This window comes from Phyllostomus discolor, chromosome 8, assembly GCF_004126475.2.
Source record: "Phyllostomus discolor isolate MPI-MPIP mPhyDis1 chromosome 8, mPhyDis1.pri.v3, whole genome shotgun sequence".
NCBI lineage: Eukaryota > Metazoa > Chordata > Mammalia > Chiroptera > Phyllostomidae > Phyllostomus > Phyllostomus discolor.
In genome coordinates, this window is record NC_040910.2 from 41,439,047 (window position 1) to 41,579,342 (window position 140,296).

At 50.7% G+C, this 140,296-nt stretch overlaps 5 protein-coding genes and 1 non-coding gene across 6 annotated transcripts; 1 reads left to right on the forward strand and 5 right to left on the reverse strand.

Moving 5' to 3' along the window:
- Positions 1-7,535: 7,535 nt before the first annotated feature.
- On the reverse strand, positions 7,536-28,210 carry CFAP92 (cilia and flagella associated protein 92 (putative)). The gene is given in 12 exon segments (XM_036034474.1): positions 7,536-7,806; positions 11,447-11,602; positions 11,680-11,889; positions 12,480-12,641; positions 15,606-15,903; positions 18,978-19,175; positions 22,330-22,696; positions 22,699-22,971; positions 22,974-23,229; positions 25,714-25,898; positions 27,888-27,942; positions 28,106-28,210. Coding segments are annotated over 12 exon segments (2,487 nt in total). The 3' UTR covers positions 7,536-7,584.
- Positions 28,211-29,819: 1,609 nt separating this feature from the next.
- Positions 29,820-40,012, reverse strand: LOC118502330 (uncharacterized protein CFAP92-like). The gene is made up of 6 exons (XM_036034475.1): positions 39,915-40,012; positions 39,005-39,304; positions 35,078-35,268; positions 34,229-34,442; positions 31,017-31,148; positions 29,820-29,911 (listed from the first exon to the last, which is right to left on the reverse strand). Exons 2-6 carry the CDS (start codon positions 39,267-39,269, stop codon positions 29,820-29,822), a joined length of 894 nt encoding a protein of 297 aa, XP_035890368.1. The 5' UTR covers positions 39,270-39,304; positions 39,915-40,012.
- Positions 40,013-48,949: 8,937 nt separating this feature from the next.
- MUC16 (mucin 16, cell surface associated) lies at positions 48,950-112,749 on the reverse strand. The gene is made up of 62 exons (XM_036032288.1): positions 110,150-112,749; positions 108,760-108,884; positions 108,613-108,680; positions 106,264-106,436; positions 104,377-104,412; positions 104,086-104,151; positions 103,333-103,463; positions 103,182-103,249; positions 101,111-101,283; positions 99,044-99,079; positions 96,159-96,194; positions 95,879-95,959; positions 93,791-93,915; positions 93,538-93,605; positions 91,804-91,976; positions 91,460-91,495; positions 91,181-91,246; positions 89,173-89,303; positions 89,012-89,079; positions 88,226-88,398; positions 87,749-87,784; positions 85,852-85,911; positions 84,587-84,711; positions 84,247-84,314; positions 83,464-83,645; positions 83,319-83,354; positions 83,027-83,083; positions 80,990-81,111; positions 80,588-80,655; positions 78,781-78,953; positions 78,411-78,446; positions 78,125-78,187; positions 76,432-76,556; positions 76,166-76,233; positions 73,053-73,225; positions 72,893-72,928; positions 72,646-72,770; positions 72,320-72,387; positions 71,476-71,648; positions 71,331-71,366; positions 70,761-70,796; positions 69,165-69,289; positions 69,006-69,073; positions 68,362-68,534; positions 68,036-68,071; positions 64,838-64,962; positions 64,675-64,742; positions 63,690-63,862; positions 62,277-62,312; positions 61,112-61,177; positions 60,041-60,162; positions 59,884-59,951; positions 59,532-59,704; positions 58,120-58,250; positions 57,713-57,780; positions 56,787-56,935; positions 55,606-55,769; positions 55,226-55,293; positions 52,984-53,150; positions 51,533-51,574; positions 51,259-51,338; positions 48,950-49,649 (listed from the first exon to the last, which is right to left on the reverse strand). Exons 1-62 carry the CDS (start codon positions 112,518-112,520, stop codon positions 49,557-49,559), a joined length of 8,265 nt encoding a protein of 2,754 aa, XP_035888181.1. The 5' UTR covers positions 112,521-112,749; the 3' UTR covers positions 48,950-49,556.
- Positions 54,075-54,201, forward strand: LOC114504404. The gene has a single exon (XR_003685178.1). It is a non-coding gene; the product is annotated as a small nucleolar RNA SNORA25 (small nucleolar RNA).
- Positions 112,750-132,142: 19,393 nt separating the features above from the next.
- Positions 132,143-134,038, reverse strand: LOC118502331 (mucin-16-like). Its single transcript, XM_036034476.1, has 2 exons — positions 133,790-134,038; positions 132,143-133,522 (listed from the first exon to the last, which is right to left on the reverse strand). Exons 1-2 carry the CDS (start codon positions 134,036-134,038, stop codon positions 132,422-132,424), a joined length of 1,350 nt encoding a protein of 449 aa, XP_035890369.1. The 3' UTR covers positions 132,143-132,421.
- Positions 134,039-138,233: 4,195 nt separating this feature from the next.
- On the reverse strand, positions 138,234-139,393 carry LOC118501998 (mucin-16-like). The gene has a single exon (XM_036032289.1). The coding sequence runs from the start codon at positions 139,280-139,282 to the stop codon at positions 138,338-138,340; it is 945 nt and encodes a 314-aa protein (XP_035888182.1). The 5' UTR covers positions 139,283-139,393; the 3' UTR covers positions 138,234-138,337.
- Between the last annotated feature and the right edge of the window lie 903 nt (positions 139,394-140,296).

Genomic DNA, 140,296 nt, shown 5'->3' on the forward strand with positions numbered 1-140,296 from the left:
CCCTGGTCCTGTGTGGTCTCTTTTTCTGAGGTGCCCACTGCTTCCCAAATCCAGCTGTGCTTCTGAGGCTCAGGTCCTCACCTCCACCACCCTGTGCCCACCTCCCAGCCACTCTCTGCCCGGAGAGATCCTTCCAGGTCAGCCCTTCTCCTCCATGGACTTGACTCTGAAGGAGGCCCCAGAACAGCCTCTGCTGCCCCTCTCTCAGCAATGATTCCTGTATTTTGCCACGTATAATGTACACTGTTTTGCCAAAAATGTTGAGGGGGGATGCGTATTATACATGGGTAGTACCTGAAATATCTTGTATTTGTTCTGGTGTTTCATAATTATTTGTTACATAAAATTTCTTGTACCATAATATGTTAAAAAATAAAGGCTAAAATTCCTTATAATATAAAAACCAAGTCTCTAAGTATAAATAAATAAATTGAACTAAAAAATCAAAATGCAAGATTTTTTCCCTGAAGGTTTGTGCCAAAAACGTGGTGCGCAGCATACATGGTCAAATACGGTACCTACCACAGGCATAATAATCCCCGTGTGCAACGCACACAGAAACATGCCTGTGTGTCCACCAAGGAAATGGCCGTAGGGCGCAAGGTGCATCTCAGTGGGAGACCCGACCAGGGGGAACCGTTGAGCAGGGCGTTTGTCTCTTGTAGCCTGTACATAATTCTTGGAGCATCATGGGGATGCTTTCAGCTCCCAGGTCAGAGGCCTGGCCCTTCTCCCCAGGGTCCCAGGGCCATTCTGCCTGTTCAGAGTTGATCGCCACAGCTTGTCTTTCTTTGCCTTCATCTAGAGGCAGTCGTCCCGGATCTGTGGGATGAAGGGCGCAGGCAAGAAGTGTGTGTGGGAAGAGGGTAGGAAGTGTCTCACAGGGACAGAATGCAGACATGCACTAGCACGTGGAGGCACACCCACACACTGTTTTTACTCTCGGCCTTTTTGACACACAAGTGTGGCTCTAGGCTCTCAGCCTTCACCCTGCACCCACCTCTCTGAGCCTGGGGTGGCAGTGGGTGGCGGGGTGAATCCCGGGGCTGTTACTCAAGAACAGCCTCTCAGGCTTTTTTTTTTTAATTACTGCAACCATCATCACTCTCTCATCCTAGAACATTTTCACCACCCCACAAGTAAACAGGCTTCTCGCCCACCTCTAGCCATCACTCCCTTCTTCCTCCCTTTCCTCTTCCAGCTTCTCGCCTGCCCTCACAGACTCTGTGGGTGCCATGCCCCTGGCATTGCGGGCTCTTGCCTGCCCTGCAGTGCCCCATGATTTCAGTGATAACTTTCTTGGAGGGGGTAGGGGGAAGCAACATTATTTATTTTTTAACAAACGAAACTGACTTCCTCAGTGTATGAAATACATAAAAGTGTTTTGATTGAAACCGAAGTGGGCAGGGGTGGTACTGCAGAGCCCTGGCCTTCTCTGGGTACCACCGGAACCCACGGGACACACACCAGGCAGGGCCACTCTGCATCTCTGTAGGGACCCAGCCCTTCCCTTTCTGTGTGAATGGTGGCTCCATTCTGTGCCAGCGCCCCCACACACCCCTGAGTTTGTCATTTGTCAGATGCACACATGGCCACCCAGCCACCTGTGGAAGTTGAAGATGAAATGTGAACAATGTAAGTTCAGCCTTGGCTGGTGTGTCTCAGTGGATTGAGTGCCGGCCTGTGAACCAAAGGGTCGCTGGTTTGATTCCCAGTCAGGGCACATGCCTGGGTTGCTGGCCAGGTCTCCATTAGGGGGTGTGTGAGAGGCAACCACACAGTGATGTTTCTCTCCCTCTCTTCCTTTCTCTCTAAAAATAAATAAGTAAAATCTTAAAAATATAAAATATATAAGTTCAATGGAATTTTGTTTCTTTAACCTTTGTCTTTTTACTCCAGAACAGTGATTCCCAACCAGGTTGGTTTTGTCCCCCAGGAGACATTTGACAAAGTCTGGAGACATTTTTGGTTGTCAAAACTGTGGGGGAGTGGAGCTTCTGGCTTCTAGTGGGTGGTCAAGGATGCCTCTAAATATCCTGCAGTGCACAGGACAGTCTCCCATGACAAAGAATGATCAATCCCCAGACATCAGTAGTGACACGGCAGAAGGTCTATCCTGGAGTCCACTAGAATGAGAGGCTGGACAGCTGTTTCACTTATAAGGGTCTGTGTCTGACAGGAGAGGTTCACAGTGTATTAAATGATTTAATGTATAGGTATTTTTATTTTTGTGTTGTAGATTATATTTCTATGTTGAAATATGATCATATGCCTAGAAAAAGTCTGAAAGGATACACACAAAAATGCTGTGTTGTGATTTTTATAAATGGTGATCTGGCATTACTTTTATGATCAGAAAGACCAGTAAAACCATTTGCCTGTAATGGGAGGAATTTGGGGCTGGGCCATAAGGAAGCTGGCCTGTTTCCTCTCTAGGTGGCCTGGGCCCCTCCAAGCCACATATGTGCAGCTGGAGCAATTGTCAGCCTGGACAGGCCAATTGCTGTGACCCTGGCAGCACACCAGGCTATCAGCCTGAAGGTCAAGTATCAAAATCTGAATCGGGTTTGCTGTGTCAGGGTCTTGGAGGAGGGCCCTGCCTGCTCTGGCAGCCTGGTCCTGGAGTGTCTCAGTCATGCCTTCTGTCAGCCACGCCCCACAGTGCTCAGCCCCCACACAAGCAACCCTTTGATGGCACTGTCCCTTCCCCTTGAATCCTCCTCCTGTCCCCATCGCCTTTAACCCATCCTTTGGAGGCCTGGTTCTGATGCCCCTGTCTTCACCTTGGGGTGGATGTGAGCCTTCGATGCTGAGCCCTGAGTCACCTGCTGGGGCCTGAGCGTGTCCTCCCTGCTGTTTTGCACGTCTTCCTCACCTGACTGGGCTTGGAGCATTTTAGGGTAGGTCCAGGTTCACACCGCTCTTATCAACAGCCCAATTATTTGGGTCATTTCTGCTCAATGTAGAAACCAAAATCCACAGAGTACGTGGCTCCCCGCACCCAAGAGCTAGTGTGCTGCATGCAGCCTTTCAGCGGAAAGGCTGGACTTGCCCACTTGGCACTGAGAAGGGGGCGGGGCAGTTCTGATATCGACCCAACACCTTTCTTCCGCCAGGTGTGGCTCTGGCCACTTTGAATGGAGCCACTGAGTCAACAGCCAAGTGTGAGCCAGATTCCCCTGAACGTTAGCACTGATTCTCAGGAGATCCTGTTTTGTAGGGGACTCATTCCACAGTGGGTGAGGAGTGGGTCATGTCTGGGACCCAGCTGCCTTGGCCTCTGGGTCTCCCATTGTTTTCTTTTTCCTGTTAGGATACCTGCAGTCTGGATTTTCCTTTGCCAGTGAGCTTAAAACCGCCCTGTAGGGTTTTGTTGGGCACGGCGCCTGATACTGTGTTATCTTTGTGGACATGACTGCAGGGAAGTGCAGGGGCCTGGCTTCGGGTTGGGAAGGTTACCTGGGGCCAGCATACCGCTGGCTGCTTATGAAGTTCCTCAGAGTTCAGGGCAAGGTAGAGGATGGGGAAGGCTTTGTTTGGGTTCTTACCTCCATTTTATAGGGTTAGTGGTCTGCCTGGGGCGGTGAACATGGGCCTAAAAGCTGGGTCAGACTCCAAGGCCAGGGCTTGTCTCACTCCGCCGAGCTGCTCCCAGGGCCTTGACGCCCCCTCTGGACTTTTCCCCCATCTGGAAATTCCTCAGCACTAGAGCTTCGTGGGGACGCTCATGCTCAGCCTGTCCCCAGAGGATGCAGAACCTCTGATGGGGTCCTCAGTCCCAGAAACAGGGGAATGTGGGGGCCTGTTTACCTTGTAGGCCCCCCAGGAGGGGCTGCTTGTGACCAGATCACACCTGGAGTTTGGAGAACACTGACTGTGGCGGGCGGGGGTGAGGGCTGGGTGGGAGGCTGCCGCACTCAGCTGGGTGCCTGCAGAGGGGCCCGTGACACAGGGTGTGCTCACAACTACACCCTTTGGAGCCACAGGCCCAAGCTTTTGAGACAGAGCACCTTCCTGCTTTGGTGATGAGCCACTGTGACAGGCGTGAGCTGGCCACTGCTCCTGTCTTGGGTATCCCTGTGGCCCTGACTTTCTGCCAGTGCTGTCCACCCGATCTCGTGTGATCTTCACAACCGCTGTGTGCCACTGCTGTGGCGAAGGTGGTCACGGGCGAGCCAGAGGGGAGCAAGGGGAAGCTCCTTAGCTACAGCTGGTCAGTGTGGCCAAGGAAAGAAAAGGACTTGCCTGAGGTTGCCCAGTGAGACCATGGCGGCCAAGCTCCTGTCTGGCTGTCTCTCATCCCAAAGCCCGGCTCTCCGTACGGAGCTTCCCACTCCACCTGCAGGCACTCTGCACACACCCTGAGGTCCTCACACCCTGTGCTGACCTTGCTCCCAGGCCCATGGCAGGTGTTCAGCTCAGAGGGTGCCTGGTGGTGCAGGAGTGAGGCGCTGTAGGTCCTCCGAGGCTCGGCCTACACGAGGGGCTGCCTGGCTGAGTGCCTGCTGCATGACACCCACGTCCTGCTAGTCTTTGAGGGGGGTGCCCTGCCACAGCTCTGCCCTGTTCCCCTGAGCCTCCTGGTTCTGGGCCCAGGCTGGCTTGTGTGTTCCCCCATTTAACCCTCCTCATGACCCTGCATAGACTCCATGCTGTGGACGAGGAGGCCGACGCAGAGGCCAAGCAGCTCACTCTGGATCCCAAGTCCAAGGGCCCCTTCAGCAGAGCGTCCCATCTCCTGGCAACCCGCCGTGGGTCATTGCCAAGTTGCTTCTGCTCACTGTGGTGGGGCAAGCAGAGATCTCTCGGTAGGAGGCCTGGGTTTGGCCTCAGATGCTCTCCGTGCGTCTGGGTTTTCTTCTCAGTGCATCGAGGCAACTTCACAGAGTCATCGCTGAGGGCTTTCCCTTCTCACCCTCTAGGTGCTGAACCCCACGGGTTCACAAGTCTAAAGGTGCTGAGAGGAACCTGGGCCAGGGGCGAAATGGGAGTTGGGGCCACAGACACACCTCAGACAGTACCCCAAACTTTGGGGTGCTGGTGGTCTTGATTGTGCAGACTGACTGACTCAGGAGGAACCCAGAGACCCAGGGAGTGGGGGACAGAGTGCGCCCCTCCCGAGAGGGCGGGAGTCCCATGAACAAGTGCTCTTGGCTCTCAGGGCCAGGAAAGGACTTTGACCAGGCTTATGGAAGGGCTATTGGGGCCAAGGGGAGGGAAAAAGAACATGCCAGGCCCAGATGGGACCTCACCTGCTAACTCTAGGTGAATGAGAATAACCAAGTCTCTGTGAGAGTGGTGGCTAGTCCTGCTCAATGGGGCTGGGGTAGGGATGGAGTAGGTGACGGGTAGAGGGAAGGGAGACAAGTAGCTGGTTGTAGATGACCTTGGGTCTTCCTGTGAGGGCAATGGAAGCTGTACAAGATCACAGCGCTGCCTGCAATAGCTTCCACAGTGGGGGTGAGGGGGCAGGGGCATGTACTGCCAGGGCTAACTCCCATCGGGCAGCTTTTGACATCCATACTGCTGGCCACAGGGATTCCATGAGATTCTCTGGATGTACATCACCCTGGCAGGCCTGCAACATGCCAGCTGCATCCTGACTTCAAGGATCAAGTAGGTGCCATTCCCACTCTCTGCTCCTCAGGCTCTACCTGGGGGGGCAAGAGGAGGGTGGGCAGTGTACCTTGAAGAGCTAAGTTCATTTGCTGGCTGGGTGAGGAGAGGGAGGGTGGCCAGGAGCCTTGGCCAATGCGTGTGGGGTCTTCAAAGCTGGGCTCCAGAGCCTGGCCTTTACCCGAGGGTGATGGGAGGGACCAGCTGCTCAGGGAAGCCCTCACTGCCCTGCAGCTCCCATCTCCCATGCTGTAGGGAGCTGGGTTTTCAGGATCTGAGGAATGAGAGGTGCCCATTAAAGAGGTGCCAGGCTCCAGGGCCAACACAAGACCAAGTTGGTTCTTCTTTCCTTCCCTTACTCTCTCCCTCTCCTGGGGCTAGAGCAACTGGAAATCACCATTGGAGCCCAAGCACCTGTGCTTAGAGCAGTTTGCAGAATGCTTGATGGGAAAGAACGCCCTGGGAGCTGGCTGTGACTTAGCTCCTTGTGGAAGGAGCATGCGTGTGGCTCCACCTCAGGAGACTGGCTGCTCTCTGACAGGCTGGAAGGGCTCAGCCTGCAGCCAGGTGTCCAGCATGCCCAGGCCAGAGGAGGGGCACATGGGGCTTGGGTTGGCCCTTTGTGGCTATGTGTAGTCAGAGGAGGACTGAGTGCCCTCGAGCTCTGGGGTGCCAAGTGGTGGGGGTCATGTTTATGGATGGCGGAGGGAGCAGTAGGGCCTCAGGTCATGGGGCCATAGGCTTTCTGCAGTGAGCTTAAATGGGGCAACCTGACCACGGTCCTGCAAACAAACTCTTGGCCGGAGGCTTCGGGACTCCTTGAGCTGAACCGTGGACCTGGGGCTGACAGGGAATCTTGGAGCTGCACACCCCATTGCTACGGTGAGTGAGCCCAGCAGGGTAGCCTGTTGGATACCTCCTTCCCAAAAGAGATGAGACCAGGGGATTCTGGGAAAGATTGGCCAATTTTAAGGACAGCTGATGTCCCTTCTCTCCAACCTGTCATGACAGAGACTGGCCTGCATGGTAGCAGGGCTGGCCCTGGACCCCCTGCCGTGCCCTGTGCAGGGGGTGAAACAGGATGGGCACCATGGGGAGGAGGTGCTGGGCTGAGTCCTTCTCTGGCTGCCAGGACAGTGCCAGCAAGCTTGGGAGCATGCATTACTTTGGTTGTACTTGGAGATGTTGCTGCTCCGCTTTGGCAAGGTAGTTGGGCCCCTGCCAGACCCAGGGATGGCAGGCTCTCGACTCTGGGGGTCAAGGAGATGGGGTCAGCATCTATGAGACCATGGTTTACGAAGTGTTAAACTCACCATGGAAGGGTGGGGTGGGGAGGCTGGGCTGGCTGTGGCTGCCTGACCTAAGGACCTCTCAGCTAGCTGGGTGGGAGCCCCTGCTGGGTGAGCACCCTCCAGGTGAAGAGAGGCTCCATGCACTTGGTAGGGCAGCCCAGCCAGAGCCCTAATCTCAGGGCCTGGTCTGTGAGGCTCTGCTGCTGAAGGTGTTTTAAGTCCCAGCTTCTGGCCTCAGCCAGGTTCCTGGAACCTGGTCTTGCCTTGACCTTGCCCAAATCTAGACAGAGTGAAGGGAAAATGGAAGGCATCCATGAGCTGACCTCCCACAACCCACTGGGAAATAGCATTAGCCCCTCTACCCTGAGGCACAAAGGGAGGCTCTGATGTAGGGGAAGATGTGTCTGGGGTGGGACAGTGTGTGCGGTGGGTCTTGGGTAGCAGGCCTCCACCCTGGGCCTCTGTGTTCCCAGACCATTGAAGCAGGTGGCCAGCATCCACATCAACCTGTATGACACGGCAGCTGCTTCGTGAGAGCAGGCTCCAGAACTGTGACCATGAGGTGAGCCTGCACAGCCCCCCACCCCCACCCCTGTTCAGCCTGCACACAGGCAGCCAGCCTTACACTGGCTTTGTCCTGCTGCACTTTAATGAGGCCTGGTGGTTGGGGTGGAAGTCATCCGTCATGAAGGAATCTCAGGTGGGAGGGGCTGGGCAAGTTGATGGCCTTGGCTCCTAGTTGTGCCAGAGAGGGTGAAGCGCAGGCTCCATGCAGCAGCGGATCTGGCGGTGGGCAGGTGTGCTGAGTTGTGGCTGTGGCCTGTGGTGGGCACTGCCAGCTCTGGTGGGAGGGTCCGTGTTGTTCAGGACACAGGGCTGCTCCCTTTTGTCTTCCCACCTGACAGAAAAGGGTGGGTTAGTGACAAGTCCCAAACCTGGTGTTCTCAGCCTGTCTGTCCTCCTCACCCTGTTGAAGGCGGTGCGTGCCGTCACTGAGCGCCTGCTGGGGATTTGGCACTGGCCCACAGTAGCCTGTGGTCACAAGAATTATGAAGTCTCTCTCACAGAGGAGGAAACTGAGGCTCAAAGATGTTGAGCATTTGCCCTTGGTACGGGTAGTTGGGCTCAGGGCTAGAACTGGAACCTAAGACGGTGACTTCTGAGCCAGGCCTCTTGTCCACAGACAGGCTGCCCAGCAGTTCTTTGAAGCTTCCAGGGCAGTCACCAGGGAAAGGGTACCCGATGGCCCAGAGATCCCAGCATTCTCTCCGACCTCAGTTCTGCTGGCCGACATCTTCTGCACAGAAGCTCATTTCCAGAATCTCGCCACCTTATCTCAGCTAAACAGGCATGAGCAGGGCTTCTTTGAGGAGGGAGGAGAGGGGCTGATTGCAGGCGACTGCCACGCACGGACTCCTGCCTCGAGTGTGGAGGGCTGGCTGAGACATGCTCACCTGCAGCGGGGCAAGAGTGGGGCAGGAGCAGGGCCTGCGGAGGAGAGCCCTGCCAGCGCCCTTGCTCGGGCCCTGCTGGCATCTGCCCAGGGCAGCTCACAGAGGAAGAACGCACCCTTGCCTCTTCACCCCTGCGGCATGGCAGAAATGAGGCTGCCCTTGTGGACGTACCAGGCTGCTACCCTAGATCATGCGGGGACTTTGCTTGTGCTGGTCCGTTTGTCTGGAATGCTCTTCTTCTTTCATAGCCATGTCCCCATGTCTTAGAATGTGCAGCTCAGGTTCTCCTTCTGACCCTTACAGTTCTGCTGGCTTCAAGGCTCCGTGCCACGTGTCCCCTGCGGGGCCTAGCCCTGCTGCCAAGAGGTGGTGGAGAGGGGAACAGAATTCTGTGCAGCTCCTGGCCCTGGCTGCTGGCCAGGCACTGTCCAAGGTGCTGACCTGACCATTAGCGTGCTGTGGAGCACGAGGAAATGGGTTCTCCTGAAATAGGCTTGATTCATAGGGGAAGGGGCCATTTGTTGACCAAATGCCTCTTTGTACCGCTACCCACCACAATTTGGAGTTTTTAGGAATTAACAGGATGAGCCCTTTGCTATTCAGAGTGAAGCCTCTATCTACAGCCCCAAATCACTTCCTGGGGGTTGGGAGTGGTGGTGGGGCCACCCATGGGCTGACTTTGTTGGAAAAATTGATCCAGCAGTATTTCTCTTATCACAATGCAGAAAGATCACCAACTGTCTTGTTTCCCCTGCCAGATTCTCCAGAAAATCTAGATGAACAGACTAAGGAAGTGTCCCAGAAGGTTCTAGAGAGGAGAGCATACTTCTGTGCCCAGGGCTGGATGCCCTGAAGTGCAGGGACAGTGGTCCGTGCTGCCACCAGCCCCCAGGCCACAGCCCATTGCTGGACAATTCTCGCTTGCTCCAGGTGTAGAACACGGGGTTACTCTAAATGGAACTATTTCTTCCCAGTTTTCACCTGGAGGTCTTTCTCCTGGCCTGAGAGAGCCTCTTCTAGTTTTTCACCTGTGTGTATCGCTGTCTGACATGGCCCTGGATTCTGAACAGAGACAGAGAATGGATCCCTGAGACCTGGTATTTGAGGGTATGCTGCTAGTTTAGGAGACCTCACAGTGGAGACCAGGGCTTGCGCTACCAGCCTTTAATGGATGAGAGCATGATCCTGAGAACTATCCTTTGGTGATGGCCTCCGGTCCCTTTTGTCCTTGCCTTGTGAGAAGAGGGCCCTAAAAGCTGAGGAGCAGGTGCCCAGTGCAGGGCCATAGGGGTTATGAGCCCAATCGTTGATCCCTCCCAGGTGATGGGTGGAAAACCGTGTTGCTTGGTATATGACAACATGTTTGTTCCCACCTGGGCTTTCTCTTGCCTTTCTTTGCAAGGACTGCCCTGTACTCTTGAAGTGAGGGGAGAAAGGTGTCTTCAGATGGCACTACCAGGCCTGTGCCTTTTTCCAGGCTCCCCTCTGCCATTACTTGCTGGATGTCCTGGGTCTCAGCACACTGGCAAGTTTCAAGATTTGGTCCAGTTCCTAAGTGGTTTGGGGCCCCCCACTAAAGAGCTCATTGTAGCTGTTGCCTTGAGGTGGGAGGAGGAAGCCAGGCTCACTTCTTTTCCTCCAAGTAGAAGCTGTAATCTGCAGTGATGAGAGGAATAGTCAAGGAGAAGATGGGGATGCTGAGACCCGAGCTGGTTTAGTGGGGTCAGCCTGGACACTCTGCCAGGGTTTTAGTAACTAATTTTCAAAAGGTGAAAGTTAACAAATATTGTGACTTAAGAAATAACTTTCCAATGAAATTCAAGTTCTTAAATGCTGGCCAGGAGGCATTTTGCACAAAATGAAGAGCACATATCTTCTCACACAGTGCTGGGGAAAGGAGCTCCTTTGCCGGGGAAGCTGGGGAAGCACGCAGACCCCACACCCTTGGGGCAGCCCTCAGGAATGGGGGCTTCACTCTGGGCCCTGTGGCATGGAGGTCCCTGGGCAGCAGCGGGTTCTCTCTTCTTCCAGTTGAGCTTAAAAGGCTGGGGTCACCGTTCAAGGCTCCCTTTTTCACCTGCCATTTCTTAGATTTTCTTAAACACGTTGTGGGAAGGGAAGGCACCGTCACATGCTTGTTTTGTGCTTTCAGCAGTGTGCACGGGCTACGTGAGATGCCCAGGAAACTTGTGCTGGGAAAGCCTGCAGTGGAGCCCAGCAGCACACTCTGGCCAGCGAGGTCAGCCTGGCCCTCCTGGCTGGACCTCAGCAGGGACTCAGCCTGAGACACCAACAGGGAGCAGGAGACCTGCGCACAGCCCCAGAGCCTGGGGCCTGTTCTGTGGGGAGACAGCAAGGTCCCAGCGAGGGGAGAGGGATTTCAGGAGCTTCATGCCCTTCCTCCTAGCCATGGAGTTGCCCATGGGGGTGGGCGGAGGAAGAAAATGCATCCCGCTTATTCCTTCTTGATTTCTGGGAAAGGGTTTTCTGGTGTCAAATCTTGTTGCCAGAAAACCCATCCCTATTCTCTGAATAAACATTCTGGCTCTGTTAGTTGACAGATTGTGGTTCTCTATCAACCAATAAATGATTTTTAGGTCTTTCTTTATGAACAGAGGGATGGAAAGAAAGAAAAGGGGACTCAGAAGGATGGATGTAGCAAGACTCCAGTCTCACCCACGGAGGGAGGTGGCAGTGTCTGAGCTGGAAGGGAGCCGGGAGGTCCCAGACCCTCTGCCCCAGCTGTTGGCTGGGCCTCCAGGGCCCAGTCAGGGGTAACACAGTGGAGCTTAGAAAGCCTCTGGATCTATCTTCCAACTTCCCTTCGTATACTTAAGAAACAAGGCCCAGAGCAAGGCAGGGACCTGCCCCAAGTCACACAGCGAGTTAATATTACAGCTGGAACTAGAACTCAGGTCTCCTGAGTTCCAGCCCAGCAGTCAGTCTGTTACACCAGGTGCATTCTGAACCTTATTCCCTCTCCCAGGATCTAAAACAAGGATGCTGTGAAGCTGGAGAGCTGCACAGAGCTCCTGCCCACCGACAGTGTCAGGAGGCTCAGCTTGCACAGGTCTCATCTGTTACCTGTTTTCGGGCCAGTGATGGAGCAGCAGGCAGCTTGAGGAAAGGCGGTGGCTTCTTGTACAGATCAAAGTCCTGATGGCGCTGTTCCCAGCTCCACCTGTCTCGGTCCAGCACAGGCTGCAGCACATTAGCAAACAGTGCGTTTTCCCTCCACTCCTAAACCAGGAACAATAAGTTAGGAGGAAGGTCCTAGGGAGCCCCCACCTGACACCCTGGTCCTCCTGCCTGTGGACCTCAGTCAGCTCTGTGGTGGCGCCAATGGGCAGCAGCCTGAGGTGGTCCCTTTCAGTGGACCTCTGTAGGCCTGTCACTTGGAATCCATTGGCTGTGAGCCAGGCCTGGCGGGACTTCTTCTGGGCTTTTTTCTCCTCTTCCTTTGAATCCTGGGGCTCCACCATGGCTGAGAGGTACTTCTGTGAATATGTGAATCTTCTGCTCGGCTCCTGGAAATGAGGGGCAGCATGAGGTTGGAAGGGTAGTGGTGGACTAGGAGAGGCCCGACTGAGCCTCGGGTTCCCAGGTAGGTGTCAGTGACAGCTGAGGGCATAGTGACCATTCCTGACAATGTACACGGGGCATCCACACGCACTGAACTGGGCAGCAGTGCCGGGAGGCTCATTCTGCTGTCCCTCTTGACAGAAGGAGCCCTTTCTAAATCCACCGTGTGAGAAAGCCTTGGCCAGCTTTTCCTTCAGGGTAACAGCTGCTTTGCATGAGCAGCAACAAAATGCTCTGTCCTGATGGAGAACCTGCGGAGGTTTGTAGCTGTGAATATCTGAGTGTAGGACCTCTCAGCCCACCCTTACATGGGGAGGGTTCACATTTAGTGTGGGAACAGAGCCCCTTTCCCAGCGCCTGGTCCCTTGTGTACTCCCCCTAACTGGGTGGCTCTTGTCCACACACTGGAGATCTCCCATGGATCCCCAGGCTGGATGGTCAGAGAGGAAACCGTTCACGGCATTAGCCCACTGCCGTTATCCTGTCTGGAGCATAAGCATGTGTCTGTTTCCTACTCTCCGAGCCTCTCACTCACCTTGGCCATCTCTCGATACAGCTCCTTCTTGGCAAACTCTGTGGAATTCAGGGTCTGAATACTATAGTTATAGACAGCATCTTTGGTAGGGCCTGAACTCCGAATCACCTTTACCACAGACTTTGGAGGCTCCTTGCTGACCTTGTAGGCTCTCATATTTTTCTGAAGAAAGAGACACCAGTCATTACTCGCACAAGTGCCCCTCACCACCAGCTACCTGCTGGTGTCCACCTCCCTGCTGGTGTCCACCTCCCTGCTGGTGTCCAGCTCTGGGACATGGCTGCAGGTATTGATTCTTGAATACTGGGGCTGCCGTTTTATCACAGAACCCTGCCAGAGGGCCATCTAGTCCAGTCCTTTACTGTCAACAGAGGAAGTCAGTGGGCCAGAAACTTGACATTTGCCTAAGGTTATTGGAACCAGAACACACAGAATTTGGCCAGAGCTTATAGCTCAGATGGTGGGAAGTAGGAGAGGCTGAGGCTCTCATGGTGCGTGCAGGGCAGAGGTGAGCTGAAGTGCAAGGACTTCCTCCCTCGACCACCCTTGTGTGCACGGGGAAGGCTACCCTCTTCTCTCTGGAGCCTCACAATGGTCTGTTGGCTCCCTTTGTGAGTGAAAACAGCAATGAGGCAAGAGATAAAAGGTAAAATGAGGGGTTACAAAGACAGGTAGCTGGAACCCAAAAAAGAGGAAGAGGAAGAGTTTTACTCTTAATTGTTAACTACTGTGCAGCTTGCCTTTCATTTGCCTACTAACCTCCAGGAAAATAACTACCCTTTGCTTAAAAATTTTTTAACTCAAAAGGTTGACCTTTAATAAGTGAGGTTGACTCACTTATTAACATGACTTTGGTCCAAGCCCCAGTGTCTTGACTTTGGAATCTTGGAGGAATTTCTGTAAGAGAGTGTAAAGTAATCCAGAGAAGGACTAAATGAGTCTGTGTTTCACACATGAGAGGAAAGTTGATCTAGGAACAAGATGCCGTGGCTTACAGCAACAGGACTGAAGGCGAGAGCAGGCCAAGGGCTGTGGGGTAAGGGACCCAACTCAGGCCTTGGAGCAGCTTTGAGAAGATGGGGCTGTCTAAGCTAGGCTCCTGTCATGGCCCACATGAAGCTTCAGTTGGAATATTTAGCATTTTGTCCAGTTTCTCTGGTTGTCTTCTGGGAAGGGTGGTCTGAATTAGTCGGTCTGCCATTAACAAAACCAGAAGCCCTTGTTCCTTCAAAATCCTAGAGCTGGTGGATTACAGTTGGGGGAGAAGAGTTTACAGTTGAAGTTCTGGTCAACAGTTGTTCTGCTGATTACCTTGCACTCTGTACAGAGAAAATGAGGTGGCCCCTGAAATCCTAATCTAATAGTAGTTATACTAAGTGAGTTAAGTTGGCCAATTAAAGAGTTTCACATTGGATTTTTTTAAAGCTAACAGTATGCTGTCATAAGGGAAGGGGAGGTGGGGCAGTAGTAAGGCGGTCAAATATATGGGGACGGAAGATGATCTGACTTTGGGTGGCGGGCACAGAATGCAATATACAGATCAGGTGTCATAGAAATGCACGCTTGGAACTTATACGATATTACTAACCAATCTTGCCCCAGTACATTTAATAAAAAAGATGCTCACAATTACATAGTTAAAAACTGCTTTAGATAAAAAGATAGGGCTTTGAAATTGAAAGGAGGAAGAATATAAACTAGGCAAAAAGGACCAGAGAGCCCAACCAGAAAATCTAGAGTAGCATTTTTAATGTCTAACCACATAACTCAAGATAAAAATCTATCAAAAGAGGCAACAAGGGGATATTGTATATTGAGGAAAAAACAAGAAGATATAACTATCATGAACATTTGTTCACCTAACAATAGTCTCAAAACTTATTAAGCAACAGCTGACAGGATTACAAAGAAAAAAATAAATATGGAGGGAAACTGTCAATAAAACCAAAAGACAACTTACTGAATGAGAGAAGTTATTCACCAATGATACATCTGATAAGGGGTTATTATCCAAAATCTATAAGAAACTCATACAACTTAACACCAAAAATACAAACAGTTCAATTAAAAAATGTCAGAATGGTTATCATGAGTAAGTCAGCAAACCACAAGTGTTGGTGAAGATGTGGAGAAAAGGGAACCCCTGTGCACTGTTGGTGGGACTGCAAATTGGTTCAGCCACTGTGGAGTTCCTCAAAAAATTAAACATAGAACTACTATATGACCCAGCAATTCCCTTCTGGGTGTTTATCCAAAGAAAGCCAAAACACTAACTTGTAAGATAAATATGCACCCTTATGTTCTTACTATAGCCAAGACATGGAAACAGCCATGTGCCCGTCAATAGATAATTGGATAGAAAAGAAGTGGTACATATATACTATGTAATATTCCTCGGCCATAAAAAAGAATGAAATCTCACCATTTGCAACAGCAGGGATTGACCTAGTGGGTATCATAAAGAACACACACATGCTTACACACTCCTAAGGGACTTTTTTTTAAAAACTAGAGATTGGGGTGGGAGTGGGGTGGGTGGCTTCATACAGACAGACTGTGACTGGGCAACTTGAAGACACACCTTGGATGCTGGTGTTTTTGTCTTTTTGGTTGGTATGGGGTGAAGGAGGTTTTTGTTGGGCATTCAGGCCACATAACTCCCAGCCTTCCATCACCTCATCAGCTTCTCAGCCTCTTACTGTCTTCCTTTTACATTTTCTCATGCAGATTTAGTTTATCTCCTGTGTTTCTGGGACATCAGATAATATCTATGGCCCTAGCAGCTAAGATGTTACATAGTCACACACACACATATGTGAGACAGTTCTTCCCCAAAGATGAACTGTGGGGCCAGAGGTAATACACCTAAGAGCATTCCTTTTCCCCTTTCAGGAGGATGGGGGACACCAGGACTATGAATGAGTGCTTCTGCTGTGGTTCAGCCCTGCACCCAGCACTTCCTGCTCATTCTGCCTGGGATCCTGGGGTGGGAGGGTAGAGACAGGCCAGAGGCAGATGCCCCGTTCAAGGTCTGGCCATCAGCCCTATATCTCCTGGCATGTGACTGGACAGCTCAGGTAGGGCAAAGGCCTGGGACCCCTGACCCCAAAGAGGAGAGAGTGCCACCTGGATCAGACTGTGCTTTTGGCTTCTATTCTTCAGTATCACAGTGTTCCGCCACTGCAGGTAATTCTTCTGGTGGGAGACGATGTCAAAAGTATGGGTGGAATTCTGGCTTCGAAAGTCCTCAAGATTGGGGGCAGGATGAGGTAAGATGGCCAAAAATTTTCTATCTATGAGCTCTTCTTGTGAAACAGGCAACCCAAACTCCTGGCTCAAGTGTTTGATCATGGCAGAGGAAGGCAGCAGGTCTCTGGCAACCACCTCCCTGAGGTTGGTGCTGTAACGGCAGATGCAGTAGATCCTGGAACACAGAAAGACCACCCTACTCAGCCTCACCTACCTTGCAAGACAGGTCAAGCCATCCCCATTTTACAAGAGGAAATGAAAACTTGGCGAGGTGGATTGACTGGTAAGTGTGTGTTTGTAGGAAGGGGAAGGAAAGTGTCTGGGAGCCGCCCATTCCCTTCTGTGTTTCCTTGTCATCTTAGTGGCAGGAAGGGGCTCTTTGAAGGCTATAGGAGGTAAACCTGGGGCGGCTCCCACCCAACCTGGGGAATGCTGTCACCCCTTCTCTGTGGGGACAGCTCAGGCCCAGGCAGTGGGTAGCTGGAGGATACCATAGAAAATGGGACTCAATGGGAATGGGGTTCTGTTCCCCACTTCTCCTTGGGAACACCTTGGACCCAGCTGGGGTGGGGAAGCTGGAAGAGGGCGAGAAGGGCCAACAGGAGGGTCCTGTCTCCCAGAGTAGAGCTTCTGTTCAGCCTCTGGTGAGCACCCGATCCAGGGTCTCTTTTGTTCTGCAGGCCTGGGCTGCTTAAGAGTAGAGGCACCACCCTCTGTCTCTTCCATGGGGCTCCTGCATGTTCCTGTCCTCTCACCTGGAACCAAGCGACAAGGGAGACTGCATTTGTGCCCTTCACATGGTGAGCTTCAGCTGCCTGGTGCCCACAGCCCCAGGTGGGGTTTCCTGCCATCATCCTTGAGCAGGTGTGCACCTCATAGTGCTGTGCTGGAAGATTTGGCAAATCCTGCTTCCATGCGCAGCCAGCCACGTGGGCAGGTGTAGTCCTTATGAAGCCTGGGTAGGACCCCTAGGCTGGGGCGCCTCAGTGGGTTGGTGATGCAGTACTGGTGGGATGTCCCCACCGTGGGCCATGCCACCAGCCTCTTTTGTTGTGTCCCACTCTGTCTGCCCGGCTCCGACGTCCCTCGGGGCTCTAAGGCGTGGAAGTGCAGGCCTTAATCTGGGAAACCGTCCCCATCAGGTGTTGCTTGGCCTTCCCCCAGAGCAGAGGGGGAAGTGGGGACAGCTCATACAATATACTTAATTAAAATTAGTTGAATAAATGAATGAATGACTACACCCACCAACACAGGAGAGGAATCTACAATAACACTGCAACTCTGAGCTCTTCTACAGTCAGAGGGGGAATCCAGGCTGTGCTCATAATGTCAAGCAAACCTCTTTTGCCCTAAATTTAAATATGAATAGCTGTGCATTTATGGAAAACATAGTATAATTCTGTCCATTATGTCCCACTGCTTGGAAGTGTTCACCTTTGCATTTTACCTACGTTCATATAACTCTAATTTTTAAGAAGTTGAGTAAGATTCATAAAATTGCTCATTTAGAATTCTTTGAGCTTCTTGATAACGGAAGGCCTGGGAATAAAAAGTGGTGCTGTTGACCCATCATGATCATCCAGCAGCGTTTTCTCAGTTTTCCTGTGGGAGACTTCCTGCGGAAGGTGCAGTGCGCCCAGGAGCACTCCAACTGCTGCCATGGGCCTGGGCGAGTTCCTGGCGCCCTCTCCTCACAACCCCCTGAACAGCCGTCCTGCTGAAGATTGCCCAGCACAAAACAAACCACCAGTCACACAAAAGAACAAGCTTCCTCCCATTTAGTAAGAGCTGGCAGTAAGGACAGAGTTACTTATTTTTAAAGTTATTAACATGTTTCTGGAACAGAATGTGTGTTAATGTTTTCAATCTGAGTTCTAGTTCTAAGTATATGAAACCGTGATTTTTCTATAAAGTTGTAGAGTAAAAGGTAACTGATAGTGACAGTTGTGTGATGGACAGCATGTGCTCTGGCACTCGGTGGGGCGGGGGCTCTGATGAGGGTGGGCAGGGTTCAGGAAGGTACAGTGTGCCCAGGGCCACTCCAACTGCTGCCATGGTCCTGGGCGAGTTCCTGAGGCTGCCCACCATCTGACTGCAAGCCCAATTCTGCTTGGCAGGGACTCAGGAGAGCAGCTCAGTGTCCTAAAGCAACAGCAAACCCTCTCCCTCTCACAGCACGTGTATGGAGGTGGTGGGGGACACAGCAGGCTCATGGGGTGATGGGGGGCAGCCTGCCCAGCCTTTGAGACCCATCAGCAACTCTTCTTTTATCTGTGCCTCCACCACTCCTTAGGCCTGGGCAGTGCGGTCCCTAGCTGCTCACTCCTGCCTGCCAGAGACCCATAACTTCTACCACTGGCAACACTGCCCTGTCAGCCTCCATGCTGAGTGGCAGAGCTGCCGAATACCCAGGCCCGGCTGGACCCAGCCCTCATCCAGTGCCCACACTGTGCCACCTCCCTAGTGTAGAGCCTGGCCTGAGCCCTGTGGTTATGGTGTGCCCAGGGCTTACGCGGCCCCCACTGCACTCTTCATTGTCTATCTCCTCTTCTGAACAGGGTCTGCTTCTCTTAGCTCTCCTCCTAGAGCAGGCACGACACAGTGGCCATTCTATATACAAATGAGGAGCCCTGCAGGTAAGTGTGAGCTATGCAACCCTGCAGGCCGAGCACCCAGCTTCCCAGGGTGGGGGAGTGCCCACCACTGACGGCCTGGGAGGTCACCAGCGTAAGAGCAGAAGGACCAGCACAGGCAAAGCGGTGCAAGCCATGGAAGATCCCGATCTCTAGAGAAGGGCTTTCTGAGGAATAGGGAGGGAGGGAGGGTGGAACAGGGCAGCAGGGAAGAAGCAGACAGAAGAGCAAACATTTGGTTGAGAGGGAAAGCTGCTCTTGGCCTGGTGGATCTGGCAGTTCCCCCATCGCTCACTGGGAAAATGGGTTTTAACCAATTGCTCATCTCTCAGGTTATTTTGGGATATTCTCCAAATATAGCAGGCAGGTTCATGGTGATACGTGTTTGAATAAACTGCCTTCATTTCATCCATATGTTTCTGAAACCCTCTCGGGAGAGCGTGGTGCAATACTGGAAATGACACAGGCTTGGGGTTCCTTGGAACAGCACTCTGCCCCTGGCTCAGCTTCTCTGGGTGTGAATAACAACTGCACCCCTAAGGGCATGCACTGCCAATGGTCGCCGCAAACGGCAGGCCGGCAGCTGCCATCCCTGCAGCAGGCTGGGTGTGCCTACCTGGTCAGGGCCTGGAAGGCCTTCTGCATCATGGTGTTGCGGAGGTAGAGCTCCAGTTGCTTCACCAGCTGGGACACTGGCCTTGAAGAGGTGCATGTGGTTACAGGACAGTCTCCAGGTCTGCGTAGAGGCGGTGCTGAAACAGCAGCTGAGAGTTGTAGAGCACCTTGTGTTTTCCCGTGCTGTGATTTGGAAATTCTGCAAGAGGTGGCCACAGGACAGCGCCTTAACACTGCTCTGCAGGCTTCTGGAATGCTGCCGCTGTGCTCTGAATGACAGCTATGTATGTATGTATGTATGTATGTATTTGTTGCTTGTTTAAAAACCTTGAAGGGGAGATTGGCAGTGAAAATGCTGAAACCAGCCTCGTGTTGCTGGTGTCCCACTGCCTCCGCCCCATCCCCTGCCCTGCCCTCACTGCACCAGCGGGTGGTTTCCGAACGCACCCTGCTATGCCCTGCTGTGTTCAGCACACTTTGTTCTCACGCCTTGTCGAGCCTGTTGGTATGCCTGTCCTGCGTGTACTGCTGGTGGATCTGCATGTGTTTTTTTCATGGGGTTCTTCTTTTGCGAAGTATGTGTTCAAATATTTTGCCTATTCTTCCATTAGAATATTTAAATGTTTTTTATTGATTCACAGGCTTTTATATGTTCAACATACTAGCTCCACACAGCAAAAATGTTTTTTTCTCTATTCGTGGTTTGTGTTTTCACAATTATAATGGTGGCTCTAGATGAACACAAGTTATTAATTTTAATGGAGCCAAATCTATCATTATTTTCATTTCTTCTTTTTTCCTTACCTGAGGACACTTTTTTATTGCTTTTAGAGAGAGAGAGAGGGAAGGAGGAAGGGAGAAGAGAGGGACAGAGAACAAAAACTGGTTGCCCTCTTGTATGTTGCCCCACTGGGGGCCTGCATGTGGGCATGTGCCCTGACTGGGAATGGAACCTATGACCCTTCTGCCTGCGGGATGATGTTCCAGCCAACTAAGCCACACCAACCAGAGCTATTTCCCTTTATTCTTTGTACTTCTGTCTTACTCAAGAAATCTTTCTTTATTCTGAGGTCATGAATATGTCTCCATTATTATCACCTAAAAACTGTTATAATACTCATTTTCAAAAATGGATTTTTCTGGTGAACTATGAAACACCAGAAAATTGTGGTCTAATTAATTGTGCTGTGTCCACCAATAGGACACTTTATGTCAGCTGCCACCATTGGGAGAAACAGGGTTTTGGGTACATGGAAGTTCTCTATAGTATTTTTGTGACTATTTTAAATCTGTGATTATTTAAAATAGGATTTTAAACCTACCTGGAATTGAGTTTTATAAATTACGTCAGCTAGCAAATTAGGAAACTATCAGTAAATTCAGAATAGAGTAAAATTTCCCCAAATTGGCAAAGAATGTCTACAAAACCGGAACACAATATATAATGGAGAAAAGACCCATCGCCTCCCCTAGTGATCGGAAACAAGGCCAGCCAGGCACCATTCTGACATGCAACAACCCTGCAGTCCCTACCAGCATGCTGAGGAAGTAAAGGCATGCAGTTTGGAAAGGAAGAAACTAAATTATCTCTATCTACTGATGCCATAGTGGTCTATGTACAAAATCCCAAAGCATCTACCAAAAACAAACAAACACTCCTCAAACCTGGATCAACAAAGAAAAAACCACCCTGGCTGGTGTGGCTCTGTGGATTGAATGCCGGCCTGTGAAACTGAAAGATTGCCAGTGTGTGTGAGAGGCAACCAATGTATCTCTCACACACTGGTGTTTCTCTTCCTCTTTTCCTCCCTCCCTTCTCCTCTATAAGTAAATAAATAAAATCTTTAAAAAAAGAAAAAAAGGCCATGGCTGGTGTAGCTCAGTGGATTGAGTGCTGGCCTGAGAACCAAAGGGTTGCTGGTTTGATTCCCAGTCAGGGCATATGCAGGCCAGGTTCCCAGTGGGAGTATATGAGTGGCAACCACACACTGATGTTTCTTTCCTCTCTTTCTCCCTCCCTTCTCCTCTCTCTAAAAATAAATAAATGAATAAAATCTTTTTAAAGAAGAAAAAATGATCATATTTCTATATACAAGCAATAAACACTTGGAAACTGAAATGAAAAATACCATACCATTTAAAATAACTCAAAAAATAAAAAATTAGATATAAATATATCAAAACATGTATGTTGAAAACTATAAAATTCTGATGAAAGAAATTAAAGATCTAAATAAACGGAGAGGACACACCACATTCACGGAATGCCTGACATAGGAATTGATGTCAGTTCTCCCCCGGCTGATACGTAGGGGAAGTTTTTCAAGGTTCACTCAAGTTGAAGTATGTGCATCGGTACTTCATTTCTTTTTTATGGCTGAATATCATTCCATTGTGTGGGCAACATCACATTTTGTTCATTGGTTTCATGGGACACATGGGCTGTTTTCACTTTCTGATCACTATAAATAATGCTGTTATGAACATTCATGTGCATGTTTTTTGTTGTGGACTATGTTTTCAGTTCTTCTTGGGCAGAAAAACCACCATAAGGCCGGTTTCTCCCTGGTGTCTCTTGGCCCGTCAGCACAACCAAACGGGGCCCTACAGGGCGGCATTCCCCTGCTGGGTGTAGAGACTCAACTTCAAGCCTTTCTGCCACTATCAACATCTGGATTTGGGGGGTATCTGAGCTCTTGAGGACAAGCAGGGACCTGTGGACTAAAGGAAGGAGGTCCTATCTATCCAAACTAGGATGCTGGAGAATCACAAAAGGAAAAAGAGAATTATGTGTCACCAAAACTAAAGAATGGAAGGACCACGAGGGGCCACTTGCTCCAGCCCAGAACCAGGCACTTTAGTTGCCCCTACGATGACCCCACCAAGGGGCCAACAAATGTTCCTGAATGGGGAGGCATTTTCTGTGGTCTAGGCAGTCCCTCTAGATTCAAAATAATCAGATATATTTACCTGGAGAGTTGATATCTATTTCTTTCAGGTGTCTACCTTAGGCCATAAAGCACACTCTTTTTTCCCCATTCGCAGTTTATTGGTCCCATAAACCTGGACCAGGGGCCATACAAAACATTCTGCTTCTTATTAACCAAGTAGGCTCCTCAGAAGTCTGAAGGCTGGGCTCGTTTTCCTGAAACCACCTTCTCTAAAGTCTTCCCTTCACCTAAAGGCAATCAGCTCTTGTTTTAAAACCCACTTTCCTAAGCCCTGAGGAGCACCGCATAATAAACCCCAGAGGAAACGAGTGGCACACATCCCTCTCACAGAGCCGGACCAGGGAACCTGGGCCTTGGTTGTGAAAGATCTCTCCACTCACTCAGTCCCCAGATGCCACCTACCGACTTTGGTGGCTCTCCCACAGCCGCTTCAAGCCTTGGTCAGCTATGCCTTCCAAAATGAGGAGGTGGATCTTCCCATCTAGCATGTGGAAGCCAGTGAGCACATCCAGGTCCTGCCTTTCCTGGATCTTCGCCCGCACTTTAAAGGCTAACAGGATCTGCTGGATGGTCGGGACAGGGCAGGAGTCCAGATCGAGGGCTTTGGCATTGATCAGGGTGATGTCCTGCAGCAGGCTATATAGGAGGAAGGCCTTCCTGGAGTCAAATATGAAAATGATGCGGCCAAACTGGGTGCCTGCGAGGTCTGGACTGGTGGTTTCTGCCATGGCCTGCAGTGGCACCGAGATGTCTACTCGCAGCTTGAGAGGGAGTGGCCTCTAGGTAGTTACCCCATGGGCATTGGGCCGTGATGCAGGGCATCTGTAGGGACCTTAAACCCCACAACCTTCCTGCTCCTGCTGTCCTGGTTATGGTGTATGGACTTGGGCTCACAGCTGTGGATGGGGATAGCCAAGTTCAAGTACTTGTGGCCAAGGAGGAGTTCAGCAAAACTTACTCGGGCTATTCCGTAAGGGTCGCACATCTTGTTTTGGGATTCAAAAGGATTGCTCTCTGTCTCTCTGGGAGAGATGAGGGCTGGGAGTTAATGTATGAATCCAGAGGGTCCTCCCCAAACAGGGTGGGCTTCCGGGAATACTCCTCTGACTTTCGGTCCCGGTCGTGAACTTCTCCACCATGGGAGGCCCTCCAGGTTTCCCTCAGGTCATTGGGGTGCATTGCGCCAAGAAAAATGACATTGATGTCCTGGAAGGGAGATGGGGCTTCCATGAGGCTGCCCCTCAGTCTGGTGAACCGGAGTCTTGTGAAACTGGTACTTGCAGTACACGGGGTGCAGAGCCTCTGTGAGAGAGCAGGGAGACACCGGGGCACTGGGCTGCAGGGGCAGTCACTCTCTCTCCTCTGGAGGAAGGCTCCCCAGCAGGAGGGCTCCATCCTGGGGCCACCCTCACCAGCCCAGCCCTGCAGGCTGGGTTTCCTCATGGCAATGAGAGAGCCTGCTCTGCAAGATCATTCCCAGGACTGAGTGACACATGTCAAAGCACCAAGATGGTGGCTGGCACAAGAAAAGGGCTCAAAAATATCAGCACGATTTCTTCCTCCCAAACTGTGAGTACCATCAAGATAGGCTACGTGCCTTTTTTCACATCTGTATTTCTAGCTCTTGGCTCAAGGCCAGGCAAAGAAAAGGGGGACATAAATAAACCATATTTTCCAGACATACACCTGGGGGCATTGGCACAGGCTCATCTTTACTATATTAAGCATCTGAGCAGAAGCTGCCACAGGAGAAGAAAGACTCAGAGAGGCTCGGGGCTTAATAGGGCGTGGAGAATGAGATGGAAGGAGGGGAAGAGCTGTGCTGAAGCAGAAAGAGGGAACTTGCATGTTTTGATCGTGGTGCTGAGATTTTATAATCAAAGCTGTTACACGAGTTTGTGGTACAAATTTATATTTCATGTGTCTTATTTACTTTGTACTGAGGCTGAAATTTTATTTTAAAACAATCATGGGTTAGTAGTGCTCCCAGATACTTGGGTGAAGTCATTTAGAAACCTTTCTGTAGAAATCCACTTTCAAATTAGGCCTCAAAGAATTCCACGGAGAAAAGTCCCATTGAACGTGACATTAGAGTGAAAATCACAGAACATATAAGGGAAAAAGGGACTACCAGGAAAACCAGATGCAAAAAGGCATTAAAGTATTAAAGTAGTCAGATGCATAAAACAAATATATTTGCTGTTTTTTAAAAATTTAAATAAGGCCAAATCTATTAGAACTTTATTTATATGGGACAACTGTATAGCATAATCAATAAAATATATTAAAAATAAATGACAAAAATAATTATATTTATTGGTACTGAATAATTTCTAAAAATTTAAACATTACCTATAATAGCATAATTTTTATAAAATCCTTAAGAAGAAATTAAATGGAAGATATATAAGACCCATACACTGAAAACTATAAAACACTCCAGACAAAAAATCAAGTGAAATGTATATAGCAAAATATAGGCACCCCTATGTTCATTGCAGTGTTTTTATGATAGCCAAGATATGGAAGCAACCTAAGCATGCTTTGAAGAGGTGGTACATATATATAATAGAACACTACTCCAGCTGTAAGAAGAATAAAATCTTATCATTTGCAAAAACATGAATAAACCTAAAGGGTGTTGTTAAGTAGAATAAGCAAGGCGGAGAAAGACGAATACCATATTATTTCACTTATATGTGAAATTAAAAAACCCCAACCCTAAATAAATGAGCAAACAAGACAAACTCATAGACACACAGAACAGAACAATGGTTGCCTGGTGGAAGGGGTTGGGTTTCTGGGTGAGAAAGGTGGAAGAAATCAGGAAGTACAAATTGCCAGTTATAAAATAGTCATGGGGATGTAAAGGAAATATAGTCAATAATATTATAATAACCATGTATGGTGCCAGACGCGTACTAGACTTACTGGGATGGGAACTAGACTTACACAGATCTCTGTGTAAGGTGTATAATGTCTAATCACTATTTTGTACATGTAAAACTAACATAATATTATATGTCAACTGTAATTGAAAAATAAATTAAAAGTAAAAAAATTGAAGAGAAAATTAGTGAACTTAAATATATAGTTGAGGTGATTACCCAAGTTTATACAAAGAAGACAAAGATACAAAAAATATAAAGGAATGATTAAGAGGCAGTGGAAGAGAATGAGATTAGATCTGACATATACCTAACTGGGGTTTCAGAATTTTGCAATTGTTGTACAAACAGAATGACAGAAAGGTAAAAGTAGAAAAGATAAGGATAGAGAACTGAAGAACACATCAAAGACATGAATCTTTAGGCTGAAGGAGCCCAAGTATACCTCCCATCGTTTAATCTTCTCTCAAGAAGCTACAGGAGGATATGCTCCAGCGAAACTAGAGAGTGAACAAAGCAGAGGAAGACACAGAATCTAGGGACAGGGATCCCGCCAAGAGAGGGAAAGGGGAACTTCCAAGATAGACAGCAGTGCCAAACCTGGCCGGTTCACCGTGAGTGGGCCCTGCGGCCCTGACAAGGGAGCCTGGGGCGCCTGCTGAGGGGAGGGTCACTGCCTCCTTCTGAAGGACGCCTATGCAGCAGTGGGAGACCCCAGGACCTGCTAGCTCCCAACCCCAGAAGCCCAACCGCTTTTATATCTTGCTCTGAGATCCTAAACGGTGAAATGGGGATGATTTAAATCTGGTGTAAGGACAATGGGGGATAAAAGATGACACACAATGGGGAACTGGCTGTGAAAAGGAGGCCGCACATCAGTTGGTCTGGCTCTTCTTACCTCTAGTTCATGGAAGGGCACAGGTTGTGATGGAAGGCAGGAAGCACTTTTGATCTTTATGATCAGGGGGTTTAAGTCCTGCTTTTGCTCCTCCGTCATGATAGGAACTTCTGTTTTTAAAGTCAACAGACAATCTAAAATGCTGGCAGACTTTTCACTACCGTGACTCGAGATGGTTTGCCATCCTGGGTGGGGGAAAGAGGTACACAATACACATAGCATTAGACTGTTACTTGTGACATTCCCAAGACAAGCACAGAGGGACTAGCAAGCTGAGAAGGGCCAATGATAAAACTACAAGAAAAAAAGAAATCTTAAAAAAATTGGGAATCACATGAACACAGCATGTTATACACCCGTTTTTCAGACTGAGTTTGCATGAATTCTCTAAGAGGATTTAATTTTTGTAATTTAATCCTGATGATCATCTTGTAATACAAGCAGTTCCTGATTCATCCATAGGATACAATAAGGAATACAGATACTTGGGTGCCACCCAAAACAGCCTGGTTTACTTGGACTTTACAGTGTGATTTCTAAAAGCTCCCCAGGTGATTGAGACCCACCATCCTAGACTTGTGCTGTCCAGTACAGTAGTTAATGGCTATATGTGGCTGCTTAAATTCTAAGTAATTAAAATTTAATACAATTTAAGATGCAGTTTTTTCTTCTTAGGAGTCACATTTCAAAAGTGTAGGAGCCATGTGTGGCTATGAGCTGTGGATTGGACAATGAAGATATAAATTATCTCTATCACTGTAGAAGGCTCAGTTGGAGAGTGATGCCCCAGGCTATCCTTGTAGAATAGAACACATTCAAGAACAAATCACACTAACGTCTATGTCAGTGTTCACTGGTGCATTGCTTTAACTACTGTGGCTAAGCCCGTGTGACCTTCTCCTTCCTCTCACAGCAAAATGAGGGAGCACAGTCAGGCAGGTAATCCAGAGCTCAGCCACCTAGAGGACCTCTGGTTCTTCTTGGGGGCTCAAGGACCATGAAATGTTTCTCCTGATGTCCGCTCCAAGCAGAAGCATGTGACTGCCACGTGGGGGCCCAGTCCTCCCAGAACACAGCATGAGAGTGGGTGAGAGTCTCTGAGATGTCACTTCTCTAGAAAGGATTCTGATGTGGGGGGAGCTGAGGCAGTCAGTCTGAAAGGCCCAACTTTAGGTGAAAATTGATTTGCAAAAATCCATTTAAAAGTGAAAAGTAAAAAGTGAATAATATTTCTCAAAATGCATCAGTGCCAACCCAAGATCATGTGAGAATTAGGATTTCCCCAGCACCCGTGGAACTCGACGCCCAGTTTTGTCAGCTCCGTCTCAGAAAAGACTGAAGCCTAAATTTCTAGGACTGGCCAGAAGGAAGTGCACATACACCGTGGTGGCCTCCCCCAAACCCTATAATGAAAAGGTTTGAAATTATTCTCTAAGGAGGAAAACAGGAGGGTTCTTCTCGCCATTATTACCCCTTCTTTAAAAAGACAAAGCCCATAATTTTACCCAAAATATATTCTGAGCTTTCCATCATCAAAACATATGGATTTAAATAATACCTATTTATTATTTATCAAACTGTAGAAAACCTACTTTATGAGTTGTGATAGATCTTACAAAGCAAAACAATCAAACCACTGTTCTGCTACTGAGCTGTGTGACCTCAGGTAAGAACTTAACTTCTCTGAGTTTGATTCCTCACTGGAAGAAATCGGTGACGATGATAAGCAGCCCGGATACCACAAGTTCACTGGGAGGACCAGGATTTGTTATGGGACGTAAATGCTGGGACAGGAATACCGACGCCCTTTCCTAATTTCCTTTACTAGATGTTTTTGTAACAACCTATAGAAACATGTTTATAAAAAGCAGCAATCTTGTTTAGCAAAGTTGCAGTATTTATTATTTTCACAGGTTTTCTTAGACTTTGAAATTAGAGCTGGGTTCAAATCCTGGCTTCATACGTGCTCATATGGTGATCTCTAAAGAAATGCTTTGTAATGTCTCTGCCTCCATTACCTTGATGACAGAGACACCCCACTTTGCTAAGATGGCTTGTGAGCATTAAGTTTAGGTAGCATAGAGCAGGGATCTGGTCACCATGTGCATCCTGTTTATGGACTTTTGCTCACATGTGACAAATACCAGAAACTGTTGGGAACAGGTGTCGTATACCTGCGAGCAGCGGCTTCAGCCCCAGCTGCATGGAGAAGACTTTGCACCGCTTCCACTGGTCTCCCGGCTTGCGTCTATGTCCTCCTCTGTATGGTACTTCTTCCTTCTTCTAAGGTCTTTCTTATCCCTACCTGATTCTTTCCATTTAACTGTGGAATCAAAGAGGGAAGTAAGCATCTGAGGAGCTCACATTCAAGCTGCCACATGCGAACACACACAGGCTGCAGCGGTTTGGGAGGTTCTGGAAGCTCCGTGAAGGCACAGATGGTGCTGTGTGCTGCTGCCCTTTCCAGAATGGTGTCTACGTGTGGGTAGCTGACCATTTGCCAGTTATATGCAGGGAGAAATTGAAGGGTTTCCTGACTCGCCTCCTGCTACCATCCAAGAAATGGGCAGAAGGGGCTAAAAGTTACCATGAGCTATTGGTTCCATTGGGTAAAGGCCAATGGAATGAACTAGGAAGCCAGACCACACAGAAGAGGACTCAACAGATGCCAGAGGTGGCATTCCATCGGGGGGAGGAATGGACTAGTCAGTTAATTATTCTGACTAGCCCTTTGGAGGCAAATGAAATTATTGGACTCTCATGTCATATGCAAAATAGACTGCAGACTGAAGGTGGCAACAAAATCTTCAAAAGCTTACAGGGATACACAGGGAGACTCTACCCGGCCTTCAGAGGAGCAAGGTTCCTTAAACACTACCACAAGTGAGAACTAAAGGAATAATTAAAAAACCGTTTACCAAATGAAATGCCATGTGCATAGTAAAGGCTAAGTTAAACAGAACTCAGTCTGGTGATGTTATAATGCACATAACTGATAATGCGTAATTATCCAGACGATGTAAAAAAATAAAGCGTTTTAGTCCATAAGAAAAACGTGAAACCCAACAGAAAAGTAAGTAAAGGCATAAGAATAGGCAAATCATGCAAGAGTGGGATCAGAAAAGCATGTGAGTGCTCTCAGCCACACTCGGAACCGAATCAGTGAGAAGCCCGAATGGCATCTGAGGGCCCTCGCCTCCCGCCAGTCTGCCACTAAGATCACACGCTTCTGCACCAGCAGTTCCTGAACCAGCAGTTCCTGCGCCAGCAGTTCCTGCACCCGGAGATGCCTACCTTCACCTGCCCCCGTATGATGGAAAATAATATTTTTAATAAAGCAACTGACATTCCAAAATATCCAGGAATTCATTTATAGGAATTATCTACAACACCTATAGGAAGAAAAAAAAAAATAACTCCATTACTAAAGTCGTAAAGGAGGATGTGAATTACGTGAAAAGATACAGCCTGATCAAGGATGGGAGGACTTCTCATGTAAAAATGTCAATTCCTCCTAAAATTAATTTATAAATGTAATGCGAAAACATTTTTTTAAGTTAATATTTTTAAATGACATTTCCTCTCAGTTGTACCCATCCCATTTGCCCAAGCCACCAGCTGGGCCTCCGCTCTCTCCGTGGTCCCCACGGCATCCAGGCACACTCCTTCTCCAGGCCCCTCTTAGACTCCAAGAGGCCAAGGGCTAGTACACTCTCAGCCAGACAGGGCTGTGGACTCGGTGTCTGAAGGTGTGGGTTAGGATCCTGGCTTTACCAACACCCCCAAGATTCCCAAGAATTCTGGTTTTAGAACTTTGTTCAAATTACATAATCACTCAGTCATCCTGTATAGAAAATGGAGATAGTAATACCACCTTACAGTGAGCATTACAAATATTAAATGGAATAAAGTAATAAATGCCAGAGCACACAGCCTGATATATAACATGTGCTCATAAATGCAAGCATTCCTTTCACTGCACCTGGACTGCATGAACTCCAATGTAACTGAGTTTACTAAAAGTCTACATGGCTCATGGGGGGAGTCTGCAGGACTAGTATGAGACAGGGCTCCACTCTCACCCCCCAAACACAATTGGTCCTTCCTTATCCAATCGTGGAAAGTTCTTTCATTCTGAGTAGCTTTTCATTTTCCTTGGTATTGTGGGAAGAAGCTTCAGACTCTGCTGGGTGAGAACCTGTTAATATTTATTAGCAAATGTTTCCCAACATCATGTTCCATATTAGCTCACTAAGAAATGAGGGCCTTTTTCACATTTTGTAATGGCAGTCCCAGGCAGGAGATTTGGTATGCGGTGAGCATTCAGTAAAAAGGTTTGTCAATGATAAATGAGTAGCCCTGACCAGTGTGGCTCAGTTGGTTGGGCACCGTTTGACACCTGGTCAGGGCACGTGGCTGGATTGTGGGTTTGGTCCTGGTCAAGGCAACCAATTGATGTTTCTCTTCCTCTCTTCCTCCCTCCCTTCCCCTCGCTCTAAAAATTAATAAATAATTTTTTAAAAAATTAAAAAATAGTGAGTAAATGATTGAATGTAGAGACTAATTGCAATTATTTGGACAAATGGAGGCAAGAAAGGGCCTCTAGTCCTTTCTATAATATCCCACAAGGGAAAAAACACAGAAGAAACACTGGTTATCTATTTAACGTCTACCTCAGTACTGTTTACATTAGAGAATACTAAAAATAGTTCCAGGTTCCTCAATTCCAACTGACAGGGAATGATTATGCAAATTATAGTATTACCAGCAGATGAAATATTATTTCTAGTCACCACAAATAAAGTTTATGGAAAGTCCTAAAGGAAATTGTGCATGTAATGACATATTAATCTCAGAATACAAAATTGTGCATTCGGGATAACCTCATCTATGTAAAAAAAATCTTAGAAAAAAGGAAGGAATTTGCCATAATGTGATAAACCAAAATATTACAATGCTTGTTCCTGGTGATGAAATTATAGGTTATTTTCCCTGCTTGTTTTATACTTTTTTACATTCACTGAATTTTTCTAAAAAAACACACATGTAACTTCTATAGTAAGAGAGTTTTTTTGTAAGCCACAAAAAGGACAAAAGCTAAATAAAGAAAAAGCATTGGCAACGAAAAGAGAGTTGTGCAGAGGGCCGCGAGTGCTTCAGCAGGGCAGGGTGACTCAGCAGCAGTGGGCTCGGCTGACGGGCGCAGAGGACACTGGGCACATGCACTGACCCTGCGTTGCCAAGCAGCCACCATCCCTGCCCAGGTTCCACTCAGCGTGTCCCCTAAGGTCATCTCTACTCACCATGCAGAGACCTGAAGGGTTTCTCTACTCTTTCTGGTTTTTTTTGCGTATACTCCTGGTTGCACTCCATTTGGACATGAACGCTTTGTTCAGACAATTCCCTCTGACTTAAAACTAAATGTCTCACTTCCTCTGGAATGCAGAATAAAAAAGAGTCATGGATTCAATCAGACAGAAATACTTACTGAATACTTTCTATGTGACAGTCACTCTCTGGGTGCTGGAGATGGAACAATGGTTAAGCGGGGCAAGGTTCCTGACCTCCTGGAGTTGGTGCCTAAGGGGCTGCTTCAAAACACCAGGAAACTCAAACCTCAACTGGGTAATGGCTTCTTCCAAATAGGACCATTGGGTACTTGAGTGTGTTATTGCATTTAATCAGCATACTTCACTTTCAGAAAAGCACCACCGCTTCCCCATTTTACAGGTGAGGAATCTGACACTTAAGGAGCTTTCCTGTGGCCAGACAGCTGGCCTTAGCAAAGCCAGGCCTGCACCCAGAGCTTTGTGTGCCCAGCTGTGGAGATGAACCCCTTCATACATGTCTTTCACTTCTGTCAGTGTGGGGCTCTGCATGTGCCTGGCTGCACCCAACGTGTGTGGAATGACGCATGAGCAGAGGAAGTGAGTGGATGAATGGAGACGATGGAAGCCATAAGAAATACGTGGGAAGAAAAGAGGTGAAATTGGGTTGTGTTGAAGGATAGAATAAAATTTTGGCAAAGCAATGAGGCTAAGAGCCCCCTAAGTATGGCCAAATGCCTGAATACCAGCCCCACGATGAGGAAAAGCCTAATGTCCTTAGAGACCAGGAGACGGGCCAGGTATGAGGGGGGAATGACAATGAGAAAGGAGCCTCGGGGAACAAGTTATGAGATGCCTTTATGGCTGGACTCAGAAGTCAGGCTTGGTTCCCACTAAGGCACAGGGAGGCCAGGGTAAAGAGTGGTATAGAAAGACCATGGAACAATGACAGAAGAGAGGAGACAGAAAAGAAGCTGGGTGATCAGAGAAGAGCCACCTAGTTGGTGGGGTGGGTGGCCAAGAGTTGAGGACATAGGGGGAGTCAACTGTGACTTGGGGGCTCTCAGAATGATGTTGCTTTTATCCAGTCCTGAGACACCAGTGGACTGAGCAGATTTCATAGAAGAGAAATGTGAACTCTTGACTGGGACGTTCCATTCAACACCAGCAGGCTGAAAACTGACATCTTCTAGCACACAACCTACAGTGCATCCCAAACTTCTTGTCTCCTTCATAACAAACCTCTTATGGTATTTCTGCACTCCCAAAACAAGAGCTTTAAGAAGAAAGTTTTTAAGCGAAAAAAGGCAGGACTTAAGACAACACGTATAATAGATTCATTTTTGTTGAAATTTTATACCCACATATAAAATGAGGGAAATGTTAGCAATGGTTATCTCTGGCCAGGCATCATGTGATTCTAATTTTTTTAGCTAGTCTATTTCTAAATTTTTTGTGAAGTGAACATGCACTGATTTTTCTAGCAGAAACAAAATTAATATAAGATGTAGGTGATGTGAAGCTTGGGACAAGTTTCGAGGAAGGGCAGGTGCTCTTATTTCAAGAACGTCAAGCAGAAAGACTGTGGGCCCCTCCCTCAGGGCCTTTAACACCCTTCCTCCTTCACCTTCTAGCCAGCTGATCTGTTTATGTTGCCAAACCTTGGCTCCAGTGCCCCTTCTTCAGGAAGCCTTCCTGATACACACGCCCCAGCGCCCTGCTCCAGTGTGAGCCCAGGACAGGGCGGACGTGTACCAGAAATCCCGGCTCAGCAGCTCTAGCACAGGCCCTGGAAGCTGCATTATTTAGGCAGCCCTCCAAGTGCATCTAATGCAAGTGACTTGGAGCCCACACTCGGAGGACATGGGTCTTTCCTTTGGTGCAGGTGAGAAAAGCCACCGTGGGTCCCATTTTCTCACACAGGAATCCTACAATTACTAGTTTAGATACGAACCGGTGACTCTCAGTAAGGGGTGGTTTTGTTTCCCATCCTCCTCGGGGAACAGTGACTAAAATTGTTGATTGTCATTGTGTCTGGGAGGCTACTTCTGGTGGCTAGAGGGATGCTGCCGAGGACCGTACCATGCACAGAACAGTCCCACAACCAGGAATGATCAGACCCAGAATGGCAACAGTGCTGAGGATAAAAATAAAACACCCCAGGATATATATTAGAAAGATTAAAAGCTGAAAGCCCAAAACGCCCAATGTCAGAAAGTGTCCTTGAGAAGTCAGGCTAGGGACCTGGAGAAAGGACAGATTTTCAAGGTACAACATACTGGGTTCTGATTGGAGCACTGACAGTCACTTCAAGCGGGGGCAGTGTCACCATGCTTACTACAAAACCAGAATAATCCTACTTATCTGAAAGCCACTAAATAACAGCATGTATTCACACTCCATGTACTCACAGATGCACATTTCTTTCACCTTTTAACGTCTCTTAAAATGGGGATGCATCTTTATAGTGAATGCCACGGCACAGTTTAATGGTCATTGTTTTATTATTATTTTTAAATTCCCTATAGACAACACACATCCTCCCTTGTGCTTGTGCCCGGTGGAGGGGACACTCCCACTGGTGCCTCCGTGGACCTGACCAGAGGAAGCAGGCACATGCCCAAGGCCACCAGCTAGGTCAGGATGGATACGGGACTGAGTTCAGCTGTCTGACTTCCAGCCTGGCAATTTCTGCTCCTCCCAGCACGCTCCTTCAAGGGCGGCTGAACAAGAGACTTTCTGGGGTAGACATAATATTGGAGAGTTCAGAGGGTCTATATGAAAATGCCAACATGGTATCTCGGGGCAGCGGGATTCTTTTTAAAGTTTTAATTTTTGTTTCTTGGTATCCTCCTCCCCCGCCCCCCCCCCCCCCAAGGAACACACAATACTTATCCAGAGAGACAGGCTTGGGGTGGGTGCCTATGTTAGCACCACCGAGGGACAGGAAGCCCCTAAAGGTGGCGGAGGTACAGGTGGAGGTGGAGGCTAATGGGCATGCGCAGACACGGCGCAGTACATCCTAACGCCCGCGCGTCACGGAGGGAGGACAATGGAGGGAGGCCAGTACCACCGACCCAGAAACCGCTGAGGGCCCAGGAACAGGAGATCCGGGGGACGCTGGCTTTTCTCCTCTTCCTGGTGAGGAGTCACAGCCTCTAGAAACATTGCAAATAAAACCCAAATACCTGACTTACCAGGAGATCCTGCCTCTTCTGCATGCCCTTCTGCCTTTAACCGATAATACTTGACTTTTTTCGAAATCTTGTCTGTAGTGTCCCAGATCTTCAAGGTTATTTTGTAAAAAATCATTTTCTTGAGTAACTCCTTTGTCACGTGCATGTTAAAAGCTTGGGTCCATGACACCCAAACTTTGTCCCCTTCATGCCATGGCTTCACAGTCTGTCCAAAAAAAAAAAAAAAAAACCACGACAAAAAAACCAAGAGACTCTCAGTGTGGGGAGCTAGGAGGCTCAGCAGTCTAGGAGTACCCTCCATGCCAGCCTCGCCCTGTCTGGTGAAAATGGGCCCTGCTCTCCACCTGTCCGACCTCTGTGTCTGGCTCTCTCCCAGGTTCCAACCCACATCGGGAAATGAGTATCATGGACTGGGTGCTGTCATACCTCTGGGTTTCTTGGGAAAGAATTAAGTTAAAGCAATTACCGGAAAACCATGTCCTTTCCGGTGATTCCAATCCCTGACCGAGCTGGGCCACAGGCACAGATGTGTGTGTATGCAGGCAGGTGGGTGTGCACACACATGCACTCACATGCCAACAGACAAAGAAAGAACTCACAAGAGCTACAAAAACTTTTGAAAACAAAGAATTATTAGGTAAAATATCTAAATAAAAATTCATTTAATTGTATTATTAGGTCAGTGAAGATTCTCATCGGTAGGTCTGGGGTGGGGTCCAACATCCTGCATTTCTAGCAACTTGCAGGGGAAGCAAGGACACTCTGTGTGGTGAATACTAGGCTGTATGCTACCCACAAGGACACATACACACACACACACACACACACACACACACACACCTTTACTCCTGAATCCAGGAACACTTTGACGGTTGTTGGGAACACCACCACGTCAACTTTCTTAGGCTCTTTATCATCTGGCAGAGGGAAATACTCAATGTGGTAAAAATTGTGACCCTTTGTAATGGGTTTGTCCATTTTGGGGTATTTCCTATGTTTTTCCATCAAATTTATATACTTTCCTTTATGACCTAGAAGAGACAGATTTAATAGGTCTTGTTTTAACTTCATGTGGGAAAGCAGACCCGTCCCACAGCTCCCTGGGACCAAAGCCAGATGCTGGGGGAGGCTGCATGACGCCACTCTGCCTGCTTGGCTAGTGGATAAGAGGCAGGTGCAGCCCTCCAGCCGGCAGAGTAGGAGGCTCTGCGGGACCAGGACTAAGCACAGGGGTACAGAATTTCAGTGCATGAGTCCGAGAGTGATCGTCTTCTTATCTTCTTATATTTTTCACCTTAGGCTCTTCATCTCCCTCACCCTAGTCTCAGCAATAAGGAGCAGGTAAAAAAACATCACAGCACACTGTGATTTGTGTAATAGCACCAGCACGGGTAAGATTCTGAAGAACAACAGAGGAGGCAGGGAAACTCTGCCTGTGGTGGTGGGGAAGCCCCTTACGGAACCTCAGCACGGTCTTATAGAAGGAGAGCTGGCAGGCATTCCAGGGAGAGGGCAGAGCCCAGCAAAGCCTCAGGAGTGAAGTTGCACAATGTGGGGTGAATGGTGGAAAATCATACAAAGTAAGGATGGGCTTCAGCCAGACTACCAGGGCCCCCACGGCCTGCCATTGACTTTAAACTGAACCTTCCAGGCCAAGGCTTTGCGGATCATGCATCCGCATCAAGAAGATGCTTTAGGAGCTCCGTAAACATTTAATCTAAGTTTCATTTTCTATTTAAAGATGTAGTTTTAAAATTTCAAATTTTTAGCATCCAGGAGACTGCATTTATATTAATTTTGTGCCACCAGAAGTGTTAGCTTTGTGCAGAGCTTAGAATTAAGCTTCTCCAGCCAGTCTTTAGTAAGCATTAGGCTTTCTTGTGAAGGTGCAGCTAATCAGAATGCTCGCTGCATCTCCCAGGTCTATGTTCTGATTCAATCCAAGTGGGCCAGCAAGTGGATATACAGACCCTCCCATCAACCAGAAGAAAAATTGCTACAACCCCCTTGGTGGACAATTTGGTGGACAATGTCTATAAAAAATGTAAATGTGTATAGTACATCCTCGATATCATTGATAAGTTCGGGACTTGAAGGGAAACCACATACAGTGGTGCCTTGGTACTCGTCGTTCATCCGTTCCAGAACCTGTGACGAGTGCTGAAACCGACAAGCACTGAACGATGGAGCATTTTCTCCCGTGAGGCGGCATCATGACTCATGCTAGTTCCAGCAAGCGTGACGAGTGCCAAGCGAGCGCCAAGTGCTGAAACCTATTTTTCTCATCAAAATGTGCTAAGTACAGGGTTTGACAAATTCTGAAACAGATGAGTACTGCGGTATGACTATAATGAAATAAATTTTATCATAGGCTAGTTGATATACAAAAGTTTTTATGGCATCTCATCAATGTTATAAAAAATGACATCGAACAAAACAGTATTCGAGGACCTGCTGCCATGCCCTCAACCCAACAGTTCCACTTCTTGAAGTTCAGGCTATGCAAGTGCCCACATAGCTGTGCAAAAATGTGCATGCTCGGAGGGCTACTGCAGGATTGTAACAAAACTGGGAAACAACTTAAATGTCCACCAGTAAGGGGGAGGATAAATTAGAAGCACACTATATAGACGTTTCAAACAAAACATCAGCAAAGGAAAAACAAATATGCTCACTTCCTCTTAGACATCTAAGATGTCAGATTTTTTAAAAGCAAGTTTTGGAATAGAATGGGTAGGATTTCATTTCTCTTTAACAAACAATTTGTAGAAACATTTATAAACAAACCCATAAATACTCAGATATTAAAGGAAAAAACCTTGAACCTAGAATTTTATATCTAGCCAAAGACATGTCCTTCAAAGGTATTCACATGAAAAAAAGACTCTAAAAACAAAATAAATGAGTAAGTAAAACAGAAATAAACTCCTAGATACAGAGAACAAATTGATGGTCACCAGATGGGAGGGGGTTGAGGGGATGGGTAAAAAGGGTAAAAGGGCCTTGACTGGTGTAGCTCAGTGGATTGAGCATAGGCTGTGAACCAAAGGGTTGCCATTTTGATTCCCAGTCAGGGCACATGCCTGGGTTACAGTATGGGTACACTCAAGAGGCAACCACACACTGATATTTCTCTCCCTCTCTTTCTCCTTCTCTTCCCCTCTCTCTAAAAATGAATAAATAAGATCTTCTTAAAAATGAATTAAGAAGTACAAATTGCCAGTATAAAAACAGTCATGGAGATGTAAAATACAGGAAATACAGTCAATAACGTTGTCATAACTATGTGGATGGTGTCAGGTAGACGCTAGACTTATCAGGGTGATCACTTTGTAAGGTATATAACTGTTTAATCACTATGTTCTACTCTTTAAACTAGTGTAATATTGTATGTCAAAAGTAATTGGAGCCCAGGCTGGTGTGGCTCAGTGGATGGAGTGCTGGCCTAGGAACCAAAGGGTCACAGGTTTGATTCCCAATCAGGGCACTTGCCTGAGTTGCAGGCCAGGTCCCTATAGGGGGTGTGCAAGAGGCAACCACACATTTATATTTGTCTCCCTCTCTCCTTCCCTTCCCTTCTCTCTAAAAATAAATAAAATCTTTTTGAAAAAGTAATTGGAAAATAAATTAATAAAAATGATTCTCAGAAATACAAGGCCTCATAAATTTTTGCTGCATAGGGATATGCTATGCAAATGCCTTTGGAAGAAGCACCAAAATAAGAAAAACAATTCTAGGAGATGCTGCAAGAGGCGTGAGGAATGGAGGTGACTGAGTAAGAACCAACTTTCTTTAGTTGGTGTTTGCCAGAAGTTTTTTTGCTTGATACCCAAGACCCAAGATAAAAAGCATCATTGTGGATAGAGGAGGTTACCACATTAGTACAAAAACTTCAATTCACCAAGAAGATTGGGCAGTTCTGAGGATGGTATACACCTAAGCAAGTAGCCTCCAAAATATCTGAAACCATAGTTGACAGGTACAAAGACAAGCTGAAATTAATTATCATGGGGGGCAGGTAGTTTAAGCAGACAAAAAAAAAGTATGTAAAAGTGAATATTTTTCCTGCCCTTAATCTTGCCGTTCAACCATGTGACTTGCTTTGGCCAATGAAATGTTAGCAGGTGGGAGGTGCCAAAAGACGAGTGCTTGGGTGACTGGGCTTGCCCTTTGTTGTGTCTCTGCCTTTCCGTAATACACGTGTGTCTGGATTAGCCCACACATCCGGAGGGAGGGTGACAGACATGTGCAGCAGGGCAGAGCCACTTCTGGGAGCCCAGGCTGGATCCACTAACCTGCTCATCTAGGAGAACAAGGGGTTCCTGTTGGAAGCCAATGAACTGGGGAGCTGTTTTGGCTTTGTCACATGGCATTGTTGCACTAATAACTAATCAACATAGTTTTATACCCAGAGATTCAATACACCTGAGAATCTGTATTTTAAATCAGGAAGAGGTGATGCACAATTAGCTGTTGGAACCAAGGCCTTAACCTCTCTGATTCCTTCATCTGCAAAAAGCAGAAATAACACCACTTCTTAGGATTTTTGAGAGGATTAAGTATGTGAAGATGTCACAACCACTTATTTGCCTGGCCCATAGTGGGCCCCCTAAAATTGCAGTTTCTTCCCTGACCTTTGATCCTGGAATCCAGCACCCTACTTGGGAAAAGCGGTGGAAGGAGCATATGTGTCCTTAATCCCTGGGAGAACGTCATTTGTCTACGTGCATCTTGCAGAGAGCGCTGGGACACTGCTCTAGCACTCACCCGTATTCCCTGGGAAGGCCAGTGAGATGATGAATGTGCAAGGGACGGCCTGGGGCGTGTCGGAGTTGAAAGTGCTGGCAGGCCCATCTGAGGACGCGATGCTGCTGTACTGGCGGTCGGAATCCGACTCGGGAGCCTGGTCCCTGGCCTTCAGGTACTCCTCCACATCGCATTCGCTTATGGACTGGCAAAAGCTGCCCAGGGAGGACGTCAGCCCCATGCTCGCTGTGTCCTCATCCTCCCAGTCCCAGGTATGCAGTGACATGCTGCACGACGCCCCACCTCACCCAGCACTCCTGACTGGAAAAAAAATAAAGGCATTTTTGTCACCGCCCTCTGCTCCCAGGAAGTTAGCCTGTCCTCTTTTAAGAATAAACACCATCTTCCCTCCCCCCTCCCCTCATCTTGTTCTCAGTTGAATGGCCGAGGCCTCAGACACTGCCTGGCATACTGTAGGCACTCAGCAAAGTTAGACAATGAATGGATGAACCACAGAGAATGGTCCTGGTAGTAACTCTGATAACGAGCAGCCCCAGTTTCTCCAGCTTGTGTCTCTGTCCTCCCCCAGCCCCAGCTGCAATAATTTGGCACTTCTGGAATGCCTACACCAAGGGAATGCAGTTCCCCAGGAACCACGAGGGGTGGGAGCAGAAAGCCCTGTGCTTCCATTCAGGGAGGCTTGGGGCGAGTGGCAAACCAGACCAGGGAGCAGCATGTGCAAATGCCTGGCCAGGTAAAGGCGCGCGAGAATCCAGAGGCAAGACACAAATGGGCATTGGGCGGTGGTGGTTGTCGGGGCGGGGTAGGGGTTGCTCCTGCAGAACCTGGACTAAAGCTAAGGAAAGGATGCGGCGTGGGGCGGCAATGGAGGCGGGTGGGAAACACGGTCCCCTCAAGGCGCCCCTGGTACCTGCGAGCGGAAGCGCGGGACAGCAGCTCGGGCCGGGTTAGGGCAACAGTCAGCTCGCACAGCCCCTGCAGGCGCCGCCTGGGAAAGGAGGCTAGCGTGAACAGTCCCCCAACTGTGTTTGACAGTTGCTAGGAGACGGAGAGGCTAGGCCGGGGACGGAGGGCGTAACTTCCTGCCTCAGCCACTGGGCTCGCTTCCGCTTCCGGCGTCCAGACAAGGTTTGGCTCTCCAAATTTGGAAATCAATTAGGTGCATCATTCATCGGCTCACTCATTCAGTCTTTAAAAAAATTTCCGCTGTGAACTTCAGCACCTGTGATACTCCTGACTATTACAGTGTGGGAAAAAGGCAAAGCAAGCAATGGGCTCTGCAAACTGAGATCCTCCAAGCCCATCCCAAACCTCTCTCACATAGACTTTGCTTCTGTCCCCAATGTCTTTAAAATTTCATGAAAATTCTGTTAGTGATTGTGAGCCCAACCGGAGATGAGGAAACAGGCTTAGAGAGGTGCAGCGATTGCCTGAGTGTTACAGGGTGCAGCCAAGAGGGGGGACCCCAAATGGGCATTTGAAATGGGGTCCAGATCCAGAACTTAAGGTGTCCAGGAGATTTTAGGATGTTTTCCCCGCCCCCCCTGCCCCCCAGGGTGTGGGTTGGGTGAAGGGACAAATGGAGCAGGGCCTTTGAGAGCTGTTTCACATAGCAACAGCCTTGCAGCTAACCTCTGGTGTGGTCATTTAACATATCTATAGCCTTTGGCTGGTCGCTTAGATATGTTAAATAGCTATGGCCATGCTCAAGGCCAGGGGGATGGAAAGGTACCTCCCCCCCACAAGATGTGACTGGGGGGCAGGTCCCCCGAGTTACAGCACCTGTGTGGGAGCTCAGAGAAGACTGACTCCAGGACATGGGGCCACACCTGCCCAGACTCATGATGGCAGTCTAGTAAAGCTGGAAGGATATGAGTTCTGGCATGTAAAGCCGAGTGTGGGAGGAGTCGGAAATGGGGCTGCAGATGAAGACTGGCTCGGGGATTTAAACCCAGAGGCGGCAGCCATTGAGGAGGAGAACCATGCACAGCCCTGAGAGGGAGAACCATGCAGCTTTGGCAGAGTGAAGACTCCTGCAGCCCTGCTAGAAAGAGAAAACCATGAGGCCTGGACAGAGTGGGGACTCTCCCTTCCTGCAGCCCTGAGAGAGAGAGAACCACGCGGCCTTGACAGAGTGGAGACTCCTGAAGCCCTGAGAGGGAGAACCATGTGGCTCTGGCAGAGTGGGGACTCCCGCAGCTTTAGAAGGGGGAACCACCGCCTGGTTTTAGCAGAGATCCAGGCGACTCAACTGAGGGTGCTGGGAACCCAGGGAGGTCTCCCAGTCGAGATGGAGTACTAACTGGGAATAACCAGAGGACTGCCTGAGCCATGGACTTCTATTTCCTTTCCTGAGATACGGTACTCTGGACTGGGCAAAGGGGGAAGGAAGGAAGGACTGTGTCTGTTTGTGGGTGTTTTAAGGGACTTTAGTATTTTTTGATAAAGACATTAGGTCACTACTTTTAAGTTTGTATAGCATTAAATAAACATTTCCTTTCCTTTTCACGAATCTCTGGCATTGAGAGACATCTTTCCTTGGGTGGCGGACATAACAGACCCGGGGGCTTCTTTCAATAATAGTATATCATCCCAGGCCCCCCTTGTTTGTCCTGTAACATGAGGTCAGACAGGGAGTGTGGGCAACACTGGATTGAAATCCAGACTGACTTCAAGGCCAGTTATCAGCTGTAAAGTCCCCCAGCACCCACCCCCATGCCCACCCTGTGAGTGAGCCCTGGCTGCTGTTCCCTCTGTAGAAGGCTACAGAACACTGAAGGGGATGGGCAGAGGGACACATAGCAGAGGAGACTGAAAGGAAAGGGCAGGGGCAGGTTTCATGAAGGAGAAGACAAAAGCCAAACTTTGCCAAGCAGTAAAAGCAAGACAGGGCACAGCAGTCAGAGGCACCAGCATATGCAAAGGCCCAGAGGGGTGAAAGAATATGGCAAGTTCAGGTGAGGGATGATGAGGCTGGAGTTGTGGGTAGGGCTCCTGGTCCATAGCCATGTAGGGCAGGCAGGGCACTAAGACTGTGAGCAATGGGGAGTCATGTTAGGTTTTCTGGCCAGAGACATTAGTACCACTCAGCAGTAGTTCATTCAAGAGATTGAGACCTGACATTCCACACACACACTTAACTGTTGGGAAAACTGAACCTTTGAGCTGAGATATGACCTACCCATGGCCAAAGAGCAAACTGTGGTGGAGCTGTAGCTGGAATCCGGGTCCCTTGCCTTCCAGTGCCCGTCTCCCTAGATTATTCCCAGGGGCCAAACGAAACTCCTTCCACAATGCTTCCCACTGACCGGGCCCTCCAATATTCTTTAAGTCCAATCAATCTAATAAATAACACTGGACCTCAAACTCCCATCATTGAATGCCATACCATGAAGTTCCACCAGCAGCCTGGGGATTACAGGCTATAAACCAGGAAGTGTAAAGAGCTAGCTGCACAGAAGGTTGTGGGAATAAAGGCTACAGGACACAGCAACTCCCAAAAGGTCCCATAACAAGAGTAGGTCAGTGATACCTCAGACAGACAGCAGGCCTCCTGCTTTTCAGATCCTACCTGCTGGCCTGAGGCTGGTTTCCCTCCAAAGAGTCTTTGACCACATTATCACTCAGGGCAGCAGCCAATCTTTCCAGCATCTTCTGTTGGGACAGCCCTGAGCTCAGGGTTGAGAAGCCATTGGTCTGGGAAAAAGGGCAAATGCCAGGTCCTGGATGTGCACCAGAATCACCCAGGAACATTTTAAAACTTTAATTCCGAGGCTGCACTCCAGACCCGAGGAATTGATTATCCTGGGGGTGGGACTTAGGAACTGGTAACAGACTGTATTTTCCAAAGACAAGCACCTGAATATATTTCCTCCCATACGTTCTACTTACAGTGTGATGTCAACACTCCTTCGATCCGGTGGTGGGTATAGTCTCTCTTGAACCCAGATAGAGTTTCTAACCACCTCAACCGATAGAGTATGTGAAAGTGACACTCTATGACTTCAAAGGCCAGGTCATACAACTATCATGTATAGTAACTACTCACTTAATATTATCAATAGGTTCTGTGACTTTAAGTGAAAGGACATATACCAAAAACAATTTTATCATAGGTTAATTGATATAAACAACAGTTAGGCTCTTATGGCATCTCATCGATGTTATAATGAAATGATTAACAAAAAGACATTGTTTGAAGACCTCTAATTTTGCCTTGTTCTCTTGGGACACTCATCCTAAAAGATCTAGCCACTGTGCTGTGAAGAAGCACAAACAGCCGCATGGAAAAGACACGTGTAGATGTGCTGGCCAACAGCCCCAGCTGTTCCCTGCTGACTGCCAGCCTCAATTACCACACATAGCGAGAGTGCCAGACTTCTGACAATTCCAGCTCCCGGTCTTTGAGCCACCCCAGTTGGCACTGTGTACAGCAGAAACCAGTTGCCTTGACTAAGCCCTCCCCAAATTGCAGAATTGTGACCAAAGTAAATTATTATTACTTTAAGCTACCAAGTTTAGGGAAGACTTGTTGCACAATAACAAATAACTGGAACAGAACTCATATGTTTTTAAGTTACCTCCAAGAATCCTGCACAGCTAAGATTTGGAACCACTGCCCTGAGAGAGGTGGTGTCCAGGTCAAAACCCAGGGCATCATGGGGTGGAATGAGGGCAAAGGTTCTAAGGCATAAGAGGTAGGTCCATAAACTCACCTTAGAAAGATGGTTTCAGGGTTGACAAAGTCAAAGCAAAAGGGGGCATCGGTTTCAGTTGTCTACTGCTGCATAACAAACTATACCAAAACTTAGGGGCATAAAATTGCCACTTGTTACTCTTCAAAATTCTATGAGTTATCTGGATGGTTCACTGGTGTTGCCTGGGCTTACTCACAGGGCCATGCTCATCCGGAGGGTCAACAGGGCTGGAAAGCCCAAAATGGCAACACTTGGATGTCTTGAAGTTGGTGCCATTGGATGTGGCACCTCATTTACCCTGCATGTGGCCCCTGACCACCACCCCCAGGCTGAACTGGCTTTGTCACATGGCATTCTCAGGGCAGGGGTCCAAGAGGCCAAAGGTGGAAGCTGCAAAGCCTCCTAGGGCCTAGGCCGGTAACTGGCACAGTGTTACTTCACCATATCCCACCTATAAAGAAACTCTGAGGCCACTCCTGGAAATGGTGGCCAGGAGGAGAGACTTGAGGCAGTGATGGAGTCCAGCGGCCTGGGCACAAAGGCTGGCATGGAGGGTCCCAGCCAGTGACTCCTACTATCGACTTGTGGGCACACCCAGTGGCTGATGAGTGCCCTGGTGGACCACTAGGGGCTGGACCACAGCATGGAGAACAAGATGGTGGTGGACTGGCTTACTTGGGCAGGTCCCCCAGAGGCTTGCCAGGGTTCAATCCTTGGGGAGTCACTACCCCCATTTTCCTCGAAAGCCGCAAAGGGGATGCCCTGTCAACTGGGTCCTGCTACACCTGGAACCCTGGGCCCTGCTACTAAGACCCTGCCAGCTGGCTGACCTTCGCTCCTAGGCAACTGTGACCGTGTAAGCTGGAAGTGTCAACAGAAGGGCTGCAGTTCCTCAGAGGTTTGCTGTGGGCCAGCCCTTGGGCTGTCTGCACTCGCTACCTACATATGGTGTTCCCCAGTGTCTTTCTTGGGGCCAAAAATTGGGGGGGGTCTGAACCTCCACGCAGGGAACTGCTTTCTCTAACAGCTCTAGTGGGATTTCCTTGGCAGCTGGGTCGCTGGTTGCATGTGGAGCCCCGGGCCCTGCCACAATTTCCTGCCAAGCAGGCTAACCCGGGCTCTGAGGCAACCATCACCATGCCCACTGGGGACCCCCTATCTACTCGGGGGTGTGGTCTCCCTGAGGCTTGTGGGGGCCCAACCCTTGGGCGGTCCACATTCTCTCCCTACCCATCAAGATACAAATGGTGTATTTCACAGAACTAAACAAACAATCCAAAAATTTATATGGAACCAAAAAAGACTCCAAATAGCCTCAGCAATCTTGAGAGAAAAGAACAAAGTTGGAGGAATCATGTTACCTGATAGCAAACTATACTACAACGCCATAGTAATCAAAACAGCATGGTGCTGGCATAAAAATGGACAGAAAGATCAATGAAACAGCATAGAGAACCCAGAAATAAACCCATGCATATATGGTCAATATTTGACAAAAGAGGCAAGAACATACAACAGGGTAAGAACAGTTTATTCAATAAATGATGTTAAGAAAATTGGATAGATACATGCAAAAAAACCAAAACTAGACCACCTTCTTAGACCATATACAAAAATAATCTCAAATGGATTAAAAACTTAAATGTAAAACTAAAAACCGTAACACTCTTGAGTAATTTCTCTATGTTTTCTTGGACATTTCTCTTAGTAATTTTTTTTTCTAATATGCTTCTTCAGTCAAGGGAAACAAAAGGAAAAAATAAACAAATGGGACTACATCAAACTAAAAAGTTGTTGTACAGCAAAGGAAACCATTAGAAAATTGAAAGACAACCCACTGAATGGGAGAACATATTCACCAATGATACATCTGATAAGGTATTAACATCCAAAATTTATGAAGAAATCATACAACTCAACACCAAAAACAAAAACAAAAAACAAAAACAAATCCAAACAATCCAATTAAAAAATGGGAAAAGGATCTGAATAGACACTTCACCAAAGAAGGTATACAGAAGGTCAATAGACATATGGAAAGATGCTCAATGGCATTAAACACCAGAGAAATGCAAATTAAACACACAATGAGATATCATCTCTCTGATGAGAGAATGGCGCTCATCAATAAATCAACAAACAACAAGTGCTGGTGAGGATGTGGAGAAAAGGGAACCTTCGTGCACTGTTGGTGGGAATGCAGACTGGTGCAGCCACTGTGGGAAACTGTGAAGGTTCCTAAAAGGATGAAAACAGAACTGCCTCATGACCCAGAAATTCCACTTCTGGGCGTGTATCTGAAGAAACCTAAAGCACTAATTCAAAAGAATATATGAACCTCCATGTTTATTGTAGTATTATTTGCATTAGCCAAGCTATAGAAGCAGTTCAAGTGCCCATCAATAGAGGGGCAGATAAAAAAAGCTGTGGTGTGTATATACAATGGAATATGGTAGGACCATAGAAAAGAATAAAATCTTACCATTTGCTATAGTATGGATGGACCTAGAGGATATTATACTAAGTGAAATAGTCAGAGGAAGACAAATGCCATGAATTCACTTACATGGGGAATCTAAAAACAATATAAATGAACAAAACAGAAACAGATTCATAGATACAGAGAACAGCCTGACGGTTGCCAGATAGAAGGGGTGTTGTGGGACTGGGTGAAAAAGGTGAAGGGATCAAGAAGTGCAGGTTGGTAGTTACAAAATAGTCATGGAGAATGTAGTCAATAATATTGTAATGACTATGAACGGTGCTAGATGGGTACTGAAAATATCAGGGGGACTACTTATACAGTGTACGATTGTCTAACCACTATGCTGTGTGCATCTGAAAATAATATTCAGTCAAAATAATATTGACTACAAACTGTAACTGAAAAAAATAAAAGGAAAAACCCTTGCCCATAGTAAATACATAGGTGTGTGGCTGCAGGAGTGGTTAACTCAGTACTGAAAGGAGTCAGGACTTTCTTTCAACTACTCTATAATTCTCAGCCGTTTCTTCATTGTCACAGAAGGCTGCTGCAGCCCCAAACATCACATCCTCACATGATAATGTCCAAAAACAGGAAGAAAGGGCATTTCCTTTCCTGGGCTTCTTTTCATAAGGGATAAAAATCTGTTCCAGAGGCTCCCCGGGAGATTTCGCTTTTGATCCTATTGAATAAATTGGGTCCCCTACCTGCAAATGGGGATGGGAGCATGAGTGTCCATCGAGGGAGGCTGATTTTGCCATGCTAGCCCTTGTGTAGAGAGCCAGCAAGGTCAGCCACAGCCAATTTGGGGTCTTCCTCAGGGACAACAGAGACAGTTTACTTGTGCAGAATAAGGAGTGAAAGAGGGTGGGCCCACATCCCACACTCCTGCAAGAAGTTAGCTGAACCCCCTCTTCTCCCACAGGTCAGAAGGTACCCAGCTCCCAACTTCACTAGGAACCAGCTGAGAGCCAGAAGCCGAGAGCAGTAAACCTGAGGATGGTGGAACCAGAGGACCAGACCCCCCGTCCAGAGCGGGCCTGGCAGTCAGACAGCAGCTCTGGGAGCAGAGCCCTGGATGAAGGGTTGTTTCCACACACTCAGGCCTGTTGCCAGGCTCACTGTCAGCGGGCAGTGACCTCAGCCTTGCTCCCAGGGCCTTGACTGCCCTGATGCTGCCATCTGGTCTTCAAATAGAACTTACTCCCTCACCTGCTGATGCTGGGCGTCCTGAGCTCACAGGTGTCTTTTCCCTAGGCCTTAGAGCACAAATGCCCAGTGGGGGTGTGGTGGGGGCAGGGTCCTGGGACACAGGTCCTGGCTCAGGACACTGGAACTCAGCCGAGTCATGTGCCCCCTTCACAGATGAGTAAACCATGACTTGGAAAGGAGATGTGATTTCTTTTGATTTAGATTTAATGGAGAGTATTTTGGTTTCAAGTGAAAGGATCTAACTCAGGTTATCTGTAGTGAAAAACAGGAATTAATTAGAACATGGAGCTGCGAAGAACAGTTTCAGAAAAACAGCTGATGTGAGCTTCAGGCTCAGCTTGATCCAGGGCAGGGGGAGGGGCAGAAATCTGTCTCCCATTAGTTCCATGCAATGACGGGTTAGGGTCCAGTGAGCTGGGGTGGAATAAGCCCCTCATTGTCAGAGGTGTATGAACAAGAGCTGGATGGTCACCCCTAAAGAAGATCATAAAGAGGACTTGACCTCCATGACCGAGATGCCAGGTCCTAAAGTGGTAATAATGCCCATCTCTGAGGACACAGACAGGCCTTGGCTTGTCTGTGTCCTCTTAAAAAGCAGAGAAGAGAAAGAGGGCTTCCCTTCCCCAGGGTCCCTGTGGAAAACCCAAGAAGGGGCTCTGATTAGCTAACTCCACTCCTGGGCCAGGAAAGAGAAAAGGAGCCCCCTGGCGTTGGTGTTCCATTCCTGGGCATGGGGGCGGGGGGGCAGAGGCTGTGTGGGGGAGGGCAAAATGGTACCAGGAACTAAAGTTAGTTACTTTAATGGAATCTTTTCTTCTGTATTCTCCCATGTATTTATCTTGAATTGTAGTAGAATGTGTTTGTAGTGTCTTATGTTTTTAAAACTAACTTTCACACTTATTATTTTTTCTTTTCCTTGTAACCCCTGGTATGGTTTTCTGGGTTCACATTTCTTCTTCTTGATGTACATTCTTTACTGGTTTTCTCGACAAAGCCCTAGGGGCGGTCTGCTTTGAGACCATCTGTATGTATGTAAAAATGTTTTTATATCTTTCTTCGACAAATTGCACGGCTAGGTGTTTAGTTTCTTAGTAATTATTTTTCCCTCCTTATTATTTAATATTTCTTAACCTCCACATCTTTATGGGAATAAAGTGGGAATCCACCCTAAGGTTGGTGAGCATAACTGAGACAATGCATTCTGAACTTGTCAGTCATGTCGCTTAGCAGATGTGAAGTTGTCATAATGATAGTTCTTATAATCTCCAGAAAGTACGTTCTTAGAGAATGACTGCGAGCAAAAGTTCACACCAAAAAAAAAATGGAATGGTTGGCATCACAGGGACTTTAATTTTTAGCCCGTGGCTGTCTTCAGCTGTGGACATGTGCAAGATGTGTTGAGGTCATGCAGTCTGTTTCTGCAAACCCAATGCAGGACTGCACCGCGGGCCTTGTGCCTGCAATGCTTTCAGCTGCTTATTGGGGAGTTTCTGCGATAGCGGTCCGGTTGCATTCTGTGCAGAGAAATATTAAAAAAGACTCATTCTCTCATATTTCCCTCCTGAGTTTTATTCCTTTGTACACCCAAAGCAGACATGACCTTTCTAGAACCGGGATTCTAGTCATTTCAGCTCCCAAGCTGCAGCGCTGAATGCAGAGTCATGTCTAATCCATTCCCTCTATCCCGGCCTGTTTTCTGCCTGGGAGAACCCTGAGCAAAGAGGTGTCACTGAGGCAGGTTGGTCTGGAAGTCCTGGCGAATGTGAACTTCAGGGAAGGAAGTACTGCCAGGGGAGCCTGAGGCTGCCAGGGTTTTGGGGTGGGGAAGGCGGAGGAACCGAGGTAGGTGTGGTGGCTGACACATGTCAGGGGAGGTGTGTTCCAAAGTTTCCTGAGAAGGGGAACCTCGCAGTGCAGGGCATTTGATGTCAGGCCATGGCGGTTTCTGCTCCAGTGTTCTCGGGGGTCCAGTGATGTGAAAACACACGACAGAATTTGCAGTTGCCTTCAGGACTTGAGGAGGGGGAAGGATTTTATCTTAGCGTGTTGTGACTCAGACGGGGGCCGGTTGCGAAAGGCCCAGAGACTGTGATGGGCCAGCGTGGCTGACTTCTGTCCAGCCACGCTCCTCCGGACCCTGGGCCTCAGGCAGATCTCGTCACTGCAGCGTCCTCGGGTCTGGGTGTGGCAGGTTCCAGGCATCCTTGCCGAGTCTCACGATCTCCCTCCTTCTTTGCCGGCACATGGTGACCTGTGAAGATGAGGAGGGGACCTCAGAATGGACTGCACCCCTGCCCAAGTACGGGAGGCTGGCCAAATCCACAGGGACCAGATCCATCCCTCTCCTTTTTAAATTTAATTTTCTCCCTCAGTTCTCTTTTCCCCTTTCCTTTTCCCCTCTTTTATTATTTCTTTCTCTCCCCCTTTTCACTCTCATTTGTTCTACCATTTCCCCTCTACTAACCATTTATATTCCTCCCTCCCTGCTGCCTCCCTTCCTCATTTCTTCCTTCCCTGTCCCCACGCTGTAGCTTAATTGGGGTATAACTGACATTCGATAAACTGCATATATTTAAAGTGAATGATTTATTGTCTCCTAAAGTGTTTTCACGCCCCTCTGTAATTCCTCCTCACCTGCCATTTGCAGACATGTTCTTATTCCCAGGCAACAGCTGCACTGGCTTCTGTCCCTATAGATTGGCTAGTATTTTTTAAAATTCGTTTATAGATGGGATCATACAGTCTCTTCTTTACCTAGCTTCTTTCACTCAGCAAAATTATTGTGAAATATATACATGCCATTGTGTATATTGATAATTCTTTCTTTTTGTTGCTGGAAAACACTGCATTGTGGGGATATGTTATGGCTTGTGCATCCATCCACCTGTCGGTGGGCATCTGGGCTGTTTTCCTTCTGGGGCTGGTACAAACAAACCTCATCTGGACATTGGTGTGTAAGCATCTACAGATGTGCGTTTTTATTTCCCTTGCATCAATTCCTAGGGGTGAAATGGCGTGGTAGGTGTATGTAACTTTTTAAAAAAACAACCAAGCTACTTTTTGCTTGTACTCTATGAGAGTTACGGCTGTTTCACATACTCACCAAAATCTGTCATGTTCATTCTTTATAATATTTTAACCATTCTCCTATGTGGTGGTAACTCTACCCTAAGATAGACTTGTGACTTCAGTTCCGGTTCCCTAATGACTAATGCTGTTAGGAAAAGAAACTGGCAAGCCACACAGAGACCGGGAAAAACATTTGCAAACATGTGTCCATCAGGGGACTTGTATTTACAACACAGCCACGCGCCCCACAACAGCAAGGGTATGTTCCGAGAAATGTGTCATTGGGGGGTTGCCTGTAGAGCATGTCACTGCATAAAACAACACAGGATGAAATCAAGCACAAGAGAAAATAATGTTATCAGGTGACCTAGTAAGTCAGCACGAGGTGTATGAGGCTGCTGCCAACATAACACGAGATACTGTTCTACAGCACACTGTTTTATAACCACAATGAGTGCACTCTAAAATGATAAGAAGAGTGGTATAGTAAATGCCTGACCAGTACTAGAGTCCTTTATTTTCATTGTTAAGTATTATGTACTATATACAATTCATACTTTTATACAAGTGGAAATGCAGTAGGTTTGTTTGTACCAGCATCAGCACAAACACTTCAGTAATCTGTTTTGCCACTAGGTGGTAGGAAGTTTTCAGCTCCATCATAATCTTATCTGACCACCATCATGTATGTGGCCCATCACTGACACAAATAGTGTTATGTGATACAGGACTGTATATAAAAAACGCTTACTACCCAATGGCAAGAAGACAAGCATTACTTCCTTGCTTACCAGGAAACAGCAGATCAGGCACGTGATGAGCGCCAAGAGTCCCGCCAGGCAGGTGAGGATGATGGCCCAGAAGGGGAGGTCTGGGGAGACAGTGCTGGGCTGAGCCACCTTCGCTCATTCCCACAGGGATCTTGCTCCCCCGCTGTGCCTCAACAGTCCTTAGCATGGGCTGGCCAACTGTTGTTTTCATGCAAGTGCTCAGGTGCAAAGTTCTCTTGGATGAGGCACAGCATCAAGATACTCCCTCCCACCTCGGGGCTGCTGGGAGGCTTACCTGAATTCCCAGTCAGGGCGTCATGTCTGCTTGGAGCATACCCTGGCAGGAAATAAAGTGGAGCATGCATGTGAATGTGTTTCACTCTTTTTAATAAAACCCTTCAAACACAGAGAAAAATAGAACAATATCATAAGCATCCATCACCCAGTTTTAGTAATGTATATTTCATACAACTAAAACAGTATTTCATCCAGTGCATAAATTAGTAACACTTGCCACTCTTGTCTCATCTCATGTTTTCACTGAAATAACAAAGCGGACATCTTGATGTTTCACTCCATTTCAGTTTGCATCTCTAAAAAATGAGGACACTTTGCTGCATAACCCAAGGTCATTAGCACACTACAAGAGTGTGTTAAGTTAAATCAGATCCCTACCTCTGGGCAGGAGGACTTAAAGTCAGCTGGACTTTCTTAGGATCATCAGGGGAGGATGGCTCATCCCAGGCAGCAAGGGGGCAAGCATGTGGGATCTCTCTAAATATGTAAATCCCCACTCACAATCTCTCTTCTCTGCCTAGAAACACATTCACCGCATTCTCCTTTATCAAGTTGTTTTATGCTCTTTTTCCAGGATTTACCTACAATATAATTTCCTCCAGGAAGCATTCTCTGATTACCACTCCCAGGTATGGACTGGTTTACATCATTGACAATTGTCTATTCTTGTTATTTTCAGCTACACCATAAACTCCACGAGGGTAGGGACACATTGCACCCCGTGACCATGGGGGAGGGTTGCAGGTCCCCTACTTCTACAGCTTCTCCCCAGCCAACTTCTTAAGATGTGTGGTCCAATACGGAGCTGTCACAAAGGGCTACTTAAATTACAATTAATTTAATTAAATAAAATAAAAAATCTGGTACCTCATAACATTACAAATCAGTAACAATAAAAACCAGTTGTGTTAGCCACATGTCAGACACTCAACAGCTCTATGTGGCTAATGTCCTGGGCAGCACATGTAGAGAACATTTCCATCACTGCAAGAAAGTTCTATTAAGTGGTGATGAGCTACAGCAGTGCTAGGCAAACTGCAGCCTGTGGGCCAAGTGAGGCCCACTGCCTGTTTTTATACAGCCCATGAACCAGAAAACAGGTCCATCCCATCATACCTGTCAAGGCTAGTTCATACACAGTTTGCTGCTGAAAGCCCTCACTCACCGTTGGTCAACTGGCTTTCAGTGCACAGATAAGGAAACGGAAGCCCAGAGTGGGAAAAGGGCTAGGCTGGGGCACGGGGCTGTCTAGATGAAGGCAAATGCCTCCCATATCCCACTGGGTGTCCTTTCCTCTCCCTCAACAGTGGGCAAAGCCAGGGGGACTGTGCCTGCCAGGCTGGGAGAGTTTGATGCTGACCCATCCCCAGGGCTCCCGATTCCCAGGAATGTAGCCAGATGTGGAAGTTAGACCCCCCCACTCCCATCCCAATAACCAGGAAGTCTTACCATCCACTAGGACACTGTTCCTGTCTAGGGTGAAGTTCTGCAGCTGGGTACCATTCTGGGTCAACTGCAGAAATTCCTCATAGATGGCAACTCTGTCCACCACCTGTGCCGACGGTGAGACGTGACACAGGGAGTCCACCCCAGTGTGGTTGCTGCTCGGGACAGACCTGGAAGTGCAGAAGGGATAAATGGGGAATCTGGAATCCTAGGTTCCCTGTCCTATGAGAACTTCCTGCAGTGATGTAAACATTTGTGCCTGCCTGTCCAGTATAGTTGTTATTAGCTACAAGTTGCTATTGTGCACTCAGAACATGGCTGGTGTGTGTGAGTGAAGAACTCAATATTTCATGCCATGTAATTTATAAATAAGGAGCCTCAGGGAGAACATGTTTGAAATGTTGGAGTAAGGTCTTCTGAAAACCCATGAAAACAATAAAAACACAGTAAGGATGGTTGAAAGCAACTTTTCAAAAGTCCAGAAATGACCCAAAGGCTTGTAACTGTTTGAGGAGCGTTTAGTTAAGGAAAACAGCTGAATTGTGATAGAGGGAAGAAGCACTGTGGCATCCTAACTTGCATTCTTCCCCTTCTGCTCTCACAACGTGCTCAGTAACTTGAAATCCATCTATCTTAGAATCATGGTAACTGTGAAACCAGCAGCCAGGGGCCATGGTGGGTCTGGAGTTTTCCCAAAAGATGCATCCCAGTTTGTTTTCATTTGACTTGTCTGGCAACTCCTGGAGATATCCCCATTTTCATAGCTTGCCTTTATTTGACTTGGAGCTTGCTCAGCAAGGAAAGCCTATCCCCTGGGAACTTGCTGAAAACAATCAGTGATGACTGTTTTTGCATTGTAGCTTCATGAGGGAGCAATATTAGTTGAGGCAGGCAGGAGGTGAACCAAAAACTGAAAAGACATGTTGGAGGGATGAGATGTTCATAGCAGGCTTTGAAAGTCTCCAGGGCATCTGAGAATGCCCAGAGGACTGCAAGAGTGCAGGTCCGTGTGTACGTCCAGGAAAGACCTGAAAATGTCTCAATCACTCCTCTCTACCTGAAAAGTTGGCTTTATATATTTAAAAAATTGTTATAGGTCATTTCAAAGAGAGCATATGGGACCAAAACCAGGAGCTCTTAATGCTGTGACCTAAGATTGAAGTTCTCCATGGGATGTAATAGGCACTTAACAGTGCTATGTTTTCTTGTGGAGATATAAAATAAAAAAAAAAATTGGTTAATGTAATCCACCATAATAGTAGAATAAAATACAAATACCACATTATCTTAATTCATACATACAAAAGAATTTCACAAATAGGTCTCTTATGATTAAAAAACCTGCTGAACAACTTAGAGATTTTAAAAAGAAACCTTCTCAACCTGATAAACAGTATTCAAGAAAAAACCCACAGCTAATGTTGCAGTCAATGGTAAAAAACAGAAAGATTTTCCCCAAGACCAGGGACAAGACAATGCTGTCTGCCCTCATCTCATATGTTAATCACATTGTACCAGACATTTTAATGAGAACAATTAGGCAAGAAAAAGAAATTATAAAAGGCATCCAGATTGGAAAAGAAGATGTAAAACTGCTGACTTTTGCAGATGACATGATACTGTATGTGGAAAATTCTGAGAAAAAACACATGCACACAATATGTGGGTGATATCTCAACAGGTGTATAAAAATTTAAACTGCCACACGGGGTTAGTGACCACACCGCTGGACAACGTGATTAGACTGCTGGATTTTAAGTAATTTCATGATATCTACCATCTTCTATGGATTGTAGATTCAGGAGCTGATCTCTCTCTTTTTAAAATACTTTATTTATTTATTCTGAGGCAGAGGGGAAGGGTGGGAGGAAGAGAAGGAGAGAAACATCTATGTGTGGTTGCCTGTCACACACCCCCTACAGGGGACTTGGCCCACAACCCAGGCATGTGCCTTGACTGGGAATCAAACCAGTGACCCTTTGGTTCATAGGCCGGCACTCAATCCACTGAGCTACACCAGCCAGGGCTCAGGAGGTGTTCACTTAAGACATGTATTCTACAATCCATGTCCCATGGACCCCAAAACCAGGCACCTCCATCTCTGCTGAGGTTTTTATATTCCTAGGGTGCTCTTGTGTAACAGCTAGGGGATACAGCATAGGGATACTCTTACCTAGGAACGACAGTGTATCCTTTATGTAAAAGAGAAGTTTGTGGAGTCATTAGGTCCTGATCTGGAACTCACCTGAATGCTAAAACTTGACAGTCAGAAAAATAACTCTTGATGCTGCTGTTTTGGAAGAGATGGTTGAGCTGAAAGACAGGATAATGTTTCTTTCATCAGAATCCCAACCTGGGTGGACTCAGAGAATGTTCAGCCACTGAGCAAACTTTTTTTTTGGCTTGACAAAGACTAGTGCAGGTATGTGTACAAAAAAAAAAAAAGCCTTGTCCCAGGGTATGACCCTGGGACAGCTAGTGAACCTCTCTGTGCCTCTTTCTTCATTTGTAAAAACGGAGTAAGAACCTGTATTCATGAAGTGTTATGAAAGTTACTAACTGACTACCTAGCATCCACAGGTCTGTCCCTACTTGGGAACAGAGTAGACACAACTCCATTCTCACCGCAGTCTCCATACTTCTCTTGTTCCGCTGGTGTTTGGTAGTGCCTGGCTGGGCTATATCCTGGACATACGGAAGGTTGGTGACAGTGAAATTCAGCTGGAAGTGCTGAGAGCTGGGACTGCTTGTTGGTTTGTCTGTCGGCAGATGAACTGATGTCTCCACTTCTAGAATAAAAAGAAAGTATAAAATTCCCATATTTGGTAAAGGTTTTAACAAGAAGCCAGTCTACTTATTTCTGGTAACATGACCTGAAGTGGGTTTTTATAGGTGGGCTATAGAAGACCCTCCACCCCCCTGTCCACCTTGAATCTAATCATTTGTCTACCTCTCTGACCACCTTTCCATCAAGGATGGTGAGAGTTTACTAGGATGTCTGGGGGAGGAGACTGGGCCCCTCTGAGGCAGAGTTGGCAAGCGCAGGTGCTGACCACCCCACTAGGCATGTCGCACACCTTTGCTGACCTAGGTCCCTAATGTGTCTTGCTGCCTCTGGTCCTCTTCCCCCTCCCAATCCATTCTCCATGCAGCACCCAGAGACAAGCCTTTCAAAGCAGAGCTCAGAGTGTGCTGTGCTCTTCCACAAACCATTCCAGTGCCCAAGAAAGTCCCTGACTGCCTCTTTAGCCTCAGTTGTCACCTCTCCCATGTCAAAGTGCATGCACCAGCCACGACAAACTTCTTACAGTTTCTGCAAATATACCACGCTCTTTATATCTTCTAGGTTAAAGAGATATGAAGCCCAAATATCTATCTCTTTCTGTAGGTTAGGTTCTTTTCTCCATCACATCTTAGTTTCTTCACCACTTCCTGATGAAAACATTCTAAGACAGGGATGTGTGTCCCCCTTTGAGGTTCCCACAGACTCTTGAAATCCCCTTATAGGAATTTTCACAGTGTATCATTAGTACCTATTTACTTGTATTAAATATTAGTTGAATGAATGAATGAATGACTCACAAATAGAGGGCCTAAGAAGGCAACTCAGCATCCTCCACATTTGGAGGTGGAAAAACAAGCATTCCTTTGAAGGCAGTTGCTGCATGTTCTCTTCCTGTCTCCTGTCAGATGACCCACTGCCATAAACACTCACCCACCAGTCTATTTCCATTCCACTGCTGCTGAAAAGACTCATCCCTCCTGCCAGCCCTATCTCCATGTGAAATCAGTCCCCCATCTTGCACCTGTCACTTGAATATCCGTCAGATGATAGGTGGCGCCCAGCCAGTGGGATGAAGCATTGAGGGTCCTGTCCAGAAAGACTTGCTTCACCATGCTGGGGTCTACACTGGAGGAGAACAGCTCCTGGATGGTGACGGACATGGAGCTCAACCTAGAGTCAGAGATCATGGGGACTCAGCCAGCATCCAACACCGGCAGTGTCCCTGAGTTCTGGCTTCACAGAGTCAAAGACTTAAGGGCAAACAGTGGGAGATCATCTGCCTACTTCTTCCCTCAGGATAGAGAAGAGACCTTGACCAAGGACGGAAGGTTTTTAGGAGTTGAGGAAGAAATAATGATGAACATCTACTGAGCACCCCTAAGCAGTAACTTATACATTCCCTCACCATCACTGTGGTAGGAGGTATTATCCCCATGTGAAACACCAAGAAACTGAAGTTTGGAAATATTCAAAGTTCAATATTCAGCTTCAGTACTCAAAACAATGTGTCCCATGATCCTCCTCTCCAGTGTAGATGTGCTAGTTCCTCGACCCATCCCCCACAGACCTGGAGGAAACCCAGCTTGGACAGTTGTTCACTTTGCTGAGCTTCAGTTTTCCCATCTGAACAATGGGGGCAATCATTGTATCCACCCATGGGTGGAGGATTAAATGAGTTGATCGTGCATGACAGTGCTCAGCAGGGAGCCAGGCCATGGTAAATCTTATTATTGGGCTGATAGTGTTTGAAAGTGTACTGAAGAGGAGAAGGTGGTAGATGCTGAGGGTTGGTGGCCTCATGAGGCTAATCCTTTTCCCACCTATGGAAGGGGATGGTAGGATTAGCTGACAGGGATGTGGGGAGAATGGCACCATGTCAGTACTTTCAGATCAAAGATATGTCACAGACCACCAGCTCAGCCAATGCTTCCAATCTTCTCAACTTACTTCAAGTCGGTAACCAAGCAGGAGTGGAATGCACCTTGTAACTGGCTGCCTCTGTAAAGTTTGGTGACCTAGAATAAAGGGGAAGGAGAGTGGGTGAGACTGGGTGGAGGCAGCTGCTGGAGCCAGTGAAAGAACACAGGCTTTAGAGCACAGGAGACCTGAGTTCAAATTCTGAATTTGCTCCCAACTCAGTGTGACTTTAGGCACACAACTCCCCTTTATGAGCCTCATTCTTCCCATCTGGGAAATGGGGAAGGCAGCCATGGCTCTGCCTCTGGAAACTAAGAGAACTCAGAATCTAACTTGGGTAAAGTGAAGCATTGAAACAATCACTTAGTAGATGTAAGTTAGAGGAATGAGAGGGGCACCTGGGGAAAGGAGAGATGAAAGGGTGAGAGAGACCACACCTTGTCTTGGATGTCCCTCAGCAGGGCGGTGTACTCGGAGGACGTGGGGTCAGGGCTGCTGAGGTTCCAGTTGATGATATGGAAATTTAGCTGGTACTCAGTCTGGGTAACTATACTCTGGGGTGCATAGCCTGGGCCATGAAAAAGAAGAAAAGACAGGTGGAGATGCTCAGCTTTTAGCACAGAGGCATGGTATCCCTGAGGGCCCTGACTGGGTTCAGAATCAGCCAATGTCAGGCCCACACCCTAGGCACTGTGGGCGTTCCTAAATGGAAAGTCACCCAAAGAGGGGGGAAAATGGGAATTTTACAGGGATTCTCCTGAGCTGAGCTTCTATGCTTGAGCTTATGCAGTGACTACTTTGTGGAATGCTTTTTCTACTCTCTTCTCTCCCTGGAAAATTCCTATTCATGCTCCAGAAGCCCAAACATATGGAGTTCCAGAAGAGCAGGGAGCCACCCATCCATCTTGTTCTTGTCATACCCCAGTGCTTAGCACAGGCCTGGGCACAAAATATTTTTCAGGAAGCTCTCGATTTGCTCCCCATCTCTGATCCCAGAGCAACCGGTTAAATAGTGTTGCTGCAATTTTTGTGTCCCTAAGGAACCATTAGTTTACTTGACTGTGAGTTTTCAGGAACAGAAGTTGTGACTTTTACCCCCATATCCATCCAGGACATGGTTTGGGACAGAATTCTCACACATATGCGTTTGCTGTGAATGAACCGGAGCTGCAGCAGATGATGACAGATGAGGGGCTGAGACTCTCATATTTTCATTTGTTCCCTCATTCATTCACCCGTTGAGTACTACAGTGCACCAACATGTGAAGAACTGAGGATCCGGTGCCACAGTAGACAAAACTTAATTTTGTAGAGTTGGATAGTGGCAGTCAAGTGTGATGAGCATTCGTGTGGCGCCTCTCTAGGGACTCTGGACCATGTACAACCAGGTTCCTCATCTTCAGAACTACTGCCTTTTGGAACTACATAATTCTTGGTGGTGGGGTTCTCCTGTGTATTGAAGGATATTAGCAACATCCCAGCCTCTGTCCATGAGATGCCAGTAGCACCGTCTCCTAGGAGTGACAGTTAAAAGTGTCTCCAACATTGCCCAGTACCTCTGGGGCGGGGGGCAGAACTGCCCCTAGGTGAGAACAACTGCAACAGAGGAGCCTTACTTTGAAGAAGCCACGGCCCAAGAGTAATGTGTCTGTAATTCTGTTTTTGAATTAAAATTCATTACATTCATTTGGTTAAAAAATTCATGTTGTTTACCTGGAATAATAGGAAAGACCCTGCCCATGGATGTTGGGGAGGTATCTCCCAGACAGAACTTGGACTGATTTCTTAAAGGAATAAAACAAAGATATGCAACAATCACTGTAAATCCAAGTTCAGCATAAACACTCACCATTGACGAAGAGGCTGCCTGGGACCAGAGTGTAGGGGCCCAGCTGGGTGACTCCATGGGTCAGCTGGCTGAGCTCCCAGTAGAGGCGATCTCTGTCAAGCTCATGGTCCAAGGGGTTAGGGCGGTAGGTACAGACAGCATCCATGCTGGTGGATGCCCCACCCTTCTCAGGCCTGAGGAAAGAGGGATGTGGGGACTCTAGAGAGAGAGATTCTGAGAACTCTGAGTGTGGGGGCTCCAGATGGCTAGTAGCGCCATCTGGAGAAGCAAATGTGAGGTCAGTGGGAAGACTGAAAAGGGGGTGGTCACCAAAAGTGGCCATTACTGGCAAATGCTCAGGAAAGAGTCTTGCCTGAGGGAGATCAGTCTACAATCCACGCAGGAGGGGCCCAGACTGCTCTTCTTGAACAAGGATCTGAGCTGGAGAGGAAGAAAGAGGAAGATGAGCACGAGGATGAGGAGCTGGGTGGGATTTATCCCACCAGGAGCTGCTGGGACCAGGGCCTCACCAGGTGCCGCAGGACCCTCTCAGTGGAGTTGAACATGGACGAACCGTTGATCATGTCTGCTGAGTACTGGAGGTTGGAGATGGTGAAGTTGAGTGTGAGGGTCTCCAGGTTGTGCAACAGAGCTGCAAGAAGGGGAGGGGAGAGATGGCAGCTACTGAGACTTGGCCTGAGTCCCCAGTGAGTTCTGCAATCTGATAATCTGTTGTCATTTCTTCCAGGGCACCACCCACCCCACACCAATGTGGTCAAGTCCAAACTATTATATCCACTCAGTAATATGAGTATTGCTCACCCTCCCTCCAGGTCACACCGATTCCATATGCGGGATGATCCTCAATACATCACCTCTCTCCATCCCTGCCCTGGCCCCATTCTTACCTCCTCTCACCCAGACCAATACCCCAGCAGGCTCAGTGGACACCCCGTCTCAAAGACGTTCTCTACACTGAATACTAGAAGGAATTTTCTGAAATGGAAGTCTCACCATCATCACCACTTCTCCATATCATCCCTGATTCTCTGTGGCCTTCAACATTAGGCTCAGGCTTGTTGACCTTGCACTCAGGTTCCTTCCTAGTCTTGTTCTTGCCAATCTTTCAGCTTCATTTATCCACCTACTCCATATTAAGCTTTATGCTTCAAGCAAACCAAATCCCTCCCAGTTCTCTACACTATGCTGCTTGTGCCCATTGACTCTTCGCTCATGGAATCCCACCTGCCAGGGGATCCCCTCTCTGTGCCCTGTTTGCCTAGAGCTCTCCTGCTCTTCTTAAAGTCTCTGTTTGGGTGAAACTTTCACCAGAGCTTTCACAAAGCTCTTCCCACTCAAATTATGCAGAAGCCTTTTCCCCAAACACCCCCATTGTGTTATAATGGTCTGTTAATCCCCCAAACCTGGGGGCAGGAAGGCAGGCATTAAACGGAATTGTTGGTATAATCTTTGAGATCAGGATAATCCCCCTAAAACTATAAATTTCACACCCTGGTTTTTCAGTTCCTGTGTGACAGTTGGCTGGTGGAGGACTGGGGCTGGCAAGCTTCTCTTGAGAGGAAAAGGGGCCCCACAAATACCTGTGGTTGCTTCTGGTTGCACAGGGGATGACGAGGTGGGCAGGAATGTGGTGGCTGGCTCAGGAGCTGTGAAAATGGCTGTCATCAGGGAGGAATAGACCCGCCCCCCCCCAAAAAAGTGGGTGAAGTCCCATCACGCCCTCATGGGCTCCAGCGGAGGTTGTCCCAGGAAAACCACTCACAGGTGTATCATAACTGAGGATGAGCAAAGGAGTGATTGTATGAGTAGAGGGGTGAGCAAACCTGTGAATAAAATGAAGTCAAGAAAGTAAGAATGGGAGAATGAGAGAGAGATTGAACAAAGAAGACAGATAGATGGGTGGGCAGAAAATGGACAGACAAATGGGATACCTGGATGGACAGAGGAAGAATGAATAAATAAAGGGCCAAAGAGCAAGCAGGGAAAATGAAGACAAGTTGGAAAGATGGAAGGAAAAAAGGAGAGGGAAGGACAGACAGGTAAATGGCTAGAAGAATGGATGGAGAGATGGCCAAAAAGGAGAGAAAATAAACACAGAAGAAAAGTTGGAGAGTTGAATAGAAGGACAGCTAGAAGGCAAGCAGGTGGATAAGCAGAAGGATAGTTGTCTGGGTGGATGGATGGAGGGAAGGAGAGAGAGAGGAGAACGGATGGATGGAAGGGATGAGGGGAGGGGTAGGGAGAGAGGAGAGAAGAGAGGGAGGAAAAATGTGTTTGTGAGAAAGGTGCTGGGATAATGGAAGACTACATGGGTTAAAGGTTAAATGAAAGGACCACTGAGTGAGTGTATGGGCGGTTGTGGTCTAACCACTGAGTAGCCACCAGAGCTCGCAGCTTGACGCTGAGGCCCCTTGTGGGGCCCCTGTGAGGGATTTTGTTGTTGAGAAGCATGAACTCCAAGTGACTGTCTGACCTCAACCCCTATCCCTGTGGGGAATGCTTGTTCAAATTTCTTCTCTGGGTTGGGTTCTTCCAACCCAAAGGATGGGGGGAATTTAGAAAGCCAATATTGTGGATGCAGGTCCAAAAGAGGCCAAGGACTCAGTATTCTTTCTCCCACTCAGACCTTGGCCCCACTCAGAAGACCAGCCTGAGTTTGGGGCAAGCTCCGTTTGTCAGTGAGGAAAAAGCTGGGCTCAAAGACCCATGGAGGCTGAAATGGGCACTGGAGGCAAAGATACATACTTGTAGGAGGCTCATCTGGACCACGTTCATTATAACCTGGAAATAAACAAGTCCCAGGTAAGGGGAGGTGGCAGAACCATCCCAGATGTTCCATGCATTTGACCACGTGGGGCTCCTGCCTGGATTTCTTTCCCTACATGTACCAGGTGAGCTTCTAAGGTGAGACTCAAATGTTATATCCACTCTAAAGCCTTTCCTGATCTTTCCATTAAAAAAATGACCCTTTCTACCCACCTATCCAGCATGCCCCCAACAGGAGACTCTCACACATTTGTGTTCATACATTTATCCCCCCACATATCCATATACTCAATCGCCTTCCCTCCCTCCCGGCCTCCCTCCCTATTCATTCTATCCCTCCAACCAGTGAATATTTATTGAGACTTATTATGGTCCAAGTTCCATGACATTTGGGGAATACACACTGAACAAAACAGTCTCTGTCTCACTGGAGCTTACATGAGGACAGGTTGTGCTGGTAGCCTCTCTGTCCCTGGTGCCAGGTGCAAGGCCTGGCTTACAGTAGATGATTGGTAAGTGCTAAGTGAGTGAATAAAATGAAGCATATAAGCTGTGCAGTTTGCCAAGGGGGGGTGGGATTCCTAAAGTGGCCCCTGCAATGGCCAAGGTAAAGGGAACAGATGTGAACTCAGAACATGAAGACCCCGACTGGCCACAGACCTACTGTGGGTCCATGCAGGTCCCCTCCTCCCTCTGTACCTGTTTCTCTCCTCACTAAGGTGGGAGTCATAGAAGACCAGATGGTCTCCCTGACCACCTGATGGGGCCATGGGGACAAGAAAGTGTGGGTTGCTGAGCACCATCTCCGGGTTTTAGATGGAGAGAAGGGAGGCTGAGTTATTCCAATCAACCAACCACAGCCATACTTTGTTTCTCAGAACCCCAGATGAGGGTCACCCTTTAAATGCTGTTGCTTCCTGAATCCTAGGCTGACAGCCAGTATGTACGAAGCTTGGACTCCCTGGATGTTCAGAGGCCTGCTTTCCTTCCTGGCATAGGGTCCCACCCAGCAGAGAAGTCTATCCTTGGTCAAGGGTGGGAAGAAAGCAGGGAGGGGAGAGGGTTGTGGGATTTTCTTTCCCCAAGTGTCCCCTAGAAAGACTGGCACTAGATGTTGACAAATTGGGGATCGTGACCTGGCTCCACCCACTCTCATGCTATAACTGCTTGCACAAATTACTTAACCTTTCTAGGCCTCAGTTTATTTATCTGTAAAATAGCTTTAATCAAGGATCAGCTCTATAGGGTATGTGGTGAGGGGAAGGAGAAGAGTCCATGTGGAGTAGAGATTCACACCTGAGTTTGTCTCAACTTTTCCCCTGGAGGACTGCTAAATGGGAGCCCTCTGGAGTCAGGGGGTGGCCCCAGTGGAGGGGGCTGAGAGCTGCTAACCATTGAGGTAGAGGCTGTCCTTATCCAGAGAGTAGGGGCCCAGCCGAGTGATGCCGTGGGTCTGCCAGCTCAGATCATGGAACACCTGCTCAGCAGGCAGACCTGGGCCACTGGGGGCCTGGTGGTAGGTGCAGAGAAAGTCCACCCTTGTCTTGGCGCCATTCTCCACAGACCTGGAGGAGAAGAGGTTGACCTTTGGGGGATGCAGTTCACTGGGCACCTCTCCACCTGTGGGCACTGCCCACCTCAGACCCTGTGTTTCAGCCTTGGAGAGCCTTTCGCAGTTTCTCCACCAGGCCTCGCTCTGCCACCCCAGGACTTTGCACCTGCAGTGACTTCTGTCTCGAAGTCTCTTCCCCTCTCTCCTTCCCTGGGACACAGCTCAGAAGTCACCTGCACAGAGAGGCCACCCTGTCCCCCTGAGTAAACCTCCTTCCTCACCACTCTCTACTTTTGCTTCGCATCACTTATCCCATTTGAGAGCACTTTACTTCAGTGTTTACCCCCGAGTCCTGTCTGCTCCTCCACTAGACGAGGGCAGCAGCAGTGCCTGTCTCGTCACTGTGCTACTTGCCCCCGGCCTCAGAGATGCTGCCCCGTTGTGCCAATTGGATGAAAATATGAATCGAGAAGTTCTTTGTTAATACCAACAGAACAAAATCTGACCAAGAGACATGAGAATAATTGCCCAATGGATGCAGACTTTTTGCTTGGGGTGATGAAAAGTTTTGGAACTAGATGGTGATGATAGGTGTACAACATTGTGCGTGTAACTGATGTCACTGAATTGTGTACTTAAAAATTGCGTACTTAAAAGGATAATTTTGTGTCTATATGTGTTTTATCACAGTATTTAAAAAATAATAATGTTACTTTTAAAAATGGAGGCAGAAAAGGACTGTCCAAGAACAGCCTGCCACAACCAGGGGCATCCCCCACAGTCAGAAGTTCTCTGGTGGTGGGCTACGGGGGTGTGCACTCTCACCTTAGCGAGGTGACCCTGCAACCTGCATATCGGGAACCAAGGCTGCTTCTCCAGAACAACCGGCTGAGCTGGAGAGGAAGGAGAGGGCCAGTGTGGGTCAGAGGCAGGCACCAGACTCTGGGACAGGTCATGGAGAGGTGGGAGGGGTAAGCAGGCCTCTCACCAGATGCTGCATGAGGGTGTTTGTGATGTTGAACTTGAGGGAGCCTGGATGGCCCATGTCTGCTGAGTAGTGCAGGTTGTTGATGGTGAAATTCAGCGTGAAAGGCTCTTCATTGATCTCTGCAGCTAGGGTGGGTGCAGAGAGAGCCAGTGCTCACAGGGAGGTTGGGGGGCCCAATGTCCATTTCAGAGTGGGAACTCATAGGGCCCATGTGCTCCTCCTGGTAAGCCTGCAGGTCACTTGTCAGTGGGGACAACTCCAGCAGTGAGTAAGAACAGGCTTAATGATTTGGGGGCATTGAGAGGGGGCATTTCCACCCAGAAGCAGGAGGGGAGGGACCTGTGAAAACACGGTGGCTTTGTGCAATAGTTTCCCAGGAGAGAAGTCTTTAACTTGTCGTGCAGATGAGGAACTGATGACCTCTGATATTTTTATTCATATTTTCTCTGTTCCCCATCTATCTTTGTCTCTCTGTGCCTCAATCTCTCTCTCTTCCTTTTGATACAGGTAGATATATAGATATCTAAATCTATATATGTCTCTATAGGAATTGTTGGCTTCTTAAATCACTGCATAGAAGATTGGCATACCTGGTTGTAAGGGCAGAAGACTCATTTATTTATCTCTTTCTATATATTTGTATTTATCTATCTATCTTCCCTCCTGCCATTACAACCAGGTATGTCAACCTTCTGTACATGGATTTTAAAAGGTTAAAAATCCTAGCAGCTATAACCAACCTTTCTGCATTTCAATCTACTAATCTGTAAGATGAGATAAAAATGATTCCTACTTCAAAGGTTGTTATAAGGTTTTAACAAGTTAATTTTTGTAATGTACTTAAACACAGTGCTGAGCACAGAATGAACACTATGTGAGCATTCATTACATAAAATTAATAAGTAAATACTTTCTTACTATCTTGGAGCTTTTTACATGGATAAATATAAGCTGGGCACTAGAGTTACCCACATTAAATAAAGGAGGAAACCAAAGTACAGAAATGGTCATCTGCCCAGGCTAGGAGGAGGGAGAGTTTGGTTTGGACCCCAGTCCTTGCTTGTGACCACCCCTGTTGTGCTGTTGCTCAGACTCGTGCAGCTGGTACAATGTTCAATAGTTAGGATGACCTGTGTAGACCCCGATAGAAGTAGAATAAATGAATGTATGATGCAGGTGAGACCAGCAGGCCCATGGCTTGACTCTTGAACAGTAACTGATACAGGGCAGAATGTTTATTTAAGACAAAACTCTGGCGGGGGGAAGCTTACTTCCCCTCTCCTCCCTCCCTCTACTCTGCTCATCACTCCTTCCAAGGTTCCTTCTGTCCATACTTCCTTCTACCTTTCCATCTATCTTCCTTTCTATCCACCTATGGATCCTTCCTTCCTTCTCTCCTTCCTTCCTTCCTTTTATTCCTTCCTTTCTTCCTCCTTTCCCTCCTTCCTTTCTTCCATCTTTACTTTCATCCATCTTCTTCCTCCCTCCATTCCTTCCCTTCTTCTACCATCTAAACCATCTATCCATCCATCCATCCATCCATCCTTCCTTCCTGTCTCACTGCTTTTATTAGCTCTTCCCGTTTACACCTTCTTTTGTGTACCCTTCTGTCCATCCTTCCTCCTACCCCCTTCCTTCCATCTACTCATCTTTCCTTCAGCCTCCCTCCATCCCTCTCCTTTATTCCTTCTATGAATCCCCCTTTCATTCTTCCCATCCCTGTTTTCTCCCTCCCGTCTATTTTATACATCTTTCCTCCCTCATTCCTCTTTTTTCTTCCATCCATCTTTTCTTCCTTCCATCTGCACATCCATCTTCTCTCCTTCCCTTCTTGCATTCTTCACCTCTTCCTTCCTTCCATCCATCCATTTTGCGTTCCCTCCACGTGCATTGAATTGTTCCTATAATGCTCCAGGAACTACTCCACGGACTGGATAGTGAGGAACAAAACACAGTCAATGGAGCTGACTTTAACTTATTTTTCATAATATAATTTAGGAAGAGATGGTTGTTACTGGACCTCAGAAGTCCAGAGCCCTGTCATGGTTTGGAAAAAGTGGAGGAGGCCAGAGATGGACCCAAGGACAGTTTGACGAAACACACCCCTAATGAGAGGGCAATTAATTCTCGAAAACCTACAGTCTTTTTATTGTAGTGCTTCAGAAGCAAAGGGAGTTTGGCCGGTAAACTGAAACACTGTACATGTGCACCCAAAGTGAGCATGCTTTGGGGAATAAGTTCACTCATGGTAGAGAGCTAGAGTATAAGTTTTGGAGCTACAGGAACTCTAGGTTCTATTATTTATTTGCTGTGTGGGCTGGCAGCCTCTCTTAGCCTGAGTTTTCTCATCTGTAAATGGAGCTCAGTCACATGGTTGTAATGAGAATTAAAGGAGAGTGTATATGTTTTGGAATCAATTGTGTCTTCTGCTGAAATTCATAGGTTGTAACCCTAATAACTACTGCCTCTGTAGGTGACTGGACTGTAATTGAAATAGGGCGTTTAAAGAGGTAATTAAGTTAAAATGAGGCCATTGGTGGAGGGGGGGGTGATTACCCAATCTAACTGATGTCTTTATAAGGAGAGGAAATACCAGGAAGGTGTGTACAAAGGGATGATCAGTTGAAAAGGTGGCAAGAGGGAAGCCATGGGCAAGTCAAGGAGACAGGTCTCTGAGGCAACCAACCCTGCCCACAATTTGATCTTGGATTTCCAGCCTCCAGGACTGTGAAATATAATTTCTGTTGTTTGAGCCACCCAGTCTATAGTATTTTGTTATAGCAGCCTGAGATGACTAATACAGTATGTAACTTAGATGGTGCCTGGAAGATAGTACACTGAAATAAATGTTCACTGAAAATTAAAAAAAAAATGGGTGTAACACTAAAGTCAAGAAACTCTAATAACGATAAAGAAAGATATGAAGAAAAGGATAAGAAAACAGTACCAAAGGCAGGGTTTTAGAAAAATTTAAATGAAAAACCGCATGAGGGTCAGAACACAGTGGGGAAACATTTCAGTGTCTGAGATGTCCTCACCCTGGACTGGAACTCTCCACCAGAACCCCGAGAGAAGAAGGGGTGAGTTAGGGGCCCTTGCAGGTGTCTCCCTCACCAAGGACAGAAGGTGAAGAAGAGCAACTGCTCCCAGTATTAAATGGGGAATGAGACCCAGGAATTCGGGGCCAGGAATACTCACTGGTGGGAGTCAAGGCTGTGGCTCCAAAGGTGTAACCTGCAGAGAGAAGGCAAGAGGAGCTGGGCGAGAGTTCAGGTGAACATAAAGGATTAAGGGGAAAGGGTTTTTGTGATAAAAGCAGAGGGAGGAGGCGATGGAGAAATATCCAAGGAGGGGGCAACCCGGCAATGAGACTGCAGGTGGCTGGTCCCCGTGATGACTTCATCCCAAGGAAGGCTGACCCAGGCCGGAGGAGAAACGGATGGACCAAAGCTTGCTTTAGAGAAACAGAGGCAACACAAAACCCCAACTGGGAAAGAGATCAGAGCTGCAGCTAAGCCCCTCACCATTCACGTGAAGGCTGTCCTTGTCCAGGGTGAAGGAGCCCAGCCGGGTGACACCATGGGTCTGGTGGCTCAGCTGCCAGTACAGCTGCTCTCTGTCCAGCCCAGGGCCCGCAAGATCAGAATGGTAGGTGCAGACAATGTCCACTCCAGTGGCCGCTCCATGTTTCTCAAGCCTGGGGAAAGCAGGATATGGGGATGTGGAATACTGAAGGAGGTTGTTCTGGGTGTGGAAAGCAAGAAAGTGGAAAGGAGTATGCTGAGAGAATGCTCCAGGGGCAGCTCTGAAGCTGTGTGTGGGCTCTCCTAAATGTCTCTCACCTGAGACAACCCAGTCACAATTAGGGACAGAAAACATCTTAATTAGAATTTGCAGGCAGGATATAATAGTTCTTCTAATAGGAGGGTCTTCGCTTAAAACAGAATGTTCTCTAAATTACATAAACTATAAACATGATGCCTCTTTTCTAAGCCTTATATTCTAAGCCTAAGCATTCTCAACACCTCTGGGAATGAAGATGGTGTAAAGGTGTCATGGAGGGTGCTGGGCGCCAGCGGTACCAGGGATGTGCCTGAGAACTGAGCCCTGCTGGCCAGTGCATGAGGGTCTGTCTGACCTGATAAGTCACTCTATCTGGAAGTCTCACCTGAGCGAGGCCAGTCTGCAGTGAGAGTAGAGGGGGCCAACACGGGTGTTACGGAATAAGAGCCGCAGCTGGAACGAAGAAAGGAGTGGTGAGCAAAAGGGCTAAGGGGCTGTGGGTGGGCATTAGGTGGGGATGACACCAGGCATGGGGGTCACTCACCTGGTGCTGCAAGATCCTCTCAGTGGAATTGAACTTCAAGGAAGCTGGGTGCCCCATGTCCTCTGTGTAGTGCATATTGGTGATGGTGAAGTTTAGGGTGAAGAACAGCAGGGTGGGGCCAGTGGCTACCATGAGGGAGAAAGAGAAATTGGTTCAGCTGGGAACAGAGTAAAGACCGAGTGTCTGGGGCTCTAGCTGTGGGGTGCCAGTACAGCCATGGGCTGCAGGAGCTGAAAGAGAGAACATTATGGAACTCCCAAAACATTGGGAGCCATCACTCATTCATTCACAAGCATCTATTGAGGGCCTACTATGTGAGTGGCTTTGTGCTGGACTCTGTGGTTCAAAGACAAATAGGCCATGGTTTCCACTGTTGTGACCAGAGCATTATGATGCAGGGAAGCAGAGGAGGTGCCATTCAACGAGAGTCAGCCCATCCATGACCAGGGAGAGCTTCCCAGAGGAAACGTCGTTTCCTGTGTCACCAAAAGCACAAGTAATAGGTGACAGGAGCTCCGCAGGAAGACAGAGCAGTTGTCCTCAAGAACTTTGAAGTGCTTCCACTACAGCCTTGGGGAAGTGTAGATGTGAGACTGGAGGGAGCCTCTGAGCCCAGGAAGGGGGGCTGTGACTATGCAGCTCGGGAGTTTGGGGGCAATTTCCAGAGCAGGTGGTCATCCAAAGATGGTCAACAAGATGGGAATTATCTGGACAGAGGTGCATTGGGAGACATGTTGCAGCCACTGTATGGAGGTCAGAGTGGAGGCACCTGCAGTCATCCTGGCAAAACTCTCTGGTGGCCTAAATGAAGGCTGAGTGGTGCTCATGTAGAGAAAAGAAGAAGGACTCGTGGGCTATTCCAAATGGAGAAGAGGTGATCTGGGAATGGGCGGAGGTGAGTGAGAGGGTAGGTCAAAGTCAGTGCCTGCGCCCCTGCCTTTGGTGAAGGGGGGCAAGAGTAAGTTTGGGAAAAGATGATGATTTTAGGGTCAGAGACCAAGGGGTCAGATGATTTCTAGGAGGTGGGTAGACCCAGGGCCAGGAGTGGCTGTGTGGTGTGGGCTGGGCTCAGGATTTGGATTCTGAGCAGCTGGGCCCTGAGTAGCTAGGGGGTCCCTGAAACTCATGGAAATGAATGTGTTCCCCTTGGGAAGGTGAGTGAGAAATGAGAGAAGTGACCTAGTATGAGTGATTTTGTAGAGATGACTTTGGTGCCAGTAGGAGCCCTCCTACTGGGGGTCTGCTGGAGGGGGACGGAGCCAGGAAAATGAGGTGTATGGACATCACAGGAACTGAGGGGGGAAAGCAGGAATACCATCCAAAGTGTATTATAACCTTAGGGGAATGGTGGTGTTAGTGGTGGTTCTAGTTATAAAAATGTGCCCCTGTCTCTATGCAGCATTAATCCTGGAGCTGGTTGTGTGGGGAATGAAGAGAATGGGTGACGTTTAACCGCATTTCTACACATGACCTCTGAACTCCTTCTGACCAGATGGGGGGCATGTGTAACAGGTGGGAAGGGTTGGCTGGTGGAGCAGCTCCTGTTTTTAGGGACAGGGCAGTGGCCACAAGTACACAGAAGTCTGAAATACTCACTTTTGGGGGTGGTGGCTGAGACCAAATGGGTGAGACCTGTAAGGAGGGGGAGAGACGGTGAGGAAGAAAGACAGGAGAATTCTTCAGTAAAAAGGCAAACTGGCTATTGGAGAGATGGCGGATAGACTCAGAGCCAGGACTCATCAAAAGAAAGGGAGCTCATCTGGAAGACACAAAAACCCTCCCCACCCCAGAGAGGCAAAAGCCTCCTCAGATCTCTCTGGAATGTGAGGCTCCAATGAGAGCCTGAACTTAGACTGGAAACCTGCTGTCCCAGAGCCACTCAGTGGGGAGGAGGCCAGCTCCCACACAGCCCCTCACCACTGCTGCAGACACCTGCACCGCAGAACTGGGGAGTAAACACCCCAAGTGCTTGGGTGGGAACCTCATCGTCCTGGAGATGAGGCATGGAGCAGGCGCCCACTTCCGGGCTCTGTGGGTACTGGTCCTGTTTACCCCAGACTGGAGGTGAGGTGAGGGTGGAGGGTGGAGGCAGTGGGCTCCTGGTCTCTGTTCCTAAGGGCTGGGACTTACAGGCTTGAGGAGACTCTTGAACCTCAGAATACTCACTCCTGGGGGTGCTGGTCTGGGTCTGGTGGGTGTAACCTGCAAAGGTGGAGAAACACTGTGAGGGGGAGGAGGGATTAGGGAAAAGGGCAATAGAAAGGGAGAATGTCAGACAAGCTGAGGTTCAACAAAGATGGCAGCCCTTCACCATTGACATAGAAACTGTCCTGGTCCAGGGTGTAGGGGCCCAGCTGGGTGAAACCACGGGTCAGCTGGCTCAGCTCCCCATAGAGGCGCTCATCGTCCAGCCTGGAACCCCCAGGGCCAGGGCGGTGTGTGCAGACGACATCCACTCCAGTGGCTGTCCCATCCTTCCTGGGCCTGGGGAGGGAGGTTAAGGGGGATGACAAAAAATGAAGTGAGTTCCTAGGAGGGATCCTGAATTCCTGGGGGCAGGACAGGAAGAGGCCATAGAAACGAAGAGGCTGTCAGAGAGCTGAGAAGCCAGACTCAGTGTCTCTGAGCTCACCGACTCTGGCCATTCTCACACTGTGAGCAGAGTCAATGGGTGGGGAAATTATTAAATGGCAAGGCAGAAACTGTCGGTGGGTGAGAGGATTATTAGTAAATTGCAAGGCAGAAACCTGCATGTATAAGGCATGGAGATGGGAAAGCTCATACTTGAGACCTGTAGGGAGATGGAATCTGGAATTAGAGCAAGGGGAAAGGACACAACTATCTTGAGAAAAATGCTGGAAACAATTAAAAACCTAAAGGAAGTGCCCTCGCTGATCAAAGGGATGGAGGAGGAAACTCAGTAAGATGGCCAGGCTGGGGGCTCAGTCTTGCTGATGGGCTCTGCAGAATCTGGGGACCATTGTGGGGATGAGGGGAGGGAGATACACTCAGAAGAGGCATTGGTCCTGGAGCAAACACCTCCCGAATTCCACCTCTCCAAAGGACACGGGCAGGGAGGGCAGGAAAGAAACGGAACAAACTCCTCAGATCTGGAAGCTCCTGAGGCTGCTCTGGTTGGCTATTCAAGGTCTCACCTGAGGAGGGTCAGCCTGCAGCTTGAGAAGAGTGTGCCCACACTAGTATTCTTGAACAAGTGCTTTAGCTGTGGGTGAGGACAAGGGAAGTAAATAGATGGGCTGAGGGGCAGGGGCAAGATGGTCATGTATGGTTGGGACAAGAGGGACCTGGGCAGGGCTAGCACTGACGGACAGGGCAGGAGAGGGAGGTGGTCATTGGTGGGCAGAAGGGAGTGTAGGTAGGTGGCTTCAATGAGCAGGACAGGGTGGGGTGGGTGGGGCTGGCATCAGTACGCTGGGCAGAGGGTAGGTGGGCAGGTCCGGCATCATGGCATGGCTCTCACCAGACGCTGCAGGAACTTCTCCGTGGTGTTGAATTTCAAGGAGCCTGGAGGCCACATGTCCACCACATAGTGCAGGTTGGTGATGGTGAAGTTGAGGGTGAATGGCACAGGGGGTGGTCCTGTGGCTGCAGTTGGAGAGGGAGAGGAGGGCCCACCCTGAATTAGGCTTGGGATGGATACGGGGACAGGGCCTGTTGTTCTCACCTCTGGTGTGTTAGGGGGCTTCTGAAAGCCACTCAGTACTCACCACTGGGGGTGGTTTCTGAAGTCTTGTGGGTGTAGCCTGCAGAGAGAGAGAGAGACAGAGCAAGAGAGAGAAGGTGCTGGCTGTTTGGGAGGAATTAAAGAGGCATTCAGGGGGAGAGTGAGGGCTCAGCAGCACAGCAAAGCAGGGTACCGCTGCTCACCATTGACATAGAGACTGTCCTGGTCCAGGGTGTAGGGACCCAACTTGGTGACACTTTGGGTCAGCTGGCTTAGCTCCCAGTACAGCCGCTCTCTGTCTAGTCCAGGGCCTGAAGGGTCAGGACGGTGGTTGCAAGCGATGTCCACGCTGGTGGCTGCTCCATCTCGCTCAGGCCTGTGGAGGATGAGACATGGGCACAGACAATGAGGATCCATCTGTGAAAGGTCTTTGAGAGTGCTGTGCAGCTCTTGTCAACAGGACCTGGGATGCTGGGTCACCCACCATTGAGTGAATTTGCTCCAAATTGCAAAAACGGTTCCATAAAAGCCCACCCCCTGAGTCCAGGACTCCCCTCATTGGCCTCCCTGCCCTCTATGATCCACTCTATGCACAGAATCCAATTCTCACTCCAAATGACAGTCTGTCCTTGCTAGACATTTGCTGAAATACTTTTCACTCCCTACTGCCTGCGCGTGACTCCCCAGTGTCCCAGCACCCAGGCCTGCCTTGCTACCTCTCTGCCTTCCTCCTTGCAGGTGAGCATTTCTGCTCTGCACGTCCTTCCTCCCTTAGACTCTGCTTTCCCCACACGTTAGCGCCTCTCCCTGCAACACGCTTCTGGGCCCAGAGCTGTGGCTCCTGCCATCACTCACTGCTCTCCAAAGATGAAGTTCCACCTCAGGTTTTTGACCTCCTATACTTCCCTCATCTCTCAGCACTTCAGTGGTGTCACTGGGCCTCCGTTTCTCATCTATGAAATGGTCTAACCATGGTATCCAGGTATATCATGTGAGGACTAAACATGTTGATATTACTCTGTGCTTAGAATAATGTAATTAATACACACACACACACACACACACACGTTTGCATATGTATATAATGCACACTTCTTGATGGCAGAATCAATGCCTTGGACCCCATCAAGTTTTTGGAGCAGAGCACTGAGCTTGGTACACATGAGGGGCTAAGAAATGTTGTGGATGGAAAGAAAATTTGTGGAACCGCAGGTCAGAGAAGTGGAGAGGATGTGTTCACTGTGGGTGCATCAGCAACCCAGGCTGGGCTCCAAGGAAGATGACTTCACCCTTTCCCTATCTGTTGGCCCCTTCAGGGAGAAAATCCTTTCTTGAATTCTATTTTTGAAAGTCTGGAGAGTTATTTTGGGGAGATGGCCACTGAGGCTAACCCCTCCAAAAGACGTCAAAATGGAGAGGGCCACTTATGCTCAGAAAACCCCATCGCTAGATGACCTCGGGCCAAGTCCCACCCCTCTGCACTGGAAGGGAGCTGGGGATTAAAGGCAGAGATGATGTGAATGGGGCTGAATGGCTGGTTCTTCACAAAGAAATCAGGCAAAGCAAGCTTAGTGAGAAAAGGCCTGGGCTCTCAGGAGACTGGGCTTGAATCCCGTCCCACTGTTTGGCCTCTCTGGGCTCCAGGAGAGTTCCTGAAGTCTCTGATGTTTCATCTGTAAAATGAAACATATTACTAATGATGTTCAAAGGGTTCTGGGAGATGATGTATGGAAATCATTTAAATGTAGCCCTCGATTTGCACTCCCAGGGGACATTTGGCAACGTCTGCAGATTTTCGGGGGTTGGGATACTACAGGCATCTAGTGAGTAGAGGCCAAGATGCTACTGAGCATCCTGTGAGGCAGAGGACAGCCACTTAGGACAAGAACTACTTGACTCAAAATGTCAATAGTGACCATACATGAAGAACCCCAGTATCTGATGCATACTAAGTGCTTGCTCTGTGTTGACTTTCAGAAATATTTATATTTAGGGGTGACATCAGCAGCATGGCAGCATGAGTGGACCCCCAGTTTTCTCCCCTTGAAGTTACAAGTTGGGCTGTTATAATTCAACAAAAGATTCCCTGCTCAAAGCACACACGCGTCTGGAACATAGCACACTACGACGACAGAAGATGGGCATATCTGAGCAAACAGTGGAGATACGGCGGGGAGGGGAGAGAACAGAGACAGAAGCCACACACAATCCGGTGCTCCCCGAGGCTTCAGCAGACACAAAGGCTGGTAAGGGTTGGGGTATAACTGACAGGGGCAAATCAGAGGGGCAGAGACAGCGACTGGGTCTGGGTGGCTGACACACACTGAAGCTGGGCCCAGGGCCAGGGGCACAGAAGCCATGTAAAAAGTCACAGTGTGCCCTGAGTGGTGTGGCTATGTTGATTGGGCATTATGTGGTGAAGCGAGGGGTGTCTGGTTTGATTCCTGGTGGGAACACATGCTTGGGTTGCAGGTTCAGTCCCCAGCTAGGGCACACAGGAGAGGCAGCTGATTGATGTTTCACTTTCATATTGATGTTTCGCTCCCTCTCTTTCTCCCTCCCCTCCCCTCTCTCTAAAAATAAATCAACGAAATATTTTTTTTAAAGTTGCAGTGTGCCACAGACCACCAGAAGGAAACAAAGGACTCTCATGTGCACAAATCACCCAGCCCACTCCCTGTGGCCCACAGGCAGTAAAATCCTCCCTCAGCAGGTCACAGAGAACCGAAAAATCTAAATAGACCAACCAACAGTAAGGAAACTGAAACAGTCCTAGACACAGACAACAGAATGGTGGTCACCAGGAGTGAAGGGGGTTGGGAGGGGAGGTTGAAGAGGGAAAAGGGGTCAAATATGCAGTGATGGAAGGCAACTAGACTTTGGGTGAGCACTCGATGCAGTGTACAGATGATACATGACAGACTTGTATACTTGAAACAGGTAAGTTTGGTTATTAACCCATGTCACCTCAATGAATTAAATTAAAAAAATAAATGCAGTGTGCGTTGAGGGCATGGTAGGCTGTAGGTTTATTCTTTGTGAAGGATCAGGGATGCATCTTTTATGACAGCTTTGGTGCATACTTTCAGGTTATTATGTTTTATCATTTTGTTCCTATTAAGTATTACATGTGCAATTTGAGGCTCTTGAGGATGGGAATGTCCAGAGTAGGGACCAGGGGCCAGAATGGAAGGAATCGTGGCTGTTGCATGTGGGGAGCTGGAAAGGGCTGAGGCCAAAGGGGAAACCCAGCTCTAGAGGACTATAGATAAGAAAGCCTCTATGTGCCTCACTGGGACATCTCAGGTGGTCTTACCTGAGCAAGGTGAGTCTGCAGCTGGAGTAGAGCAGGCTGACACTGGTGTTCTTAAACAAGGCTCTGAGCTGTTGAAGGAAGAAGTGGAGGTGAGTAGAAGGACCAGTAGGGAAAGGCAGGGGCAGGGCTGGGATGAGGTGGGGGGCTGGTATCAACTGGGAGGCAGAAACACATGCATGGGGCATACGGGAGGTGGGCTGACCAATAGAAGTGGGCATGAAGGGCATCGGTGGGCAGTGCAGGAGTGAGGTGGGCAGGAGTCTCACCAGGTACTGCAGGATCTTCTCTATTTTGTTGAACTTCACTGAGCCCGGAAACTCCATGTCCTTCATGTAGTGCAGGTTGGTGATGGTGAAGTTAAGGGTGAGTGGCAGCAGGGCGGGTCCAGAGACTGCAATGAGGTTGAGAGAGAGAACATCACACCCTGAATCCCTGTCTGAGCTAAATTTAGGGGTCAGGGGCAGTAGGGTGTGGGCATGAGTCTGGTACTCACATGTACTGCAAGAGCTCAGAATGACTCTTCCCAGAATAGGAAGCTTTATGTTGAATGACACCAATAATAGTAATAGTAACAACAACAACAACAACAACAATAATAGCAATAAAAACAGCAGCAATAATAACAGCTGGTTTGGTAAGAGCTTACTCTATGCCATCCTGTGCTAAGCATGTTCCATCCAGTGTCTTATACGATCCTGACACACCCTTGGGGTACATCCTGCTACTTAACCCCCACTGAAAGACAATTAAGGTGTTCTCCTAAGGCCACACAGGTATGTTAGGGCAGCAGCTCAGGCTCTAGAGTTTGAAAACCTTAAAATTGAGTCCTGAGTATGTGCTGGCTATGTGGCCTCAGAAAAACACTGATTCCTTGAAGAACCAGTCCACGCCTCTCTGAAATGGACAAATGGCAGTGTCCAGCTGCAGGAGTTGAAGACCATATACATGAGGGTCCCCTTTATGTGGCAATCGGTGAATGCTGCTCTTTTACTTTGTTGTTGTTATTATTATTTATGCCTCATTTCTCTGTTGACCCCTTTAGTCTCTGCCCTTTGTGAACTAGTCCTGGATTTGCTCTGGACTTTTTCTATTTGATTCTAGCAGAAGGTGGAGTTTCAGGAATTGTTACAGAATGCACTGCTGGATCTGATCTCATCAACTGATGCCCCACCCCCACCCCCCACACTCTGGGTCTCCTGGCAGGTCACTTGGGGTAGCCAATAAAAATGGCCAGCAACTCTTCACCTCCTGACACCCACATGCTTGCCATGTGGTGCCGCAGCCCCTTCCGCCAAGAGATGGGAGCCTATTGCTCTAGCTCCTGACTCTGGCTTGGCCATGACTTGCTTTGACAATGAGATGAGAGAAATGTGATGCAAGCAGAGGCTTGAAAGGCACTCGTGCACTGAGGCTTGCCCTCTCCTGCTGCTGGGAACCCTAGGGCCCCCTGTGAACCCACCGGAGCTAATCTGTTGGATGACGCGAGGCCACATGAAAGAGAACTGGGGCATGCCACCCATCAGCCAGGCATGCTCCAGAGTCACCTAGCTAACCTGCAGGTGGCTACAGTCACATGAGGAAGCCCAGTGCAGACCACTCACACTGTAGAGCTGATCTATATACTCCTGAGCAGCAGTAAATGATTGTTTTAATACAGTGGATTTGGTGCTCATTTGTTATATAGTAGAAGTTAACTGATGTAAAACCTTAAACAAAAGCAAAGGGTGGATTAAAAGGAGCCACACCTTCAATATGGAATTGAAAACCTGAAGTCACAGAATTCTCCAAACACAGGGATGGAGGTGCACTGGTCTGTGATGAGGGTGTGGCTCCCCAAATTTATCCTCCCCATACTGTCCCCTAGCCTTGACCTGCCCAAGGACAGTGTCTTGGCTTCTCATTGAGAAGTGTACCAGCTTACATGTGGGAAGGTAGTAGACATGGAGAGAAGGCTCTTACCTGTAGAACTGGAGGACATTAGAGCTGATGAGTTTCCCAAGGAGGGTGTGGAAATCACAGAAACTGAGGAAGGAACATCAGAAATGAGAATGATGCAGCTTTACCTCAGAGGCACCAAAGATAGTTTGACCTTGATGGCCAAACTGAGTTGCAGAAGTTGGGGGCCTGTAACAAGGGCCCTAAGGCTTCCTTCTTCCCACTGAGGCCTTAGCCATAAGGAGGAGGGACCAGCTGCCTCCACCTATCACTGTGGGGCCATGGGGCCACCTAAGGCCTGAATACTTACCACTGGGAATGGAGGTCGGAGCTGGTCCAGTGTAACCTGCAGAGTGGATACAAGTGAAGAGGAGGTTTCAAAGGTTGTTAAGAATGGGATGAAGGGGGCGGGCCACTGGTGGGAGAGCAGAGGTCATCAAGAATTTGTGTCCCTACAGACAGAGATCTGTGATAACCTTTCTCCGCCCCTCTGCCCCTCTCTGTGTGTGATGTGTGCACACGTGGCAGAGAATGCAGGAATGTAGACCTCACATGAGAGGGAGAGTGAAGACAGAGAGATCTAGAAGCAGACACAGGTGTATCCTCTGGCCAGAGCTCAGAGCATCAACAGAAGAATCCACCTGCTGCTGCAGAGGGCCATGTTACCAAGAGACGCTCACCATTGACATAGAGACGGTCCCTGTCCAGGACATAGGGACCAAGCCGGGTGACACCGTGGGTCTGGTGGCTCAGCTCCCAGTAGAGCTGCTCCCTGTCCAGGGCGAGGCCTGCAGGGTCAGGACGGTGGGTACAAATGGCGTCAACTCCAGTGGCTGCTCCACCCTTTTCAGGCCTGGAGAGAGGACATGGATATGGGGACAGGGCTGAGACATCCCTGTAGCACATTCTTTTCTCAGCCCTCTTATATGTGAATGCCGGCTTCTCTGCTCTCCTGGTCCAGGCTGAGCCACTCACAAGACAAGGGGCATCTCTGAGCCACAAAGGACCAGAATGGATGAGTCAGCCGACCATCAGTTCAACTGTAGCTCTTTCAAATAATGCACGTTACTTCTCCCACCAGTCCTCACATCTCTGCAGCGTGGAGAATGCTGTGATGACTTGGCTGGAATGCCATGGGATTCAGAAATGATTGATATAAAACATGCAGCCCTTCTGTCCCGTACATTAGAAGTGCTCATTATTAATTAATTGTCTAATTAAACAAATATTTACAAAGCACCCACAGTCCCTAGAGAAACTGGATAGCAAGCAGCTCTGGACAGAGACCCATCAGCTCACAGAAGGCTGCTCCAATCCAAGTTTTTTTTTTTTTATTTTATTGATTCCAGAGAAAGGGAAAGGGAAGGAGAAAGAGAGGGAAAGAAATATCAATGTGAGAGAGAAACATCAATCAGTTGCCTCTTGCACACACTTCAACTGGGACTGAACCCGTGACCTGGGTATGTGCCCTGACCAGGAATTGAATCCACGACCTTTTGGCTTGTGGGACAATGTCCAACCCATTGAGCCACATAGGCCAGGGCCCAACACAAGTTTTGGACCTAGCATCTGATCATAAGACATTGCATAGCAGAGATGCCCACGCACTGCCCACCTTTTTGTGTTACCATTTCTCTGAGCATCAGGAAAAACTAGGCCTGAAGGGGTAACCTGGGAGGTCTAGCAGGTTGCACTGCCAGAGAGCATTATCAGGGAGAAACAGGGTCCCCTTGCACCTCAGCAGGATCGAGGTTACCTGGAGCTGAGATGCTTTCAGCTCTGGATTCCTAGAAACTTGACAGAGGTGCAATGTCGTTTGCACTGCCTGGTGATGCTGCTGGTGGTGAAAATGACTGCTGATAGATGACCTGCATCTTTTCTGGGGGACCTTAAATGGACGGACATCAGTACCCAGCAGGAAGCTGTAGTTTTGGGCTCCCTTAGGTGTGGGGTGACCCTGTTAACTGGGCAGAGCTATTACAAGGTATACTGGCCCCCCTGTGGCACATGGGACATCTAAGCCAGGGTGACTCCAGGGCCTGTCTATTGGTGTTTCATTTCTTTGCACATGGGCTGTCGCCTGGAATGCCAAAAGAATAGCCCTTCAACTGCCAAGAGCTTTCTTGCAAAAAAAGAAATGCCCACTGCTGCCCTGCCAGCATGCTGTTTGCTGTCCACGCTCTTCTAAGAAGGGCAGTCATGTATGTCGCATTCAGATCTTGCAGATCTGGCTGTCTGCTTGGATGATTTCGAGTGGACAGGGCCCAGCACCAGCACTAGGGCTGAGAGTAGCTGGAGGCGAGCATGGTGCCCGGCTGTGCTAACTCTCAGCATTGTGCAAACATAGGGTTAGCACCTGAAGGGGAGCATCTCCTTAAATTTTGTGCTCTAGGCACCTGGCTTTCCTTAGCTCAGTCTAGGCTCTGGCCAGCCCAACCAGCCCACACCCACTATACCTCCAAAGGCAAGACAAAGAGGAGGTCTCACCGTAGTGTGGCCAGTCTGCAGCCGGTGTAGAGTGACCCAATGCTGCTGTTGGTGAACAAGGGCTTGAGCTAAGGAGGAAAGAGTGGGTGGATACAAAATAAGTATAAAATGAATCATCATACAAAACACAATATTTTAAAAGAAAACAATAGCTCTCTAATCTTCTCATACCACATTTATTTCTCAAAAGGACCCTGTGGGATAAGCAGTTTCATTGTCTCAGTTTTATAATATGAGACAATATGAGGAAACAGTATCACAAGACTAATCACTACTCCAAATTCACATCGCTTATACTTGAAGCTCAAACTGCCTACCTCCCCAGCCCTCATAGTCTCCAAAATTGTAGCAAGGAGAGGTGGGCCGGAGTTTGGGAAGACAAATGGGTAGCAGGGCTCTCACCAGATATTGTAGAAGTGACTCGGTGGAGTTGAACTTTGCAGAGCCTGGCTGCATGTCTTCTGTGTGGTGCAGGTTGGTGATGGTGAAGTTGAGGGTGAAGGGCACCAGGGCAGGGCCAGGAGCTGCAGTGGGGAGAGGGAGGAGAGGCCACACCCTGTGTCAGTGGGGCAGAGGCCAGATGTGGGGCAAAGGGTCATTGGAACAACCTCTGCCTGCTCCAGAGACCCCATCAGCCTGATGTGAGAGGGAGGGCCCCATGCCCAGAGTTTTATATGGGTATCATTTCCTGTTTGTCTCTGAGGCTAGAGATGGAGCAGGGGTAGGGGGTGGAGGCAGCGGTGCATTCTATTTTAATGGGTCCCAACTTTGGCCACATAGAGAAAGTGGAGATGATGGGGCCAGCATGCTACGTTACTGACCCAAAAGTGGTGCCTGTATATTAGCCTCTAGGTCATGTATTTCCTCAGAGCAGGCTGGGATCCATTAGCTCCAATGTTTACATGTCCAGTTGTTTTAAGCATAGCTCAGACAAGCACATTTAAGCCATTTTGAGCCTGCCTGCTTGGCAGATCCTGCGAAACTGCACCCAGCACCTGATGACCATGAACACGATAAGCCCGGTGCCTGTAACCCTCCTAAGGTGCTGCTGACCTTCAAAGTTGGTGAGCCCAGGGATTCCCCGCTGGGCAGCCGAGTGACATCCCCTTGGCTCTCAGAGCCTCCTCTCCAATCCCCCCGTCCCCTGTGTGCTCCCTGGCCTTTCCCTCATCAGGAGTGATCCCCATGCCTTAACCTCGTTCAAGGTAAAGGGCTATAGTTTTGGTAGTATTTATATATTTCTGAACCACTCAACATATGTAAAAACTTCTGTTTTATTAGATTCCTATTTTTTATGCCGCTGACAAGGTTTTTGAGTGTTGAGCCCCGGCCCCGGTTTTTGCATCAGGCCGTGATTTCCACGGTGTGACTTTGCAGAGCACAGGTTGGGGACACCTGCGTCAGGTTAGAGCCGAATGATGTGCAGCAAACAGAATGCCAACAGCTGGGCCAGAGGCACAGGGGCTTCTGGCACCACTGTTTCAGTTTGTCAGTTCTCGCTGTAAAAAGTTGGGGGATGGGACGCACACACACAAAACACTCATGAGACTCTGGAGAAACAACCTCATGGTCCTCAGACTTCAATAAACTGCATATTCCTCAACGTGCTGCTAAAATGAAACAACTGTGTGCGTTGGCTATAGCCAGAGAGACTACACAGTTCACTATAAGTGAACAATGTGGGGTTTAGGAGTGCTGACCCCTTGCACTCAAAAACTGCATGTAACTTTTGAACCCCCAAAACTGAAGTTGGCCCTCGGTATCTGGAGGGATTGGTCCCAGGACCCCGTGAGGCTACCTAAACCCACGGGTGCTCAGGTCCCCGCATGAAACAGTGTAGGTTAGCTGACACACGGAGTCGGCCCCCCACATCCGTGGGCTCTCAGCTGCGGAGGAAAAACAGTGCAGGTACTTCCTGAAAAAAGTTCACGTGTAAGTGGACTTGTGCAGTTCAAACTCGTGTTGCTCGAGGGTCAACCGTATATATTTGCAAGGAACAGATTCAAAAAGGTATTATAAGAAGAATAAAGTCATATCTACTCAATGTATTCAGAAAAGACATTACTCAAAACAAGCTGTTGGTTAATTAGGTAAACTGAGGAATGAATGGGTCTTTACTGATCCGACTGTGGTGAAGCGGCCACTGGGCAAATCTATTCTCAGTGGGAGGCTCTGCTTTCCATTCTTCCAAGGTTTGTGGGGTGATTTAGAATTCGGGGTTTACGTACAGTTTCAGAAACAGGTTACAGGGAATGGCTTAGGACTGGGGGTGGGGCTGGTGTTCAGGAAATCTGCAGGGGCCTGGGTAGCCCTGCCACACTCTCTGAGTCAGCCTTGGTCTCTCTGGAGTGACACCACCTCCTCCGCCCCTCCTCCATGTCCTGTGACTAGAGCCCAACGGGAGCGACTGGGAGCGTCTTCAGAGAAGAGAAGGCCTACCTGTGGGCCTGGGGGAAGGCGTGGGGATCCCTGCAGACACTGTGGCCACCATGGACGCTGGAGAGAAAAAACGCGACAAGCTTGGGGTGGGGAACCATCCCATCGCCTTGGAGATTCCAGAGAATCTCCATGGCCATGCCTGGGAATTTCTTGGGTGCTGGTCTGAGTTCACTAGAGGCTGGGGGTGGAGTAGGGGTGAGGAGGTGTGGAGGCAGTGGGCTCCTGGTCTCTCCCATTCCTAAGGGCTGAGACTCACAGGGTTGTAGAGACTTCTAAACCTCAGAATACTCACTGCTGGGGGTGGTTGTCCGAGTCTGGTGGGTGTAACCTGCACGGGTGAAGAATGATAAGGTGAGGAGGGGAAAGATGACGGAGAAGGAAAAATGAAGGAGAATGTGAGCCTTGCTCAGATGCAAGGAAACATGGCAGCCCCTCACCATTGACGTAGAGGCTGTCCTGGTCCAGGGCGTAAGGACCCAATTTGGTGGCACTTTGGGTCAGCCGGCTCAGCTCCCAGTACAGCCGCTCGCTGTCCAGCCCAGGGCCCCCAGGACCCCCAGGGCCAGGGCGGTGTGTGCAGACGACATCCACTCCAGTGGCTGTCCCATCCTTCCTGGACCTGGGGAGGGTGGTTAAGGGGGGTGACAGTAAATGAAGTGAGTTCCTAGGAAGAGGTCCTGATATCCCTGGGGGCAGGACAGGAAGGGCCATGAAAATGAGGAGACTGTCAGAGAGCTGAGAAGTCAGACAGATTCTCTGAGCTCACTGACTTCTGGCCAGCCTGGGCCTTTGAGCAGGCTCAGTGGGTAGGAGAATTAGTATTAAACTGCAAGGCAGAAACCTACATCCTCAAGGCATAAGGGCAAGAGAGCTCATACTTGAGACGTGTAGATTGGGATTTGGGAATAAAGGAAGTGAAATGGACATATTTGGCTTGAGAAAATCCTGGGGACAGAACAGAAAACCTAAAGGAAATGCTGCGATGGTCAAAGGGAGGGAGGAGGGAATTTGGAAGGATGATTGGGTTAGGGGTCCAATCCTGCTGACAGGATCTGCAGAATCTGGAGACAGCTGATGGGGAAGTGCCATCAGAAGAGGCATTGACCCTGAAATCCATCTCTAGTGGAGACCTGGACAAGGAAGGCAAGAAGCAGTGGGACCAATCTCTTTAGGCCTAGGAGCACATGAGGCTGCCCTGACTGGCTATTCCAAGGTCTTACCTTAGCATGGTCAGTCTGCAGCCCATATAGAGGGGGCCCACACTGCTTTTCTTGAATAAAGTTCTGAGCTGTAGAGGAAAGAGAGGGAAGTGAGTGGATGGGGCAGGGCAGAAGTGTGATGAATAGGGCTGGCATCAGTGGGTGGGGCTTGTAGCTATGGAGACAAAGGTGAGGTGGGTGGAATCTTCTTCCCCAGGTGTGACTCTGGTAGGTGGGCAGGACTTGCATTGGTGGTTGAGGCAAGACTGGGGTGAACCAGGGTCAGCTTCCACAGGTGTGGCAGGGATTAGGTGGGCCAGCCTCAGGGCTGGGGCAGGCGTGAAATGGGCGAAGCTCTCACCAGGCCCTGCAGAACTCTCTCCGTGGTGTTGAACTTCCAGGAACCAAGATGACCCATGTCCTCCTCATAGTGCAAGTTAGTGACAGTGAAGTTGAGAGTGAATGGCACCAGGGCAGGGACAGTGGCTGCAGTGGAGGAGGGAGAGATGCCCAGTGAGCCCACCCCATGCTCAGTGAGCAGTGGGGAGGGGTATCCTCTCCCGACACCAGACGCTTGACAGGGAGGAGATCCCGACAGCAGCAGGAGCTGAGGGGCACTGAGGACAAGTAGGACTAGCTGCACTTGGAGGTGAACTCACCCTAAAGCAGAAAGCAAACACCAGGCACCCTCCACTTCGCTAACATTTCAGACAGATAGCTTCTTTTCCTGAGGGCTTTTCTTTTTTCTTTTTTTTTTTTAATTTCACCCAAGTTGCTTCTATGAGATCTACTTATTTATTGATTTGAAATTTTATTTGAAAAAGCACATTGTGTTTTTATAGGTGAGGGCCTGTTTCAAGCGCTTTACTTACATTTTAACTCATTTAAGCCTTGAGCCAGGAAGACAGTAATCTTCATTTTACAGAGGTAAAAAACTAAGCCCAAGGGAGGTTGAATAACTTGCCCCACGTCACACAATCTCTAAACGGCAGGCGCTGTGGTCCCAGAGCCTGTGCTCCTAACGCCCCCACCAGGGACCACAGGCAGATTCCACCTACAGTGGCCGCTTTTCTGGCCTGAGAGAGCCGGGGTCCGAATGCCTTCAGGAGGTCCTAACTGTCGAGTACGATAGTTCTGAGTAACACAGAGGAAAGGACAGCTCATCTAGGACCCGCACTAGGGACCGTGGGTCTTATCAAAGCCTACCACGAGCCAGTGGGAACCCAGGAGTGGAAAGTCAGCCCTCACTGCAACCAGAATCTGCCCAAATCCCTGACTAGGACCTGTAAGAGGGCATCTCTAGGCACACACAGAGCTCAGGCAGTTCCCTGGTTTCCTGGGAATGAGAACTAAAGAGCCTAGAGAATGAAGCCCCCGCCCCCACACGCACCTGCAGAATTCACCCAAAGCCATTCTGATCTTAATTCAATACCCATTTATACCCTCAAGTCCTCATTGTCTGTCTTTGATGCTTTTGAAAGCCAATCAAAGACTAGGCCCCTTCCCATTCCGTTTGCTTCTGCATTACCAGGGCCTTCTGTGCAGCGAGTGCTAAATGAATACTTATTGAGTGAATGAAGAAATGGGCACGGCTCTTCACTGGGAAGTTACAGAGGAAGCCCCTACCGATGGAGACGGGAACTGGGGTCCCTGAAGTTGCTGGGGGGATGGTGGAGGTCGCAGCAGCTGGAAGGAAAACACAGTGAGTCAAATATGGTGGATGAGGGCTTCTCCTGCCAAACAGGGCCCATCATGGTGTAGGAGGGTGCAGCCAAAGGGTCCCCAAATAGAGATTTGGAATGGGGTTCAGAACTCAAGGTGTCCAGGAAATATTAGAAAAATATATAGAATGTCCTCATCCCCCACCCCAGGGGAAGGGACAAATGGAGCAGGGCCATTGAGAGCTGTTTCCCATAGCAACAGCCTTGCAGCTACCCTCTGGCATGGTCTTTTAACATATCTATGGCCTTTGGCTGGTTGCATAGATATGTTAAATAGATCTGGCCAAGCTCTAAGCCAGGGAAATGGAAGTAACTTTCCCTAGTTACGGAGCCTGGGAGGCAACTCCCCCTGGTTACCGCGCCTGTACCTGCGTGAGAACTTGGAAATGATTGGTTCCATGACATGGGGCCACACCTGCCCAGACCCACAATGGCAGTCCAGTAAAGCTGGAAGGCTTTGAGAGTTCTGGCACGTGAGGCCGAGTGTGGGAGGAGTCGGAAATGGGGCTGGAGAAGAAGATTGGCGCGGGATTTAAAAAACCCAGACTGGGTGGCCATTGAGGGGAGAACCATGCGGCTTCAGCAGAGTTGGGACTCCCGCAGTTGTGCAGACACCGTCTGGGATGCAGCCACCTGCAGCTCCTCTACCACCCGGCTCCGAGCCCCAGCCGGCTCTGCAGCTGTGGCCGCGAGAAGGGGCCACCAGTAAATGACTCGGGAGCACCGGGTCACTGCCCGGCCGCCGCAGCCACCACCAGGCCTCCGCAAGCTGCGCCCGCGCTCTCACCGCTCTCGGGCTCAGCTAACCTTGCAGCCACCTGCTCTGGCCAGGACACAATGAGCTCCGCACTAGCCCTCTCGGTGCTGCCGCTGCCGTCGCTCTCCCAGAAAGGGGGATTTCCCCCCCCAACCCCTCCCCCCCCCCCCCCCGCAGCCATGAGAAGAATCACCATGTGGCTTTAGCTGGAGATCCTGGCAACACAACCCGTGGTGCTGGGAACTAAGGAAGGACTGCCAGCTGAGCACGAATTACTAGGAAAAACCGAGAGCTGCCTAAGCCACAGACTTCTATTTCTTCTCCTGAGATACGGTACCCCAGACTGGGCAAAGGGGGGAAGGAAGGACTGTGTGTGTTTGTGGGTGTTTCAAGGGACTTTGGGATTTTAACAAAGACATTAAGTCACTACTTTTAGTCTGTATAACTTGAATAAATAACTCTTTTCTTTTTCACCAATCTCTAGCATGGAGAGCTATAATTCTCTGGCTTAGAGAAAGGTGAACCTAGTACAGGGGGACCCCAGGAGAAACGGGGATTAATTCCCTAGCATTTTGGGACTCTCTTCCCTGGTGGCCAGTCGGGGAGGATCATGGGAAACCACATGCGCAGTAGCTTTAAAGTAATGCAACTACTTGCACATACTCAGTAAAAGCCCACCACAACTAGCCAGGAAGGATCCGCTCTATAAGCATAAAGTCCCTCCAGCCCATGAGGTCAATCTCTGCTTGGAGTTGGCCTGCTCCCGTGTCTCTTCTATGAACTCTGGGTGTTCGGTTCAATTCTTTGTCCCGATCACTAAGAACCTGGTTACCTGTGCCCACCTGTGACAATGGCACCGTCAGACCTTCCCCCTGTTTGTGCTCAAGCCTGTGCCCGGCTTCTCTTTTCTGAGAAGGACAGTTGAAAGTGTGGAAAATTTGAAGTTTTCTGACTTTTTCTTTCTCTAGAGAAGTGTGGCAAGGACAGCAGAGAGGAGGGACAGGCCCTCAGGCAAAGCAACAGTAGGACCCAAATGACTACTTACTACTGGGGGTGGAGGTCAGGGCCTGGTGGGTGTAACCTGCAGGGAGAGAGGGAGAGAGGGTGAGGAGTCGTAGGGATGGGGGTTGGGAAAAAATGTCAAGAACCTGGGGCCCATTGAGTTCTATGAGTCTATTTAAGCAGTAGTTTTGGAGCACCCTCAAAATGAAGGCCCTATAGGTAAATCCCCAAGAATGTCACTAGAGCTCAGGGAAGAATTTCTCTATCAGGACATCTGTCACCTTCATCTGTTCCCTTCTGCCATCTGTACCCAAGCCCCTCCTCTGGGTGTCTGGTCTCTCAGTACATCCCCGGAAAAGCTGTGAATGTGTGTCTCTTCCTGAGGGAAACAACCGAAGCTGCAGGCCGGTTTGGGACGAGCTGATACCCTCCCCACACCCCAGAGGGCAGGCGGTCCAGAATGTGTGCCATGAGCCCGGGGCACAGCCTGCAAGGGGCCCCCACGGCGGCGCAGCCTCACCATTGACGTGAAGGCTGTCCCTGTCCAGCATGAAGGAGCCCAGCCGGGTGATACCGTGGGTCTCATGGCTCAGCTCCCTGTACAGCTGCTCTCTGTCCAGCCCTGTGCTTGTGGGCTCAGAGTGGTAGGTGCAGACGGCGTCCACTCTGGTGGCTGACCTGTCCTTCACAGGCCTGGGGGCGGGGGAGGAACACAGGCATGAGAACATGTGTGGGACTGATGATGGGGGAGACTGCAAGGATGAAATGTCTAGAAAAGCCACAAAGCTGAAATAATTTCCTTAGAAGGCAAAAAATAAAAAGGCAAAATATCTAGAATTTATGAATAATCAACAGAAGAAGATGGATTAAAACTCAAGTTGACACAAAGTTTGTTCATCTTCCATATGCCAGCCTCCTGCCACCCTACTCTCAGATTAGGGTGAAGAATATTCAGGTGGGGGTAGCCCCCAGATCTTGCATCACCTCTGAGCCCCTTAAATGTGGTTTAAGAAATGGGCATGCCACAAGGACTGTTCATTTTTTCTTTTTAAGTATTCCTCAGTACAGTATAATTTTGGAAATCACAAAGCTCAAACTGCTGGGAGATGTCCTACACCTTGGTTAGGACCTATTGGAAGATAAAACAGAAGCCTGAGAAACAGGAACTGGGAGGAGGCCCGGTAGACGCAGCATCACAGGTAGCCAGAGCTGCCATGCTGGGCAGGCAGGGAACACACACAGGGTGGAGCACAGAAACGGAATCTGGGAAGCATGAGATGTGAGCATCCAGTCCTGAGCCTCTCACCTGAGTGAGGTCAGTCTGCAGCTGGAATACAGTGGGCCGATGCTGGTGTTCTTGAACAAAGAACCAAGCTAGGGAGAGATAAGAGGGAGGTGAGCAGGAGAAGGGGAGGTGGCAAAGCAGGGGTGAGGAGGGGTGGGCAGCAGGCAGCTCTGGGCTCTTACAATGGGCTGCAGGACCTCTTCCGTCATGTTTAACTTTGCAGATCCTGGGCGCCCCATGTCTGGCACGTACAGCAGGTTTGTGATGGTAAAGTTGAGGGTAAATGGCACCAGGGTAGGGCTTGTTGCTGCAACAGGAAGGCAGATGAGAGGACCCATCCTGAACCTGCTAGGACTCTGTCCAGCTCAGCTGGCAGCCTCTGGGCCCTCACACATAGGGGCTCTGGTTTCTCCCCTAGAGGGCTCCACCCAGCTTGGTTCTTAATCCAAAGCAGGCAGGGTCCACCATGTAAGTCACACCCAGTGCTCTTGGTATTTGGAATTGGTTCTTCTCCTGGGAGCTCTGATTTGGAGCTTGCTAATGTGACGCCAAGACTTTATTGGCCTGGTTATGTGACCAGACTCACACCGCTGGTTCCTAGTTAATAATTTTAGTTCATCCATTCATTCACTGAGCACGTATTTATTCAGCACCAGCTATGCAGGAGGCATCACATCACATATATGTGCCATCCCCATGAGGCACACGTGTTTCTAGTTAGGAAAATAGAATTTATCTCAGGTATTTCAATAGAGGGAATCTAATACAAAAATACAGAGAGAGATGAACAAAATCAAGAATCCCTCAGCCCCATAGGGCTGTCTGGGAAAGGGGACGAGAGAGTGGCGTACCAGAGATTGCTGAGGCCACAAGGGGACGCAGCCCCTGCTGGAGATGCTGCACGAAGCAGAGAGAGGGAGGAGGAGAAGCACCCTGGCTCTTCTCCGGCCCTGCCCACCACTGTTCTACCGATGCCTCCTATTGGCTGGACCTCGAGGGCAGCTAGTTAGCAAGTGTGAGCAGGCCTGGATCAGACAGGCGTTCTCAGTTATGACCCAGCTGAGCCTGAGCTGAGAACTTCCAGCTCACCGATGCCTCGCAGGAAAACCACAGCCACTCACACCTCATCTAAGGACCTAATTTCTTCGAATTCTGCCCCAGAACCCTGTGACCATGCTGCTGACAGGGTAGTGACTGCCTGGGGTGTTTTGTCAACAAGCATTCGGAAGCGGTCTTGGGTTCAGGAAGAATGGGCGCTATCATCATTTAGTGATGTCGGCCACGGACACCACACGTTTGTACTGGGTGGGAACTTTCAGGGCCTGGGTAGAGTCCCTGAAAATTAGAGCCAGGGAAGGAAAGGGGTGTTTGCACACATCACAGGGAATCATACTTCATGCCTTCCCTTCCTGGGAAAATCCACACATTGCCTGTAGACCTACTATGTGCACACCACTGCAGTAGACACTAAGGAGTAAGACAGGGTTGCTTCATACAGCAGGTTTACTTAATACTGAGGTGAACAGAAATAAACATAATGTTCAAATACAGAGAAAATATAAGCATGTGCAATATACTTATTTTTTAAAATAAGCAACGGGATTTAAAGTGAGTGATAAACAGAAGGTTTCCATGTCTTCCTTGCCTATAAAGTTTTCAAAGGCATATTAAATAACACTAGGAAGGTGCTGAGCATAGCACCTGGCCCATATTCAGCAGTCAATAACGTCACACGTTATCCATCACCTTTCAACCGCCACATCATCACTGCCACCATCACCATCTCTACCATCCCCACCTTCATACCATTATCACCATCGTCATCAGTGCCTTTGTCACCATCGCCAACATTGTCATAATTACCACTGCCTCATCATCACCATCAGTGTCACCATCAGCCTTACCACCATCCCTACCACCACCACCATCATTATCATCATCACCATCATCACAATATACACTTTATATCACAGAATATAAGCTCTATGAAGGCAGGGATTTTTTTTTTTAAATTTCCTGTTCCCTGATGTATCCCCAAGACCCAGCATAGAGTAGCTGCTCAGTAAAGTTTGTTGACTGACTCATTATTAGATTCACTCTGACTTTCTGTCTTTATTTGAGTGGATAATGTCAGAGACGGTAACACCCACCAGGCATTCTCTAACAGACGTGCCATGCACCAGCACTTACCTGGGGGGCTGGAGAATGAAGATGGGGTCCCCAAGGTCCCTAGGTCGACCATGGAGGTCCCAGGAGCTGCAGAAAAGCCCTTGTCAGTGAAAGCAGAAAGGCACCCCCATGGCAGAAACGCAGCAGGAGGTATTATTATTATTATTATTGGACTCGCTGCACTTGGACGAGTGGGGATTCCCTCTGCAGCTGGGGAAGAGGGGAAGTAGGTAACCTGTGCCCTCCCAGGAGCTCCCTCCCTGTGGAGCGGGGGGCACTGGGACATCGGTGTGTACTCACTGCTGGTGAAGAGTGTGGGGCTCCAAGGGGTGAAACCTGTAGCAAGAGTGAGGGAGGCTTGTGGGTAGGGGTTAAGGGAGAGGTGGGGGACCCAATATGGTTAGGGCCACCCTGGTTCAAGGAGGACGGTTTGTGGGGCAGGCAGAGGTTGTTGGGGACTCTCCATCAGCACCCTCAGACCAGGAAAGGAGGCCCTCGGGGAGAAGTGAGTCCAAGGTGAAGAACAAGCCATGAGGTCCATGTAGCGCACATGGCCGAGCCCCAAAGGGCCAGAAGAGAAAACATCAAGTCAGAGGGCAGAGGCTACCCCGTGAGCAGGAAGAGACCACACCGCAGCTGCTCACCATTGACCCAGAGACTGTCCCTGTCCAGCACGTAGGGTCCCAGCGCAGTGATGCCACGGGTCAGCTGTCTCAGCTCCCAGTACAGCCGCTCTCTGTCTAGCCCAGGGCCTTCGGGGTCGGGGCGGTGAGCGCAGGTGACGTCCACTCTGGTGGCTGTCTCTTCCTTCTCGGGGCTGAGTGAAGAGCTCCACATGGTTGGTCCAACTATCTCTGCACCATTCATCCCTCCCTCCCTCTTTCTGCCAGCCCCTGAGACAGGAGCTGGGGGCACTCTGGATAACAAGGAATCTGCTGCCTCAGGAAGATGACCTCCACAAACAAATAACTAGGAAGCCACCGGACTCTGGGCCCCTGTGGGCCCAGGAGAGAGGCTCCTGAGAGCGCTTGGTGTGTGACGGACAGAGAGGGCAATGTCGAGAGGGCGAAATCTCTGGGGAGAAGCCAAATGAAACAGGACGTCCAAGTCCTGACACAGGTCCTGGCGGACACAAGGTGCTTAGAGCCAGGCTGTGGTGGGTGGCGGTGGCCCCAGGACAGATGACCATTGCACGGCCAGTGAGTGCCACTTTCCTTCAGGGAGCTGGGGTTTTCAAATGGTGGGATCAGAAAGCTGGAGTCACCCTCTCTAGATCGTAAGGACCAGCAGGGCTGGGACAGTTTGAAAGCAACTCAAGGGACCAGAGGACTGGAGAGAGATCTGAAAGCGTGCCTTGTCCAGCCTAAGGCCTCCCTGCATCAGCCCGAGTCTCCAGAGAGAAAGGGGCTGCCCTGCCCCAGGGCCACGGGCAGAGTGCCTCCCACAGTAACCACCGCCACCTTCTGAAGACTAGGTGTGCGGCAGGCCCAGTGCTCCGAATCATCGTGTGCTTGAATCCTCAAAGCTTCCCTGTGGGCTGTGTGGCTCAATTCCCACAGTTTCTATTATACCCATTAGAGTATATGTTATATATTATGCAACACAACTGTATATAATATAGATATAATAAACATTTGCATTTAATTACATAGTAATATATATTTACTTATAGTTTATTATTATATTATGTCTTATACATATATAATTATATAGTTTATGTTATACCTATAGCTAATGTATATACATTACATATACTAAGTAATATAAATTATAATTTTGATAATGTATATCAGGTATTACACCAGTGTTAACCCATTTCCAGCCCAGGCCCGAGTGTCCAGATGCCCTTTCTAACCCTTCCCAGGGGACAGTGTCCCCCTGAAGTCCCAGTCGTCCTAGGCCAGGGCAGGCTCCCTTCCGCTGAGCCTGACCCACTTAGCAAAGGGCTTTCTCTCGGGAACACTAGCTTTCCTCCCCCTCTTAGATTCTCTGGGCAATTTCCTTCAGGGAGGTTGTCAGATTGGTGTTTTCCACACCCTGCAAGGTCAGGATGTGGGCAGAGGAGACAGTGCTGCTTCAGGGCTACGTGTTTGGATCTGCAGCCCAAAATGCTGGGATTTCTCTGCGAGACGGGCACGAGCTACTTCATCCCCCTGAGCCTCTGTTTCACCTTCCGCTCCTGCTGCAGGAGGCTGTTGCAATGACTGAGGAGATTAAATACAAAGTAACAGCACAGTGCCCTGGCTCTTAGTAATTTCTAGTTGCTGTTGTTGTATTTTCAATGCTTAGTATCTGTGGGCAATCGTTGTTCAAAGTCATGGAACCCAAAGGTCAGGGTCCATCCCCCAGGTGGGCTGTGTTCCTGGGAAGGGTCTCACCTGAGGGAGGCTAGTCTGCAGCCTGCATAGAGTAACCTCAGACTGCTATTCTTGAACACAGACTTGAGCTACAAGAGAGGAGAGGGGAGGTGAGAAGGAACCATTGAGGGAGGCCAGGAGCAGCCGGGGCTTTGGTGAGGTGAATAGGGAAGAGATGGTGAGGGTAGGGGCATAAGTGGGTGGGTGGGGATGACACTAGAGGGCAGGAGGGGGAGAAGTGGGTGGGACTGGCATTGGTGGGCAGGCCTCTCACCAGACGCTGCAGGACCCTCTCTGTGGCATTGAATTTCCTGGAGCCCGGGTGCTGCATACCCTCCTCATAGTGTAGGTTGGTGATGGTGAAGTTGAGGGTGAACGGCACCAGCAAAGAGGCCGCTGCTGCAGCAGGGGGAAGGAAAAAGGGGGCCGTGCCTGAATCCGACCCGGGCCAGCCTCTCAGACAACTTCTGGGGGCGGAGATACAGCCTCCGGGTCTGAGGAGGCAGGGGTTTAAAGCAGGCAGGTAAGCTACATTAGGACCTAAGACTGAAGCCTGTCTAATGAGAAAAGCAAGACACCATTAAATGCAGTAGCATACACATCCATTAGAATGGCTGTTTTGTCTTTAAAAAGGAAAATAATACGTGTTGCTGAGAATGTGTTGAAATTGGGGCACTCATGTATTGCTGGAGGAAACGCTGGGGGAGCTTCTGTGGGAATCCGCTCCTCAGACCATTAAACACAGGATTGCCACAGATCCCGCGATTTCACTCCAGGTTAACACCCAAAAGCGCTGAACACAGGGATGCAGACACTTGAACACAAGTGTTCGTAGCCGTCGAACACAATGGCCAGAAGGCGAGGACAGCTCAAGTGTCCATCAGCTAATGACGGGTAAACAAGTGTGGTCCGTCCGTGCGATGGACTGGCTGGCGTTCAGGTGTGGAAAGGAGTGAACGTCGGACGCATGGCGCACTGTGCTTGGGTCTTGGAAACGTTCTGCTGAGTGAAATAAGCCAGACACAAAGGACACTTCTGTACAAGTCTCCTTACTTATGGTAACTGGAACAGGCCAATTCATGGAGACAGAAAATAGAATAGAGGTTACCAGGGCTAGGGGAGGGGCATGGGAGTCAGCGTTTAATGAGGACAGGGTTTCAGCCTGAGATGTTGAGAAGTCCTGGACGTGGGTGATGGTGATGGTGATGGTCTTGCAGCACTGTGAATGTGCCCTCCAAAATGGTTACAATGGCAAATTCCATGTTGGTTTCAAATCCTCTCTTAGCCCCTCCCAGCATGAGCCCAGGGCAAGTCCCTCAACCTGCGTGTGCCTTCTCCACTCCTTTCACTGTAAAATGAGGAGATGGCACTTGGTAAGAAAATTGTGGAGGTTAAATAAGGGCATTTAATTGAGTGAACAAAGCCAGTCACCAAAGGTCACATGTTGCATGATTCCACGGATACAACTTTCTCAAAACGATGAAATCACAAACACGCAGGTTTGTGATTAGTGGTTTCTGGGGGTTGGGCTGGGTGGGGGCGACCTACACAGAGGAGCACCAAGGAGATTTGTGTGGTGAAGAAACAGCTCTGTGTCCTGACTGTGGGGGTGGGTACAAACATCCGCACATGTGATGAAACGGCATAGAACTACATGCACAGGCACACACACATGTAATAGTGACATCTGAAGTCTGAGCTCTGCAGGTTTTGATTAACACTGGCCATTCATTTCCTGGCTTCAACACTGGACTGTAGTCATGGAAGGTGTTAATCATGCAGGAGAAACTGGGTGAAGAGCATGGGAATCTCTGCACTATTTTTCTGCAACTTCCTGTGAATCTACATTTATATCAAAATGAAAAGTCGGGAATAAAACGTAGTGAATGTCGAACAACATGGTTCTTTTTTCATAGTTGCTATCGATTGTAACTGCATGTTTAATTTCAGTCTCTCTCAACTCACTGCAAACTGGGCGAGTGGGGGTCCGCACCTGACTTAACACTGTGTCCCCTCCGCCTAGCACAGAGCACGTGCCCCGTGATGTTTGCTGAGCTAAACATTCTGGAGCTCCCAGTGCTAGGTGCTGTTACACACATTTCCATTTAACCTTCACAGTGACCTTACAAAGTATTATTCCCACTTGTCAGGTAAGGAAACTGAGACACTGAGAGGGTAAGTAAATTGTCCAAGATCAACAGCTGGAGAGATGAGGAGGGCACAATCTCTGCTCTTGAGGAGTTTGGAACAGAGCAGAGGGTGCCCCTAACAGCTCCAGTTCCCTAAACAGCAGCTTTGCTCTGCAATTCCCAGTTCCCAGGTTTGGGGCTTCCTAGGGGCAGCTGGGAGGGGAGTCACCTACCTGTGGAGCTGGAGAAGGGGGCGGGCACCAGCGAGGTCCTTGGGAAGAGCGTGGAGGTCACAGCGGCTGAAGAGAATTGGTCTGGAGTAAGAATGGGGATGTGGGCGTGGCACGAGTGACTCTGTGCATCTTCCCTGTCCAGCCCAGGCCGCTGGTGTTCAGAAAGTGACTGAGACAGCCAGGTCGTCTGGTTGCCTCTCCCGCCAAGGCCCTGGGGTAGGGGATCAGCTGCTGTTCATGGGGCCTGAAGTGCCTGGCCATCAGCACCCTAAGTACTCACCGCTGGGGGTGGAGGCTGAGGTCCGATGGCTATAACCTGAAATGAGAACAGGAGACAGCACTGGGCACGAGCAGGGAGGGATGTCCAAGACACAGACTGAGGACCACAAGCTCTTACCCCACATGGAGGCTTCAAGTCTACACAGTTCAACAGTAATGATTCAGGGGCAAGTACATCTTGTTTCTAAAGGGCTGTGAAACCAAAGACCTAGTCCTTGCCTTCACAGGCTTGCAGTTTATTTGGGAAAATACCTACACCACCCTTTTGTGAACATGGGCTTGCTAACTACTCCTCAGGGTCTAGGGGGATTTTGAGATTGGCAAGGAGCTAGATAAAGAGACACACTCTTGAATTTCCGTTAGCATCAGCTAGAAGGATATTGTCATTCCTCCGTCTGCAGAAAGGTTTTTGTGCCTTGGGCAAGTGTATAAATCATTTCTCTGGAATGCACAGGTGCCAAGGAAAGAGAAGGATTTGCACACTTGGGGGTCTATGGGGGTTCTTGAGTTGCCAAAGGAGGTTGCTCTGGCAGAAGAACACACATAGGGGTCGAGTGGCAAACGGGAGAGTCCACATGCCCTCTGGGGAACAAAGGAACAAACACTGCATAATTCTAGTCACTGTTACGTGAGGTCCCTAGAGAAGTCAGTTCATGGACACAGAAAGTAGAATGGTAGTTGGCAGGGCCTGAGGGGAAAGGAAAATGGAGATTAAGTTTTAAAATGGTTTAGAGTTTCAGTTTTGCAAGATTAAAAGGTTCTGGAGGTTAGTTACATGACAATGTGAATATACTTAACACTATTGATCTATATACACTGAAACGGCATAGTTCTACGCCATTTCATCACATTGACCTATTAAAATGGCAAATTTATATTATGTATGTTTTACTACAATTAAAAAATTTTAAACCAATTGCATATATATATATATATATGCACACACACAGAGTTTACTCCTTTTAAAAACTCTTTTCTCTAATAGATTTATTGAAGGCAGGTCCCCCTCATGGAGCTATGTGTGAGTGAGTGGGGATAGGTAGATAAAGTTAAGATAGAAATCCCATATTTCTGACAAAATGGAACTAGGAAATGGAGCTTGTGTGGTCCAGAGAGGAGGGAGCTTATTGCCTCCTAAAACAAACAAACAAAAATAACAACAAATTCCCAAGAGGATAACAGCACCCACAGTACACACAAGCATAATTTATAATATCTAGAATACCATCCGAAATTATTTGACTCAAAAGAACCAGTAAAAAATCTACCCAATCAATGAGGGGAAGACAAGTAACAGGTGCAAGCGCCAAGGTGACCCAGGTGTTGGAATTAGCAGGTGCAGACTTTAATGCAGCTGTTAGAACTATGCTCCATGAGGTAAAGGTAAACACACTTGAAATAAGTGTACAGATAGACGTTCTCAGCAGAGGAAGGGAAACTTAAAAAAGAACCATATGGAAGTTGTAGAACTGAAACACACAGTATCTGAGATTAAAAAAACCAATTGATTGGCAGGATAGACATGATAGAAGAAAGGGTGATTTTTAAAGATATATTAACAGAAATTATCAAATCTGAAGAACAAAGAGAAAAAGCGATTTAAAAAATGAACAGAGCCACCCTGACTGGTGTGGATCAGTTAGTTGGGTGTCATCCCACAAAGCAAAAGCTTGCCGGTTCAATTCCCAGTCAGGGCACATACCTGGGTTGCAGTTGGTCCCTGGATGGGGTACATACAAGAGGCGACCAACTGCTGTTTCTCTCTCACATTAATGTTTCTCTCCCTCTCTTTCTCCCTCCCTTCCCCTCTCTCTAAAATAAACAAATTCTTTTTTTAAAAAATGAACAGAGCTGTAGGAACTTGTGGGACACTGTCCTTTCATTGGAGAAGCAGAGTAAGAGAAAGAGATTGGTGTGGAAAAAAAGGTGAAGAAATAGTGGCTGAAACTTCCACACATTACTGGAAAACTTACATTTTCAGATTCAGAAGCTTAGAAAATTCCAAACACTATAAACTCAAAACAAAAAAAGAAAAAAGAAAGAAAGAAACTAAAACCAAACAACAACAACAAAAACACCACATCCAGACACTGTATCTAAGGTGGTCTGGGAAGGTCTTTCAGAGAAGGTGATGGTGGACCTGAGATTCGAAAGGCAATAAGGTGCCAGGAAGAGCTGATCTTCAGCAAGGGCTAGCATCAGGGCCAGACGACGGTCAGGACACTAGAAGAACACACAGATATCTAATGTGGCCAACGTTTACACAGTGATGGAGAGAATAAGAGGACAGGCTGAGGCTCCCTGCGTGGTTCGCAGGGACCAAACTACACAGAGGTAAGGTTCTGTAGACCTCAAAGAGCAGGGTCCGCCCTGTAGAGCTGAGAATGGGTGATAGAGACGTGAAAGGTTCTGGAGAGAATGTGGAAGTTACTGGAGCTGAGGGAAAAAAAACATGGGAGAAAAAATTGAGTCCCATCCTGAAGGAATGAGGGGTGGAAGCTGTTCATTGGCATTTGGGCTTCTGTCTTGACTCAGAGCAAGACCTTGGGTGGGTGAGGGGCTGCTGTGAGTCTGGGGCTGGACACTTCGGAGGGGACACAAGTAGCTCCTCTCCTTAAGAATGCATTCTAGCCCTGGCTGATATAGCTCAGTGGATTGAGCGCGGGCTGGGAACCAAAGTGTCCCAGGTTCGATTCCCAGCCAGGGTACATTCCTGGGTTGCAGGCCATGACCCCCAGCAACCGCACATTGATGTTTCTCTCTGTCTCCCTCCCTCCCTTCCCTCTCTAGAAATAAATAAATAAAATCTTAAAAAAAAAAAAGAATGCATTCTGGGGAGTAGGGATCTGCTGGGCTCTGATCAACGTTTCAGTTTTGAATACTCACTGCTTGTGGCAGGGGTCCAGCTGCGATGGTTATAACCTGTAGGAAGGGAGAAAGAGTGAAGAAGTCCTGCTGGATGGGTAAGATTTAAGGAAGACGTAGATGGTAGACGTAGAAATAAAATACATTAACAAACTTTCTGAGGTTTGTAAATGAACAATAACGTCTACATTTCACTTGGTGGCCTTGTCCTTTGAAAATAATGATGAACATCATCACCATTATTATCGCCAAAATAAAAACACAGTAACAGCTGCCCATATTTATTGGGAATGTACTGTGTACCAGAAATAATGCCGCACACATTACCAGGGCAATGGGGCAAATTTATGAACTACTGTGTGTTCCAAGCCCTATCTGTCTTCTTTCAATCCATTAAGATGATTTCATCTGTGTTCTCTCAGCTTCTCTTTCTTCATAATATTTTATGATAGTATAATTTTATTTTTCTATCTTAGTTTCTGGTTTTTTGGTGATGGATAACAGACAAAATTGCAACAGCTTAGGAGAGTGGTGTGTGAAGGTAAAGTGTAGCGAGATGGAAAGGGGAAAGCACATGTGCTGGGAGATACTGGGGAAGCTTGGGAGATAGGGCCGGGTAGTGAAAAAGAGGAGACTTGGAGGGCAGGTGGATGGTGTAAAACCTGGAGCATGAAAGAAATTGGGGAAAATGGAATTTTTCGTGAGTATTCCTCGAGGTCATGGATTGCATCTCCTTTGATGCTCTGTGAGAGAGGTGAGTAAAGACTGGACCCAGAGGAGCCCTGGGATTTTCTTGGGTTATTGTTGAATAATCTCATTTGATTTTCAGGACGGTCCTGCCTGGTTTGTATGTTTATTCTATAAATGGGACATTAGCACCGAGAGAGGTTCCACGACTTGCTCAGCATCACACAAAACAGGCATCTGTCACTCACCAAGTCCCATACTATTAACCACTGCTTTAAGTTGGTCCCAGTCCTGAAGTTAACTCTTCTATGGACACAGAGCAGGGTGTGCTGTTGTCAGTACAAATATGTTTCAAGCCACATATAAAAGGAATTACTAAGCTGATATACAGGGTAAATAACTAATCAAGCACTAGGTTAGAATGTTAGACTAGGGTCATTAATGCCCCTTCCTGTTCTGAGATTTGAGCTTTCTCTGTGTGAATGGTCTGCAGTGTGGCCTTGTGGCTAGGAACTTGGAGTTTAGATTCAGTATGGAGTTCAAATCTTGACTCTGCCGATGCATTATGACTGGGCTATTTTGGGCAAATGACCTCCTGTCTGAATGCATGATGTCTCTCTAAAAATGCATATTATAACTCACAAGGTTTAGAGTCAGGTTAATAGGTGATAATACAAATGAAAAGCTTGTCACCATTCCTGGCACATAAGAACCTTTGGTGAGAACTGACCACTATTATAGTTATTCTCAGTGCTGGCATTGCTGTTAGGGGAATTGAGGCCAACCTTCATGGTGTGCTTGCTAAGTGTGGTATTGTTCCATGGGCAGTTTCATGAGTGTCATTCTGGCCAGCCCATGGAAACACAGAAAATGGCTGTAAGTTGTCACCATGGAGAGAGTGAGGTCGAGTGAGGGCTGGGCTGGGCACTGCTGCCCCCTGGGGAAGGCGTAGCTGCAAGGCCTGCATCACACACTTCCGTCTCTCAAGTCTGCGTGATCCTGTTGGGCTCTGACAGGAGGAGAAAACACCTTTCCAGGTAGTAAAAAAGGAAAGAAAATCGACCTCCTGTGGTGTGTGATGCACTAAAAAATGAGACCCCAAGGAAATGCTAGGTTTGTACCAGATCTGTGAATCTCCGTATAGCAATTTCTCAACCTCAACATTGTTGACATTTTGGTTTAGATGTTTCCTGATGGGGGACTGCCTGGCACGTGGTGGGATCTTTAGCAGTGCCCTTAGCGTCTACCCACCAGATGTCATTAGCATTCCTCCAGTCATCACATGAAAATGTCTCTGGACGTTGCCCAATGTACCCTGCCAGTGGAACCACCTCCAGCTGAGAACTACTGGTGTAGAGACAGGGGACCACAGGAGACTCCAGCTGCAGTACAGATGCTCACCATTGACATAGAGACTGTCTCTGTCCAGGGTGTAGGTGCCCAGCAGGGTGACACCATGGGTCAGCCAACTCAGCTCCTGGTACAACTCTTCTGTGTCCAGTCCAGGGCCCATGGGGTCAGGATGGTAGGTGCAGACGATGTCCACTCCAGTTGTTTCCCCATCCTTCTCAGTCCTGGGGTGGTGGTGGGGTTAGGGAAATACGGACATTCAAAGATATGGGAGAGTCATATACTTTACTCAAATCTTTCCTTCAGATTGACCTATCCCCGCAAGTTATATGATATTCCTCATTATTGGGTCTTCACTGGTTTCTCGGGCATGGTCTTTTTTGGGTGCTATTCATCTAGGCACCTTCCCACTCCATAAAGTGGCTGATCTGCGGGGCTTCATCCGCAGGCAACTTCTACTCTCTTGCCTCTCATTCTTTTGGGGTCATTGTTTTATCTACCAATTTTATTACCATGAGGTCTTATTTCATTCTGTCTGGCCAAGACCCCTCCCCTGAGCTCCAATAGCTTTAGGATGTCCTTCAGACCTCTTGGATTCCAAATATATCGAATTAAGCTTATCATCATCCCTCCTAAAAGCACACAACCTGCTCATCCTCCCATGTTTCCATATCCATGACAGAGACAGAGATGTAAGAGGCTTCCTGAACCTTCTGCCATCTTTTCTGCCTCCATCCAAGCAATATCCAGGTCTGGCCCAACATGTCACTGGTCTCACCTCCTGTCCCATCATCACTTGAAATTTTTCCATCCCCAACTCTACCAGTGTTCAACTTAGAATAAATGATGTCATGTCAGGGTTCTGCTTACAACTCCATGTTTCCCCACGGTTCTGAATAAGTATAACTGATACTATGGGACACCTACTAGTTGCTCCATTTTTACATTTGCTGTCTTTTTTAAATCTTTACAGCAACTCTGTGAGATCAATGCTGATATGATTCCCACTTCATAATTGAGGAAACAAAGTCATAGAGATGTTAAAGAACTTCCAGAACCTCACAAGGCTTGAAATAGAATGTGACTTCATGCATCTGGACATGGAGACCATTAGTGCTCAGCCTTTTGCTGTGCAGAATACTATGAAAACTCCTTCATGTACCTTTAACCCCAGCTCCAACCCGAAGGCTTGATGTTATCCACTTCTCAAAACTCATCACGTAATTTACCTGTCACTCACTCAGTCACACTCCTATGCACCCATCTGTCTGCTTGGCCACTGCCCCAGTCAATCTACTTCCTCCCTCCTCTTTTCTCCCTTCCTTTCTTCCTCCCTCCCTCCCTCCCTCCCTTCCCTCCTTCCTTCCTCTCTTTTTTCTTTTATTCAATCACTATTTTCCTTCACTGTACTCTTCAATTTCACAGAATTTCTCTCATGCACCAGGATATTTCTCACATCGGCCCCATTACTTAAGCTACACTACCCCTTGAAATACCTTTGCTAATATTTCTTCCACTTGACTGTCAAAATGAACCTCAGGCACCACCTTCCTCAGACAGCCTCCACTCTACTCCCCAGGCTGAGCTAAAAGTCCATTCCTTGGGCTCCTATGGCTCCTGTGTGATGCTTTATCATTGCACTAACCCCATTTATATGATGTGTGTGTGTGTGTTGTTTAAGTTTATGTATTTAGTTTTTAATGTTTTTATTGTTGACACTATTACAGGGGTCCCCCATTTTCCCTATATGGTGGATGTGGGCACCTTGAGGAAAGAGCCTGTGACTGGTTCTCTCAGTGCCCAAAGCATCTGTCACAGGGTGTTACCTGAAGGTGTCTCTTTTCATGTTTGTTAAGGAGTCAGTGATGCATCTTCTGATCACTGAGCATGAATGCTCTGTGGATCTGCTTATGTAAATAATTGAAGACCTTTGACAGGCACCTCTTTCAGGAAGCCCCCCTCTGATGCGCTCAGTCAGAAGCAATGCCTTCCAAATCTGAATCCCTGCAAGGCCCTCATCATTTATGATTCTTGCTTTGTAGTTGTCATGTTCAGGTTCTCACCTTCCAGTGAGCTTGCCCATGACAATGCCCTTCATATGTGTTAGGAAGGACAGTCTTACCTCAGCTGGGCCAGTCTGCAACCAGAATACAGAAGGCCAATGCTGGTGTTCTTGAACAAAGGACCAAGCTGGAGAGGAGGAGAGGGAGGTAAGCTGAAGATGCTGGGTGGGACAGGGAGGAAGACCAGGGTAGGCATTGGTGGGCTCTTACCAGGTGATTCAAAACCCTCTCTGTGGAGTTGAACTTTGCAGAGCCTGGGTGCCTCATGTCTGGGGTATACAGCATATTGGTGATGGTGAAATTGAGGGTGAAAGGCACTGGGGCTGGGCCCACATCTGCAGCTGGAGGGAAGGAGAGAGGAAACCCATCACAATCTTAGGCCTGAGCTGTGTATGGGTGAAGTGTTTTCTCTCAGTCTATAGTGTCCAGTTGTTGAAGCCTGAGATATCCTATTGGGGTGTCCTCCCTCCTCAGCCAGCCGAGGGGGAGGCGAACCTTCATGCTAGATGTGTGACATCAGCTCCAAAGGGAACCTCAGCCCTAACATCCAAGAGTGTTCAAAGGCTGACAAGTTGTGGGCACTGGTGGGAAGAGGAGGTGCCGAGATTTTTTGTGCTCAGCCTTGGGCCACAAAGACTTGAGCAGTCTAAAAATCTAAATCATAGTGATTGCCACGAAGGAAATGGTGTTCTGAGCAAGAGCACACTGAGCTGAGACTAGAGGACAAGGAGGAACCAGACACACTGAGTTCTAAGAACAAGTAAGTACAAAAGCCCTGAGGATGGAAGGATGTCTGGGCCCTGCAGGAAGAGAATGAGGCTGCTGTGGCCAGAGGTTAGGGAGTGAGGGAGAGAATGGGACAGGTGCTCTGGGTGGGCATCACAGTCCAGATTGTGCAGAAATTCATCAGCCACAGAATGATGAGAGGTGAGGTCCAATGGAACTCAGAGGTTTGATTCCTACCTGTAGAGCTGGGGGTGGGGCTCTCAGATGCTGGGGGTCCTGGAGAGAATGTGGAGGTCACCAGGGCTGAAAGAAAATACAGTATGAATAAAAATCGTTGAGCCCTATCATGAAGCAATGAGAGGGTACAGCTGTTCATGGAACTTGGCATCTTTCATCTGAGGCTTCTGGTGGGCTGCAGGTACTCAGGGGCTGACAACCCGGAGGATGGGGTACAGTTTCCTTTTGGGGACTAGGTTTGGGGAGGAAGGGTCCCAGAGACATAAAGATATCCAGGCCCTCGTTACTCACTGCTAGTGGTGGGGATCCAGTACCGATGGTTGTAACCTGCAGAGAGGCACAGAGGAAGAGTGAGAGGGAGGGAGGAGGTTAAGAAGGGCATGAAGGGTAGAAGTAGAAACACAAGCACACAACCCCGTCCCCCCGAGTACTTTCTCTGAGGCACATCAGTCAATAATGACAGTGCTCTTTATGAGTTAACTGACTCACTACTCTGCTAATGATAATTTCATTCTTGTTACCATTAACCACAAAGGCAATAATGATCTTGTGGGGGTTACTAAGTGCCTGGAAGAACAGCAACCTTATCAAATGAATAACAGGGACAACAATTTTATGAGTGTTTCCAGCCTCATTTGTGTTCTCTTTATCTAATAACTATAGTTTTGTCTTTGAGTTTTTCCCACTACCCAACTCTCCAAAGACAGCCTGATCTGTGATGATGTAGTTCTCAGACTTCTGTAATGTTGAATCGAGATAATAAAAGACAAAGATGGAGATGGGGAAAGGGGTGGGGAGAGAGAGCAAGAAAGAGAGAGGGGGGCTTGTGGAAGGAAGAGAGACTGGATATCATTCAGAGACTATAAAGTTGAAAAATAAGAAGAAAAAGAGGATTTTGATAAGTACGGTTCTGAATCATGAACTGGATCCTCTTTGATGCTTGGAAGTAATGCAAGCAAAACTTTGACTTATCTTATATTTGGTGATCTGACTGGGTTTCTTAAAATGGAACTTACCTCTGAGACTGGGCCAAGTAGAGCCATGTGACTTACTTGGGTTATTCAGGTTTTGTCTTATTGGACTCTCACAATAATCTTAGCTGGCTTTTCTTTAAAAAAAAAAAAAAAATCCCATCCAGAAAGGACATTGGAGCTTACAGAGGTCTCATGGCCCAGGGCTGCGCAGTGAGATAAAGGCAGGGCCAGGGCTCGAATGAATCAAGATCTGTAATTCACCGAAGCCCACACAGGTAATGACTGCTTCTAAGTAAACTCCAAGGACTCATGAAATCCAATACAAGTTTTAATCCAGGTGATAAGAAAATGTCCACGGTGATATAATGGGGACAACATTAGTCAAGCTTTACATTAAATTTTTATATTAGAGGCCCATTGGTCTGCCTCTCTGTTCTGAGGTTTGAGGCTTGTTCTTGCTGGCTTGGTCTGCAGTGCAGCCTAGAAGTTAGGGGGCCTGGGTTTCAGAGCCAGTTTAGAGTTTGATTCTTGACACTACTGCTTACATTAATTATCTGATCTTGAGAAAGTGGATTCCCCTCCCTGAGCCTTGTTTTCTCCTCTGTAGGATACACACGATACCTTCAAGAGTGTCGGGCAGGGTTAGTAATACACAGTGCATGTAGCATTCTGGGTCATAGGAACCCCTCAGTAAACACTAGCTTTTAGTGTTGATGTTATTGTAGGTGTTTTCGTAGGTGCTGCTGCTAAGAGTGTGTCTGCAAAGGAATTTATTGCTAGATGCACTACTAACACTTTGTCATTTGTGTGTCAGGCGGGATGCAGTTCCAACTGGCCCTTGGAGAATGAGGGAGGGCATGAGCTGTCCGAAGGAGGTGAAAGGAGCAGGCTGGTCACTGCACTGGGAACCCACGGGTTCTTGCGTTGACTGCTGTGGGCTTGCTCTACCCTCTTCCTTCCTTGCTCTCTGCCTGCTCCATTCGGGCTTCTGTGAATGGTAACTGGGGTGAAGAAGACTAAAGGCAACTTTAGTTGCCTTATTTCCAGACCTTAAAAGGTGCCTTTTAGCTGTTACAAAGGGAGATACCTGAGCCCCCATGGGAATTCTGGGAGTGCAGAGAAACCTGGGTACATAGGGAGATGCACTTCAAGGAGACCCCATGTGGGAGCAGGAGGAGATCCTGCCTGCAGCAGCAAGCCTCACCACTGACAAAAAGACTATTCCTGTCCAGGGTATAGGGGCCCAGCCGAGTGACGCCGTGGGTCTGCTGGCTCAGCTCCCAGTACAGCCGCTCTCTGTCCAGCCCGGAGCTGGTGGGACCCAGGCGGTGGGTGCAGACCACATCCACTGTGGTGCTTGTTCCCTCTTTTTCAGACCTGGGGAAGGAGGGACATGGGAATCGAGACATGTGGGCAGTGAGTACGCTGGAGCATGTGGTGCCCCTGCGTGTTCACATCAGCACTCTTCCCTGGGCTTCATATGCTTTCTGAAGCACATCTTTTTCTCTCTGATGGGAGGATCCAGACCCCCCACCTCCTTAAATGCAGAGTTTTACAGGTTACTACAGCTAGGAGTAGATAATGTTCTTCTAGTCCTCATTATCTTTTTATTAATTGGTTGAAGCTCATTGTTTCAACTACCAGCCCCCAGGCACTCCCTGTTCATTTGAGAAGGTAAATGCAGATGGTGTCACTTTAGTAGTAGCTTAGTCCTGGTTGTGTCATGGGGTTGGAGGTGTGGGACCCCCAGGAGAAAAACTCTGAGGATCCTGGCACTAGGCAGCATGTGGAAGCGAAAGCAAGAGGACTGGAGACCTTGGGATAGGCATGTGATTGCCCCTGGGGCCAGTTGTGACACTGAGCAATAACCATCACTGAACCTGAGAGGTGGGACTTTCATCTCAAGGTGGCAGATCTCAAGGTGGCAGATCTCAAGGTTGAGGTCAGCCCTTTGGGAATATGTTTTGAGCAGGCAGACAAGTTCAGAGGAAAATGAGGAAAATGAGTTAAGAAGCAACTAGGTCAACTGGTTCAAAAATTACTTTGTCTTGAATTTAAGCTGACCCTCAAGTGTTCCACTCAAAGTGGAGGCTTTACAGGTAGGAGAAGGAACCTCTTCTGCCTTTGCCTGTGTTCAGGCAACCTTGCCAGAGCTCAGGTCCATTTGAGAGTTTTAAGATTGCAGTGTACCCTGCTGGTCCTCAACTTTTGATTTGTTTCTCCCTTTGCTTCAGTAAGACTTTCTTTGGGAAATCTCGCCCTCTTTCAGGGGAATAAACAGCGTGCACAGTTTGTCTCCAGTAGCGTAGATGTGAGCTGGGACTGGGACAGTGTCAAGGACTCTGGGAACCCAGTTGGTAACCAGGCTACACCAGCTGGAACTATGAGACCCCATTAGTGGACCCCTCACAATGGGGCAGGCATTGTGATGAAGGATGAACAGCTCCAAGAGTAAGGCACTGTTATTATCACCATTTTATAGATACTGTGAATGGAGATAAGACAGGTTATGTGACTTGTCTGAAGTCACACAGCTAGCAAATGGAAGAGCAGGGGTTTGAACTCAGGCACTTTGGATCCACAATGTTGCACTGCCTCTCAGCAAAGGCCCAAGTAGCTGTGATGGACCAGGGTATGGAGGGCCAAGAGAAAAGAGAAGTAGGATATCTTAGGTGTTGGGAACTTCCCTGCTGGTTTCAGAAGCTGTAATGCCCCATGGCTAAGGCTGAGTAAAGGACCTTGGGACCATAAGCCACTTAGGAGAAAAAGCTTATCTTCCTTGTAGGGGTACCACCTCTGCCCCCTTTCTCTTCACCCTGCTTTTCCCCCAGTGGATGACTGGTTAGCCAATGACGGGTAAGATTTCTCAAAAGAGGGACGACCTAAGACAGGCATGGTCTTGAAGGCACCCTCAGGGAGGGACTTGAGGGCTATAGAAAAAGGGGGCGATGGACTCTTGTCCCTAGTCTTTGACATAGCCTGAGTCCTCATTCTATCTGCAAGAAGTCTCCTAATCTCTTGGCTGCCTTACTTCCCCTGCCCTACTTAAGCCTGAAACAATGCCTTAAGCCTAAAACAATGCTGGAGGTGGGTGCAGCTCTGTGCTAGAAAGGGTGGGTTCCCTAGGGCAATCAGGCCTAAGAGAATGCATAAAATCCTATGAAACATACTATGCTAATACCCTCAATTTAAATGATAAGGGTCTAAGCAGGAAGTGAGTTTGTTCCCCAAAGTTTTATGGCCCTTTAACTATCTGACCCTGACTCAGAATAAGCCCTCAGAGTTCTTTGAATTTATCTATTGTTTAATCATTTTTGCCTGACAATGATTGATGAGCTTTACATATACACCCTGTATTCCTATGCAAATTGAACCCAGTAAAAGCTTGTCAAGGCAAGGGCTGAGGTTCTCTCCCCTTGAGAGAGAAGCTGAGCTGTCCCTTTTCCTCCACAGGACTCGGTAGTCTGTGTGAATTTGTCTCGTTTCATCCATAATGCCACAGACCCCAGGAGCCGGGATCCGCCCCACTTAGGTTCTTTAGAGGAGGACTTACCTGAGCGAGGCCAGTCTGCAGCCAGCATAGAGGGAACCAATGCTGCTGTTCTTGAACAAGGGCCCCAGCTGGGAAGGAATGAGAGGGAGATGAGCAAGAGGGACCAAGACAGCAGGGTGCGGAGGGGTGCTAGTGGGGTGCTCTTACCAGTTGCTGCAAGTATCTCTCGGTGGCATTGAATATCTCAGAGCCCAAGTTTCCCATGTCCTCCCTGTAGCGCAGGTTGGTGATGGTGAAGTTGACAATAAAAGGCATCAGCAAAGGAATGGTGGCTGCAGTGAAGGGGGAGAGTAAAGTGAGGCCAGTCTGAGTCAGGCCTAGGACACAGGTGGGAGGGAGGCTCTGAGGACGTGCCTTCCTTCACTCCAGAGCCGAGTGGGGCCTGGCCTGGGCTGTCCTCCTTGAGATACCTCATGAGCAGTCACTGTCCAAGACCCCCTCACACAGGGTGACCAACCATCCCAGTGTCCCCTGGATCATGTGGGTTTCTGCATGCAGACTCTCAATTTAGAAGTGCGACTGTCCTGGGGAAACTCAGAGAGGCGTTGGTCAGCCTATGCTTACTTCTCCTTGTCTCTTACCATTTCAGCACAAGCCAGCACCTGCATGCCTGTGTCCTGGGGAAATTATCAAGCCCGGCAGTGATGGTTGGGAGATGGAGGGTTAAATGCCCCAGCTGCCTCACCCTCACACGGGATGCCTGTAAGTTGTGTGTGGCATGCATCCCCCTTCCAGCCTTCAGGACAGGTGTCTGTTGTTGAACCTGCCCCGTTTGCAGTGCTTTGTCATGGCAGCTCCGGCAAACCGATACAGCGGGTGACCCAACCATTCCTCTTTAATGAAGCAGGCCCTACTAATGTCGTCAATAGGCTCTGCAACTTTAAGTGAACCAACACGTAACAAAACCAATTTCACAATAGGCTAATTGATATAAAGAAGAGTTAAGTTCATACAATTTATCACCACTGTTATAACAAAAATTGGTGTTATTTGGTACCTGCTGTATATACCCCAAAGAATTGAAACAGGGACTCAGATGGATCATTGTACATCCGTGTCCATAGCAGCATGAGTCATCATAGTCAAGGGTGGAAAAAGCCTGGTTTAGCATCAGCAGATGAATGAATAGATAAAATGTGGTCTCCACAAAATGGAGTATTATTTATCCATCAACAGGAATGAAGTTCTGGTACATGCTAGAGCACAGAGGAATTGTGAAAACATCATGCTGACTAAGATAAGCAAGATACAAAAGGGCAGAGATATTGTATAATTTCTCTCATGTGAGATATCTGTAACAGGGAAATTCATGGAGACAATAAGCAGACTGGAGGCTACCAGGGACTGGGGGTGGGGTAGGGAAAGGAGAGTCATTGCCTGATGGATACACAGGTCCTGTCTGGGTGATAAAATGTTACAGGAATAGACAGTGGTGATGGTCACACAACAGTGTGGACATAATTAATGCCACCGAATTGTATATGCAAAAGGTTAAACTATACATGATAGGTAGACAGAAGAAGAAAGTTATTCTTACTTGTTCCTGAAGTCACACTCGCATAGGATGACACAGACATCTCAGGTGTGGTCACAGGGACAAAGGAACTTTCGGACAGTATACTCAAAGTGGCTGTCGTCTTGGCCATGGTGGGGCCTGAACCTGTAACAGCTAATTTAGGGGTCTCAAGACTTGTAGTTTTCAGGGTGGTTCTTGGACTTGATCCTTCATGACTGGTTTTAGATGTAATCAAGGTCACAGGGCTAAGTGTCACAGTCTGGGAAAACTCTGGGAGTCCAACTGGGGTGGAAGGGGGAGAGGTTTGTGTGGTCCAGGAAGTTACAGTATAAGGCTCAGCGGTACTTGCAGGGCTGCTGGCAGGCTCCAGAACACCCGGGGAAGTATGCAGAGCTGGAATGCCTGTGCCGGCCTCTGATGCAGGGCTGGTGGCCGGAAAACCTGTGGACTCTGATGAACCACGGAAAAAAGTTGAGGCTGAAACAGCTGTACTGTGGTCTGTCTCACGATGGGTGGAAAGAGGGGCTGTACCCAGAGGAACACGGAGTGAGGCCGTTGCAACCGGATTGACCCTGCTGGCCTCATTCACAAGTGTGGTGAAGAGCGAGGACACTGCTTTCGGGGGAACAAGGGAAACTGTCTCTGTCGGAACAAACCCACTAACCTCCCATCCACGGCGGGTGGATAGTGAGGCTGTGATATCTGGTAAATGGGGAAAAATAGTGGAAGCAGGAAAACTTGTGTTTCTCCCTGCAGAGGGGCGGGTGAGCAAACAGGGTGTAGTGCCTGGTTCACAAGGAGAAGGAGATACAGTAGCGATGTTGGAATCGATATCAGGAATACTGCCCTGTGAGGTCACTTTGTCTGGTACACTAGATGACTCTATCACCGTTGCAGAGTCAGAACTGACTTCTGTCCCAGAGGCACTGAAAATTGACGGTGTGTGTTCTGACTCACCTAGAAAAACACTGGAGGTTGAATGGTGAAATGTTCGGCTGGAATCTGCCAAATGGGTGACTACTGAAACAAAGGTGTCTGGCTCAGGAGGGGACACAGTCAGAGTTGGGACAGCTGACCTTGCTTCCGTGTCCAACGGGGTGGCCCGTGAGGCCGTGGTCTCCAGATGAAGCTGGGAAGTGGTCAAAGTTGCAGCAGTGGGGCCCGTCTCCGATCCAGAACTAGTGGCCTGGGACGTCACCGCCCCTGGTGCCACAGTTTCCACAGTCCTACCGGGAAGAGCTGAACTGGCTTCTGCCCCGGCACTAGCGGCCACGGAGGGTGCACTGTCTGATTCACCGTGGGAGACACTGGAAGTGCTTTCGGGAGAAACTGTGCTGGACTCTGCAGGATGGGGGACCAAGGAGACTGCTGTGTCGGCTTCGTGCAGGGGCTCGGTGCGAGTTGAGAAAGCCCTTGTGGCTTCTGTTCCAGAGCTAGTGGCCAGGGAGGTGGCCGTGCTGGGTCCATCGAGCGGGACACTCGTCGTTGGAGGGGCTGAACTGGCTTCTGCCCCAGGACTGGTGGCTGTTGAAGATGTGACGTCTGATACGGTGTGGGAGAAATTCGGCGTCTCTCTGGAAACCGAGGCGCCGGTCTCCGGTGAATGGGCCCGTGGGGCTGTTGTGTCTGGCCCGCGAGGGGAAGCAGTCCCAGCTGGAACAGTGGAACTGGCTTCTGCTGCGGGATGGGTGCCCCACGAGGCTGCTGTCTCCGGTCCGGGTGGGGAGTCAGTCAGAGTTGCAGAAGTTGTACCAGTCTCGGCCCCAGAACTGCTTACCTGTGAGAGGTCCGCCCCCGATACACCAGGGGAAAAGGCCAAAGTGGAAATGACTGGACTGGTCTGTGCCCCGGGACGGGTAACCGAGGAGACTGTTGTGTCTGGCTCACGGGGGGACAAAGTCAGAGTTGGGTCAGCTGACCTGGCTTCCGTTTCCGAATGGGTGGCCCGGGAGGCTGTGGTCTCCAGATGAACTTGGTCACTGGGCAAAGTTGAAGCGCCCGTGGTGGTCTCTGCCCCAGGACCAGCGGCCTGTGAGGTCACCACCCCCGGTAGAAGCGTTTCGACAGTCCTCCCTGGAAGGGCTGAAACGGCTTCTGCGCCAGCACTAGTGGCCGTCCAGGGTGCAGGGCCTGGTCCACTGTTGGACACAGTGGACGTGCCTTTGGGAGAAAACGGGCTGGTGTCTGAAGACTGGGTGACCAAAGAGACGCTTGCACCTGGATCCTGAGGGGAGGCAGTCAGAGGTGGAAGAGCCGAACTGGCTTCTGGGGAGTCTGGCTCGTGTGGGAAATCGGTCGGAGTTGGAAAGGTGGCACTGGTCTCTGCCCCAGCACTGGGGACAAGGGAGCTCACTCCTCCTGACACAGCCGGGGAGCCCGTCCTAGTTGGCATGGCTGAAACAGTCTGTGCTGCAGGATGGGTCACCCCTGAGGCTGTGGTTGCCTCTTCGTGAGGAGAGAGAGTCCGGGGTGGAGTGACCGCAGTGGCATCTGTGCCAGAACTAGGGACCTGTGAGGCCACCAGACCTGGTGCCCCAGAGGATACAGGTGTATCTGGGTCAGCTGGACTGGCGTCTGTTCCGAGGCTGGGGGCCGCCGTTGGGGCGGTGCTGTCCGAGTGACTATGGAAACCCTGGTAGCTGCCCTGTGGACGGTGGAGCTGGACTCCGCGGGACGGGTGACTGAGGAGGTGTCTGGATCTGACTCACCAGTGGAAACAGTCCGCGTCACAAAAGTTGTGCCGGCCTGGGCCCCGGGACTAGTGACCGGGGAGGTGGCCAGGGAGGGTACATCGCGCGGGACTGTCCCTGTTGGAAGGGCTGAACTGGCTTCTGCCCCGGGACTGGTGGCTGTTGAAGGTGTGGTGTGTGATTCACTGTGGGAAACGGTGGGAGGTGTTTGGGACACAAGAAGGCCGGGCTCTGAAGGACGGGTGACCATGGACGCTGCTGTGTCTGGCTCAGGAGGGGACACAGTCAGAGTTGGGACAGCTGACCTTGCTTCCGTGTCCAACGGGGTGGCCCGTGAGGCCGTGGTCTCCAGATGAAGCTGGGAAGTGGTCAAAGTTGCAGCAGTGGGGCCCGTCTCCGATCCAGAACTAGTGGCCTGGGACGTCACCGCCCCTGGTGCCACAGTTTCCACAGTCCTACCGGGAAGAGCTGAACTGGCTTCTGCCCCGGCACTAGCGGCCACGGAGGGTGCACTGTCTGATTCACCGTGGGAGACACTGGAAGTGCTTTCGGGAGAAACTGTGCTGGACTCTGCAGGATGGGGGACCAAGGAGACTGCTGTGTCGGCTTCGTGCAGGGGCTCGGTGCGAGTTGAGAAAGCCCTTGTGGCTTCTGTTCCAGAGCTAGTGGCCAGGGAGGTGGCCGTGCTGGGTCCATCGAGCGGGACACTCGTCGTTGGAGGGGCTGAACTGGCTTCTGCCCCAGGACTGGTGGCTGTTGAAGATGTGACGTCTGATACGGTGTGGGAGAAATTCGGCGTCTCTCTGGAAACCGAGGCGCCGGTCTCCGGTGAATGGGCCCGTGGGGCTGTTGTGTCTGGCCCGCGAGGGGAAGCAGTCCCAGCTGGAACAGTGGAACTGGCTTCTGCTGCGGGATGGGTGCCCACGAGGCTGCTGTCCTCCGGTCCGGGTGGGGAGTCAGTCAGAGTTGCAGAAGTTGTACCAGTCTCGGCCCCAGAACTGCTTACCTGTGAGAGGTCCGCCCCCGATACACCAGGGGAAAAGGCCAAAGTGGAAATGACTGGACTGGTCTGTGCCCCGGGACGGGTAACCGAGGAGACTGTTGTGTCTGGCTCACGGGGGGACAAAGTCAGAGTTGGGTCAGCTGACCTGGCTTCCGTTTCCGAATGGGTGGCCCGGGAGGCTGTGGTCTCCAGATGAACTTGGTCACTGGGCAAAGTTGAAGCGCCCGTGGTGGTCTCTGCCCCAGGACCAGCGGCCTGTGAGGTCACCACCCCCGGTAGAAGCGTTCGACAGTCCTCCCTGGAAGGGCTGAAACGGCTTCTGCGCCAGCACTAGTGGCCGTCCAGGGTGCAGGGCCTGGTCCACTGTTGGACACAGTGGACGTGCCTTTGGGAGAAAACGGGCTGGTGTCTGAAGACTGGGTGACCAAAGAGACGCTTGCACCTGGATCCTGAGGGGAGGCAGTCAGAGTGGAAGAGCCGAACTGGCTTCTGGGGAGTCTGGCTCGTGTGGGAAATCGGTCGGAGTTGGAAAGGTGGCACTGGTCTCTGCCCCAGCACTGGGACAAGGGAGCTCACTCCTCCTGACACAGCCGGGAGCCCGTCCTAGTTGGCACGGCTGAAACAGTCTGTGCTGCAGGATGGTCACCCCTGAGGCTGTGGTTGCCTCTTCGTGAGGAGAGAGAGTCCGGGGTGGAGTGACCGCAGTGGCATCTGTGCCAGAACTAGGGACCTGTGAGGCCACCAGACCTGGTGCCCCAGAGGATACAGGTGTATCTGGGTCAGCTGGACTGGCGTCTGTTCCGAGGCTGGGGGCCGCCGTTGGGGCGGTGCTGTCCGAGTGACTATGGGAAACCCTGGTAGCTGCCCTGTGGACGGTGGAGCTGGACTCCGCGGGACGGGTGACTGAGGAGGTGTCTGGATCTGACTCACCAGTGGAAACAGTCCGCGTCACAAAAGTTGTGCCGGCCTGGGCCCCGGGACTAGTGACCGGGGAGGTGGCCAGGGAGGGTACATCGCGCGGGACTGTCCCTGTTGGAAGGGCTGAACTGGCTTCTGCCCCGGGACTGGTGGCTGTTGAAGGTGTGGTGTGTGATTCACTGTGGGAAACGGTGGGAGGTGTTTGGGACACAAGAAGGCCGGGCTCTGAAGGACGGGTGACCATGGACGCTGCTGTGTCTGGCTCAGGAGGGGACACAGTCAGAGTTGGGACAGCTGACCTTGCTTCCGTGTCCAACGGGGTGGCCCGTGAGGCCGTGGTCTCCAGATGAAGCTGGGAAGTGGTCAAAGTTGCAGCAGTGGGGCCCGTCTCCGATCCAGAACTAGTGGCCTGGGACGTCACCCGCCCCTGGTGCCACAGTTTCCACAGTCCTACCGGGAAGAGCTGAACTGGCTTCTGCCCCGGCACTAGCGGCCACGGAGGGTGCACTGTCTGATTCACCGTGGGAGACACTGGAAGTGCTTTCGGGAGAAACTGTGCTGGACTCTGCAGGATGGGGGACCAAGGAGACTGCTGTGTCGGCTTCGTGCAGGGGCTCGGTGCGAGTTGAGAAAGCCCTTGTGGCTTCTGTTCCAGAGCTAGTGGCCAGGGAGGTGGCCGTGCTGGGTCCATCGAGCGGGACACTCGTCGTTGGAGGGGCTGAACTGGCTTCTGCCCCAGGACTGGTGGCTGTTGAAGATGTGACGTCTGATACGGTGTGGGAGAAATTCGGCGTCTCTCTGGAAACCGAGGCGCCGGTCTCCGGTGAATGGGCCCGTGGGGCTGTTGTGTCTGGCCCGCGAGGGGAAGCAGTCCCAGCTGGAACAGTGGAACTGGCTTCTGCTGCGGGATGGGTGCCCCACGAGGCTGCTGTCTCCGGTCCGGGTGGGGAGTCAGTCAGAGTTGCAGAAGTTGTACCAGTCTCGGCCCCAGAACTGCTTACCTGTGAGAGGTCCGCCCCCGATACACCAGGGGAAAAGGCCAAAGTGGAAATGACTGGACTGGTCTGTGCCCCGGGACGGGTAACCGAGGAGACTGTTGTGTCTGGCTCACGGGGGGACAAAGTCAGAGTTGGGTCAGCTGACCTGGCTTCCGTTTCCGAATGGGTGGCCCGGGAGGCTGTGGTCTCCAGATGAACTTGGTCACTGGGCAAAGTTGAAGCGCCCGTGGTGGTCTCTGCCCCAGGACCAGCGGCCTGTGAGGTCACCACCCCCGGTAGAAGCGTTTCGACAGTCCTCCCTGGAAGGGCTGAAAACGGCTTCTGCGCCAGCACTAGTGGCCGTCCAGGGTGCAGGGCCTGGTCCACTGTTGGACACAGTGGACGTGCCTTTGGGAGAAAACGGGCTGGTGTCTGAAGACTGGGTGACCAAAGAGACGCTTGCACCTGGATCCTGAGGGGAGGCAGTCAGAGGTGGAAGAGCCGAACTGGCTTCTGGGGAGTCTGGCTCGTGTGGGAAATCGGTCGGAGTTGGAAAGGTGGCACTGGTCTCTGCCCCAGCACTGGGGACAAGGGAGCTCACTCCTCCTGACACAGCCGGGGAGCCCGTCCTAGTTGGCACGGCTGAAACAGTCTGTGCTGCAGGATGGGTCACCCCTGAGGCTGTGGTTGCCTCTTCGTGAGGAGAGAGAGTCCGGGGTGGAGTGACCGCAGTGGCATCTGTGCCAGAACTAGGGACCTGTGAGGCCACCAGACCTGGTGCCCCAGAGGATACAGGTGTATCTGGGTCAGCTGGACTGGCGTCTGTTCCGAGGCTGGGGGCCGCCGTTGGGGCGGTGCTGTCCGAGTGACTATGGGAAACCCTGGTAGCTGCCCTGTGGACGGTGGAGCTGGACTCCGCGGGACGGGTGACTGAGGAGGTGTCTGGATCTGACTCACCAGTGGAAACAGTCCGCGTCACAAAAGTTGTGCCGGCCTGGGCCCCGGGACTAGTGACCGGGGAGGTGGCCAGGGAGGGTACATCGCGCGGGACTGTCCCTGTTGGAAGGGCTGAACTGGCTTCTGCCCCGGGACTGGTGGCTGTTGAAGGTGTGGTGTGTGATTCACTGTGGGAAACGGTGGGAGGTGTTTTGGGACACAAGAAGGCCGGGCTCTGAAGGACGGGTGACCATGGACGCTGCTGTGTCTGGCTCATGAGGGGACACAGTCAGAGTTGGGACAGCTGACCTTGCTTCCGTGTCCAACGGGGTGGCCCGTGAGGCCGTGGTCTCCAGATGAAGCTGGGAAGTGGTCAAAGTTGCAGCAGTGGGGCCCGTCTCCGATCCAGAACTAGTGGCCTGGGACGTCACCGCCCCTGGTGCCACAGTTTCCACAGTCCTACCGGGAAGAGCTGAACTGGCTTCTGCCCCGGCACTAGCGGCCACGGAGGGTGCACTGTCTGATTCACCGTGGGAGACACTGGAAGTGCTTTCGGGAGAAACTGTGCTGGACTCTGCAGGATGGGGGACCAAGGAGACTGCTGTGTCGGCTTCGTGCAGGGGCTCGGTGCGAGTTGAGAAAGCCCTTGTGGCTTCTGTTCCAGAGCTAGTGGCCAGGGAGGTGGCCGTGCTGGGTCCATCGAGCGGGACACTCGTCGTTGGAGGGGCTGAACTGGCTTCTGCCCCAGGACTGGTGGCTGTTGAAGATGTGACGTCTGATACGGTGTGGGAGAAATTCGGCGTCTCTCTGGAAACCGAGGCGCCGGTCTCCGTGAATGGGCCCGTGGGCTGTTGTGTCTGGCCCGCGAGGGGAAGCAGTCCCAGCTGGAACAGTGGAACTGGCTTCTGCTGCGGGATGGGTGCCCCACGAGGCTGCTGTCTCCGGTCCGGGTGGGGAGTCAGTCAGAGTTGCAGAAGTTGTACCAGTCTCGGCCCCAGAACTGCTTACCTGTGAGAGGTCCGCCCCCGATACACCAGGGGAAAAGGCCAAAGTGGAAATGACTGGACTGGTCTGTGCCCCGGGAACGGGTAACCGAGGAGACTGTTGTGTCTGGCTCCACGGGGGGACAAAGTCAGAGTTGGGTCAGCTGACCTGGCTTCCGTTTCCGAATGGGTGGCCCGGGAGGCTGTGGTCTCCAGATGAACTTGGTCACTGGGCAAGTTGAAGCGCCCGTGGTGGTCTCTGCCCCAGGACCAGTGCCTGTGAGGTCCCCACCCCCGGTAGAAGCGTTTCGACAGTCCTCCCTGGAAGGGCTGAAAACGGCTTCTGCGCCAGCACTAGTGGCCGTCCAGGGTGCAGGGCCTGGTCCACTGTTGGACACAGTGGACGTGCCTTTGGGAGAAAACGGGCTGGTGTCTGAAGACTGGGTGACCAAAGAGACGCTTGCACCTGGATCCTGAGGGAGGCAGTCAGAGGTGGAAGAGCCGAACTGGCTTCTGTGGAGTCTGGCTCGTGTGGGAAATCGGTCGGAGTTGGAAAGGTGGCACTGGTCTCTGCCCCAGCACTGGGGACAGGGAGCTCACTCCTCCTGACACAGCCGGGGAGCCCGTCCTAGTTGGCACGGCTCTGAAACAGTCTGTGCTGCAGGATGGGTCACCCCTGAGGCTGTGGTTGGCCTCTTCGTGAGGAGAGAGAGTCCGGGGTGGAGTGACCGCAGTGGCATCTGTGCCAGAACTAGGGACCTGTGAGGCCACCAGACCTGGTGCACCAGAGGATACAGGTGTATCTGGGTTCAGCTGGACTGGCGTCTGTTCCGAGGCTGGGGGGCCGCCGTTGGGGCGGTGCTGTCCGAGTGACTATGGGAAACCCTGGTAGCTGCCCTGTGGACGGTGGAGCTGGACTCCGCGGGACGGGTGACTGAGGAGGTGTCTGGATCTGACTCACCAGTGGAAACAGTCCGCGTCACAAAAGTTGTGCCGGCCTGGGCCCCGGGACTAGTGACCGGGGAGGTGGCCAGGGAGGGTACATCGCGCGGGACTGTCCCTGTTGGAAGGGCTGAACTGGCTTCTGCCCCGGGACTGGTGGCTGTTGAAGGTGTGGTGTGTGATTCACTGTGGGAAACGGTGGGAGGTGTTTGGGACACAAGAAGGCCGGGCTCTGAAGGACGGGTGACCATGGACGCTGCTGTGTCTGGCTCAGGAGGGGACACAGTCAGAGTTGGGACAGCTGACCTTGCCTTCCGTGTCCAACGGGGTGGCCCGTGAGGCCGTGGTCTCCAGATGAAGCTGGGAAGTGGTAAAGTTGCAGCAGTGGGGCCCGTCTCCGATCCAGAACTAGTGGCCTGGGACGTCACCGCCCCTGGTGCCACAGTTTCCACAGTCCTACCGGGAAGAGCTGAACTGGCTTCTGCCCCGGCACTAGCGGCCACGGAGGGTGCACTGTCTGATTCACCGTGGGAGACACTGGAAGTGCTTTCGGGAGAAACTGTGCTGGACTCTGCAGGATGGGGGACCAAGGAGACTGCTGTGTCGGCTTCGTGCAGGGGCTCGGTGCGAGTTGAGAAAGCCCTTGTGGCTTCTGTTCCAGAGCTAGTGGCCAGGGAGGTGGCCGTGCTGGGTCCATCGAGCGGGACACTCGTCGTTGGAGGGGCTGAACTGGCTTCTGCCCCAGGACTGGTGGCTGTTGAAGATGTGACGTCTGATACGGTGTGGGAGAAATTCGGCGTCTCTCTGGAAACCGAGGCGCCGGTCTCCGGTGAATGGGCCCGTGGGGCTGTTGTGTCTGGCCCGCGAGGGGAAGCAGTCCCAGCTGGAACAGTGGAACTGGCTTCTGCTGCGGGATGGGTGCCCCACGAGGCTGCTGTCTCCGGTCCGGGTGGGGAGTCAGTCAGAGTTGCAGAAGTTGTACCAGTCTCGGCCCCAGAACTGCTTACCTGTGAGAGGTCCGCCCCGATACACCAGGGGAAAAGGCCAAAGTGGAAATGACTGGACTGGTCTGTGCCCCGGGACGGGTAACCGAGGAGACTGTTGTGTCTGGCTCACGGGGGGACAAAGTCAGAGTTGGGTCAGCTGACCTGGCTTCCGTTTCCGAATGGGTGGCCCGGGAGGCTGTGGTCTCCAGATGAACTTGGTCACTGGGCAAAGTTGAAGCGCCCGTGGTGGTCTCTGCCCCAGGACCAGCGGCCTGTGAGGTCACCACCCCCGTAGAAGCGTTTCGACAGTCCTCCCTGGAAGGGCTGAAACGGCTTCTGCGCCAGCACTAGTGGCCGTCCAGGGTGCAGGGCCTGGTCCACTGTTGGACACAGTGGACGTGCCTTTGGGAGAAAACGGGCTGGTGTCTGAAGACTGGGTGACCAAAGAGACGCTTGCACCTGGATCCTGAGGGGAGGCAGTCAGAGGTGGAAGAGCCGAACTGGCTTCTGGGGAGTCTGGCTCGTGTGGGAAATCGGTCGGAGTTGGAAAGGTGGCACTGGTCTCTGCCCCAGCACTGGGGACAAGGGAGCTCACTCCTCCTGACACAGCCGGGGAGCCCGTCCTAGTTGGCACGGCTGAAACAGTCTGTGCTGCAGGATGGGTCACCCCTGAGGCTGTGGTTGCCTCTTCGTGAGGAGAGAGAGTCCGGGGTGGAGTGACCGCAGTGGCATCTGTGCCAGAACTAGGGACCTGTGAGGCCACCAGACCTGGTGCCCCAGAGGATACAGGTGTATCTGGGTCAGCTGGACTGGCGTCTGTTCCGAGGCTGGGGGCCGCCGTTGGGGCGGTGCTGTCCGAGTGACTATGGGAAACCCTGGTAGCTGCCCTGTGGACGGTGGGAGCTGGACTCCGCGGGACGGGTGACTGAGGAGGTGTCTGGATCTGACTCACCAGTGGAAACAGTCCGCGTCACAAAAGTTGTGCCGGCCTGGCCCCGGGACTAGTGACCGGGGAGGTGGCCAGGGAGGGTACATCGCGCGGGACTGTCCCTGTTGGAAGGGCTGAACTGGCTTCTGCCCCGGGACTGGTGGCTGTTGAAGGTGTGGTGTGTGATTCACTGTGGGAAACGGTGGGAGGTGTTTGGGACACAAGAAGGCCGGGCTCTGAAGGACGGGTGACCATGGACGCTGCTGTGTCTGGCTCAGGAGGGGACACAGTCAGAGTTGGACAGCTGACCTTGCTTCCGTGTCCAACGGGGTGGCCCGTGAGGCCGTGGTCTCCAGATGAAGCTGGGAAGTGGTCAAAGTTGCAGCAGTGGGGCCCGTCTCCGATCCAGAACTAGTGGCCTGGGACGTCACCGCCCCTGGTGCCACAGTTTCCACAGTCCTACCGGGAAGAGCTGAACTGGCTTCTGCCCCGGCACTAGCGGCCACGGAGGGTGCACTGTCTGATTCACCGTGGGAGACACTGGAAGTGCTTTCGGGAGAAACTGTGCTGGACTCTGCAGGATGGGGACCAAGGAGACTGCTGTGTCGGCTTCGTGCAGGGGCTCGGTGCGAGTTGAGAAAGCCCTTGTGGCTTCTGTTCCAGAGCTAGTGGCCAGGGAGGTGGCCGTGCTGGGTCCATCGAGCGGGACACTCGTCGTTGGAGGGGCTGAACTGGCTTCTGCCCCAGGACTGGTGGCTGTTGAAGATGTGACGTCTGATACGGTGTGGGAGAAATTCGGCGTCTCTCTGGAAACCGAGGCGCCGGTCTCCGGTGAATGGGCCCGTGGGGCTGTTGTGTCTGGCCCGCGAGGGGAAGCAGTCCCAGCTGGAACAGTGGAACTGGCTTCTGCTGCGGGATGGGTGCCCCACGAGGCTGCTGTCTCCGGTCCGTGTGGGGAGTCAGTCAGAGTTGCAGAAGTTGTACCAGTCTCGGCCCCAGAACTGCTTACCGTGAGAGGTCCGCCCCCGATACACCAGGGGAAAAGGCCAAAGTGGAAATGACTGGACTGGTCTGTGCCCCGGGACGGGTAACCGAGGAGACTGTTGTGTCTGGCTCACGGGGGGACAAAGTCAGAGTTGGGTCAGCTGACCTGGCTTCCGTTTCCGAATGGGTGGCCCGGGAGGCTGTGGTCTCCAGATGAACTTGGTCACTGGGCAAAGTTGAAGCGCCCGTGGTGGTCTCTGCCCCAGGACCAGCGGCCTGTGAGGTCACCACCCCCGGTAGAAGCGTTTCGACAGTCCTCCCTGGAAGGGCTGAAACGGCTTCTGCGCCAGCACTAGTGGCCGTCCAGGGTGCAGGGCCTGGTCCACTGTTGGACACAGTGGACGTGCCTTTGGGAGAAAACGGGCTGGTGTCTGAAGACTGGGTGACCAAAGAGACGCTTGCACCTGGATCCTGAGGGGAGGCAGTCAGAGGTGGAAGAGCCGAACTGGCTTCTGGGGAGTCTGGCTCGTGTGGGAAATCGGTCGGAGTTGGAAAGGTGGCACTGGTCTCTGCCCCAGCACTGGGGACAAGGGAGCTCACTCCTCCTGACACAGCCGGGGAGCCCGTCCTAGTTGGCACGGCTGAAACAGTCTGTGCTGCAGGATGGGTCACCCCTGAGGCTGTGGTTGCCTCTTCGTGAGGAGAGAGAGTCCGGGGTGGAGTGACCGCAGTGGCATCTGTGCCAGAACTAGGGACCTGTGAGGCCACCAGACCTGGTGCCCCAGAGGATACAGGTGTATCTGGGTCAGCTGACTGGCGTCTGTTCCGAGGCTGGGGGCCGCCGTTGGGGCGGTGCTGTCCGAGTGACTATGGGAAACCCTGGTAGCTGCCCTGTGGACGGTGGAGCTGGACTCCGCGGGACGGGTGACTGAGGAGGTGTCTGGATCTGACTCACCAGTGGAAACAGTCCGCGTCACAAAAGTTGTGCCGGCCTGGGCCCCGGGACTAGTGACCGGGGAGGTGGCCAGGGAGGGTACATCGCGCGGGACTGTCCCTGTTGGAAGGGCTGAACTGGCTTCTGCCCCGGGACTGGTGGCTGTTGAAGGTGTGGTGTGTGATTCACTGTGGGAAACGGTGGGAGGTGTTTGGGACACAAGAAGGCCGGGCTCTGAAGGACGGGTGACCATGGACGCTGCTGTGTCTGGCTCAGGAGGGGACACAGTCAGAGTTGGGACAGCTGACCTTGCTTCCGTGTCCAACGGGGTGGCCCGTGAGGCCGTGGTCTCCAGATGAAGCTGGGAAGTGGTCAAAGTTGCAGCAGTGGGGCCCGTCTCCGATCCAGAACTAGTGGCCTGGGACGTCACCCGCCCCTGGTGCCACAGTTTCCACAGTCCTACCGGGAAGAGCTGAACTGGCTTCTGCCCCGGCACTAGCGGCCACGGAGGGTGCACTGTCTGATTCACCGTGGGAGACACTGGAAGTGCTTTCGGGAGAAACTGTGCTGGACTCTGCAGGATGGGGGACCAAGGAGACTGCTGTGTCGGCTTCGTGCAGGGGCTCGGTGCGAGTTGAGAAAGCCCTTGTGGCTTCTGTTCCAGAGCTAGTGGCCAGGGAGGTGGCCGTGCTGGGTCCATCGAGCGGGACACTCGTCGTTGGAGGGGCTGAACTGGCTTCTGCCCCAGGACTGGTGGCTGTTGAAGATGTGACGTCTGATACGGTGTGGGAGAAATTCGGCGTCTCTCTGGAAACCGAGGCGCCGGTCTCCGGTGAATGGGCCCGTGGGGCTGTTGTGTCTGGCCCGCGAGGGGAAGCAGTCCCAGCTGGAACAGTGGAACTGGCTTCTGCTGCGGGATGGGTGCCCCACGAGGCTGCTGTCTCCGGTCCGGGTGGGGAGTCAGTCAGAGTTGCAGAGTTGTACCAGTCTCGGCCCCAGAACTGCTTACCTGTGAGAGGTCCGCCCCCGATACACCAGGGGAAAAGGCCAAGTGGAAATGACTGGACTGGTCTGTGCCCCGGGACGGGTAACCGAGGAGACTGTTGTGTCTGGCTCACGGGGGGACAAAGTCAGAGTTGGGTCAGCTGACCTGGCTTCCGTTTCCGAATGGGTGGCCCGGGAGGCTGTGGTCTCCAGATGAACTTGGTCACTGGGCAAAGTTGAAGCGCCCGTGGTGGTCTCTGCCCCAGGACCAGCGGCCTGTGAGGTCACCACCCCGGTAGAAGCGTTTCGACAGTCCTCCCTGGAAGGGCTGAAACGGCTTCTGCGCCAGCACTAGTGGCCGTCCAGGGTGCAGGGCCTGGTCCACTGTTGGACACAGTGGACGTGCCTTTGGGAGAAAACGGGCTGGTGTCTGAAGACTGGGTGACCAAAGAGACGCTTGCACCTGGATCCTGAGGGAGGCAGTCAGAGGTGGAAGAGCCGAACTGGCTTCTGGGGAGTCTGGCTCGTGTGGGAAATCGGTCGGAGTTGAGTTGGAAAGGTGGCACTGGTCTCTGCCCAGCACTGGGGACAAGGGAGCTCACTCCTCCTGACACAGCCGGGGGAGCCCGTCCTAGTTGGCACGGCTGAAACAGTCTGTGCTGCAGGATGGGTCACCCCTGAGGCTGTGGTTGCCTCTTCGTGAGGAGAGAGAGTCCGGGGTGGAGTGACCGCAGTGGCATCTGTGCCAGAACTAGGGACCTGTGAGGCCACCAGACCTGGTGCCCCAGAGGATACAGGTGTATCTGGGTCAGCTGGACTGGCGTCTGTTTCCGAGGCTGGGGCCGCCGTTGGGGCGGTGCTGTCCGAGTGACTATGGGAAACCCTGGTAGCTGCCCTGTGGACGGTGGAGCTGGACTCCGCGGGACGGGTGACTGAGGAGGTGTCTGGATCTGACTCACCAGTGGAAACAGTCCGCGTCACAAAAGTTGTGCCGGCCTGGGCCCCGGGACTAGTGACCGGGGAGGTGGCCAGGGAGGGTACATCGCGCGGGACTGTCCCTGTTGGAAGGGCTGAACTGGCTTCTGCCCCGGGACTGGTGGCTGTTGAAGGTGTGGTGTGTGATTCACTGTGGGAAACGGTGGGAGGTGTTGGGACACAAGAAGGCCGGGCTCTGAAGGACGGGTGACCATGGACGCTGCTGTGTCTGGCTCAGGAGGGGACACAGTCAGAGTTGGGACAGCTGACCTTGCTTCCGTGTCCAACGGGGTGGCCCGTGAGGCCGTGGTCTCCAGATGAAGCTGGGAAGTGGTCAAAGTTGCAGCAGTGGGGCCCGTCTCCGATCCAGAACTAGTGGCCTGGGACGTCACCGCCCCTGGTGCCACAGTTTCCACAGTCCTACCGGGAAGAGCTGAACTGGCTTCTGCCCCGGCACTAGCGGCCACGGAGGGTGCACTGTCTGATTCACCGTGGGAGACACTGGAAGTGCTTTCGGGAGAAACTGTGCTGGACTCTGCAGGATGGGGGACCAAGGAGACTGCTGTGTCGGCTTCGTGCAGGGGCTCGGTGCGAGTTGAGAAAGCCCTTGTGGCTTCTGTTCCAGAGCTAGTGGCCAGGGAGGTGGCCGTGCTGGGTCCATCGAGCGGGACACTCGTCGTTGGAGGGGCTGAACTGGCTTCTGCCCCAGGACTGGTGGCTGTTGAAGATGTGACGTCTGATACGGTGTGGGAGAAATTCGGCGTCTCTCTGGAAACCGAGGCGCCGGTCTCCGGTGAATGGGCCCGTGGGGCTGTTGTGTCTGGCCCGCGAGGGGAAGCAGTCCCAGCTGGAACAGTGGAACTGGCTTCTGCTGCGGGATGGGTGCCCCACGAGGCTGCTGTCTCCGGTCCGGGTGGGGAGTCAGTCAGAGTTGCAGAAGTTGTACCAGTCCTCGGCCCCAGAACTGCTTACCTGTGAGAGGTCCGCCCCCGATACACCAGGGGAAAAGGCCAAAGTGGAAATGACTGGACTGGTCTGTGCCCCGGGACGGGTAACCGAGGAGACTGTTGTGTCTGGCTCACGGGGGGACAAAGTCAGAGTTGGGTCAGCTGACCTGGCTTCCGTTTCCGAATGGGTGGCCCGGGAGGCTGTGGTCTCCAGATGAACTTGGTCACTGGGCAAAGTTGAAGCGCCCGTGGTGGTCTCTGCCCCAGGACCAGCGGCCTGTGAGGTCACCACCCCCGGTAGAAGCGTTTCGACAGTCCTCCCTGGAAGGGCTGAAACGGCTTCTGCGCCAGCACTAGTGGCCGTCCAGGGTGCAGGGCCTGGTCCACTGTTGGACACAGTGGACGTGCCTTTGGGAGAAAACGGGCTGGTGTCTGAAGACTGGGTGACCAAAGAGACGCTTGCACCTGGATCCTGAGGGGAGGCAGTCAGAGGTGGAAGAGCCGAACTGGCTTCTGGGGAGTCTGGCTCGTGTGGGAAATCGGTCGGAGTTGGAAAGGTGGCACTGGTCTCTGCCCCAGCACTGGGGACAAGGGAGCTCACTCCTCCTGACACAGCCGGGGAGCCGTCCTAGTTGGCACGGCTGAAACAGTCTGTGCTGCAGGATGGGTCACCCCTGAGGCTGTGGTTGCCTCTTCGTGAGGAGAGAGAGTCCGGGGTGGAGTGACCGCAGTGGCATCTGTGCCAGAACTAGGGACCTGTGAGGCCACCAGACCTGGTGCCCCAGAGGATACAGGTGTATCTGGGTCAGCTGGACTGGCGTCTGTTCCGAGGCTGGGGGCCGCCGTTGGGGCGGTGCTGTCCGAGTGACTATGGGAAACCCTGGTAGCTGCCCTGTGGACGGTGGAGCTGGACTCCGCGGGACGGGTGACTGAGGAGGTGTCTGGATCTGACTCACCAGTGGAAACAGTCCGCGTCACAAAAGTTGTGCCGGCCTGGGCCCCGGGACTAGTGACCGGGGAGGTGGCCAGGGAGGGTACATCGCGCGGGACTGTCCCTGTTGGAAGGGCTGAACTGGCTTCTGCCCCGGGACTGGTGGCTGTTGAAGGTGTGGTGTGTGATTCACTGTGGGAAACGGTGGGAGGTGTTTGGGACACAAGAAGGCCGGGCTCTGAAGGACGGGTGACCATGGACGCTGCTGTGTCTGGCTCAGGAGGGGACACAGTCAGAGTTGGGACAGCTGACCTTGCTTCCGTGTCCAACGGGGTGGCCCGTGAGGCCGTGGTCTCCAGATGAAGCTGGGAAGTGGTCAAAGTTGCAGCAGTGGGCCCGTCTCCGATCCAGAACTAGTGGCCTGGGACGTCACCGCCCCTGGTGCCACAGTTTCCACAGTCCTACCGGGAAGAGCTGAACTGGCTTCTGCCCCGGCACTAGCGGCCACGGAGGGTGCACTGTCTGATTCACCGTGGGAGACACTGGAAGTGCTTTCGGGAGAAACTGTGCTGGACTCTGCAGGATGGGGGACCAAGGAGACTGCTGTGTCGGCTTCGTGCAGGGGCTCGGTGCGAGTTGAGAAAGCCCTTGTGGCTTCTGTTCCAGAGCTAGTGGCCAGGGAGGTGGCCGTGCTGGGTCCATCGAGCGGGACACTCGTCGTTGGAGGGGCTGAACTGGCTTCTGCCCCAGGACTGGTGGCTGTTGAAGATGTGACGTCTGATACGGTGTGGGAGAAATTCGGCGTCTCTCTGGAAACCGAGGCGCCGGTCTCCGGTGAATGGGCCCGTGGGGCTGTTGTGTCTGGCCCGCGAGGGGAAGCAGTCCCAGCTGGAACAGTGGAACTGGCTTCTGCTGCGGGATGGGTGCCCCACGAGGCTGCTGTCTCCGGTCCGGGTGGGGAGTCAGTCAGAGTTGCAGAAGTTGTACCAGCCTCGGCCCCAGAACTGCTTACCTGTGAGAGGTCCGCCCCCGATACACCAGGGGAAAAGGCCAAAGTGGAAATGACTGGACTGGTCTGTGCCCCGGGACGGGTAACCGAGGAGACTGTTGTGTCTGGCTCACGGGGGGACAAAGTCAGAGTTGGGTCAGCTGACCTGGCTTCCGTTTCCGAATGGGTGGCCCGGGAGGCTGTGGTCTCCAGATGAACTTGGTCACTGGGCAAAGTTGAAGCGCCCGTGGTGGTCTCTGCCCCAGGACCAGCGGCCTGTGAGGTCACCACCCCCCGGTAGAAGCGTTTCGACAGTCCTCCCTGGAAGGGCTGAAACGGCTTCTGCGCCAGCACTAGTGGCCGTCCAGGGTGCAGGCCTGGTCCACTGTTGGACACAGTGGACGTGCCTTTGGGAGAAAACGGGCTGGTGTCTGAAGACTGGGTGACCAAAGAGACGCTTGCACCTGGATCCTGAGGGGAGGCAGTCAGAGGTGGAAGAGCCGAACTGGCTTCTGGGGAGTCTGGCTCGTGTGGGAAATCGGTCGGAGTTGGAAAGGTGGCACTGGTCTCTGCCCCAGCACTGGGGACAAGGGAGCTCACTCCTCCTGACACAGCCGGGGAGCCCGTCCTAGTTGGCACGGCTGAAACAGTCTGTGCTGCAGGATGGGTCACCCCTGAGGCTGTGGTTGCCTCTTCGTGAGGAGAGAGAGTCCGGGGTGGAGTGACCGCAGTGGCATCTGTGCCAGAACTAGGGACCTGTGAGGCCACCAGACCTGGTGCCCCAGAGGATACAGGTGTATCTGGGTCAGCTGGACTGGCGTCTGTTCCGAGGCTGGGGGCCGCCGTTGGGGCGGTGCTGTCCGAGTGACTATGGGAAACCCTGGTAGCTGCCCTGTGGACGGTGGAGCTGGACTCCGCGGGACGGGTGACTGAGGAGGTGTCTGGATCTGACTCACCAGTGGAAACAGTCCGCGTCACAAAAGTTGTGCCGGCCTGGGCCCCGGGACTAGTGACCGGGGAGGTGGCCAGGGAGGGTACATCGCGCGGGACTGTCCCTGTTGGAAGGGCTGAACTGGCTTCTGCCCCGGGACTGGTGGCTGTTGAAGGTGTGGTGTGTGATTCACTGTGGGAAACGGTGGGAGGTGTTTGGGGACACAAGAAGGCCGGGCTCTGAAGGACGGGTGACCATGGACGCTGCTGTGTCTGGCTCAGGAGGGGACACAGTCAGAGTTGGGACAGCTGACCTTGCTTCCGTGTCCAACGGGGTGGCCCGTGAGGCCGTGGTCTCCAGATGAAGCTGGGAAGTGGTCAAAGTTGCAGCAGTGGGGCCCGTCTCCGATCCAGAACTAGTGGCCTGGGACGTCACCGCCCCTGGTGCCACAGTTTCCACAGTCCTACCGGGAAGAGCTGAACTGGCTTCTGCCCCGGCACTAGCGGCCACGGAGGGTGCACTGTCCTGATTCACCGTGGGAGACACTGGAAGTGCTTTCGGGAGAAACTGTGCTGGACTCTGCAGGATGGGGGACCAAGGAGACTGCTGTGTCGGCTTCGTGCAGGGGCTCGGTGCGAGTTGAGAAAGCCCTTGTGCTTCTGTTCCAGAGCTAGTGGCCAGGGAGGTGGCCGTGCTGGGTCCATCGAGCGGGACACTCGTCGTTGGAGGGGCTGAACTGGGCTTCTGCCCCAGGACTGGTGGCTGTTGAAGATGTGACGTCTGATACGGTGTGGGAGAAATTCGGCGTCTCTCCTGGAAACCGAGGCGCCGGTCTCCGGTGAATGGGCCCGTGGGCTGTTGTGTCTGGCCCGCGAGGGGAAGCAGTCCCAGCTGGAACAGTGGAACTGGCTTCTGCTGCGGATGGGTGCCCCACGAGGCTGCTGTCTCCGGTCCGGTGGGGAGTCAGTCAGAGTTGCAGAAGTTGTACCAGCCTCGGCCCCAGAACTGCTTACCCTGTGAGAGGTCCGCCCCCGATACACCAGGGGAAAAGGCCAAAGTGGAAATGACTGGACTGGTCCTGTGCCCCGGGACGGGTAACCGAGGAGACTGTTGTGTCTGGCTCACGGGGGGGACAAAGTCAGAGTTGGGTCAGCTGACCTGGCTTCCGTTTCCGAATGGTGGGCCCGGGAGGCTGTGGTCTCCAGATGAACTTGGTCACTGGGCAAAGTTGAAGCGCCCGTGGTGGTCTCTGCCCAGGACCAGCGGCCTGTGAGGTCACCACCCCCGGTAGAAGCGTTTCGACAGTCCTCCCTGGAAGGGCTGAAACGGCTTCTGCGCCAGCACTAGTGGCCGTCCAGGGTGCAGGGCCTGGTCCACTGTTGGACACAGTGGACGTGCCTTTGGGAGAAAACGGGCTGGTGTCTGAAGACTGGGTGACCAAAGAGACGCTTGCACCTGGATCCTGAGGGGAGGCAGTCAGAGGTGGAAGAGCCGAACTGGCTTCTGGGGAGTCTGGCTCGTGTGGGAAATCGGTCGGAGTTGGAAAGGTGGCACTGGTCTCTGCCCCAGCACTGGGGACAAGGGAGCTCACTCCTCCTGACACAGCCGGGGAGCCCGTCCTAGTTGGCACGGCTGAAACAGTCTGTGCTGCAGGATGGGTCACCCCTGAGGCTGTGGTTGCCTCTTCGTGAGGAGAGAGAGTCCGGGGTGGAGTGACCGCAGTGGCATCTGTGCCAGAACTAGGGACCTGTGAGGCCACCAGACCTGGTGCCCCAGAGGATACAGGTGTATCTGGGTCAGCTGGACTGGCGTCTGTTCCGAGGCTGGGGGCCGCCGTTGGGGCGGTGCTGTCCGAGTGACTATGGGAAACCCTGGTAGCTGCCCTGTGGACGGTGGAGCTGGACTCCGCGGGACGGGTGACTGAGGAGGTGTCTGGATCTGACTCACCAGTGGAAACAGTCCGCGTCACAAAGTTGTGCCGGCCTGGGCCCCGGGACTAGTGACCGGGGAGGTGGCCAGGGAGGGTACATCGCGCGGGACTGTCCCTGTTGGAAGGGCTGAACTGGCTTCTGCCCGGGACTGGTGGCTGTTGAAGGTGTGGTGTGTGATTCACTGTGGGAAACGGTGGGAGGTGTTTGGGACACAAGAAGGCCGGGCTCTGAAGGACGGGTGACCATGGACGCTGCTGTGTCTGGCTCAGGAGGGGACACAGTCAGAGTTGGGACAGCTGACCTTGCTTCCGTGTCCAACGGGGTGGCCCGTGAGGCCGTGGTCTCCAGATGAAGCTGGGAAGTGGTCAAAGTTGCAGCAGTGGGGCCCGTCTCCGATCCAGAACTAGTGGCCTGGGACGTCACCGCCCCTGGTGCCACAGTTTCCACAGTCCTACCGGGAAGAGCTGAACTGGCTTCTGCCCCGGCACTAGCGGCCACGGAGGGTGCACTGTCTGATTCACCGTGGGAGACACTGGAAGTGCTTTCGGGAGAAACTGTGCTGGACTCTGCAGGATGGGGGACCAAGGAGACTGCTGTGTCGGCTTCGTGCAGGGGCTCGGTGCGAGTTGAGAAAGCCCTTGTGGCTTCTGTTCCAGAGCTAGTGGCCAGGGAGGTGGCCGTGCTGGGTCCATCGAGCGGGACACTCGTCGTTGGAGGGGCTGAACTGGCTTCTGCCCCAGGACTGGTGCTGTTGAAGATGTGACGTCTGATACGGTGTGGGAGAAATTCGGCGTCTCTCTGGAAACCGAGGCGCCGGTCTCCGGTGAATGGGCCCGTGGGGCTGTTGTGTCTGGCCCGCGAGGGGAAGCAGTCCCAGCTGGAACAGTGGAACTGGCTTCTGCTGCGGGATGGGTGCCCCACGAGGCTGCTGTCTCCGGTCCGGGTGGGGAGTCAGTCAGAGTTGCAGAAGTTGTACCAGCCTCGGCCCCAGAACTGCTTACCTGTGAGAGGTCCGCCCCCGATACACCAGGGGAAAAGGCCAAAGTGGAAATGACTGGACTGGTCTGTGCCCCGGGACGGGTAACCGAGGGAGACTGTTGTGTCTGGCTCACGGGGGGACAAAGTCAGAGTTTGGGTCAGCTGACCTGGCTTCCGTTTCCGAATGGGTGGCCCGGGAGGCTGTGGTCTCCAGATGAACTTGGTCACTGGGCAAAGTTGAAGCGCCCGTGGTGGTCTCTGCCCCAGGACCAGCGGCCTGTGAGGTCACCACCCCCGGTAGAAGCGTTTCGACAGTCCTCCCTGGAAGGGCTGAAACGGCTTCTGCGCCAGCACTAGTGGCCGTCCAGGGTGCAGGGCCTGGTCCACTGTTGGACACAGTGGACGTGCCTTTGGGAGAAAACGGGGCTGGTGTCTGAAGACTGGGTGACCAAAGAGACGCTTGCACCTGGATCCTGAGGGGAGGCAGTCAGAGGTGGAAGAGCCGAACTGGCTTCTGGGGAGTCTGGCTCGTGTGGGAAATCGGTCGGAGTTGGAAAGGTGGCACTGGTCTCTGCCCCAGCACTGGGGACAAGGGAGCTCACTCCTCCTGACACAGCCGGGGAGCCCGTCCTAGTTGGCACGGCTGAAACAGTCTGTGCTGCAGGATGGGTCACCCCTGAGGCTGTGGTTGCCTCTTCGTGAGGAGAGAGAGTCCGGGGTGGAGTGACCGCAGTGGCATCTGTGCCAGAACTAGGGACCTGTGAGGCCACCAGACCTGGTGCCCCAGAGGATACAGGTGTATCTGGGTCAGCTGGACTGGCGTCTGTTCCGAGGCTGGGGGCCGCCGTTGGGGCGGTGCTGTCCGAGTGACTATGGGAAACCCTGGTAGCTGCCCTGTGGACGGTGGAGCTGGACTCCGTGGGACGGGTGACTGAGGAGGTGTCTGGATCTGACTCACCAGTGGAAACAGTCCGCGTCACAAAAGTTGTGCCGGCCTGGGCCCCGGGACTAGTGACCGGGGAGGTGGCCAGGGAGGGTACATCGCGCGGGACTGTCCCTGTTGGAAGGGCTGAACTGGCTTCTGCCCCGGGACTGGTGGCTGTTGAAGGTGTGGTGTGTGATTCACTGTGGGAAACGGTGGGAGGTGTTTGGGACACAAGAAGGCCGGGCTCTGAAGGACGGGTGACCATGGACGCTGCTGTGTCTGGCTCAGGAGGGGACACAGTCAGAGTTGGGACAGCTGACCTTGCTTCCGTGTCCAACGGGGTGGCCCGTGAGGCCGTGGTCTCCAGATGAAGCTGGGAAGTGGTCAAAGTTGCAGCAGTGGGGCCCGTCTCCGATCCAGAACTAGTGGCCTGGGACGTCACCAGCCCCTGGTGCCACAGTTTCCACAGTCCTACCGGGAAGAGCTGAACTGGCTTCTGCCCCGGCACTAGCGGCCACGGAGGGTGCACTGTCTGATTCACCGTGGGAGACACTGGAAGTGCTTTCGGGAGAAACTGTGCTGGACTCTGCAGGATGGGGGACCAAGGAGACTGCTGTGTCGGCTTCGTGCAGGGGCTCGGTGCGAGATGAGAAAGCCCTTGTGGCTTCTGTTCCAGAGCTAGTGGCCAGGGAGGTGGCCGTGCTGGGTCCATCGAGCGGGACACTCGTCGTTGGAGGGGCTGAACTGGCTTCTGCCCCAGGACTGGTGGCTGTTGAAGATGTGACGTCTGATACGGTGTGGGAGAAATTCGGCGTCTCTCTGGAAACCGAGGCGCCGGTCTCCGGTGAATGGGCCCGTGGGGCTGTTGTGTCTGGCCCGCGAGGGGAAGCAGTCCCAGCTGGAACAGTGGAACTGGCTTCTGCTGCGGGATGGGTGCCCCACGAGGCTGCTGTCTCCGGTCCGGGTGGGGAGTCAGTCAGAGTTGCAGAAGTTGTACCAGTCTCGGCCCCAGAACTGCTTACCTGTGAGAGGTCCGCCCCCGATACACCAGGGGAAAAGGCCAAAGTGGAAATGACTGGACTGGTCTGTGCCCCGGGACGGGTAACCGAGGAGACTGTTGTGTCTGGCTCACGGGGGGACAAAGTCAGAGTTGGGTCAGCTGACCTGGCTTCCGTTTCCGAATGGGTGGCCCGGGAGGCTGTGGTCTCCAGATGAACTTGGTCACTGGGCAAAGTTGAAGCGCCCGTGGTGGTCTCTGCCCCAGGACCAGCGGCCTGTGAGGTCACCACCCCCGGTAGAAGCGTTTCGACAGTCCTCCCTGGAAGGGCTGAAACGGCTTCTGCGCCAGCACTAGTGGCCGTCCAGGGTGCAGGGCCTGGTCCACTGTTGGACACAGTGGACGTGCCTTTGGGAGAAAAAGGGCTGGTGTCTGAAGACTGGGTGACCAAAGAGACGCTTGCACCTGGATCCTGAGGGGAGGCAGTCAGAGGTGGAAGAGCCGAACTGGCTTCTGGGGAGTCTGGCTAGTGTGGGAAATCGGTCGGAGTTGGAAAGGTGGCACTGGTCTCTGCCCCAGCACTGGGGACAAGGGAGCTCACTCCTCCTGACACAGCCGGGGAGCCCGTCCTAGTTGGCACGGCTGAAACAGTCTGTGCTGCAGGATGGGTCACCCCTGAGGCTGTGGTTGCCTCTTCGTGAGGAGAGAGAGTCCGGGGTGGAGTGACCGCAGTGGCATCTGTGCCAGAACTAGGGACCTGTGAGGCCACCAGACCTGGTGCCCCAGAGGATACAGGTGTATCTGGGTCAGCTGGACTGGCATCTGTTCCGAGGCTGGGGGCCGCCGTTGGGGCGGTGCTGTCCGAGTGACTATGGGAAACCCTGGTAGCTGCCCTGTGGACGGTGGAGCTGGACTCCGCGGGACGGGTGACTGAGGAGGTGTCTGGATCTGACTCACCAGTGGAAACAGTCCGCGTCACAAAAGTTGTGCCGGCCTGGGCCCCGGGACTAGTGACCGGGGAGGTGGCCAGGGGAGGGTACATCGCGCGGGACTGTCCCTGTTGGAAGGGCTGAACTGGCTTCTGCCCGGGACTGGTGGCTGTTGAAGGTGTGGTGTGTGATTCACTGTGGGAAACGGTGGGAGGTGTTTGGGACACAAGAAGGCCGGGCTCTGAAGGACGGGTGACCATGGACGCTGCTGTGTCTGGCTCAGGAGGGGACACAGTCAGAGTTGGGACAGCTGACCTTGCTTCCGTGTCCAACGGGGTGGCCCGTGAGGCCGTGGTCTCCAGATGAAGCTGGGAAGTGGTCAAAGTTGCAGCAGTGGGGCCCGTCTCCGATCCAGAACTAGTGGCCTGGGACGTCACCGCCCCTGGTGCCACAGTTTCCACAGTCCTACCGGGAAGAGCTGAACTGGCTTCTGCCCCGGCACTAGCGGCCACGGAGGGTGCACTGTCTGATTCACCGTGGGAGACACTGGAAGTGCTTTCGGGAGAAACTGTGCTGGACTCTGCAGGATGGGGGACCAAGGAGACTGCTGTGTCGGCTTCGTGCAGGGGCTCGGTGCGAGTTGAGAAAGCCCTTGTGGCTTCTGTTCCAGAGCTAGTGGCCAGGGAGGTGGCCGTGCTGGGTCCATCGAGCGGGACACTCGTCGTTGGAGGGGCTGAACTGGCTTCTGCCCCAGGACTGGTGGCTGTTGAAGATGTGACGTCTGATTCAGTGTGGGAAACTGTTAGAGGTGTTTTCGAAAAAGTAAGGCCAGGCTCTGAATGACGGGTTATCATAATTAATGTTGTATCCTGTGACCAGGGTTTCGTTTCTAGTTGGGTTGTCCACAAGCTTATATTCTTGGAAGGAGTATGGGAGTTCGTGAAAGTAGAAGGAGTTAGGGTGTTCTCTGCTCTGGATCTAGTGTCCATGTCAGTCCCCACTGGTGGCTCATATCCTGAGTCAGTGGTACCTGGAGTGGGTGAAATTCTCTGTGCTGTGACCCATGTGTCTGTTGTGTCTGGTTCTTTTTTAGAGCCAGTTAGAATTGTAGTGAACACATTTGTGTTAGTCCCAGGCTTGGTTACTTTTGAGGTCACCACTCCCAGTGCAGTAGGGGAGACAGTCCAAGTTGAAGCAATGAAACTGACTTCCTGTGCGGAACGGGTAACCATTGCAGGTGTGCTGGGTGATTTCCCATGGGAATTATTCAGGGTTTTCCTGGACACAGCTGAGCTGGCCTCCACAGGATGTGTGGTCCATGAGGTTTTGGCCTGTGGCTCCCCAAAGGAAACACCCAGAGTTTGAACCAGTGTGCCCGTCTCTGGTCCAGAACCATCCACCAGTGTTGCTGATCTTCCACTGAACATGGATAGGGTTGTCCTGGACACTGCTGTGCTGCTGGTCTCTGCCCCTGATCTGGTGGCCGAGGAGGCTGTCCTCTCTAGATCACTGGGGGAAGCGTCTGCGGTTGTGATGACCACTCCTGCTGTGCTTGTGTGGGCCATCTTACCTGGTGTCCTGAGGGCAGTCAGCATTTTCAAAGTGGCAGCAGACACTCTGGTGGTTGAGGTTTCCCTGGTAGTGGTCTGTGCCCTGTCTTTCCCTCCTGTGGGTAGTCCTGTGAATTGTGGGATGGACACACAATTTGGACAGAATGATTACCACTCACTGCATAGGCGAGAGGTTTTTTTTTTTCTTTCAAATGAGGAAAGGAGAGAAATGTCTCCACCCAAAACGTACCTGAAATGCTTCTGGAACGGGGAAAGGAATTGTGGTCAGTATTCCCCTACCTTCCCTGTATGGTGTTGGGCTCTAACTCCCCAGCTGACCACTTCCTGCTCTCAAACGTTTTCTGTACTCTCCATCCTTTGAGTCTTCCTTCAAGCAGTTTTCTCTGCTTGACATGATGATCTGTCATCAGCTTCCTTACTTTCTGTTCTACTTCAAACTCCAGGTGAAATGAACCTTTACAAATTCATGTCAAAATTCATTTCTCTCTTCTCATCTCCTTATCGTACTGTGTGAACCTGCACCGCTCCACACCTTACAGTCTCCTTAGTAATAGTCGTTAATGCTTGCCTGCTTGGCATATAGCAAATGCTCGAGAATTATTTGTTAATTAGTGAATTAATTAATGATTAACATGTGGATGGAGAGAGAGAGAGAGAGAGATCAGTCTCTGACTTGAGAGAGATAATTTATCATTGTGTTTCAGAGCTTGGATTCTGGAATAAGATAGTCCCACAGCAAGATTCTGGCTCCTCCACTAAATAGATGCATTACCAAATCTTGCTAGATCTTCAGTTTCTCATCTACAAAGTAAGGCTAAGTATAGTGGCCATCTCAGAGTGTTAATAAAAGAGCACCAAGAACAGAGCCTTCTGACTCACAATAAGACATTATTACTACTACCACTGCCATTACCTACTATTACTACCATTACCAACACCACTGCCATTAGCAATCATTACTGCTATTACTACTACTGTTGTTAATATTGTTACTACTACCACTGCTGCTACCTACCATTCCTGCTGTCACTGCTATTATTGCCACCTATTACTATTGTTATTACTACTATTTTTATGACTACTAAAGTTATTGCTATTGTTACTATTACAACTACTATTGCTTCTTTTACTACTACTTCTACTTCTTGTACTTCTACTACAAAATAAATGTTTACTGGATTACATTTGCCAGGGACTACAGCAGCTGTCCAAGGTGACTAGAAGTCAGCCTGTGAGGAAGAGTAAAGCGTCATCGGCTGAGACATCAACGACTGACCAGGGCTTCAGAAAGTGGTTCCCAGGAAGGAAGAGGAACTACCTGGAGGCTCCTTAGTAGTGACCACAAAGCCTATGGGAGCCTGGTGCAGGGAGAAAGGCAAAACTAAGGGGATTTTGACTCTGCTGGTGAAGCTACATTGTTGTGTTGCTGAGAATACCCTGAAAAATGTATTTCTGAGAGTAGACATTCTCAGGTGATTCACGTGTGTTTGATGGTGGTAGTGGAGATGATGATGATGAGCAATTGTAAAGCACTGGGCACCCTTCCTCTCTTTGATCATAACCAGAACAGTGAGTGGATACCCTATTATTCTTTTACAGAAGAGAAAAACAGGACCTCTGAGATCATAATTTGCCAAGATCCCATAACCAGTGACTGACAGCGTGGAAATCTGAACTTGTAGTTTTGTCTGCATCCTAAACCTGTGTTCTAACCATTGTTCATATTAATTTCATAATTAAATTTCAGGATCCTGTGGGGTCCAGAATGGGAAGACAGGACATAAGGGAAAAATGTCAGTGTGGGGAGGGGACTCTCCCCAAGAATTCTCTGACTCAGTAGCTCTCAGCCTGGGGTGATGTGGATTGTCATCGCTGTGCATGTGGAGGGTGCTACAGGCACTAGTGAGTGAGGCCAGGGATACTGTTAAGCAGCCTACAGTACATGAACAACCTCCCACAACAAATAACTATCTAGGTTCTTACTTGTCAACTGCGTTGAGTGTGGAGAAACTTGAGAACCACTTGTCACTGTTTCCAAGTCCCTGTTCTGGATTATTCTGGTATCCATAATGGGTGACAAGGATGTCCTGACTGACTGGGTCCAAGTTTCCAGACCACTGACCATAACCATGGGTCCAGCAGCAGAGCTTATCTTTGCCTCACGGGTGGCATCTGCTGTGTGTGGAGGGGTTGGGGAGGAATTAATCCCATGGGGGGCTGGGCCAGTCGAAGAGCCAGTGGTAGTGAAGGTTGTGAAGGGGAATGATGTTGAGGCTGATGCAGGCAGGATCCTTGCAATGGTGGACATAGACGTATCCCCAAGGACTGGTTCTGTTCTACAAAATGGACCAGATGAGCAGGCAAGGGAGCTGACACCTGGAACTATTGATGTTGCAAAGGAAGTTGTGGGTTCTGACAAAGAGGGTATCAATGTGTCACCTGGCAAGGTCTCAGTTGAGGACAGAATGTCTGTGGAACCAGGTCGGGGACTGTTCAGGAGATGAGTAGACTGAGGACGTGAAGGCATCGGAGTGGGTGGAGCTGAGATGAAGTCCATGGCTTTGCCTGTCACCTTCAGCCCAGAAGCTGGATGCAAAAGTGGCACTGTTTCAGATGATGTTGGTGGAAGGGGCACAGACACTGCTGATGCGGCAAGAGTGGTCTCCTCCAAAGATAGGGCAGCATCCGTTGGATATGTGATGCTGGATGACTCCGAGTACACTGGGACAGAGGAGTGGAGTGGGTGTCCAGAACTGCTGGTCCCCACACTTGTAATGTCTGTGTTTTGGGAAAAGCAAGTTGTCCCTGCATCTGTGGAGGACGTTTCAAAAACAACCAGTATCATCTCATTTGAGGGGCTGTGCAAATTGGGAGAAAACTGGTTCCAGATTCAGAGCTTCGAGATGCCATGTCTGTGGTCCTCACCAGGAGAGGACTGGAAAAAGAGGTCCCTGGACTGAGAGAGGTTGGGCTAAACCCTGGTAATATGGAGGAAAGAGGTGAAGGTGAGTTCATGGCAGGTAGTGACGTAAGGAATGAAGGGGAACTGATTTCATCTATGAAGGAGGTGCTTGTTCCTGACAAATCATCTGGAACTCTGTTCGTAATAGTAGTCAAACCTGAGTGCGATACACTTGGAGTCACAACTGAGTCAGTCCCTGCCCGAGAGGACATTTTTGATGAACTCAAGGAAGATGTGTCCGGTGACACAGGCCCAGAGTGACGTGTTAGCCTGGTAAGGAACACTCCTGAAGGTCCTGTCATGATGGGGGAGGTAGAGAGCCTGGGCATTCCTGTGGCCGTGTCTGGTGTCGTGGTAGAGTGAGCAGAGCCAGCAAAGGGTGTCTTGCCAGAGGAGATTTCTTCTGTCCTGGAGACATCGGTGCCACCCTTGGTGGGCATGCTGGAAAAGATTGACTCCGTGGCTGAGCTCACCAGCTGGGAGGTGCTGGTCCCCATCAGGTTGGGGACCAAGGAGGATGCTGGCTCTGTCTCGAGCCTTGGACTTTCAGAAGAGCCAGGCATTGATGTGGAAATAGTGGTTTCCCTTAGGATGGAAGAGGTAACCCCTGGAAAAGTGACTTTGGATTGCCCTGAATCAGCTGGCTCAGAGGAATGTGTTTCATGTCCAGAACTGGTGGCCCCCACATTGGTCACAGCTGTGTTTTGGGAGAGGTGAACCACCTCGGACTCAGTGGGAGCTTGGAGAGTGGCCAGTGTCTCAATGGTGGTGTCGCTCAAATTTTCAGGGGAATGGGCTCCAGCACCCAAGCTTGGGTCCACCATGTCTGTGGTCTTCACCTGGCCAGGGGTCCAAAGAGTAGTGAGTAGAGAAGGAGAGGAGGGCCCAGTTTCTGCTGCTGTAGGAGACACAGGCAAAGGTGAGGTCGGGGCAGGAATAGATTCAAGGACAGAAGAGCTGCTTCGTTCCACAAAGGAAGGCCCTGTCCTTGACACATCCTCAGGGCCTCTGCTCATGAGATTCGTCACCTCTGAGTGTGTAGAACTTTGAGTTTTAGCCAAGAGACTCCGTGCCCCAGAGATCCTTGTTGATGTGTCCAATGGCGCTGTGTCCTGTGACATAGCTCCAGGGTGACCTGTTTGTGTCGTGAGTGGCATTTCTGCAGATTGTGTCATAATGGGCGAGGGAGAATTTCTGGGACTTCTTGTGGGGTTTTCTGGTGTGCTTGTTGAATGAGCTCAGTCAGAAGGGAATGTCTCTACAGGGGACAGTTGGGCTAAGGTGGATAAGTTTTCATTGGATCCTAAGGTAAATTCTGGTGATCTCGTGGTTTCTACATCAGTGGAATCTCTTGTAGATGCTGAAGAGGCAGGTGTAGTAAGGAAGTCCCTGGGGGACACATCAGGCCTAAATGTGGGAAGTGCATTATTTACATTGGTCTGTGTGCTTGGTTTATCAGAAAAAGTAATGGAAATTGGGAGCACAGTTATTTCAGGCCCTTTGGGGGTCCAGTGTATAGCTGAAATCTCAGGTAATACGATGCTCCTCTATGGTCATCAGAAAACATTGCAGTGGGAATAGACATTGTGTCCTCTGGACTTAACGTGTTCAGTCTTGTGCTGACCACAGTGATTTCATCTGGATATAAGGATTGTAGGGGGGTCAATCTGGTTCCAGCTAGAGCTGGTGAGGAATGGGTAGAGCCTGTTACAGTGGACAATGCTAAGGAAGAAAGTGTCCTCCCTGCAGAACTCGCCTTGGGCACACCAGTGGCATGTACGTGAGCACCTGTGTCTGTGACAGTCCCTGAGGAGGTCCCCACTGCTGGGGTGCTGTCT

Excerpts from the sequence above, each read along its gene's own strand:
- LOC118502330 (XM_036034475.1), bottom strand. The coding sequence starts at position 39,269 with ATGTCACTGCATACCTGGGACTGGGAGGATGAGGACACAGCGAGCATG. Across the intron at positions 35,269-39,004 it reads GGCCTTCCCAGGGAATACGG|GTCATAAAGGAAAGTATATA; the intron begins GTGAGTGCTAGA and ends TGTCTCTTCTAG. Across the intron at positions 31,149-34,228 it reads AGGATCTCCTGGTAAGTCAG|AGGAAGTGAGACATTTAGTT; the intron begins GTATTTGGGTTT and ends TCTGCATTCCAG.
- MUC16 (XM_036032288.1), bottom strand. The coding sequence starts at position 112,520 with ATGCCAACTAGGACGGGCTCCCCGGCTGTGTCAGGAGGAGTGAGCTCC. Across the intron at positions 101,284-103,181 it reads TGCAGACTGGCCCAGCTGAG|GACTGAGAAGGATGGGGAAA; the intron begins GTAAGACTGTCC and ends CCACCACCCCAG. Across the intron at positions 84,315-84,586 it reads AGAGAGTTCTGCAGGGCCTG|CTCAGAACTTTATTCAAGAA; the intron begins GTGAGAGCTTCG and ends TTTCCTCTACAG.
- LOC118502331 (XM_036034476.1), bottom strand. The coding sequence starts at position 134,038 with ATGTACCCTCCCCTGGCCACCTCCCCGGTCACTAGTCCCGGGGCCCAG. Across the intron at positions 133,523-133,789 it reads CAGCTGACCCAGATACACCT|CCAGACTCCCCAGAAGCCAG; the intron begins GTATCCTCTGGG and ends TTCCCACACTAG.
- LOC118501998 (XM_036032289.1), bottom strand. The coding sequence starts at position 139,282 with ATGGTGGACCCAAGCTTGGGTGCTGGAGCCCATTCCCCTGAAAATTTG.